This window comes from Vipera ursinii (assembly GCF_947247035.1).
Source record: "Vipera ursinii genome assembly, chromosome: 1".
In the NCBI taxonomy this organism is placed as follows: Eukaryota; Metazoa; Chordata; class Lepidosauria; order Squamata; family Viperidae; genus Vipera; species Vipera ursinii.
The window spans coordinates 319,326,226-319,470,355 of record NC_139512.1 but is presented as its reverse complement, the minus strand read 5'-3'; the positions used below and the strand labels follow the sequence as shown (position 1 = coordinate 319,470,355).

The window sequence follows — 144,130 nt, the reverse complement described above, 5'->3', positions numbered from 1 at the left end:
TTTTCCTGCTTGCCTAACGTTTCCCAGAATTACAAACCCGCCTTTTTAATGGTGCAGGTTTCTCAGCAACTACTTTGTCCATTTGTTAATTGATTTTGATGGTAGTTGAATTGCCAACAGCATTATTGATCTATTTGGTGCTACTCTAATTGGATCTGTTTTCTCCCAGTTTTCTTCATAGCAAAAGTTTGACAGTTCCCAGTGCCCAACCCTTGGAAGGTTTCAACACAGGGGAATGTATGTTGCAACATACTGTAGTGCTTATGCCAAACCCATAGTGCAAAATATGTGACATCTGCCCCAGTTTTGACAACTGCCTGAGGAGCAGCATTCTTACGATATTGTCATCAAATTCTTGCCACACCATATCAAGGAGGAAAGTCTCACAGGGAGGGCAGAGCAAGAGAGTGTCTGTTCAATCAATCAAAATTTGTTGACATCATGACAAAGAAAGGTAAGGCAGATAGAAAGTTATAGAAGCCCAGTCCCCAAATCCAAACTATGAAAGTTCCACAGGTCCAGTCAACTTTACCTGTTTTATACCATATAATGACAAATGCAGCATCTGATCAAACTTGAGTAATACACACAGGACACAAACTTGAGTAATCTGCAGGACAGTGCTCCCTGCCCCTCGCCATATTTTGTTGTTGGAAAAGACGTAAATCCAGTCTGAGCCAGTTGGGGGAGGAAATATGGGAAATATTGTAGGTGAAGAAGGATTGTTTACAGCACAGGGCTTTTAAATGTTGGTTTGGCAAAAATGGAGGTTTCCTGTGATTTATGTAAGTCAATGTAGACCCTAGAGTCACATTTGGTACCTTACATATTCAAATGAATGAAACTATCTGGGAAAAACAGAAAAAGAATGCTTAATATAAATTTAATCAAATCAAATCAAATCAAAACAGAAAGCCAAAACAACCAAAGAAAGAGAAAATACCTTCATTCGAAAGAGAAAATACTTGTTTTAAGAAATTAAGGTACCTACTTCAAACACAGCTGGTAGTCTAGTAACTTTGTAGCTTACCCATTCTCTCCTTTTTGTCCGTTCTACCAATAAATGTTTGCCATATATGGTGCTAAGCTCCCACCATTCATATTTATCCATTTTCAAAGCTGTATTTTGAATTGTAGGCACATGCTTAATTAGTATACAAAAAAGCAACATACTCTGCCAAGATATTCAATGACTGTTTCCAATCAACACAGGTGTAACAGTCTAAATGTGATTTTGGCCATGGCACAACTGCTCTTGAAAAAGATATAGTGAAAAGTAATGATCCCATGAGCCCCCTAAAAGCCCCCCTGTCTGTTTTATGCAGCCCCCAGTCTGTTTTATACAATTCAAATTCAGCTACAAATCACATTTTCAACAATGACATTTTGCTGTTGGGAATACCGCATGGAATAAAATTGGTGTTCCAAGCCTTTCCAAAGCTTAATGAACCTATTTTCCACAGCCCCTCTCCCAAAGCTGATTTTTGCTTTTGCCCCAACTCATCCAAAAAGAAAGTGAATGGGCCTGTATTTAATTTACTCGAAATCTATCCAAAGCATCAATCAAGTCTTCAGGACTGTTCTGATGCATATTAATTGAAAAATCCAGCATTGGATTTTTGAAAAATTGAAAAAAATCAATTTGACACTGCATTGAAAAATTTCTTTGACTTAGTGGAGGAACACAAACTATTTCTCCATAGGATTGTTCTATTTATAAAATATAGGAGCTATTTTTTTGAAGAACTACTTTCTTGAAGCACCTGAATGGTTTCTACTGGACAAGCTGGTTATGAGTCCTTCTAGATAGGAGGACAAATCATATGGCTATCTCTTCTCATTTTTATATAGAACTAATAATAGTGTTCTGAAAGTCCAGGTTTATGCTTTCAGCACATTTAGAATGAATTTCAATAAGGCAGGATATGGTAAGCTACCATATAGCCTTCTAGATCAGGGCTTTTCAACCAGTGGTATGGGTACCACCTGTGGTACATTGGCACCTGGCAGGTGCTACGCAAACATCCTAGAAAAGTGGTAGCAGGGAAGAGGAATGAGCTGAACCAGTGGCAGCACTGCACAAGCCTGAGCGAGAGACAGCTGGAGCTGCAGGGCTGTCGGCTCAGCGGAAGCGCCAGGATCAATGCCGCTTTCCAGCTGATCAGCACTTGTTCGGGGCTGTCAGGGCTCAGTGGAAGTGCCAGGATCAGTGCCAGGCTCCAGCTGGAGCTCAGCACTGATCCTGGTGCTTCTGCTGAGCCCTGAAGAAGCACCAATCAGCTGGAAAGCAGCACTGATCCTGGCACTTCTGAGCCTAGAAGAAGCACTGATCAGCTGGAATGTTGCAGCATCTCCAGGGTCTTGTGATTTACATTCAGATGCTTGGCAACTGATTCATATTTATGACAGTCACAGTGTCCCAGCACTGTGTGAAGTGACCAAAACCTGCTGCAACCACCCACCAGATGGGTGGGGGGGAATAAAAACCAAACAGCCCACCCCCACCCCATCCCTGCTGCCAATCCTCAACAGAAATACAACAATGAAAACCTCAGACAGGAGGAAGAGCGCCACCGGGTGGGCAGGCAGGTGTCTTGCTCAGCTGTGGTTTGAGGGGGCACTTTTTTCAGGGCCGTTGTAACTTTGAACAGTCACTAAATGAATTGTTGGAAGTCGAGGACTACCTGTACATCACTTTTTTCCTTTTTTTTTGTCATCACGTTTTTGACACCTTGCTAGGCGACTGGTGGTACTTGCATATTGCCATATCCTAAAAGTGGTACAGTGAGTGAAAAGGTTGAAAAGCCCTGTTCTAGATGTTTTTAAACTCTAATTCCCAACAGCCTACAACAGCTTGATCAGTGGTGGGGGATGCTGGAAATTATAGTCACCAATATCCATAGCCCAGCCATTCCCTATCATGCAATTTAATAAACTCACAGGGTATCCTTATGAGACCATTAGCTAACGTGTCATTGCTTGCTTGCTTGGATGCTGGCATTAGCTTAGTCTACTCTACTATTTAATGGTTGTAATTTCAGCAGATAGGTTCACACACAGGTTTAACCATGACTATGAGGCCTCGTGGCTGCATTTGGTTAATATGTTAAACTTGGTTAAATTTAAATTTGATTAATTTTTATGGCCTGGTTTTGAATAGAAACCCAGCTCTTTTAGTTAACACAGCACATTATGTCAGTCTAAACCAGGGGTGTCAAACTCAATTTCATTGAGGGCTACATCAGCATTGCAGTTGCCCTCAGGGAGCTGGGTGGGTATGGCCTGGGTGGGAGTGGCCTACTGGGTAGGCGTGGCTAGAGTGCGTATGGCCTACTGGGTGGGCGTGGCCAGCTCTACATCGTTTGCATCAAGGGTGCCTATGGGGGCCTGGGTAGGAGTGGGACAGATCTAAGGGTCTTTGGGCCAGGGCCAAGGCAGTGGGGGCCATTCCCTCACTGTTTCCAGGATGGCTTCGTGGGCCACATGAAACCACTTCGCGGGCCGGATCTGGCCCCCGGGCCTTGTGTTTGACATGTCTGGTCTAAACAATAGCTTAACTTGGAAATGAATCTCTTGTATTTTATTGTTGGCTTTGACTCCCTTTATTATTATACTAATGCTATTTTTCTTCTCTGTACATGTTGACTTCAGACTTGAAAGATCATCCAGTCCAATTACTTAATAATACAAGAGTGGTGTTGCCACAGTATCCACAATAGGAAGTCATCCACAAAACTGTTCTTAAAAACAATACTAGAGAATCATAGAGAACCTGCCACTTCAAAAAGCTTGTATTATAGGAAATTCATGTCAGATATGCTCTAGTTCCTGCTTCATGAAAACATTGGTTTACGCCTATTTGCAGAGCAACAGAGAACAAATTTACTTCATCTACACATCTTTCAATCATCACAATAAAATCAGTTACAGAAGCTTGAATAAAACCAAATTCTATATTGGTTGATCATTAAACTGCAACTGCATTCAAGGCATTTCCCTGATAACCTGCTTTAATCGTATTCTCTTCTCCACCTTTTCCTTTTTTTATAACAAATGGTGGCTTATTAAAACAGTATGTCAAAGGAACTGCAGGTTACTGGTATAAACCAGTTCTTAAAAATATTTGCCAGCCCTAGACACACCTTGCCACGGAATCATTCTTCATTATTCAATAACCTGCCTCTGCCCCTTTACCTGTGCAGAGCAGGTATTTAGGTCCTGAACCTAAATGAGGTGTTTTCTCTCACCAATGCTGCTTTGTGTCTCATGATTGACAGGAAGAGCTAAAAGTATAGCAAATATATCACTTACTTTTATTGAACAATTTAGGACCGTATTTCTCAACTTGGCAACCTGAAGATGTGTGAACTTCAACTCTTGTTGAAGTCCACACATCTTCAAGTTGCTGAAGTTGAGAAACACTGATCTAGGAAAATAAGTAATGCAGTATATGAGGGATATCCACTTGCCTCAGCTGAAGATGCTGCAATATCCTTTGCCTCATCAATTTCTCAACAATATCTTTGCAAAGATGCGTCTATAGTCATTTCCTAACAAAGAGGCTATCATATAAAAGACCCCATTTTCTAGGCTCATTAAAAGTTAAAATATTCATGCTAGGTAAGATATTGTTGTTGTTGTTAGTTGCAAAGTCATGTCCGACCCATTGCGACCCCATGGACAATGTTCCTCCAGGCCTTCCTGTCCTCTACCATCTTCTGGAATCCATTTAGGCTCACACCTACTGCTTCAGTGACTCCATCCAGCCACCTCATTCTCTGTTGTCCCCTTCTTCTCTTGCCCTCAACCTTTCCTAGCATTAGGCTCTTCTCCAGTGAGTCCTCATTAGGTGGCCAAAGCATTTGAGTTTCAACTTCAGGATGTGGTCTTCTAAAGAGCAGTCAGGGTTGATCTCCTCTAGGACTGACCGATTTGATCACCTTGCAGTCCAAGGGACTTGCAGGAGTCTTCTCCAGGACCATAGTTCAAAGGCCTCAATTCTTTGGTGCTCAGCTTTTCTTATGGTCCAACTTTCACAGCCATACATTGCAACTGGGAAGACCATAGCCTTGACTATATGCACTTTTGTTGACAGGGTGATGTCTCTGCTTTTTAGTGTGCTATCTAGATTTGCCATAGCTTTCCTCCCCAGAAGCAAGCATCTTTTAATTTCTTGGCTGCAGTGCCCATCTATGATGATCTTGGAGCCCAGGAAAATAAAATCTGTCACTACCTCCATTTCTTCCCCATCTATTTGCCAGGAATTGAGAGGGCCGGATGCCATGATCTTGGTTTTCTTGATGTTAACTTTCAAGCCAACTTTTACACTCTCCTTATTCACACACAACAAGAGGCTCTAGTTACTCTTCACTTTCTGCCATTAGAGTGGTATCATCTGCATATTTTACGCTGTTGATATTTCCCCTGGCAATCTTAATTCCAACTTTTGATTGATCTAGCCCTGCCTTTCTCATGATGTGCTCTGCATATAAATTAAACAGGCAGGGTGACAGTATACAGCCTTGCCAAACTCCTTTCCCAATTTTGAACCAATGAGTGGTTCCGTGTCCAGTTCTCACTGTTGCTTCTTGAGCCGCATATAGGTTTCTCAAGAGACAAATAAGACAAATAAGACTCCCATCTCTTTAAGAACTTGCCACAGTTTGTTGTGATCCACACAATCCAAGGCTTTAGCATAGTCAATGAAGCAGAAGTAGATGTTTTTCTGGAACTCCCTAGCTTTCTCCATGATCTAGCGTATGTTGGCAATTTGATCTCTAGTTCCTCTGATTCTTCGAAATCCTGCCTGTACTTCTGGTAGTTCTCGATCCACATACTGCTGGAGTCTAGCTTGTAGGATTTTAAGCATAACTTTACTAGCATGTGAAATGAGTGCAATGGTGTGATAGTTTGAACATTCTTTGGCACTGCCTTTCTTTGGAATTGGAATGTTTGGCACTGCCTTTCTTTGGAATTGGAATGTAAACTGATCTTTTCCAATCCTGTGTCCACTGTTGAGTTTTCCAAATTTGCTGGCAAATTGAGTCTAGCACTTTTACTGCATCGTCTTTTAAGATTTTGAATGGCTCAGCTGGAATACTGTCACCTCCACTAGCTTTGATGTTGCTCAGCTTTTCTAAGGCCCACTTCACTTCACATTCTAGGATGTCTGGCTCGAAGTCAGTGACCACCTCATTGTGGTTATCAGGGACGTTAAGCTCATTCTTGTATAGTTCTTCTGTGTAATTTTGCCACCTCTTCTTAATCTCTTGTGCCTCTGTTAGGTCTCTGCCATTTTGGTCCTTTATCATGCCCATTTTTGCATGAAACATTCCCTTTATCTCTCCAATTTTCTTGAAGAGATCTCTGGTCCTCCCTATTCTATTGTTTTCTTCTATTTCTTTGCACTGTTCATTTAAGAAGGCATTCTTATATCTTCTAGCTATTCTCTGGAATTCTGCATTCAATTTGGTGTATCTTTCTTTTTCTCTTGCCTTTCACTTCCCTCCTTTCCTCAGCTATTTGCAAAGCTTCCTCAGACAGCCATTTTGCTTTCTTGCATTTCTTTTTCTTTGGGATGATTTTAGGTGCTACCTCTTATACAATGTTGCGAACCTCCGTCCATAGTTCTTCAGGCACTCTGTCTATCTGATCTAATTCCTTAAATCTATTAGTCACCTCTACTGTATATTCATCAGGGATATGATTTAGTTCATACCTGAGTGGCCTAGTGCTTTTCCCTACTTTCTTCAGTTTAAGCCTAAATTTTGCAACCAGAAGCTCTTGGTCTGAGCCACAGTCAGCTCCTGGTCTTGTTTTTACTGACTGTATAGAGCTTCTCCATCTTTGGCTGCAGAGCACATAGTTAATCTGATTTCTGTATTGGCCGTCTGGTGATGTCCATGTGTAGAGCCGCCTCTTGGGTTGTTGGAAAAGAGTGTTTACTATCACCATCGTATTCTCTTGACAAAATTCTATCAGCCTGTGCCCTGCTTCATTTTGTACTCCAAGGCAAACTTGCCTGTTATTCTGGTTATCTTTTGGCTTCCTACTTTAGCATTCCAACCCCCCATGATGATAAGGACATCATTTTTTGGTGTTAGTTCTATAAGGTGCTGTAGGGCTTCATAGAACCGGTCAATTTTATCCTCTTCAGAACTGGTGGTTGGGCCATAGATTTGGACTACTGTGCTATTGAATGGTTTGCCTTGGATTCGAAGTGAGATCATTCTGTCATTTGGGGGATTGTATCCCAGTATTGCTTTTCCTACTCTTTTATTGACTATGAAGGCTACTCCATTTCTTCTGAGGGATTCTTGCCCGCAATAGTATACCTGATGACCATCTGAATTAAATTCACCCATTCCTGTCCATTTTAGTTTGCTGATTCCTAAGATGTCGATGTTCAGTCTTGACATCTCTTGTTTGACCACGTGTAGCTTGCCTTGATTCATGGATCTTACATTCCAGGTTCCTATGGAGAAAAAAATTTAACAACATCAAACTTTCCTTTCACCACCAGATACATCCACAGCTGAGCATCATTTCGGCTTTGGCCCAGTCGCTTCATTCTTTCTGGCGCTACTAGTACTGTTTTAATATGGGCAATTATTTAATCTTGTTTTAACGTTTGTATTTAGTATTTTATTCTGCCCTGTGAACCGCCCTGAGTCCTCAGGGAGAAGGGCGGTATATAAATATTATTAAATTAAAATTAAATTAAGAAGGGAAATTGAAGGAACGTGACTCTGCAAGTATCTAAAGAAGAGCCAGACTGAAAAAAGCCAAGAATCTTCTCTACCAATTCAGCACATTGAATGATAAGTTTAAATTACAGGAAGGCAGATTATATTTGAATATTAGGAAAAACTTCCAAACAGAGTAATTTTACCATGAAACTAGTTATCAGGTGGATGGTCTCTGCTACAATGGATGCATTCCTGTAAACAGCCAGAAGACTTTAATCTGATTCTTGCACTGAGCAAGGGACCCCTCTAGACTCCATGATATGATTTTATATTTTGAGGACTATGTTTGGCAGCCCATACTTTGTCACATTGTTCCTGACGTGGAAAGGACTGCCCTGTGGAATTTATTAGCTGAGTAGTATATCTTACCTCCCCTTCACGGATTATTACCTTGTCGTGGCGAAGGGGTTTGTGTAATTCAATGAAGCTAAGAGCTATGCCGTGCAGGGCCACCCAAGACAGAAAGGTCATAGCAGAGAGTTGTGACAAAACGTGATCCACTGGAGAAGGAAATGGCAACCCACTCCAGTATCTTTGCCATGAAAACCCTATGGACAGTACCAAATGGCAAAAAATATGATGCTGGAAGATAAGCCCCTGAGGTCGGAAGGCGTCCAATATGCTACTGGGGAAGAGCAGAGGGCTAGTACTGCTATGACCTTTCTGTCTTGGGTGGCCCTGCACGGCATAGCTCTTAGCTTCATTGAATTACACAAACCCCTTCGCCACGACAAGGTAATAATCCGTGAAGGGGAGGTAAGATATACTACTCAGCTAATAAATTCCACAGGGCAGTCCTTTCCACGTCAGGAACAATGTGACAAAGTATGGGCTGCCAAACATAGTCCTCAAAATATAAAATCATATCATGGAGTCTAGAGGGGTCCCTTGCTCAGTGCAAGAATCAGATTAAAGTCTTCTGGCTGTTTACAGGAATGCATCCATTGTAGCAGAGACCATCCACCTGATAACTAGTTTCATGGTAAAATTACTCTGTTTGGAAGTTTTTCCTAATATTCAAATATAATCTGCCTTCCTGTAATTTAAACTTATCATTCAATGTGCTGAATTGGTAGAGAAGATTCTTGGCTTTTTTCAGTCTGGCTCTTCTTTAGATACTTGCAGAGTCACGTTCCTTCAATTTCCCTTCTTAATTTAATTTTAATTTAATAATATTTATATACCGCCCTTCTCCCTGAGGACTCAGGGCGGTTCACAGGGCAGAATAAAATACTAAATACAAACGTTAAAACAAGATTAAATAATTGCCCATATTAAAACAGTTGGAATAAAATTCTAAAACACCAAGTTAAAATTAAAGCAAAAAATTAAAAAACCCCACCAATCCCCATCAGGCTAGGCCGGCTTGAACAAACAGAAACGTCTTGAGATCGCGACGAAAGGAGCGAAGATCGGGCACCATCCGGAGCTCTACCGGTAGCTGGTTCCACAGCTCCGGAGCGCCCACAGAGAAGGATCTCCCCCTGGGGGCCACCAATCGACATTCTCTGATCGGTGGCACCCTGAGGAGGCCCTCTCTGTGGGAACGCACAGGGCACAGGGAGCTTGATGCCGGCAGCAGATGTTCACTAAAGGTACTCCGGCCCCATGCCATGAAGGGCTTTAAACACTGTTACCAGTACCTTGAATCTCACCCGGAAGACAACTGGCAACCAATGCAGCTCACGGAGCAGCGGTGTAACGTGGGAGTATCGGGAGACTCCCAACACAACTCTCGCGGCTGCATTCTGTACCAGTTGGAGCTTCCGGGTGGTCCTCAAGGGCAGCCCCATGTAGAGAGCGTTGCAGTAGTCCAGACGAGAGGACACGAGCGCATGAGTGACCGTGCACAAATCATCCCGGCTAAGATAGGGCCGCAACTGGCGCACCAGGCGAACCTGGGCGAAGGCCCCCCTAGTCACAGCTCCTATATGGTCTTCCAAGGTGAGCCGTGAATCTAGGAGGACTCCCAAGTTGCGAGCCCTATCTACGGGGGGTAATAGTTCACCCCCGATAGCCAAAGGTGGAACATCCGAATAAACCCGGGATGAAGGTATGCAAAGCCACTCAGTCTTGTCGGGGTTGAGTTGGAGTCTGTTCCTCCCCATCCAGACCCAAACCGCCTCCAGGCACCGGGACATCACGTCGAGGGCATCACTGGGGTGGTTTGGGGTCGAAAGGAAAAGTTGGGTATCATCAGCATACTGATGGTACCCAACTCCAAAACCACGAATGATCTCACCCAGCGGTTTCATGTAGATGTTGAACAGGAGAGGCGAGAGGACCGACCCCTGAGGAACTCCACAAGCAAGAGGCCTCACGGTCGACCTCTTGAGGAGAGGCCTCACCACCGCCTCTTTCAAGACGGCAGGGAAGCTACCCTCACTCAGAGAAGCCGATATAACTGCCTGGAACCAGCTGCGTGTCCTCTCCCGGGCTGCATAAACCAGCCAGGAAGGGCACGGGTCCAATAAACACGTGGTGGTGCTCAGCCTCCCCATGATCCTGTCCACTTCCTCCGGAGTCACAGAATCAAACTCCTCCCAGGTGATATCGACAAGACCGCCAGTGTCCTGATCGTCAGACTCTGCCCAGTCAGAGTCCAGACCGGTCCGAATCCGAGCGATTTTGTCCGACAGATGTTGGTTAAACTCCTCGGCACGACCCTGCAAGGGATCCTCCCTCACCTCCTGATTTAGGAGGGAGCGAGTCACCCTAAACAGGGCAGCCGGGCGATTATCTGCGGACGCGATAAGGGTGGCGAAGTGGTTAGACCTCGCCTCCCTTATCGCAGCGAGATAAGACCTAATGTAGGCTCTTAGTCGCAATCGGTCGGATTCGGATCGGCTGGACCTCCAACCGCTCTCTAGGCCCCGTCTCCGACGCTTCATCTCCCAAAGCTCCGCAGAGAACCATGGAGCTCGACGGGATCTGCACCGGGTCAGGGGCCGCAGGGGTACAACTCGGTCAAGAGCCTCAGTGGCCGTCCTTTCCCAGGCTTCCACTAAGGCATCTGCCGAGCTGTGAGCAAGGGAGGCAGGTGGGGACCCCAGCGCTGCCTGGAACCTCTGGGGATCCATTAAGCGTCTGGGGCGGTACCATTTAATTGGTTCCAAACACCCACGGCGGGGGGTGGCAAAACGGAAGACCAGCCGCAGGAGATGATGATCGGTCCATGACAGGGGCATAGTAATTGGAGAGCCCCCACCAAGATCATCTAACCACCGTCCAGATAAGAAAACTAGGTCAAGGGTGTGGCCTCCCTCATGAGTCGGTCCCGAAATTACTTGCGTCAGGTCCATGGCCGTCATGGAAGCCATGAACTCCCGAGCCAACTCAGATGATCCTCCCAGCGATGGTAGATTGAAGTCCCCCAAAACTATAAGTTTCGGGAACTCAACCACCAGCCCAGAGAGGACATCGAGCAGCTCAGGCAGGGCTGCTGCTGCGTGACTAGGCGAAAGGTACACCAGCAGCAAGCCCAACTGCGCACCAGGGCCGCATCTCAAAAAGAGAGACTCACACCCGACTATCTGAGGAACAGTGGCCTCCCGCGGACACAAGGTCTCCCTCATAACAACAGCCACACCCCCACCCCTACCCTGAGCCCGAGGCCGGTGCAGCACCCGGAAACCTGGTGGGCAAAGGTCAACCAGAGGAATCCCGCCCTCTGGGCCCAACCAAGTCTCCGTGATGCAAGCCAGGTCCGCCTGCTCACCCTCGACCAGATCACGAACGAGAGGAGCCTTATTAGAGACGGACCTGGCGTTCAAATACACCAGCCGGAGCTCAGGGGGCTGCACACCCTCACTCCCAGGACCTTGGGGTAGAGCCAGAGGGTCGGAGTGCCCCACCGCTTGTAAGCAGCGGAGAGGCCTTCCCTGAGATCGATACGGCCCTCTGCTCCTCCATCTGCTGCCATTCCCTGATGTCGTGGGAATAGGTAGCCCCACGACCAGCCCTGGAGCCCCGGAGGTGACCGACCCCCGCTCCTCCCCCCTGCGATCTCCAACGGCCCTAGCCAGAACAGCGGTAGTTGGATAGCCCCCCTTATCCAAACAACCAAAAGAACCCTCCCGCCTCCCTAACCCCCTAAAAAATTTTGAAAGAAAAATAATCAGGGGCCTCTTATTAGGTCTACGTCGAAGGCCCCTACCCGTGCCCAGCCAACTCTCAGGGTCCCAATAAATGGGCCCTTCCTCGAGGTTATAATCGGCTGGCAAGGCGGGTCGCACCCAGGAGGGGGGAGCACCCCTGAGGGCGCACAAGTCCGTGGAAGAATATTTAAAGGAAGGCATAAATAGCAGTCCGGACCGCAGGCAGTCCATAGATGATAGTCCATGAGGAGGATCTATTCGGAGAGGGAGTCCCAGGCCTCCGTCCAGCCGCTGCCACTCAGCTGGATAAGCCCCCCGGGCAGGCCTACCACCGTCCTCTCACTACGGCCACAGAGCCAATTCTCGGGGGGGATGGAAGTCTGGAGCAACCCCACTGGGTATGGCCTGCCCCATAGAGCTCTCACCTCTAGGGGCAGCAGATGTAAATTCCGCCATCCTCTCACAATGGCCAATACCCAGAGATCTCTGTCCTTTGGGGTATAAGGGGCAATGCGCAGTCGATTGTAAAAGCAAAAACAAGCCATCATAGTCAATTCTGATAACAGCCAAGTCCCCCGTTGTCTCTTCATTCCTAGAGGTTGTAACTGACCACTAGTCCATAGGCCCTCAGTTCGATAATTATTGGGGCCTTCCAGACTGTGGTCAACAAAGATTGGCTCCCCCAGGTCCATTAAATTCCCCGCCGATCTTCCAAAGTCCTTCGAAATGGCCCAAGTCCACAAGGCTCCACTGGGCTCCACCGGGATCAACCGGCTAGCCCAGGAACCTTCAGGGCCATCAGAAGCAGTGGGGGTGCCAACCCATCTGGGATATGCGGAACCAACCGGGGGGCCGGCAAATCGGCCATAACGCCATCGCTGAATCATCGAAGCCGCTGCCGCTGGGCCGCTATGGACACCGCCGCCGCCATCACCGTAGCCACCGTAGCCACCGTAGTCACCGGAACGCCGCCAAGGCCGCAAACAATCCGGGGAGAGCCACCGCCACCGCCGATGAAAAACGGGCCAAAAAGGCCCAGGGGGCAGCGGGACAAACGGTTCGGTAAAAGCAGGCCAGACCACAATAGTCGATGGTAGAGTGGCCCGAAAACGGCCCGGGAACAACGCCGCCGCCGCCACCGCCATCGTCGTCGCCATTAGGCTGATGCAGGCAGAAAGCAGGCAGAAAGCAGAGGCAGGCCGGTCGAAAAGAAAGCGATAGAAAAGGCGGGCCAAGCAGCTCGCAAACAGCTCCGTCGCCGCCGCCGCAGCACCGCCGCCGCCAGCCGCCGGGAACTCCAAACGCCGCCGAAGAAGCCAAGACCGCCCGACATAGCCGGAAACTCCCGACGACCAGCTGAGCAGCTGAGCAGATAGCAAACCGGCAGCCCAGCGAAACGCCGATCAAGCTGGTAAAAAAACCTAGACAATTGCAAAATTCATCGCTGCCACCCTTCCCCCAACCCAGGGCATAAAGGAAAAAGCCCTGAGGGGCTCCTAAGACACCTATCTTCTCGGACCTGCAGAGCTCAACCTCACACGGCCGCCCGCACGGCCGCCATGTTGAAAAAAGATTCAAAAAAGCAAACCGATCCTTAATAACAAACCGATCCTTCAATCTTTCATCTGAAGATTTAATTTCTAGTCCCCTGATCAACTGCTTACATTTTTCTGAATGTGCTCCAGGGTGTCTGAATTAAAGTTGCTGCCTAGAACTGGAGACCATAATCACAGAGTAAACCAGAGAATCAACCACACAGATATTTAAAGGAAATAATTTTTTGGGTCCCTTTTGTTCAGAATTCAGGCCCTAGAATAGGAGGGAAACAGCACTGACCATTCTGATGGATATTCTTAATTAGGATCGCTTTCCTACTGAGCCTGTCATTGGCATTCAAGTAGTATTGGCTGTTGTGTTATTATTGCTCAGACTGGGAGAGATTTCTGTTTGAAAGTGTCTGTTTATTGCCCTGATAGATTTGTTGTAAATAAATAAACTAAAGAAGACTTAAAATCTGTACTATGCATAGCCTAAAATTGCACTCTACTTTGTTGTGGCCATATCATATTGATATCTGATATTCAATTATCATTGCAAGTTTTTTTCACACCTACCATTAACCAAATATTTATTTATTTATTTATTTATTTAATTTATATACCGCCCTTCTCTCAAGAGACTCAGGGCGGTTAACAGGGCAATACATAAAAATCAGATAACAAAAATTAAAATTATTAAAACATGATTAAACAATGCCCATAATAATACAAATTTAAAATTGAAGTCATAATAAAAATCCCACCCCATCCCATCAGGCCAGGCCCGCTTCTTTGAAGAGATGGGTTTTAAGGTCGCGCCGGAAGGAGCGGAGATCGGGCGCCATCCGGAGCTCTACCGGAAGATGGTTCCATAAATCCGGTGCACCCACAGAGAACGCCCTCCCCCTGGGGGTCACCAGTCAGCATTCTTTGACCGGCGGCACCTTGAGGAGGCCCTCTCTGTGGGAGCGTACTGGGCGGAGGGAAGTTGACGCCGGCTGCAGGTGCTCCCCAAGGTATTCTGGACCCATGCCATGGAGGGCTTTGTAGGTCATTACCAACACCTTGAACCTCACCCGGAAGACAACTGGCAACCAATGCAGCTCGCGGAGCAAAGGTGTAACATGGGAGTATCGGGAAACCCCCGATACAACTCTCGCGGCTGCATTCTGTACCAGTTGGAGCCTCCGAGTGGTCTTCAAGGGTAGCCCCATGTAGAGAGCGTTGCAGTAATCAAGACGAGAGGTCACAAGCGCATGAGTGACCGTGCGCAAGGCATCCCGGTCTAGATAGGGCCGCAACTGGCGCACCAGGCGAACCTGGGCGAACACCCCCCTAGTTACAGCTACAATATGGTCTTCTAAAGAAGGCTGTGAATCTAGGAGGACTCCCAAGTTGCGAGCCCTATCTACAGGAGGTAATGACTCACCCCCCATAATGAGGGGTGGGATATCCTGAATATCCCGAGATGCCGGTACGCACAGCCACTCCGTCTTGTCAGGGTTGAGACGAAGCCTGTTCCTCCCCATCCAGACCCGGACCGCCTCCAGGCACCGGGACATCACGTCGAGGGCATCACTGGGGTGGTTTGGGGTCGAAATGAAAAGTTGGGTATCATCAGCATACTGATGATACCCAACTCCAAAACCACGAATGATCTCACCCAGCGGTTTCATGTAGATGTTGAACAGAAGGGGCGAGAGGACCGACCCCTGAGGGACTCCACAAGCAAGAGGCCTCACGGTCGACCTCTGCCCCCCTGCCAACACCGACTGCGAGCGTCCCTGGAGATAGGAGGAGAACCACTGAAGAACCGTGCCTCCCACTCCCAATCCCCTGAGACGCCGCAGCAAGATACCATGGTCGATGGTATCGAAAGCCGCTGAGAGGTCTAATAGGACTAGAACAGAGGAGTATCCTCTGTCCCGAGCCCTCCAGAGCTCATTCACCAGCACGACCAATGCTGTCTCCGTGCTGTACCCGGGCCTGAAGCCCGATTGGTACGGGTCTAGATAATCTGCTTCATCCAGGACCAGAGGGAGCTGGTGCGCCACCACACTCTCAACAACCTTCGCAAGGAAGCGAAGGTTGGAGACCGGACGAAAGTTATTCAAAACAGCCGGATCCAAGGCAGGCTTCTTGAGGAGAGGTCTCACCACCGCCTCTTTCAAGGCGGCGGGAAAACTACCCTCACTCAAAGAAGCAGATATAACCGCCTGGAACCAGCCTCGTGTCCCCTCCCGGGCTGCATAAACCAGCCAGGAAGGGCACGGGTCCAATAAACATGTGGTGGAGCTCAGCCTCCCCATGATCCTGTCCACTTCCTCCGGAGTCACAGGATCGAACTCCTCCCAGATGACATTGACAAGATCGCTCGTGTCCTGATCGTCCGATACTGCCCAGTCGGAGTCCAAACCGGTCCGAATCCGAGCGATTTTGTCCGACAGATGTTGACTAAATTCCTCGGCACGCCCCTGCAAGGGATCCCCACTAACCTCCTGGTTAAGGAGGGAGCGGGTCACCCTAAACAGGGCGGCCGGGCGATTATCTGCGGACGCGATGAGGGCAGCGAAGTAGTTAGATCTCGCTACCCTCATCGCAGCGAGATAAGACCTAATATAGGTTCTTAGTCGCAATCGGTCGGATTCAGATCGGCTGGACCTCCAACCGCTCTCTAGGCCCCGTCTCCGACGCTTCATCTCCCGGAGCTCCGCGGAAAACCATGGAGCCCATTGGGATCTGCGCCGGGTCAGGGGCCGCAAGGGTACAACTCGGTCAAGTGCCTCCATGGCCGTCCTTTCCCAGGCTTCCACTAAGGCATCCGCCGAGCTGTGAGCTGGGGAGGCAGGTGGGGCCCCCAGCGCTGCCTGAAACCTCTCAGGGTCCATTAAGCGCCTGGGGCGGAACCATCTAGTTGGCTCAACAACCCCACGGTGGGGAGTGGCAAAACGGAAGACCAGCCGCAGGAGATGATGAACGGTCCATGACAGGGGCATAACAATTGGGGAGCCCCCACCAAGATCATCTAACCACCGACCAGATAAGAAAACCAAGTCAAGGGTGTGACCTCCCTCATGGGTCGGTCCATGAATTACCTGCGTCAGGTCCATGGCCGTCATGGAAGCCATGAACTCCCGAGCTAACTCAGATGCTCCTCCCAGGGATGGTAGATTGAAGTCTCCCAAAACCATAAGTTTAGGAAACTCAATCACCAGCCCTGAGAGGATATCGAGAAGCTCAGGCAGGGCTGCTGCTACGCGACTAGGCGAAAGGTACGCGAGCAGCAAGCCCAACTGCGCCCTAGGACCAAACCTCAATAAGAGAGATTCACACCCGACTATCTGAGGAACGGTGGCCTCCTGCGGACATAAGGTCTCCCTCATAACTACAGCCACTCCCCCACCCCTACCCTGAGTCCGAGACCGGTGTAGCACCCGGAAGCCTGGTGGGCAAAGATCAACCAGGGGGATACCACCCTCTGGGCCCAACCAGGTCTCCGTAATGCAAGCCAGGTCCGCTTGCTCACCCTCGACTAGATCCCGAACGAGGGGAGCCTTATTAGCAATGGACCTGGCATTTAGGTACACCAGCTGATTTCAGCTTCCTAATGTGAAAAGCTTTGCATCTGTCATTATGAGTTTTCTAACTATTTATCTATCCCATCCAATGTTATGTCATTTGCTCATCCAAGCTATTAATAAATAATGTGTCAGCGTTGAATGGGGAACCTGACACATCTGAAGAAGTTATCTCCTTCCAGTATGTTGGGGAACTTTAAATGATTATTGAATCAAATATCAATATACTATACAATATACACTATCTAGGCCTGACTAAAATGCAATAGTAATCAGAATGTCATGGAGCACTTGTCAAATTCTTTAATATATCCCCTCTCACTATTACAATGACAAATCAAAAATGAAATAAGTTAGTTTGATAAGGCGTTCTAGATTAATCCATGCTGATTTCTAATGATCATGACATTGTTTTCAAGGTGCTCACAAAGCAACTGCTTTATGAATTTTTCTAGAACAGGGATTTTCAACCAGTGGTACGGGTACCACCTGTGGTACATTGGCACCTGGCAGGTGGTACACGACCATCCTAGAAAAGTGGTAGCGGGGGAGGGGAATGAGCTGAACTGGTGGCAGCACCGCACAAGCCTGAGCAAGAGATGGCGAGAGCTGCAGGGCTGTCAGGGCTCAGCGGAAGCGCCAGGATCAGCTCCAGGATCCAGCTGGAATGTTGCAGCATCTCCAGGGTCTTGTGATTTACATTCAGATGCTTGGCAACTGACTCATATTTATGATGGTCACAGTGTCCCAGGGTCATGTGAAGTGACCAAAACCTGCTGCAACCACCCAGCAGTTTGAGGGAATAAAAACCAACACCCCACACCCCACACCACCCACCCCCGCTGCCAATCCTCAACAGAAATGCTCACAACAATGAAAACCTCGGACAGGAGGAAAAGCTCAGTTGGGCAGGCAGGCAGGTGTCTTGCTCAGCTGTGGCTTGGGGGCACTTTTTTCAGTGTCATTGTAACTTTGAATAGTCACTAAGTGAACTGTTGTAAGTCGAGGACTACTTGTACTTCATCATTTTTTTCCTATTTTTTTCATCATCAAGTTTTTGACACCTTGCTAGGCGACTGGTAGTACTCGGATGTTGCCATATCCTAAAAGTGGTACAATGGGTGAAAAGGTTGAAAAGCTCTGCTCTAGAATCCCAGTACCAATGTCAGACTGGCTGGTTTAACATTCTCATTCTGTTTCCTCTTGGTTGAAAATAGGGACATTTGTATTCCTGTACTCATTGAGCAATTTATTCAGTCTCCAGGACTTCTCCAGGATAATGTTGATGCTTAGTCAAAACGCCTCAGCAAATCTTCCCTACCTTGCAATTCATCTAGTTCTGGACATTTCAATTCAAAATAAAGGAGTATTCCCTTAGGTCACAGGTCTGCAACCCGCGGCTCCGGAGCCGCATGCGGCTCTTTCAGCCGTCTCCTGCGGCTCCTGGTCCTCTGCCATGTGCAGTCCCCCCAAAAAAAAAGTGGGACTAAAAACGTTCAACCAATCAATTCAAATATGCAGGGTAGGTGCATATCTCGCCTTGGCTCTACTCTTCAGTCAAACCCTGTTCTGTTCATGTGCGCATGTACGCGCATGCGCACATATTTTTTGCGGCTCCCAGTTTTTCCTTTTGTGAGGGAACCGGTTCCGAGTGGCTCTTTCACTGTTTCAGGTTGCTGACCCCTGCCTTAGGTAATCTGCTCCTATTCTGAGCCTTTATAGTTGTGTGATGGAATGTATATTCTACAGTTGGTGGAAAGTTTTTCTATGTTCTCACTGAACAACTGATTCGCTGATTTATTTTGTCCTTAACAACCTTCACCAAACACTAAGGCGAGTTATCATCAGGAATTTTTTTAAAAGGAATTTTTTTGTGATGTGTTTTTTTTAAAAGAACAATTTCTAAGATTTTCCCCGAAAGTCATTGCTAATAATTTCCCTGTGGATGGAACCATGAGGAAACAATCTGGCTGAACAGGCTCCAGGGTTGGTCATCACCTGTTCGAGTTCCTCCCTCCCTCCCTCTTTTGTACCTCTTTTTCTCTGCCCTAAATCTCCATGTGTTCAGCCTACCCTGGAATATTTCATCCTAAATTCTAATGACAAATGCACCCACAAAAATCTTCCTGTATTTTTCCTTTCTTTCACTGGCAGCTTTATTTTTGTTTTGTTTTTGTTTTTACCTATAACAATTCCTAACATAGAATTAGTTGGTGTACATAATTTCCATCAAGTACTCCATCATTACATCCTTTTCAGACCAGTCATTATCAGTTCGGACCACCAAGTGAAGTTACAATTTTAAAAAATTAGATATTTACTACCTAATTTATGCTTTGCCTAGAATAATGATTTTTCCTTACACAGACATGCATCGCTACCTTTCCCAATCCTTTTTGAAGTATTTGAAATCATTTTAATCACTCAAAGTAATGTAGTATTCCAAGTAGAAGAGAATATTTATAGCTCAGGGCCGAGTGTGAAATTCTTGGTTCTCTCTGAGACTGATGGTTTGCTCGCAAATGTTTCATTACCCAACTAGATAACATCATCAATCTAATTTAATGATGTCAACAAACTTGGCCACATCATTATTCATGTTGGTAGATTACTTCATTGAAGAAAATGGGGAAAAAAAACCTCCTCCATCTAAAAGTTGAACTTGAAGCTTTTTATTGTACAATTTACATAACTGTAAATTACAATTTATTGTCCATTTACATAAAAGGCATTGTAATACAAATATATTTTAAGGTAGATATACTGAGTTTCCTTCACTATCTTCTAACAAAGACTTGTAATCCGGGGGTCAAAGATTAGGAGTAAATATTAATAAATTTACTGTTAACATGTAATAAAGTACATTATTTTTTATATAAGATTTCTAAAGAAAGTTCTTTACAAAAAACACACACACATATGTCTGTAAAATCCATAGAACATGGGGTTTAAGAAGATTTCCATCTCAGCAGGGAGAACACCATATGGATAACATAAGTCAGTGTGACTGCATATGCAAAAACCTAGAAGAGAAGAGAAGAGGATTTAGCTTGGCAGTCACAGTTATGTGCTCTGGCAGTCATTTTCTAATTTTCTCCTTGCTTTTCCTGACCTTTTTGCAGAACAGCAGCCTTGCAGTGCATCATTTTTTCTTCCCTTTGCTATTAATCTTCTGTCCCAGCATAAAAACATTTTCTGTTTAGCCCCTTCTCTCTTTTTACTTTAGTACAATCAGCTTTTGGGATCATAGGCACATTAATTGTATACTGATTTTATATACACATACATGATCACAGCATAACTATCAGCCGATCCACCGCAATTGGATGGTATTACTATTGCAGAGTATTAACAATAGCTTCTAACTATGAGGATCTGCTCTTCTAATGTCTGTGTAAGTTGTACATATATCCACTGTATCCATGTTGCTTTGCAGATGTACTCTAAGATTGTAATACTAAATATTATTAACATTTAAAGTTTAAGAGCACTTCTACACTACCAGACTCTCCATCTCCCAATATCTCTGATTCCAGGTTAAAATGTTCCCCAAATTTATCGAGACTATTTGAATACCTTCCACAATCATATGCTAGGCTCAAGGACACATTGGTGTGTTTGGGAGTTCATAGAGGATCAATAGCTAATTAATCAGTGCTTGTCTTTCTGGCTGATCTTCTACTCACAGACTTGCTTTTGTAAGAATAAAATTAAAGGAGACCCAGAGGATAAACTGCCTGGAAATCTTAGAGAAGGTCTAACTTTAATAATTAACTCATAATATAATTAGCTGTATCGCAATAGCTAACCACTGGTCACAAAGCTATATCATCACCAGGGGTCTTATGTCTGACACAGGGCTGGCAAGTCCCTAAATCTATTGCAGCATCCAATAATCTGAAAAGCAGAACTAAGTAGGCATGACTATCTCACTGAAATGAATAGAACTTTGTTTAGTTTTAGCTGGCCACACTTTGGGGATTTTATGAGATTTGCCACAGGGCAAATGTTTATACTATATTAATGAAATAAATGTGAATAATTGTTTACTCGGCTGAGTATCTTACAAAGAAACTTTAGAATCTGTATTAATTGGGGGTCTCACTGGTATAATTTAGATGAGGAATTTCAGGTTATACAAGAGTGGACTCTCTAAACATGTTCAATTGAATGAGTATGTTAGAGGTGCCACAATCTCTACATAAGCAGAATTTATCATCAAGGCCAAAGTGGTGGTTCCTGAAAGTAACATGAGTTAATCAGCATCAAAGAGCTGAGACAAAGGCAATGCACAGCAATAAAGATCTGTCTTCAACCCCCACACACCTAGTCACGACCCTTCACCTCAATGTTAATTCCTCACAGGAAACTGATTCTGATTCTTATTTATTTATTAACGAAAAAGGTAAGAAGTCATATCTATTATTACTGTAATAAGTTATGTTCAGCCTCATGTGTTCCTCTATATAACATTCTAAGATTTAGAAACTGCAATTCCTAACATATGTAATATATATGATACAGGCTTAAGCTTTCTTCCCGTATTTGGGTAGACCGGGTGCCTCAGAAAAAAACACTTGTTATAGATCTCCTCCCCGAGTCTCCTCCCTCCCTGACACAGCTGGCAAAGTGAGGAGAGCCTGTGGCCTAGAGGTTAATACAGCTGCCTAATGTGCAAGCAACCCAGGTTCAAATCTCAGAAGGGTATGGCTAGCTGATGAGAGCCAAAAAGCTTGAAATAGCTGTATCAGTCTCCCTTTAACTCTTTGTTGACAATTCAAATTTATATATTTTATATATATGTGCTAAATTTTTGGATTGCTAACAAAGAGTTAAAGGGGGACTTTAACTCTTCGTTAGCAATCCAAAAATTTAGCACACAAAATGATGTCACAGTAGCAACTGCTGCCTGTGGATGGCCCTAGATTGGGCTGATACAGGCAAAAGATTTGTGTATCAAAAAACACTCAAGACATGTGTGTGTGTGTGTGTGTGTGTGTGTGTGTGTTTGTGTGTTTGTGTAAATATTTTTTTTGGATTGCTAACAAAGAATTAGAGGGAGACTGATATGGCCATTTCAAACTCATTTGTTCTCATCAGTCAGCCATACCCTTCTGAGATTCAAACCTGGGCCGATTGCATATTAGCAGTTGTTTAACCTCTAGGCCACAGGTTCTTTTTCGCTTTGTTAGCTGAGAGGCAAGGGAGATATGTGTTAAGTATTTGTTGAGTATTTTAGAATATCTTGCAAGACCCAAATACAGGCCAAATCTTATTTCCTGTATCAGCCTAAGGCCATCAACAAGCTGTAGTCACAACTGTGACAACTTATTATTTGTGTAATTTTTTGGGGGGATTGCTAACAAAGAATTAGAGGGAGACTGATATGGCCATTTCAAACTCATTTGTTCTCATCAGTCAGCCATACCCTTCTGAGATTCGAACCTGGGCCGATTGCACATTAGGCAGTTGTTTAAACTCTAGGCCACAGGCTCTTTCTCACTTTGTTAGCTGAGAGGCAAGGGAGATATTTGTTAAGTATTTGTTAAGTGTTTTAGAATACCTTGCAAAGGCCTTAGGTTAGCCTTAGTTTAGGCTGATACAGGCAATAAGATTTGGCCCATATCTGGGCCTTGCAAGGTATTCTAAAATACTTAATGAAGGGAAAAGAAAATCAGACCCGGGTCGATAGAGTTGTCCTGAACCAGCCAGGCAGCCTCATCTCCGAAAAAGAACCCCCTGATCACTGCCCGCTGAACTTTTATTCACCTCCAACGTTACAAAAAACCTCATCAGTCTCATACGAAATAGGGTACATAGAAATAATAAGGATTACTCAGGTGCCTATGAGATCACACAAAAACAAGGTACCATAAGATGTATGTGAAGGCTTTATCATAGCGTTTCCCAAACCTCCCACATGCCAGCCTTCCCATAAGCCAGGAGAGTGTGCTCTCACTGAAACCAACAGAGAGGCCCATTAGGGGGGTCTGGAAAGGCTGAAGGGTGAGAAACCAAATTCTTGAGAGACCAAATTCTGGCCGTTCCCACAACTTAACAAATACTTAACACAAATCTCCCTTGCCTCTCAGCTAACAAAGCGAGAAACTGGCAAGATGTTACTTTAAGACAATAATTGTCTCTGACATTTTTATATTTTAATAATAAAATAAGAAATTGCTACAAAATTAATCCAAAAAAATTGTACCCTAAAAAAAATCCAGTTCATCTTAATTTGTAAATTAAACCCAGTTCTCTTTCAGTTTCCCAGTGCATCTGGAAAGTAGCAGATTGAAGAAGACTGGCCTAATTAATGAAATTTCAATTCTAGTTGAAGGTTATATACTCACCACAGCTGCTATATCTATTTGGTATTCCTTGAAAAAAAGCTGACTCTTAATTCTTATTGTAATGTAGGCTTGTAAAACTGCTGCACTCAAATAGAAAAGTGATGCAATTACCTGGTAGAAAGCATCCTGGGGGGAAAAGACACCAGAAAAACAAGTCTTAAGAACTCTGCAAATTTTGCTATTTATAGGACAGCCACCAACATTCCCCTGTCACCCTTGTGCCACTATAAGCACCTAATATGAGCAGATAGCTCAGTTTGCATTCCTTTTCAACAATGACCATTTATAAAATGCTGTAACATCTGTAATTACTTTTCCTATTTGTGCCAAGCATGGCACATCAATACCCCAGCCTCCTTTTGCTTATGCAATGTTCTCAAGTTGTTGCCTTCTGTTCATCTATAAGCCATACTGAATCAGCTTGAACTCAACTTAAGAGGAGACTGGACAGCCATTTGTCCAAAACGGATAAGGTTTCCTGCCTGAGCAGGGGGTTGGACTAGATGACCTCCAAGGTCCCTTCCACCACCACCACCACCACCATCATCATCATCATCATCATCATCATCATCATTATTATCTCAGAAAAATGCTAAGAAGAATGCTGTGGCTGAATAATTCACTATGCAAATGGTGACAATAGAAGAAATTTGTTTTCTGAGCTGCTATCTGAATTATTTCATTGATGGACTGCTGGCACAAGGTTGGTTTTAGTATGTAGTGGTACAAGTGGCCAAAGCATGGTGAGCTTGATTATGAGGACTTCAAGAGTTAAATCCTATACAAGTTAAAAATGAAAAATGTAGTAACAAAACTTATTGAATGATGATTTTAAAAATTATAACATTATTGAGTTTTGCTGCCTGTACATTGAAGAAAATTCATGACTTATCTTGCTGTCATTGTATTTTTCAGTGGGTGAAGGAAGGCAAAAGAGGATCAGTTATGCTTGATTTAATACTAACCAACAGGGAATATTTGCTTGAGGAAGTGGAAGTAGCAGAAAGAACAGGAAAAGCTACCAACCGTCTGACGTTGGAATTCTTGATTTTGACCGAAATGAAATGTGTCTCTTGGTCTTTAGAAAAAGAAACCCTGAGCAACAATGAGTAGGATTTCATGGCAGGAAAAATTAATGAAAAAGAAGTTCCAGATGGATAGGAATGCCTAAAAAAGAAATACTAAAAGCATAATAGCAATCAAACAATTCCACTGGGTGAGGGGAAAAATAGAAGACAAATAAAAGAAGCAAATATGGCAAATATTCCAGCTCTATTCTATTCTATTCTATTCTATTCTATTCTATTCTATTCTATTCTATTCTATTCTATTCTATTCTATTCTATTCTAAAATCAATTTCTTCACAGTGATATTTGAGAATATATTGAAATAGTACTTGATTACAAATTATGCAGATCAATAGTATGATGTGGCTGCAAACAAATGAAAATCTGGTCTACATCAATAGAAATACAGATTCTAAATCACGAACAGTAGAATCTGCATTGATTAGACTCCATCCTGAGTTTTGGTTTGCACACAAAATTTTAGGAAGGTTTCAGAAAAACTGAAGGGCTAGAATAAAAGAGGATCATGATTAATGGTCAGCTTAATCAAAATGTCATGCTAGAATGATTGATCCATTTGCAGACATAACTAATGAATGAAGTCATTCCAGAATGAGCAGGAAGACCTTTTCCGTCCCAAATCATTGGATCAAACATGGGCATAGAATGACTAGGAGGACATAAGAGTTGCAGAGATGAGTAGTTCAACCATTAATTCTGAGGTATGGAGGCATTGTAGAAGACTAGAATCTGAAGATAATATTCCAGAGATCAATGAAAACGGTGTGTCACAACATCTCATTTCCAAACTGGGAATAAACTGTAATGATGTCCAGATTTGGACTTACTGAAAATTGTACAGAGGCTATCATATTGTTCTGATATGTATTGTAAGTAGAGAGAAGAAAAAGGGCTAGTTTGATTCAGTTCATTAATATAGCTTTTTACTCAATGTTCTCTCTAGCCAAGAACCACAATAGCTAACATCTTCCCACAGACCTACATCTCAATAACAACAAAGATTACTGGTTATCATTTCTTAATTATGCACCTAAGGAAAAATTGCTTTATATTGTCTGTTATTTTAATTATTCTTAACTAGGAAGAAAATTCAGGGTTATAAATCTAAGTTTTCCTTAGGTGTATAATTTGGGACTGAAAATTTGTTAAATAAATAATAGTAAGTATGGTAATTTATCATTTGATGGTATGAATCTTGCATATGATACATGAATGAAAACTGATGAAGGGAATGGAACTTATAAAGGTGAATGATCTGGACACATCCACAAGCTCCAATGTTAGGATTTCTGGAACATTCTGATAAGGAAACAAAAATGACTACACTGACATCATTTGAAGCCATTTGCTTCAATACTTTGAGGATGCATCTTCCTTTTGTATAGCTCACCAATTTATCTGCATCATGTGAGTTAAACTCAGGAGTGAAGAAGATGCATTGTTGTAAGATCTGGCAATATGGAAAGAGGTAAGAGTTAACATACGCAGTATTAGTCTCTTTGAAGTGACTTACCAAAGCAACCCAAGAACTTTTTCCACCGTGAGCTCCACATAAATATAAGAGGAAAAGAAGTGTAGAAATTACAAAGCAAAACACTGAGACAAACATCACCCAGCCTTGACCCATTTGTTCAGCAACTTTGGTAGAAGCCACAAGAATCCAGACCAGGCCACCAAAGACCTACAAGAAAGTATAAAAATAGTTTATCAGTAATAAATTAACATGGCTAGATTTTCACAGTGTGCTAAACCAGAGGTCCCCAACCTTTTTGGCACCAGGGACTGGTGTCAGGGAGAAAGGTTGTTCCATGGACCAGAGGGAGTGTGGTTTTGAATACTGCTTGCATCCTGAGGATGGAGCTTTGCTTGTTTGTGCAGCCTGCTTTCTGGCATGCTGCAAACTGGTGCCAGTCCACGGACTGGGAGTTGGTGACCCCTATGCTAGACTATGTTAAAATAGACTGGGTAGCTTGTGGTTAAACAAGTTGTAGAAATCCAGACATGTTGCCTTTACAAGTCTTAAACAGATTTAGAAAAATGGCATTAATTTTTTAAAAATTCGTTTATCTCCATACATCCTCCAAGAGTACTGTGGTGTACAAGATTTCCACCATCCTGCTTTATCCTTATAATCAAACACTGAGAGTGTCTACCTCAATGTCACTCTTTTGAATGGAGTGAAAATTTTGTCTTTCTGATTTAGGTTTATATCAATCCCAACGCCATACTTATAGTACTGACCGGAATGTGCCTTGAAATTTACAAAACGAGACAGTTTTCTGTGTTTCTGATTAAGATGGTGTCTTTGGGAAAGAATAACAGAATAACAAACTTTGAAGGGATCTTGGAGGTCTTCTAATCCAAGCCACCTTTCAACCTGATGTTCATCTGAGAATCTGATGAATTCCCCTTCTATCCCCTTGTCTAAATCATTGATGAAGATATTGAAGAATACTGGGCCTAAGACAAAGACTTGGAATACCTCTCTGCATATTTCCCTTCATTTAGATGTAGTTACATTGAGGGCTACACATTGAGTGCAATTGGTCAGCCAATTACAAATCCATCTGGTGGTGATGCTGTCTAACCCACGTTTTCTACCTTATCAAGTAGGAGGTTGTGGTCTACTTTATCAATGTCTATACACCAATGCACAAAGTATGAACAGCAAACAGGGTGAACTAGAAATTCAGGTTAATGAGGGCAGATATGATATTGTTGCCATTACAGAAACATGGTGGGATGAAACCCACAAATGGAACATGCAGCTAGAGGGATTTAAATTATTTAAAAGAAACAGACCAAATAAAAGAGGAGGTGGAGTTGCTCTCTATATAAGAAATAACTACATCTCTACAGAAATAGAGCACAATAATAAAAACTGTTAAACTTGAATGTATTTGGGTCAATATAAAAGGGGGGGAATGACATTGCCATAGGTGTACGCTATAGGCCATCCAGCCAAACAGAGGAAATAGATGAACTTTTTGCTAGTCAGCTAACTAAAGTATGTAGGAAGCACATCACAATAGTCAGTGCTTTTTTTGTAAAAGAAAAAGGTGCCAGAACTCACACATGTCATACAACCCGCCTTGCCTACCCCACAATGTTCTATCCAAAAAAGGTGCCAGAACTCCGTACTGAGCGTTCTATGACAAAAAAAGCCCTGACAATAGTAATGGGGGACTTTAACTACCCTGATATCAACTGGGAGACAAACTCCGCACCAAGTGGAAGATCAAACAGATTCCTGACAAAACCTAGCAGACAACTTTGTCACCCAAAAAGTAGAGAAGGGAACTAGGGGATTAGCCATTTTGGATCTAATTTTTACTAACAGAGATGAAATGATAGAAGGTGTTGAAGCCACAGGAACCTTGGGAGGAACATTATTGAAGCACAAGCAATAGAACACAGTCAAACTAGTGTCTTGGACTTTAAGAAAGCTAATTTCAATAAACTTAGAGAGGGCTTAGGAAGAATTCCATGGATGAGAATCCTCAAGGGGAAAACAACTCAAGAAGCTTGGGAAATTTTGAAAAGTGAGATAATAAAAGCCGAGTCTAACACAATACCAACGAAGAGGAAAAATAACAGCTCTCAAAAGAAACTAGCATGGCTGCATAAAGAACTCTCTGACAAATTGAAAGATAAAAAGGACAGGTATAGAAAGTGGGAAGAAGGGCACATAATTAAGTCAGAATATCAGCAAATACCCAAGCCTGCAAAGATGAAGTCAGGAAAGCTAAGGCTCAAAATGAACTAAGGCTTGTGACCAAAGTCAACAATAACAAAAAAAGCTTCTTTCAACATGTTAAAAACAAGAAAAAAGTGAAGGAAATGATTGGTCCATTACTGGATGAAAGTGGCAAGAAGGCGACAAGCAACAGGGAGAAAGCATAACTATTTAACTTGTTTTTTGCATCTGTCTTTACACAAAGGGAAAAAACAGACCAACCTATCAAAAATAGTGCCATAAAAAACAGAATAGAAACACAAGTTAAGATAGGCAAGAAAATGGTAAGTGAGCACCTGTCCAGCCTAGTTGAGTTCAAATCACCAGGACCAGATGGATTACACCCCAAGGTTCTCAAGGAACTGGCAGATGTGATCTCAGAACCACTGAACTATATTTTTCAAAGATCCTGGAGCACTGGGGAACTACCAGAGGACTGGAAGAGAGCTGATGTAGTTCCCATCTTCAAAAAAGGGAAAAAATAGATCCAGGAAACTACAGACCTATCAGCCTGACCTCAATACCTGGGAAGAGTCTGGAAAAGATAATCAAACAATGAATCAGTGAGCACCTAGAGGCAAACAAAGTGATTACTAAAAGCCAACATAGGTTTGTCAAAAACAGGTCATGCCAGACAAATCTTATTGCATTCTTTGACCAAGTGACAAAATTAGTGGATCCCAGGAATGCTGTGGATATAATTTACTTGGACTTCAGTAGGGCATTTGATAAAGTAGACCACAACCTACTACTTGATAAGATAGAAAAATATGGGTTAAACAGCATCACCACCAGATGGATTCGTAGCTGGCTGACAGGCCGTACTCAGCGTGTGGTCCTCAAAGGAACCATATCTACATGGAGGGAAGTGTGTAGTGGGGTGCCCCAGGGATCTGTTCTGGGCCCAGTGTTCTTCAACATCTTCATCAACAATTTGGACGAGGGGATAAATGGGGAACTCATCAAATTTGCAGATGACACCAAGCTGGCAGGAATAGCCAGGGCTTTTTTTCTCATAGAACGCTCAGAACGGAGTTCCGGCACCTTTTTCGGATGGAACCTTGTAGGGTAGGCAAGGCGGGTTGTATGACATGTGTGAGTCCCGGCACCTTTTTCTTTAACAAAAAAAGCACTGGGAATAGCCAACACTCCAGAAGACAGGCTTAAGATACAGGAGGATCTGGACAGACTTGAACACTGTACGCTATCTAACAAAATGAAATTCAATGGTGCAAAAAGTAAGGTTCTACATTTAGGCAAGAAAAACCAAATATACATGTATAGTATAGGGGGTAGCTTGCTCAATAGTAGTAACTGTGAGAGGGATCTTGGAGTCCTAGTGGACAATCACTTAAATATGAGCCAGCAGTGTTCTGTAGCTGCCAAAAAAGCCAACACAGGGCTAGGCTGCATTAACAGAGGAATAGAATCAAGATCTCGTGAAGTATTAATACCACTTTACAATGCCTGGTCCAAGAATGCAATAAGATTTGTTTTTGACAAAGCCATGTTGGCTTTTGGTTATGACTTCGTATGCCTCTAGGTTTTTGCTGATTTGTTGTTTGATTATCTTTTCCAGAATCTTCCCAGGTATTGAGGTCAGGCTGATAGGTCTGTAATTTCCTGGATCCATTTTTTTTCCTTTTTTGAAGATGGGAACTACATTAGCTCTTTTCCAGTCCTCTGGTAGTTCCCCAGTGCTCCAGGATCTTTGAAAGATATAGTTCAGTGGTTCTGAGATCACATCTGCCAGTTCCTTGAGAACCTTGGGGTGTAAACCATCTGGTCCTGGTGATTTGAACTCGTCTAGGGTGAAAAGTTGCTCACTTACCATTTTCTTGCCTATTTTAACTTGTTTCTAATGTTTTTTACATTACTGTTTTTGATAGGTTGAACTGTTTTTTTCTCTTTTTGTAAAGACGGATGCAAAAAACAAGTTAAATAGTTCTCCTTCTCCCTGTTGCTTGTCGCCTTCTTGCCACTTTCATCCACTAATGGACCAATCATTTCCTTGACTTTTTTTGGTTTTTTTACATGTTGAAAGAAGCTTTTTTGTTATTTTTCACACATCTTAGTTCATTTGAAGCTTAGCTTTCCTGACTTCATCTTTGCAGATTCGGGCTATTTGCTGCTATTCTGCCTTAATTATATGCTCCTCTTTCCATTTTTTATACTTGTCCTTTTTATCTTTCAGTTTATCAGAGATGTACTTTCAGTTTAAGATCTCAAACCAAGTCACATGACATGAAAAACTGTAGCTTGATAGCACATTTCCCATGATCACAAATGATGACAAAGAATCTAACTGAAATCCCATAAAGGCAAGCTAAGTACTGGGAGATGTCACTTAAGTGTAATAGATTTGTCATCTAACACTTTGCTTACAGATTTAGGGTTTCAGAAGTTATAAAGCCTCTTCCAGTGAGAAATGGGACAGGATTTTTTCTCCCCCAGCCTGAATGGGCTTCAAGTCATGAGAATAACAAGGGCTATAGGCCAGGTTTGTTACTGGATTCAGGGCTCTGGTGTCCTCAAAATCAGTGGGAGAAGTGAACCAGTAAAACTGTCAAGATCCAGAAAGTATAAACAGAAGTATTGACAATGTTTTATTTCAATATTGCTTTGCTCAGTTGTGCCCTTTTATCTTTGCTTACAATTTCTGTCTCTCCATCTCTTTGCCTATGTGCCTGCAGCAAAGTAACAAATGCAAGCTTTCGTAGGATGATGCAGGCCTCCTATAACATGGTATAGCTATCTTATTCTCCCACTATTTTCTTTGCACTATTTATTTCAAAAGCACTTGCCCTGATAAGCCTGGTTAAAAGGGGAAACTGGGGTTATTTATTTAAAGGCTTGGCCTAGAGAAGGAATTTCCTGTTCCATTCCATTCATATTCCAGGTGAAAGGATGAAGCACCTTCTCTTCAAAAACAGATTGTGGGAATTTAATTACCTGCCTGAGTGGGTCACTTTCACTTGGAAACAGCTACAACCAGATCCCCTGGAACTTAAAGGAGAATGGAGTATAAATAGGGCAGGTATGTACCCTCTGTTTCCCATCAGGCACCTTGCTACAACTTACTACTGATAGAGTTAACAAGTTATCACATTTGCATGTTGTTTACATTTTTCTTTCATAACAAAGATCCTTGCACAAGGGGCCTAACTATCGGTTTTAATTGAATCACAAATGTGAGCTGGGTGACTATATAAATTTATTAAAGAAATGCAATTAATTGTTACACAGTAATTCTGCATTGGCTGCAAAAGCAGACATAGGCTTTATTCAAAAACTATCACCCTACTCTAGTTATAAATAATCTTCTTTCCAACCTTCAGTGTAACTATAACAGTCAGCTATACTCCAACCCTTTCCAAGAAAGGAAGAGCTTTGGGTTCAAGGATTCTCAAAACACCTTGCATTTTTGTCATGGGCAGATACACAATATTTCATAGTTTATAAACACTCCCTTTCAAGTAGCTACATTACCACTGCATCAATCTTTCCTTACCCAATTCATTGACTGTGTTTAATGCCTACAAGGTCTTCTACTTTGCATTAGTGTTTGTCAGATAGCAAACAACAGAGAAGCAGCCAGTGACAGACAATTCTAGGATAGGAAAATAGGCTGCATGTACTTAGCTATCAAATGCTTTATCTGAATCTGCTTGGTTGAGCTTTGACAACCATGATTTAGGAGTTTTAAGATGTTTTGAGAACCCAGACAACTGCGATTCAGTAAATACTTTTAAACAAATCATAGTTTCAAATGATGTGTCAATTGGTCAATACTTTATCAGCTCCCCATTTGGGACAGCTTTCTTATTCCTTGATTTCCCAACCTTGAAAACATTTTCATTTGCCCTTCTCAGTTAGTTTGGTTGCTCAGTTAGTAGTATGGGTTTTTTCAAATCTTCTTGCTTGCAAACATGGATAGAAATTCCTCTTAAAGTACAAGCACTTGGCTGAAACTCTTCCTTCTAGCGGCCACTGTGACAAACAGCAGTGCTGAATCCAACAAGGGTTCTTGTTTTTACCAGTTAGAACCAAAACTCTACAGTTGGAAGCAGAGTCAAGGGGCTAATTAGATGCTATATCTTCTTACACCTTCCCTAGGTTTACTGCTTAATTTACTGTGCAGTTGTCTGGTAAATTGCTCCATTGAGATGGCTGAAATTTGATTTGGGGAGGATTTGTATCAGAGTGCAGGAATTTATCACCCAAGGATTTTGTGAAGACAAAACAGGGAGAGAAAATTCCTCTTAAACTTTCTCATCTTGAATTGCTCAGAGTAAGGGCCCTAAATATACAATATTGCTATTTTCCTGGCCTGTGATTTCTCTTCTGCTTCAGTTGGGCCAAATCTAAGCAACTTAAAAAGTCATACAAAACAAAAAAAACAACATACTATAAACCTCCATCATACACAAATTTTCCCTAAAAATTGTACCACCTCTTACTCTGAAAACAATACTTCAGCATTATCAAAATAATTATTTTCTATACTATATAATAAACAAAAATAGTACATGGGAACTTTGAAAAGATTGCTCTCTAGTAAAATGCAGTGTTGTTTCTGACGTCTCTTCTAGCTAATAGAGAAAATAATGCCTTCCAATTGTAATTTAAATAATCCCTGTAGAAATTTACCCATAATCTGGATTTCCCTGGGCAACATATATGGGACAAGAAGTTGTGACTGAAGACACACACTTTGTCTGTAGTCTGTGTCATGGCTCTTTTCATTTCAGCCATCATAAGTAGATTAATTTGAATGGGGATGATCCAGGACAATGCATGGATGATTTACCATAGCTTCTTGGAGGAAATCAATAAGAATAGGCAATAGGTCAGCAATTGTGCAGTAGGTGAGAAATCGTGATCACTGTACCCCCCCAATACATCTAAAAGGCAACAGCTTTAGAAAAGGCTGCAGTGTGTGCTCACATTCCAAACCCCACTTCTCCCCTAGGAAGAAATCTTCTCTGTTTCAGGAGTTCAGCTTGTTTGTGGAAAAACAGAAAATAGCGAGGCCCGAGGGAGGCCAGGCCAAGTAGCCCCAGATAATGCAGGCTTTAAGTTTTTGTTGCTAGGTGGAAATATTTGTTTTAAAACACCACAATAACAATATATTATTAGCACTGCTAACATGTACTGTTTAGTTTCCTTGTACTAAATTATAATCACCAAGTCTTGAGTTTTCTGATCCATTCTTTGAAGGACATCTTTATGGACTCTGCCACAAAAGAGCTTTCTATTGCTTTAGAAGCAACTCTGGAACTGGATGTTCTTATGATATGAGATAGAGATGATAGATGATAGATAGATAGATAGATAGATAGATAGATAGATAGATAGATAGATAGATAGATAGATAGATAGATAGATAGACAGACAGACAGACAGACAGACAGACAGATGAAAGGAAAAAAATGATAGCTGGATAGATTGATTGATGAGAGAGAGTGAGATCATTTTTGGTATGGCTCAACTATAACTCATCTACAAGCGAAGCAGGGGTGTTTCCTTTTTCACAACATAGTAGAGTTGATGAGTGGCCTGTTTTCCCAGGGGTGCGCTCTTGCCTCACCCCACACCCCAAATTCAAGGCAGCCACAATTCTCCCCATCTGCTTCCCCACAAGCCTATTTGTATGGTCTGCAAAAAATATTTCATCCCACTCTCACCAGCGGGAAAACTTGTTACAGCTATTGAGAGAAAGCCCACTTCTCCGATTCAAGTTCCTGGATGCAGCTAAGAAAATAGGCTTGCTAGCTTTGCATCTATAATGTATGTGAGTGACATACAGGATAACAACTACAGGAGGCGCTGTGCTGGACAGCTCCGGTAAGGAGCCGTGTTCGGCGGGAAAACCTCACAAGCCCATTGGTTGACAGCCTGGCGGGAAACCCAGGTTTGAATCCATTGGCTGAACGCTAGCCAATGGACAGGTACAAAAGGACTAAAAATAACCTCCTTTTCCCAGTTCGCTTTGTTCCAGTCTGCCGTTCCAATAAAGACCAATTGTAACCTCCACGTGTGTTTGTGTTACTGCTTCAAACATAATAGCATCTGTTTCTTTTACTAACTGCTCAGGCTTTCTGGTGAACAGAAACAAATGTATGCATGTGCTGAAAGCCAGGGTGGCACACAGTTTTTTATTTTGTTTCCTGTAAGGGTGGTAGGGTAAGAAGATTTTGTAAATCCAACTGCAGCAGTTCAGGAGACAAACATTTTTAACTCCCTGTAAACCGCCCTGAGTCCTCAGGGAAAGGGCGGTATATAAATGCAATAAAATAAATAAAATAAATAAATTTATTATATGCTATCCTGATACCTGTGCTCTACCAATGAGCAGCCGCAGGGGCTCAAAATGGATCTCTGCATGTTCTCGGCAATTAGAGATCAGTGGAAGTGAAGATTATTGTTTTGAATTGTTAGAGAAGGAATGGAAGGGGAAAATCGTTGACAGTGCCCTGTAACTGTGGGTAGAGTTATTTGCAGAAGTACAGCAAATGTTTCCACTGCCCACGTTCCAATCATTATTTCACTCATTCCACTTCTCCAGATGACAAGAAGTTCTTGGAGCAAAGATCCAAGAAAGGATGGTGAAAGATTACCAAGTTCTTACTGGTATTTTGTAATATTTGCATCTATTTGCAAATATACAGGTTGAACGTTAAAAGATGAACAACTTAAATATTTTAACAGTCAAGAGCACCAGGAGACTTCAGCAATTTCAAATCTGCCACACTAAGATGTCTATGAGTCCAAATTTGTCTTTTCTTTCTTTGCTTATACTTAAGCTGCTGGTTATGCAATTGCCCTGCTTGGTTTGCAGAAAACAATGTCTTCTTATTCGTAAATTTGTGTTGCTTCCTACTCCTGATGCACATAAAAACAAAAGGCAATGCTTCAGTTGTACAGTTGCAGCTGCAACTTTGCCCTCTTCTGCCCTGCAGACACATCTGGTGAAGGGGCAATTCTAGGAGTACAAATTAGGACAAGGAAAGTCCAAACATGCAGAGCCAATTTATCATTATTTTGCTTCTCACCAATGAAGCCAAACCATTCCTTTTCCACTGAACACAGCATTATAGCTAAATGTTCTTACTGAAAATGCATAAACTGTATGTAATATCCAAAGCTTTAGCTTTAGCATATATGGTGAAAAAAAACATAATCATTGAGCACCTTAATTTAGCCAGTAGTTGGGTTTGCAGGACATGCATATTCATACCTAACTGAACTCAAGCCAATTTTCTTTGTCTATACAACAGGATGACCCATCAGTTCACCACGGGGGCCTGAATTTCCACAGCACACTAGCCTAAAGTCACTGGCTTCTGGTTCAGTATATCATGAAAACACAACCAGCATGATGGAGGTTCTACACCGTGAATCTAAATTTCAGAAAGTAGGTGAGCACTATAGTACTTGGGAATGAGGAGAGACACACTCAGCAGTTTTTTTTGTTTTTTTAATCCCATTTATATCCCGCCCTTCTCCGAAGACTCAGGGCGGCTTACAATTTAAGCATAAACCAATGTGCTTAGCAATAGCCTTCATTCTATGTATATGCCTGCTTATTAGGGCTTTCGGCCCCCGCCAAGCGGCATTATTACAAAGTCAGCTTATTGCCCCCAACAATCTGGGTCCTCATTTGCTAGTAATGAAAACTGGGACATTACAGAATGATAGGAATGTTTCAATAAGGGCTCTCCCTTTCTCTGAACAATGTCAAAGAGCATGGCTGCCGTGCTTACAGAATAGGCCAAAGGCATTTTTTTTCTTCCATCTGACCTTAAATGGCATCTACAGTCCTCCTTTTTTTTACAGATGACCCCCCCCCCCCATTATGGCCTGGACTTGGAACCTACCCCAGGACTTAACTGCAACCAGACTCTACTGTTAGGCAAGAAGTACTGTAGATCTGACCTCATGCACAAACTGGATTCCTCTGCCACGTCCTACAATTTGCAATGTGGTGGGACAAGAATAACTGCTGCTGAATACAAGATTGGCTTTCTGAGATACAGTAAAAAAGATTGTTTTAAAATATGTGTTGCAAGGTGTGTCACCAGATTGTACAATTCCTTTTGACCACCCCCTGCTCACTGCTTAACAGCAGTTTACTAGTTTCCCTTAGATAGCGGTAGAAACTGTTTAGACATACAGTTTACCCCAATTTGCATCTGTTAATTCACTGAGTTATTATAACACTATCTCCTGAACATTGGGGGAGAGTAGATTCAGGGCAGAATTTTATAACTTAAGGCAAGCAAGAGATTTCCAGCTTGAACACTGCAGTCACTTGCAGGAATGAAAACTGAATGCAAGTTGACATTTAAATATTTTCTACCCCCACTTTTCCCCAAGTCATCTTGTTGCCCACTTTTTTCCCAGCTAACTTGAAGCTCAGAAAAAAATGTATCCTAGATTCCCTTCTTCCACTAGCATCTCTCCTCATGTCTCATAACTTTATCCATGGCCAAGTTGAAGTGCTAGCCCTCCATCCTTGAGTTAGTAAAAAAAAAAAATTGAAATGTTCTGTTCCTCATTGCTGATCCATATCCTATTTCAAGTCACTGGAGTTACCTAACTTCCTTCCAAGATAATGGGTGACAAACTGCTAACACAGCAGCCCCAAACCTTTTGGGCACCAGGGACCAGTTCTGTGGAGAGAGGTTCCTCCATGGACTGGAGAGGGCATGGTCTCATGCGCTGCCTGCATCCTGTAGATGGGGCTTCACTTGTTTGTGCAGCTGAGTTTCTGGCATGCACTAGTGCTGGTCCACAGATTGGGGGTTTGGGACCCCTGTCCTAACAGATTTTTATAAAACTTGTGGCTGTCTTTTTATTCTGCCATGATAATCTGTTTTACTAACAATAGAACAATATTTTAACTGTTTCATTGACATGTGCTGGGAATGTCCTATTGGACAATCACTTAGATATAAGCCAGCAGTGTGCTTCAGCTGCCAAAAAAGCCAACACAGTGCTAGGCTGCATTAACAGAGGGATAGAATCAAGATCACATGAAATGTTAATACCACTTTACAATGCCTTGGTAAGGCCACACTTGGAATACTGCACCCAGTTTTGGTCACCACAATGTAAAAAAGATGTTGAGACTCTAGAAAGAGTACAGAGAAGAGCAAAAAAGATGATTAGAAGTCTGGAGGCTAAAATATATAAGGAATGGTTGCTGGAATTGGGTATGTCTAGTTTAATGAAGAAAAGGGACGCGGTGGCTCAGTGGGTTAGGACGCTGAGCTTGTTGATCAGAAGGTTGGCAGTTTGGCGGGTCGAATCCCGAGTGCCGTGTAACAGAGTGAGCGCCTGTTACTCGTCCCAGCTTCTGCCAACCTAGCAGTTCGAAAGCACGTCAAAATGCAAGTAGAAAAATAGGGACCACTCCAGTGGGAAGGTAACAGCGTTCCGTGCGCCTTTGGCATCCAGTCATGCCGGCCACATGACCACAAAGACATCCTCGGACAAGCGCTGGCTCTTTGGCTTTGAAACGGAGACAAGCACCGCCCCTAGAGTCGGAAACGACTAGCACGCACGTGCGGGGGAACCTTTACCTTTACCTTAGTTTAATGAAGAGAAGGGCAAGGGGTGACATGATAGCAGTGTTCCAATATCTCAGGGGCTGCCACAAAGAAGAGGGAGTCAACCTATTCTCCAAAGTGCCTGAAGGCAGGACAAGAAGCAACAGATGGAAACTAATCAGGAGAGAAGCAACCTAGAACTAAGGAGAAACTTCCTGACAGTTAGAACAATTAACCAGTGGAACAACCTTCCTCCAAAAGTGGTGAATCTCCAACACTGGAAGTTTTTAAGAAGAGACTGGACACCCATTTGTCTGAAATGGTATAGGGTTTCCTGCCTGAGCAGGGTGTTGGACTAGATGACCTTCAAGGTCCCTTCCAACTTTTACTGTTGTTGTTGCTGTTGTTGTTGTTGTTGTTGTTGTTGTTGTTGTTGTTGTTATTATTATTATTATTATTATTATTATTATTATTATTATTATTGAAGGCAAGACTGCATGGACAATCAGAAAAATACGTTAATAGGGCATGTTTATGCTGTAGTTAGTTATAAGTGGGGAAAGGCCATTAATGAACTCTTGAGAGTCTTAAGAAGCCCGGCTGGTGCATCAAATTCAATCAATATCCTTTTTTAACTATGGTTAACCAGACACCTTTGAGACATCTGTAGGCTGAGAACTAGTATGCAAAAGTTGAGCAACACTATCACACTTTGCAGTAGCAAATTCTAATGTCTTAACTATTCATTTGTTAAAAATAGAGGGACACAGTTTAGAGACCATGGACTATACTTGACCTTGGGTTAACAAGCTGAATGTTACATTCCAAAAAGTTGTTATAAATAGGATAAAAAGTTAATGGACTTAGTCAAAATCCAACTTTGATATGATGTAAAGTTTAATATGATTACATAGTATTACTTAAATACAATAAGATTATAACATATTTAATAATTTACTCCTTATTTCACATTAAAGATTACAATTTGGACACATTTCTTTGGAGGGATTAGAGACCATACCCAAACTTTTGGTTGCTTTGGTACTTCAGAGTGCATATAAATACTCTGTTATATGTTGTTTTGTAAATTCTTTTCTTCCTTGAGCTATTTATAATCATTCATTCAATGTCCCATTCTGGCCAGTCATCTCCAGCTCGGAAGCCTTCATGTGTTTGTCTGTCTGTCTGTCTGTCTCTCTCCCTCATCTCTCTCTCTCTCTCTCTCTTTCTCTCTATCTCTATCTCTATCTCTATCTCTATCTATATCTATATCTATATCTATATCTATATCTATATCTATATCTATATCTATATCTATATCTATATCTATATCTATATCTATATCTATCTATCTATCTATCTATCTATCTATCTATCTATCTATCTATCTATCTCCATATCCATATCCATATCCATATCCATATCTATTTATACTGTATATACACATATATAATATATATATGCCCCAATATGCATCACTTTACATTTTTCATACATGTAATCTTCAACTTACAACAGTTCATTTGGTGATTGTTCAAAGTTACATCATTGAAAAAAGTGACTTATGACCATTTTCCACACTTACAACTGTTGCAACGTCACCATGGTCATGTGATCAAAATTCAGATGCTTGATAATTGATTCATACTTATGACAGTATGAGTGTCCTGGGGTCCTGTGATTACCTTTTGCGATCTTCTGACAAGCAAAGTAAATGGGTAAGCCAGATTCACTTAACAAACATGTTATTAACTTAACAACTGCAGTGATTTATTTAACAACTATGGCCAAAAAAGGTCATAAAATGGGCCAAACTTCAACAAAGAGGTTGAAGCAGTGGTGGAGCAGTGGGCTAATGCCTCCTTAAGTAACACCAGCTGCCTGCAATTATTGCAGTTTCGCATCCCACCAGGCTCAAGGTTGACTCAGCCTTCCATCCTTCCGAGATAGGTAAAATGAGGACCCAGATTGTTGGGGGCAATAACCTGACTTTGTAATAATGCCGCTTGGGGTATGTGTGAAAGCCCTAATAAGCAGGCATATACATAGAATGAAGGCTACTGCTAAACTTGTAAGCCGCCCTGAGTCTTCGGAGAAGGGCGGGATATAAATGGGATTAAAATAAAAAAAAATAAAAAAATGTCTCACTTATCAACAGAAATTTTGGGCTCAACTGAGGTCTCATAAGTTGAGGATTACCAATACTGAATTATATTTGCCATTTTATTACCATCCTCCCATTCTGGAGAGAGACTGCTAAAACCCATCACTGTCCCCTTTTAACCTTCTAAAAATTTATTAGCATTAACAAATCAGCTATCACCCTTACCTTCATCTTATAATATAAAACAGCACCAAGACTATCCACATAGACTTTCTTGCCTGACCAAAGTTTAATCAATCTACATCTTGATCAGGCAGAACCATGAAATAGTGGTGGTGAATACAGAAAAATAGCAAAATGATTAAGACCAATCCTATCCTATGTTTCTTTGCCTATATATTGTAAGAATACAGGATTTTTGGCATGATCAAACCTTCTGGAAAACAAAGATCTCTTTTAGAACAGGTTTTCTGAAGAAAAGGGACTTCAGATCACGTATCCTTCATGTCCACAATGGTATATTGCATTGCAACCTATTCTTCCTTTACTAAGTACACTGACACTATAATTCTATAGTTCCTAACCAGCATGAGTCATTGGATATTCTGGATGGGAATTCAGGGAGCTATTGTCTCAACACATCTGGAGGACAGCAAGTTTGGAAGGTCTATATTCATTAGATACATAAAAGTGAAGAGATATAACTTACTTTACCCTAATGTCATATTCCACTCTGTGAATACTATGAAGTATATTAAATGTCCCAAATTCAAAGAGGGGTTAGTCAATATATTTGAGTGGTCAAGTGAATTTTAAAAGAAATGGCAGATGCATGAGGAGAAGGAGGAGGAGAGAGGAGTTTGCAGTTTAGTAGACTAGGCTTTGTTGATGCACAGTGTAGGAGCATACCTCTACATTCTTGTTAGCTGTACTACAAATTCTTCCAATAAAGTTTGATCTTTTTTTTAAGACAGCCTGCATCAGTCTATAGCACACTATCTGGTTTAACAGGTTTCTGTCAGCTGCTCCACACAAAAATGAAATGGGCCATTAATTCTTCTTCCTCTTTCCTTCTTCCCAGCACTGGAGCCATAAGTCTGCCCCCCCCCACTGGTCTTGCACCACCCTCTTCTTTATCTTTGCTCACTATCAGGTTCTCTGCTATTGTATCAGGAGGGTGGGAAGCAAATTTTAAACAACCGAACTATGTACCCATTCTCTAATCTTTCACTGAGTAGGCACCACCTCTATAAGTCTTACTATTTGCTATTTCCCCATGGCTGCAGTTTATTATCAGTTTAATGGTGAAAATAAAACTGGGTGTGCTGGGATCTTGGGCTTTTGCAACAAGTACACAGTGTGGCCACAGCTTTCCTGCTACCCTTAAGCTTTTGGGGTAGGTATATTTGCCCAAACACATCAATTGCTGGGGGGAAATAATGTCAGAGTGCATTGCTTTTATGCACAGCAGCTTCTAAACTTCTGTGTTTTTTATTCTTGCCCTGTACACCGCCCTGAGTCCTTCGGGAGAAGGGCGGTATAGAAATATTAATAAATTAAAATTAAATTAAACTACACTCTGGCAACATACTCATTACTTATTTCAAAGTGATAGCACTCCCATTAAGAAGCATCCCATAATGATTCCCATTGGGAATAATAAACTATAAGAAGTCCGGAAAAGTTCTTCATAGTGGCCAAGCAAGGAAGCCTTTAGGTATGAAACCAAGGTGAAAGCACCATCCTACTTCGTCCCTTAGTACCTGATATTAAGAAATATGGTACTTCTCCTGCTGGAGGCAGTGTGTCTCATTATCACTAGCAGAGACAGAATACTTCTATTTTACAATCCCCATTTGAGTCCTGTAACATTGCATCATGTTCCATTTTTAACTGTTTCTGTCCTTCCTTTCTCCGTTATCTTCGGCTGCAAATGCAGAAACTCCAATGAAATACATTTCTGCAACCCAGTGCTTACTCTCTGTTAACTTTTCCATTGTTTGATTCATTTATTTTTTTTTAAAAAAAATCTTGTCTTGAGAGAGAGAGAGACAGAAATACACAAAGGGTAGATACTTCTGATAAAATGTGTTAAAGTTGGCCTGTAAAAACCTGAGTCATAATCAGGTAGGTGTTAAAGTCCCACATCAATTTGTTTCGAGGAATGGTAAAAGATTCCTCCACACATTCTGCTTGCTTTAACTGAAAGACATCATTAACCTTCTGTTGAGGGCATGAATGCTATTCTCCTCCCAGGTGACCCACCGTGAGGGCAATTTCCATCCATAAATTCTTGCTCTGTTACAAAAACAGTGTTTTTTAACTTCTGCCAGCACTAGCCATTCCAAGTGGCCAGGTTTCAATGAATTGTCCCCAAATAAACTGGCCTCTCTTACTGGCCACCTGAGCCCGCCACAGGCTCACCCCCAGCTCTGGCCCGTGGCCACTTGTTTTCAGAGCTGCTCATCTCTGGTCAGGGTTGTCTTATTGTACCAAAGATCTCCGTTATCTCTCTTGCCAATTTAAGCAAGGCGAGGAATATGGGCAGAGAAGGAAGGAAATCCGGGTGTTTTGGTTTTCCCAGCCCCACGGAGATTCTCTTCCTTCTACAAAGTGCAGAAGGAGAATGCAGGTTTTCTGCTGTCAATTTTTTTTTATCTTTGTGGCATTGGAGAACTGGTACCAAAGAAGGAATTCCCTATTCTCATTCTCCCCTCAACACACACACACACACACACACACACACACACACACACACACAACAGAGAGAGAGAGAGAGAGAGAGACAGACAGACAGACAGACAGATGGACGGACGGACAGACAGACAGACAGACAGACACCTCTGATGCAGACAGAATCTCTGACCAGGCAGAATAAAGGTTGGAAATGCAGCTATGGCTTCTTTAAGGCAGCAAAGTATTTTTGTTACTTTCCTTCACTTCCAAGGAGATTATTATGCTGTTTTGTGGAAGAAGTTAGTTTATTTTATCAGAAATACTCACAAGGTAGAGCTAAATAAGCACTCTTTGGAATATGGAGGATAATTCCCATTTAAACTAAAATAACAGAGTCCCAGGGTACCACAAGAGGCTGTGATTTTAAAAAAACTATAATTTTTGAATTTTGCACATTATACTAGTGCTCTTTTTTTTTACACACTACAACTTGACTGCTGCTTCTTTACATACTCCAATTTAGCCATATTGCTACTGTTGTAAATGTTGAAAAAGAGGTTTGTGTAGGTTAGAAATATAGAGTGTTTTTCAATAATCCAGGCCACGGTTGTCCCAAAGGTGTTTTTCAAAAGGCAACTGGACTTCCTTGAGTTTGTTTTTTTCCTTGAAGATGCTTTGCTTCTCATCCAAGAACTGAACAAACTTCTTGGATGAGAAGCAAAATGTCTTCAAGGAAAAAAAATCAAGAAAGTCCAGTTGCCTTTTGAAAAGCATCTTTGGGACAGTGCAGGTTAGAAGTAACTTATATTCTGTCATTTTCACATTTTTTGGCTGTTTTTGTGAAATGGGTTCCCTGAGGTCTGAAAATTATAGGGTAAAAAAGGTTCAGAAAGGCTGCCTTAGACAGACAAGAAACATGCAGACAGCATTATGGAAAAATAAAATAGCAGGTAATATGTCGTCATTAGTCTGCTGTGCTATCCAAAGACTGAGAAGGACTTAAATCTGGATTCAAATTGAAAAAATGTCTTGCTTCTCAATAACTTTTGGGGTTGGAAAGGAGAGTGATCTTGCTACATTCATCAGATGTTCAAAAGATGATCAACTCCATCTTATAGATTCAATTTTCCCCATCATACGATCTTCTATAGGTTGGGACCACAGATGCCATAACTTGCTACACAAACACCCCTCAATTAATCCTGTTAGCTCTAATCTCAACACATCTGGAAAGAAACAGGAGATGATAACAGTGAGCTGTGGTTGATCTGGTATAGATTGATATTCACATATTTTAATACTTCAGTTGGCATTATTGTGTGAAAATGGATATAACTTTGTTGCTTCTGTATTCACAGTGTTAATCGTCTGCTCAGAAGTCTCTTGTTTACTTACATAGCCACAATACTTTATAGGCAAATCCAAAGTCTTCCACTTGCTTTTTTCCCTTTTAAATCCTTTTAAAAGGCTATTAAAACAGTTTTATAAGTTGCCCAGATTACTGTTGATTTGTTTTTGCCTCTATAAACCTGTCATGAACTTTACTTTCATTTCCAGATTTCTCACACATCACAGTAATTTTTTAAACTGCAATCTCACATCTGTTGCATGAAATGTTTCTTATATGTAACAATAATTTAAAAAAAACAATATTTTTTTTAATAAAAAAAGGAAAAAATGAAAAAAACAAATAAAACTGACTATTTCAGCATAAGACGCGTTGTGATTTGAGCAGCTTGAATTCCTCCCTCCTCCCACCAAAACCAGGCATGCAGTACAAGCTATATGAGACCTCTCCAACTGCCCCCTTATTATTATTCTTGACCAAAAACTGGATTTGATGTAAGCATATTCACAGGTTGCTAGATTTCAAACTCCCAAGGACTTAGACCCCATCAAAATATTTTAATTTTACAAGGTTGACTTGGCTTTTAAGCTAGGAATTGATAGAAATCTTATAAGCATGGCACAGCTATATTGATTCACACTGGACAATGCCTCTTCACGAATTTACAAAGTTGACTGGTGAAAGCTTTGAAGATTTTAAATGCCAAAAAGTGTTGAAAGATCAAACCTCTGATGCCATAGGAATAACTTAAAGTTCTAGATCAGACATGTCAAACACAAGGCCCGGGGGCCGGATCTGGCCCGTGAAGTGGCCCGCGAAGCCATCCTGGAAACAGTGAGGGAACAGCCCCCACTGTCTTGGCCCTGGCCCAGAGACCCTCCTTCTGCCAGAGACCCTCAGATCTGTCCCACTCCTGCCCAGGTCCCCATAGGCACCCTTGATGCAAACGATGTAGAGCTGGCCACGCCCACCCAGTAGGCCATATGCACTCTAGCCACACCCACCCAGTAGGCCACACCCACCCTGGCCATACCCACCCAGCCCCCTGAGGGCAACCGCAATGCTGATGTGGCCCTCAATGAAATTGAGTTTGACACCCCTGTTCTAGATTGTACACAGCAAAAAAAAATAAAAAAGAATATAAAGTTGGATTATTTGACTAAGAATAAACTATTTGTTTGATGTTTCTGGTAATGCCTAAAGGACTTTTCACTGAAATAAAATTCAAAAGCTGCTGATTTGTGGGATGTGAATAGAGAAAACTTAGGCTATGGGGAGAAGAGGTTTTTTTTATCTGTTACTTTAAATAAGGGTGAAAAGTTAGTATATCTGCTTATGCTGAGTGTCATGAAAGTTGGAAGCCATTTCTTTATTATTGTTTTTGTTGCCTTTTTCTTTTCTCTTATATTTTTGTCTTTTTTCATTTTTTTCTGCAGTTTCTGCACTTTTATTTTTCTTTTTTCTTCTAGTTAAATTTGTTTGGTTTTTCTATGTTTATTAAAAACTTAAATAAAATTATTAACAAAAACAAACTAGGGAGAAGAGGAGAGGAGAGAAGAGGAAGTAAACTTACGGTAATCTAAAGAAGTTGTAAATAGATTTATTTCTTGTCAAAAATGGCATAGTAATTTTGATTAACAAGTAAAGAAACCATAATTATCAATATTCTGTTCAGTAAATTGTCATGCTATCTGTGAGTTAGAAAGAGTAATTCAGATTATAAATTCAACCCACTGTTTGGTATAGGAATCCAAATTAAAGCACCCCTAAAATATAGCTGCCACTATCAATCCAGTGTCAATGTTTGCAGCATTGACACTAACGACTATTTTGAGAAGATTAGAAAAGCCCGAAGTGAAACCTCATATGTAAAACTAATTGGATAATGTGATTTATGACGTGTAGATAAGGGCAGGGATTGTGTGTGTGTGTGTGTGTGTGTGTGTGTGTGTGTTACGATGGGTTTCGGGGGAGGAGATCCATGAGTGCAGATGTTTCGTTTCATTATTAAGACTTTTTAGATAAACAATGCTTGCATTTTGTTTGAACTGTCTCATTTATCGGAACCATGACATCCTGCTGAAATCTGCAGAGGATATGTCTCCTTTAGATAGTTTCAGGAAAAGGGAGCCTATCACTCCAAAGTAAATTATTTTATTGTTAGGTTGTTTTTAATCAAAAAATTTTTTAAAGCAGAATATGTTCTCCTACAACTTAAATTTATTTATATGTTTTATATAGTCATGTGGTGGCTCAGTGGGTTAGGACGCTGAGCTTGTTGATCAGAAGGTCGGCAGTTTGGCAGGTTGAATCCCGAGTGCTGCGTAACAGAGTGAGCGCCTGCTACTTGTCCCAGCTTCTGCCAACCTAGCAGTTTGAAAGCACGTAAAAATGCAAGTAGAAAAATAGGGACCACTAAGGTGGGAAGGTAACAGCATTCTCTGCACCTTTGGCATCTAGTCATGCCAGCCACATGACCACAGAGACGTCCTCGGACAAGCGCTGGCTCTTCGGCTTTGAAATGGAGATGAGCACCGGCCCCTAGAGTTGGAAACGACTAGCACACATGTGCGGGGGAACCTTTACCTTTTTACCTTTATATAGTCACCCATCTCATACAAATGATCTGCACAACTTACATGCATTAAAAACCAACTATTCCCCACAACACATAGTCCCAGCATGCCAACGATTCCATTCACAAAAAAATAAATCACAGAGTTCATCTAAAACACCTGACCCAAATGCCTGAGGAAACAGCCAGGTTTTCAATGCCTTGCAAAAGACTAATCAATGCCATCTGAATCTCCAGGGGATTCTATTCCATTGGGCAGTCATTGCTAATGAGAAGGGAAATGTAGGCTTTCCACAAGATGGCATTATTTGATAGAAGGGATCCTGAGCATGCCTTCTCTTCTAGATCTGCTGGGGAAAGCAGACACAATGAGAGAAAGATGGTTCTGCAAGTACTCTGGCCCTATGCTATGTAGAGCTTTACAAGTGATAACCATCACCTTGAATTGAATTGAACCCAGAAGCCTACTCAAAGCTAGTACAGCTCACAGAGCAGTGAGGATATAGTGGAATAGCAAGAAAGGCCAGAAACTGCTCATAATACTACATTCTGGACCAATTGCAGCTTCCAGGTGCTCTTCAATGGTGGTTTCATATACCGCAGAGTGTATTAGAGTAACCCAAATGGGAGGTGATTAAGGAGAGAGTCACCATGAGCAGGGACTCCAGATCCAAGGGTAGAACTAGTGTGCGCAAGATGAACCCGTGCAAAAGCCCCCTTGGCTATGGCTGCCATTTGATCTTTATGCGGAAGCAAGGAGGACCCCTAAACTCTGCATCAACTTTAACTGGGGAAGTGCACCATCACTCAGAATTAAGATTCAAAGTCCCAAGAACTGGGGTGCCCTAGAACCCACAGCCATTCTATCTTACCAGGAGTGGGCTGAAAGTTATTCTTCCTCTCCAGACTATCATAGTCTCCAAGCAATGGTTGGCCCAGAGTGGAGAAGTACATTGATGATAGTGCATCCCATGTTGATGATTATCTTGCCCAGTGGCTTCTTACATGTTAAATAGAATGAGGGGAAAGTGTAGAGACCTTAGGCTCAACTTGCCCCCCTCCAAGCAACAATGACTGTAATCAGTTCTGGAAAAAGGAGGGAAACCACTGTGAAACAGTGCCTCCCATGCCCAACCTTCTGAACTGGTTCAGAAGTGTTCATGATGAACAATATCAAAGGTCACAGAGAGATCAAGAAGAAGCAGGACGGATACACTATCCCCAGTTCAAATCCAACAGAGGTCATTGCCAAGCACAATCAACGTTGTCCTAATGCAATATTCAGCTCTGAATTCTAACTGAAAATATTCTTTCAGTGGCCTCTGGAGTTATAATCCAACCACCTTCAGTAAAAAGGGAAGGTTGGAGATTGGCTGAAAATTGTCCAAATGCCAAAGGCAAATTGATTTACATATATGCAATTAGAAGAAATATTTAAGTTAAATAAAAATTATCATGGGTTTAATTTTGTTAAAAATGAACTGGAAAACCTACTGTGTGGTAGTGATGAACATATTGTTGCTAAAGTTTATAAAATGTTATTGAATTTAAATCTGGAAAATGAACAATTAAAACATTGTATGATTCAGTGGGCAAGGAATTTTGGGTACAATTGGAAAGCATGTGGAATAAAGGATTAAAATTTACATGAAATTATAATTTGAAAGAAAATGTTTACAAGATGATGTACCATTGTTATTTAACACCAGACAAGTTATCAAAAATGTATAAAGGTATTTCCAATGAATATTGGAAATGTAAAGGTAAAGAAGGGATTTTTTACCATTTATGGTAGAAAATATTGGAATAGGATTTAAATGTTAATACAGAAAATTCTTAAAGTGAATATAAAAAGAAAACCAGAGACTTTTCTCTTGGGGCTAATGGACAAAGACCTGGAAAAAAATTTGGAACTTTGATATTATATATGTTGACAGCAGCGAGATTACTCTACGCTCAGAAATGGAGGGCTACATTGATTCCCACAATGGAGGAATGGTTAAAAAAGCTGATGGACCTAGCAGAGATGGCTAAACTGTACTGGTTAAAGAAAAGAATTCGCTTTTATTGCTACGTGGAAACCACTTTCAAAATCTGTGTTTGAAGTTGAAAAAAATGAAGTTTTGGTTTTGGTTTTACCAATTAAGTAGACTTGATGTTATCAAAATGGCTAGTTTATATTATTTTGTAAAAGTAAAAGTAAGTTGAGGCTTGAAGTTTATACTTTACTTTGCTGCACCAAAGGAAGTTGGAAGTCAATGCCTTTTTTTTCCTCCTCCCTACCTCACTTCTTTATTCCCTTTTCCCTTCCCCATCTTTTCTGCTATTTACTTTTGTATTTTCATTGTATCTTATACTATAAACTAATAACATTTTATACGCAAATTGTCCAAATGCGTTAAGTCCAGTATACATCTGTTAAGTGGGGGCAGCCTCCTTCAGGAAACATAGAGTCTCTCGCCTCCCATAAAAAAGTATTCAGCTCTGCACAAGTCCAGCAACCTCCAGCTCCCAGGAAACCTTAATCAACCAGGAAGGACAGAGATCTAAAATACAGGGCACTGAACTCATCCCTTCAAGGACCCTATCCAGTTCGTTAGAGCTGACAGAACTCTTAGAACTCTTTCCAGATAAATGGGCAAGACTGTACCTCAGGCAACTCCACAGAACCTGTATAACTGGTGGCCCCCAGGGGGAGGTCTGGTGGCCCCCAGGGGGAGGTCCTTCTCTGTGGGCACCCCGGATTTATGGAATCGGTTGCCGGTCGAGCTCCGGATGGCGCCCGACCTTCGCTCCTTCCGACGCGATCTGAAGACGCATTTATTCGAACAAGCCGGCCTGGCCTGATGGGGGATGGGTTTGGGATTTTATTGTTGTGTTTTAATATATGTATTTACTGTTTTAGTTTGGACATTGTATTTAATTCTTTTTTAACTTTTGTATTTTTGTACTTTTATATATTTGCCCTGTTCACCGCCCTGAGTCCTTCGGGAGAAGGGCGGTATATAAATAAAATTTTTTTAAAAAAACTGGATTCCAGCTCTGAATAACTTTATCCAATAGATGTCTAGAATAATCTTTTCAATGGCCCAACAAAAGTTCCTGTAGCTCCTCCCTGCCCAGAAGGGACTGGGTTACCTTAAACAAGACCACTGGCCAGCTGTCTCCGGACACCATAAAGGTAGAGAAATAGGTATTCTTCACCTGAGATATCACATGAAGTAGTCCTTAAGTAAGGATTGTAACATGTCATCAAATTCACTCTATTTTTCATTATTTCAGATACTGTCATCTGGGCCAAAAGAGAACATGTCTCAGACACCTTTTGTGTACCACCTCTCTGGATGCTAGTAGTGTGTTGCCATTTCCCACATCAGTCTTCTCTTCTTAAAACTGGGGATAGCAGATTTCTCCTTAGAGAAAAATTTGTGTAATCCTCTTGGCTCTCCAATTTGGCTTAGAAACACCATTTTCACAACCGAGGAACACTGGGTTTAGTTCAGTACTGGATGTAGCTTTAGGGAACAGGTGTCAAACTGCCAGCCCGCAGGCCAATTGCATCATGTGGAGGCCGCGCCCACCCCAGGTCCAGCAATGCAAAAAAAGTTGTGATATGTCACGACACGTCACGTGACATGGTGAGTTTGAAACCTGTGTTTTAGGGAAAAGGTTTATTGCTTAACAAGTTGGGATAATTAATTCTTGCTTACTCTTTCTTTCAACATAACATTCTATTCTGCTCCTGAAACCTGCAACCCATCCTAATCAATTTCTTAGAGATCAGAAAGAATTTCAGTGGATAACGAGATATAATAACATTAACCAAAAAAATGGGACAGAAATCTGGAAAGGCAGCTGTTTTGGTTCTATCCACTTTCAAGAATGTTAAGCACTTCAAATTATATTTTAAAAATTCATTATATTTAGAATCAAAAAGAACATCACAGCTGTATTAATCAGATAACCCAGTAGGAGGCTAAAGTGGTAACCAGTAAACCAAAGTCACCATTATTCATCATGTAATCCTTTAGGTTTAAAAGCAAGATTGCGGTATAATACTTTTCCTTAGAATTTGTACTGAAGTTTTTAATAAACACAATAAATTAAAAGAAAAAAATTAAAAAGTTCAGAAAGTGCAAGAAAAAAAGAGAGAAAAGAATAGAAGAAAAAAGAAAAAGGCCAATAGAAAAGACACCGTATGGACTTTTTGCTAACCAGTACTGAATGGGGAAGCTTTAAAGGATTGTTTATAGATGAGAAAAGGAAAGAAGAGATTAATTTTCTCTGCTACATTTTTATTTTTTTATTTTCTTTCACAACATAATAGTTTTCCTAGACCATGTACCAATCTCACATTCTCACTTTACAATATAGCTGGGGATTATAGTTGTTGCTTAAAAAAAATAACATGCTGCACATTTCATGATTTTTATAAATGCATAATACAAGTGGAATTCACCCTATGACATATAGTCCAATCAAAAAAGATGTCACCTAGGATCCATATGTGAATGGTATGAATTCAAATGTTAAAGGTGTGGTTCCACCCAGAGATTAGACTCTTAATTGACTAATGTAGTGACCTGCCACAATCCCTAGAAACACCAGAACTAATAAAGCAAAGGTTTTGGAATTTCCCCATAGTTTATCCTGTTCAGCAGTACTGTAAAATGCAGGTCTATGTCAACAACCAGAGATTCCCCAGACAGAAGGAACTGGTAAAAACATCTGATTTAATGTGATTTACATGTCAAAGCTGAGACTGACACAATAATTCCCTGATTGCAACTGGAAATTCTGTCTCAATGACAGCTAAGGACATATTTTTCAAAATATGTCTTTCAGTTAGGACATATTTTTGGTTGAACACCCTGAAAAAATATTATTGGCTAGCATTTTGTTAACAGGACAAATTTTTTCTGTTCACATAGGCATTTTGGATTATTCGGTCTCTCTTGTTGTTTGATTTTGATTGCTAAAATATTTATATCTTGTAGTTAACCTCCTTAATTCTATAAAAGAAAAGAAAGTTTGTGCGCCTTCTGTTATGAATGGAGGTTTAGAAAAAGATGGCTTGAGGGCCAGATTGTATATCAGAATAATCATGCCACTGGCATTTTTTAATTATTGGATGAGGAAGTCCATAGAATGATGTGTCTTCTTCTTCTCAAGAAATCAGCAACTAATGGCCACTCCAGGTGTGAAGAGAACATTTTAAAGGTCTTTTGGGGAAACTGTGGGACTGGAGGGGAAGTTGCTCCCCCTCCCACTGACACTATTTTTGTTAGTTAAGATAGTTAGCTGCCATTTAATTTTCCTGCATGTATAGCCCTACTGACAAACCTACCATCCTGCACTTGGCTACAATTAAAACTTTAGAAGACAAAAGCTGAATCCATTCAATGCCCAATGAAGTCTTTGTCTTAGGCTGTGTAAACTAGACCATCACAATAACCAATAACATGTTTCTCAGTTTGGGCAGAACCTGATAGAAGAAGCATACAGCATTTGTGCTTTGGTTATCTGGGATTAGAGTATTGCATGAACGCATTCACAGAGGGTCAACCAGTATTCATAGGGAAATAACCTGATCCTTTAAAAGAATTGCTTGGACATGTCTCATGTGTAGAGATTAAATCTGTGCAAAGCATTAAATGCAGGACACATACAGTAATAAACATTTAAATTCCTTTAACTGAAAAGGCATATCCACAACTCAGCCCTGCCCTGCTAAGTCACTAAACATGATTAATCTGGACAATCTTGTATTTATTGTGAGCACTTTAAGATTTGAAGGCGATATCAAATCTCCCAATGAAGAAGGAAATACTACCTTTCTGGGTAGCTCTTTAGTAACCCCATGCCTTAAGTCTTAAAAAAAAATAAGTAGAGCTTCAATATACTAGCTGTTGTGATTCAGGGTCAGCCTGTGGGTTCGGCAGTTGGGTCGGACGACTCAGAGGAGGAGGGGGGGTGTTGAAGAGCTTGCTGAGGGGGTTGAAGTTCTTGCTGATGAGAGCCCTCAGCCAGGCCCCTCCCACCTGGTCACGACAGAGACCCAGCTGTGTGAGCCTGACAGCGTGGATGAAGATGACCCACAGCTGGCCCTGTTCAAGGACGCCCGACGCAGGAGGCAGTCAATCAGGAGTAAACAGAGGAAGGCAATGGGGCACCTCGGAAGGAGGCAGCCACACCCTGAACTGTATAAAAGGGGAATGCGTGGGAGGGCTGGTTTGCTGAAGGCAACCGCTTGATTAGTTCCTGTTTCATAGCTCCTGTTTCATGGTTGGTGTCTTGTTTTGCTCTGTTTTATCTTAATAAATTTGGCAGGCTTAATTCCAGCCTCTTGCCGTTTGTAAAGGGGTTGTCCCTGTCTTTTCTGCAGGGCCGGTAGCAGGCTGGTACAGAACACTAGCAGACATAGGTAAGAGCATCTACAGGCTCTTTTAGCATGCAGATCTAAAAGTCAACTTAAGGCTATTGCTACCAATTAGCAGGGTTCCTAAAGAGGTAGAAAGTCACTAAGCTATCATCTTTTCAGGTGCAAGTATTTCCCTGGGAAAGCATCTGTTGAATGCCCACCTTAAGGATCAAGCTCCTTGTTTCACTGTAAAGACATAGAAAGTTGGAAACTCAAGTTCAAAACCTCATTCATTCTTGAAGTTCAAGAATGGAACTTCAATGGCTCTCTCTGCCTTGTCAGTTTCACAGAGTTGTTCTAGGGCAGGGGTAGGCAACCTCGGCTCTTTTATGACTCATGGACTTCAACTCCCAGAATTCCTGAGCCAGGCAAGCTGGCACAGGAATTCTGGGAGTTGAAGTCCATGAGTCATAAAAGAGCCGAGGTTGCCTACCCCTGTTCTAGGGGAACAGAAAATACACTCCATGTATATACTTTATACCCTTCCAAGCTCCCTGAAAGAAGTGATAGTTTCCCAGGGTGGACGTGGTGAGCTATGAAAAAATAATAATTCTCTGCTAAATTTGATCAACTCAAAAACCTGAGAGCTGCACTGGACAAAATACTGTCAATCTCTCTTAGCCTTTACAATCACTGCAACTGTAGCTACTCCTCTAGTCATTCACATTCCAAACATGTGTTCTACATATTCTAATGTCTATTAAAGGACCCAAGCCCTCCACATGAGAGAGTGGTGTTCCTTGTTTCTCCAGAAAACAGTGAACTCAATAGACCTTGAAGATTGGTTTTCTGTACACAGGTCACCAGTCCAGCCAAATAATTAGCTACTTGAGTGCCGCACACCTGCACAAATGCACCTGCTATATGCATGAATTAGCAGAGTATAACCTTGAAGGTCAACTAAAAGTGCTCTTGGCATTTAAAAATAGAGATTTTTAACTCTGAAACCCATCAAAGTGGAGTGGGAGGCCCATGTTACCTCCTTGTTAGTCAAGTTTTAAAAACACCCCTTGCTACCCAGCAGCGTATTATTGATTTCAGAATTTAATTCACTCTAGTAAACTGTTGCTTATTCCACTAAAAATGTATTTGGTGTTGGGAGGAAAGGTATAGCAAAACTGGAAAATCTAGAAACCTTGCTTTCAGAATCCCTGTGAAACAAATCTGAAGGCATCTAACCAGGGCTTTTTAGATTACAGCCCAAACTTCACAATAAAGATAGACAGTTTTTATATTCTGTTCTACAGCAACTAAGCTAGATTTTTCAAAGAAGAAAAAGCTTTACTCACAAACTCAGGAATAACAAGAATGTCAGGAAAGGAAGCCAGGACTGTAGCACCACTGGGTAAAGCAGCTGTGGCTGTTGCTGAAGACATTGTGCTGTTTCCTTTTCAAAATCACACACAAACACACAAACAAGTCCTCACTCTACACGGCTAGATTCTAGTTTCCTTTCCTCCTCTTGGGTATGTGATATCTTAACTGTTCAGCTACCTTAAAATTGCCTGCCCTCCAGGGATGGAGCTCAGGATAGGTGTGGCTAAGCAAGCAGAGGTACCTGCCCACACTCTTTATGTGACCTTAGGAAAGTAAAAAGACTGTTCCAAAGTATAAGTCTTTTTGTCGTTGTTGTTGTCTCATAATTCTGCAAACACTTTTGAAGGATCATATGTAGAGGGCAAATGTAACTAGAATAATGGGTAAGTAGCTCTGAACTAGTTAAACTAGTCCTCAGGGAAAGGGCGGTATATAAATGCAATAAAATAAATAAAATAAATAAATAAATAATAGAAGCCAAAATAACAAAAAAACTGTATGAAAACAGCAGAAATCATGTCTCTGAATGAGAGATGATGCCTCAATCACTAAAGGTGATGCAACACAGAACGCCCAGTTAGTAGTCTGGGAACCAGGATTCAAATCTTCATGCTACAAAGAAGTTTAGTGGGTTAGGGATAATGGAGAAATCAGTGTGATTTGCTTGTTTTATACAAACTGAATTTACTCCTCCTTAGCTAGGCATGGACCAAGCAGTCTGAAAATTCTGTGTGTATGATTATATATGGCTATTGTTTTATTTACATTACTGTCAATATGAAAGACTTTACTTAAATGCCAGACTTTTTTTTGCCCAAAGAATTCCCAACCAAAACTTAATGCAAGAACTCAGCAGAGAGAAGAAAGATGTAAAGGCAAAGTGGGATGCAATGAGCAGCTATTTGTTACTACATACAGGTAGTCCTCAACTTACAACCATTCATTTAGTGACCATTCCAAGTTACAACAGCACTGAAAAAGTGATTCACTTAACAACCGTAGCAAGAAAGGTCATAAAATGGGCAAAACTCACTTAACAAACGTCTCAGTAACAGAAATGTTGGGCTCAGTTAGGGTCATAAGTGGAGGACTACCTGTACTCAGTTTCAGCAAGGAATGGAAATGCTTCCTCAAAATGTGAGTTGCAAAGAGTGATTTGAAGGAAGAGAAGTCAGAATTAGTACAGAGGCACTTTTCAAGTACAAAGAACAGGAATGGAGAATGAAGAAAGAAGTTATCATGAAACTGAAATAATAAAACTGTGACCAGGGATCTATTGGGATCTAAGAGCAGAGTGGTAAGAAGCAGCAAAATTAGGGATGACTTGGGGCCAATTTATTTTCCAAAACACCAGAAGGCAGGACGAGAAACAACAGATGGAAACTAATCAAGGAGAGAAGCAACCTGGAACTGAGGAGAAATTTCCTGACAGTGAGGACAATCAACCAGTGGAACAACCTGCCTCCAGAAGTTTTGGGTGCTCCATCACTGGAGGATTTTAAAGAAGAGGCTGGACAGCCACTTGTCTGGAATGGTATAGGGGTCTTCTGCTGGAGCAGGGGTTGGACTAAAAGACCACCAAGGTCTCTTCCAACTCTGTTGTGTGGAAGGAAAAATAATTATAAATTTAAAAACAGATTAAAATTTCAAGAGATTAAATCAAACTAAAAAACGTGTTTAGAGCAGAGTTATGCTTTACAGAGCAATCTTTAATTTAAGACAGCAAATCTTGTAGAAGCAGCCTTTATTTGTCAGACTGATTGTCTAATCCAAGTCCAGTTGAAAAAACAATAAATCCTAAAAAGGGGAAATGGAGGCTTTGACATTATTCATCAAGAATTAGCATACAACCAAGGTCCATATTTTAGCCTTCTAGCCACAGTCTTCCACTGTCTGGTAAATTCTATTTAAATTATAATTATTTTTACTGTTTCATCTCTCTGTAAAAGTTAGTATGTGCAAGATTTGGGGAAAATCAAACCCTTTTTTTCAGCAATGCACAAATGATCATTTACAGTAATGCTTTGCATGAAAGATAATCAAAGAACAAACCAATATATCATCCAGAATATGAACTTGGGGGACAGTCTTTTTTTTGCATGAGATCCTTCACCTTTAAATGTATTATTTAAGCTGTATAAAGGTAAAAATGTAAAGGTTCCCCCCGCACATGCGTGCTAGTCGTTTCTGACTCTAGGAGCCGGTGCTCATCTCCGTTTCAAAGCCGAAGAGCCAGCGCTTGTCCGAGGACGTCTCCGTGGCTATGTGGCCAGCATGACTAGATGCCAAAGGAGCACGGAACGCTGTTACCTTCCCACCGTAGTGGTCTCTATTTTTCTACTTGAATTTTTTACGTGCTTTCAAACTGCTAGGGTGGCAGAAGCTGGGACGAGTAACAGGCGCTCACTCTGTTACGCGGCACTCGGGATTCAATCCGCCAAACTGCTGACCTTCTGATCAACAAGCTCAGCGTCCTAACCCACTGAGCCACCGCGTCCCTAAGCTGTATACCAACTGATAAATAAAATGAAAAACATGGCAATTTCCTAAGCTCCAATATATGTTAGCTGCTTTTTCACCCTTCTCACTTTCTTATCCTTTTGCCTGCTCTATGAGTAAATGCATTCACTTTCTCTGACTTCCCCCAATCCATGGGTTTGAATTTTCCCATAGACACTTGGCACATTGTGAAATTTGTTCCTTCCACTGAAAAGACATTTTGTTCTAAGACGTACACTCTGCAAGTGATTAATGTGTTGGGTGCCTATCAGTCAAGCTGATTCCTAGCAGTTGCCATTTTGACATGTCTCCAATAATATTCATTTAACAATTTATATGCTGCTCATCTTGCTATATAATACATTATACTTCTTCTAAGGATACTCTGAAAACTCTTCGATTCCTCTACCAAATTTCTTGTCTTCTTCTCATTTCCCTGAATCCTTGGCAGGTATATTTGCCCCGAGTTGACTTATCAGGGAGATGGGTAACATATACTAAGTTGAATAAATGATTTTTTTCCCTAGACTGTCATCTGCTTGCAACATTTGTTCAAAGAACATGACTTTGCATTGAATGTCACTTCCAGGGAGACCTTGGCCTTTATTTGACCAAGAGGGAGTGATTGGTTCTTCTTGCAATCCATGATAACCATTTCCAGATACATATTTAGAAGGGAATTATTATAAATTATCATTGAAAAGATCTTTAAATATTATGATCTCTATTTTGTGGAAATATCCTTGTACTTCAGGATCATGTCTAAGTTTGTCATTGCCTCTCTCCCCAAGATTAATTTTCTCTAGCACATTATTCACATTTATCTATTCTGGCGCTCAAGAAATCTAAAATATCTTTACTTTTTGCTTCCAGAGTTGATGGAAAATGGTGGCCACAGAAAAGTACCCTCTATTTTTTATGCATGTCAAAAAAAAAGTCAAGGTGATGGCCATAGCCATTCAGTTAAAACCCTGCTTCTTTTTTATGTGCATCAAGCAGGTAAAATAGAGATAAGGCTTTTACCACATGGTTCTGATATTTTTGACAACACCTCCCCCCACGGACACCACTTCTTTGCTTTTAATTGTATCTTCACTAAGCATGTTGGCTAATACTATTTTAGGCAACTGTGCATTGCAACTTTAGCTTCACATCTGCTATACATAAATTAGCTTAAGAAAATCTTTTCCAGATTTTAACTCCTTTCTCCATTGTGACTAGTGATTGCAAGTTGTGTTGTCAATCTCTGGTCAACACTGTGGACAATGGGTGAATTTAATAGTAACTCAGACTTTTTGCTTTCTATTTTTATTTTCGTAATGAGCTATCCCCATTCTATTTTCCATAATTCAAACAAGTCATCTTTTGGCCTCCTGATTTATCCTTGTCCCCAGCTCTTTCACTCTTGCTATTTTTGTAAAACAATTGCTGCATATATGTTAAACAGATATGAAAACAAGTTACATCCTTCTCTCACTGCCTTCCTCATTCTGAGCCATTCACTTCCTCCAAATTCAGTTATTGCAACCTTTAGCAAAGATTCCTGATATGAATAATGAAGACATTATCTTTAAACTGTATGATTTGTATATCGTAATCAAAAGCTTAATTCTAATTAAGTAATTAAATAAAGATACAATTCCTTGTTTAAACCTCTTGCTTTCTCCAATATCTATCTTATTCTGGTTATTGGTTTTCTCATTGCTCTGCCTTTCCTTTTTTGAAAATAGGATATGGAAGGAGAGTATTGTCTGGGGCGGGAACCACAAATGAAGTAGGAAGTCATCAGGCAAATGCCACAATCTACGTACTAAAATCAGATATCGTGATGTAAGTACAAAATGGTAGTATTTGTCTGATAGCATCACCGTGGGCGTGGCCTTATTTTGGCATCATTGCAGTTTGCTGCAGATGCTGCTGTCAAAAACTTACTTGGTCATTTGGCATTTTGTTCTGCATATATTACTCTGTTCTTCTTTAGCAATACTGTACTTTGCTTGTGCAAGGAATTAGTGCAATGGTTTGGAAAGGTGTGAATTCTCTTGCATAACTGTTTTTTCAAGATAAATAGGTACACTGTTCTTTTTTAAGCTTTAGGCCACAACCTTCTTCTATATTGTCATCAATTGTCATCAATCTAATTGTCATCAATCTAATTGTCTTTTCTTTTGTAGTTTAGTGGCAATTTCACCTGTGCTTTGCAACTTGAAAATTTCTTTATTTTTGCTTGTACCTCACTTTCCACTAAAGCTAATTTCTGAATGTTCTCAGTACAGTTTTCCCATTTGTAAAGGATTTTTACATATTTCCATATTTCTTTAATCACATTTCTATCACCCATTTGAAATTATTACTCTTGAATGTTCTATCTTAGTTATAAAATTTCCTATGATTTCTCTAATTTGCTAACAACATCTCTTTTTCCTGTCTTGCTTGTAGTGGTGACAGTATTAACCCTTTCTTGTCTTTTATTCCTTATTTGTGTTCAGTTACTGTATGTCTGCTTTATTTATCATCCTGTTTTGACCAGCCTTCAGTGGATACATTGAATTCTGTTTTCCATGCAGATAATAGTTTAAGCTATTAGGTGACTATGCGGCCCAATAATTTTGTGTTTACTTTATTGTTTGAAAATTTTATTGATGTGTTGTTGCTATTATTGTGAGTTGCAGTGAAATGGGTAGCAAGGCAAGGCCAATTCCTTTGGCCTGAGCAACAGCCAGTCTCTCTGCTCACTCATGTGGCTGCTGAATGACCTCTGGATATTTCTTCCTATCGTAAGTCCTTCTACTGCAGGGGTGTCAAACTGCTGGCCTGCGGGCCGGATGTGTCATGCAGAAGCCGCACCCACCCCATTGCCAGCAATGGCAAAACCGTCCCGATACATCGCGAGTTTGACATGTCTGCTCTACTGGGTCCTTGTCAACCTCATCTCAATCAGTTAACATGCTTATTTTCATGTCTCTTTTCCTCTTCCCCAGCCCTACTCCACAGTTCAGATCTGCCTTGTAACAGATTTAGCCTCAGCTCACTGTTTTACGTATTTTATGTATTTGCTTATTCTGATGAGCTGACAATAACCAACCTGTAACATCTTCATAGTACAATCCTACACATACGGGTTCAAAAATATGTCATTTTATCTGAATTCTAAGTATCACTGGTCAATAAGAAATAATGCCATTTGTTTGGTTCTGATTTAGCACTGGTCAACCCATCTACCAGCTTCAGTGGCACTAACTCATAAATAAATACTTACTCTAGAGAAGAGAAAGGAAACTTGTTGCCCTCCAGCTATTATAGCATGGTATAAATCATCAATCCTTAGCCATTCTAGCAATGAAGGAGGTTGCTGGCAACAATAAGTCAATCATTATAACATTGTTGTATCAACTGAGAGCCTCTCACTGGGATAGTCTTAAAACAAAACAAAATTTGTCACCAAATTAACTTTTTTACTTAAATGATATGAAATGGGTCAAATATAAAAGGGCAAGTGAAATCATTCATAATTAGTAGTCAAGATGATTATTACTTAGTTTCAGGAGTTTCATGGATTCTATTGTTGGTCTGAAGACAGTACAGGTGGAAGACAAGTATAGCTATTTTCTGATGTCATACATCAGGGGTGTCAAACTCTCAACGTCATGTGATGTGTCGTGACGTATTGCAACATTTTTCCCCATTGACGGCAATGGGGTGGGTGCGGTTTTGCCATGATGCATCCGGCCCATGGGCCGGCAGTTTAACAACCCCTGTCATACATGAAGTCAGAATTGAAATAATTTCAAATTTGGGAACCTTTCAAGATTTGATTCTTGGACATAGTTTGGACATAGTTTGAGTTGCAGTTGAGTTGCAGAAAGCAACTTTTATTAACTTTTATCATATATAAGAGTTTGGCAAGTGAGTCTCTTGATCTCCTCCACTAATTAATAAAAAGGAAACTAAAATATGAAAACAGTAAAAACTGAATATAGTTATGTGATCTTAGTATTATATATTTTAACATTCCATAAAAATTGGGGATGGAAGTGAATTTGCCTACCTTGGATTGACTAATAAAGTATATTATGAGGGGTCATTTATAATAATAACTGGATCTAGTATTTCAAATAGTGGAAACAGGTATTTAGCTCACATACAATCCACCATGCACAGATTCTGAGAATGTAGGGTGTTTGCAAGAAGGGTCAAAGGATCAAGATGGCAGCTCAGCTGCGCAATCAAAACCCTGCCCCTTTTGTAAACCTCTTTCATAAAAAACCTGATGGTTGACTAATTCTAGAGCTTTTACTGACCATGCTGTTGTCATGGAGACAAACTAAAGTTGAATGCAAAGACAGCATTCCAATCCCTTGCCCAATACTACAAACAAGATAATCTTATAAGTCTTGGCAGAGAGACATTTAGTAGTTGGAGCCTGAATTCTGACAAAAGAGATACCTGTGGCAGATGATTCCTTCAATGCCATTTTCTTCCATACAAAAAGGACTTGGAACCCTTTCTAAACTAGGGTTTAACCAACCAAATCAAGCCAAGCAATAACCATCCATAAAACAAGGCATGTGTAATAGTCGGCTTTGCATGACATAACTCCTGGACTGGATTCATCCAATCACATAGGAAGTATAAACCCTCTACATTGGGATTTTTCTCCATTCTGTTCTCAAATAATATTTTGTTAGGGTTTTGCAGGATTAGTAACTTTACTCTAGACAAGAAATACAATGCTTTGTATAGGGATCCTTTTAAAAAACTGTTTACCTGTGATAAAGGATTATGAGGAGTCACTTGAACTATTTGTTTGGGTTATTTTTGTAGGTGTCAAACAAAATAGAAATATATGTATAAATCTTTAAAAATGGATTGATTTAAAGTAGATATGACAATTTAACCCAGTTAAATTAACAACCCCACAATCTGGACCAAACAGATCAAAGAGCCAAGTTTTCAGGTCCTGGCGAAATGAGCTAAGGTCGGGGGCAGTCCTAAGTTCTGTGGTTAGTTGGTTCCATAGGGCAGGTGCACCCACAGAGAACGCCCTTCCCCTGGGAATAACCCGCCGGCATTCATTAACCGGCGGTACCCTGAGAAGGCCCTCCCTGTGGGGGCGCACAGGATGATGGGAAGATAATGGGTGTTCCCTTAGATAATCCATTTAGGGCTTTATAGGTCATTTAGGGCTTTATAGGTCATTACCAGCACCTTGAATCTCACCCGGAGGGCAACCGGAAGCCAATATAGCTCATGGAGAAGAGGTGTTACACGGGAGTATCGGGAAGCTCCCATCAAAACTCACACGGCTGAATTCTGCACCAGTTGAAGTCTTCGGGTGGTCCTCAAGGGCAGCCCCATGTAGAGGGCATTGCAGTAGTCTAACTGGGAGGTCACGAGCACATGAGTGACTGTACATAGAGCATCTCAGTCCAGATAGGGACGCAACTGGCACACCAGGTGAATCTGGGCAAAAGCCCCCCTGGTCACGGCTCCTATATGATCTTCAAAACTGACTTGTGAATCCAGGAGGATGCTCAAGTTGCGAGCCCTATCAACAGGGGGTAATACCTCATCCCCTATTGTTAATGATGGAGAAGGCTGGTCAGCCCGAGATGCCGGTATGAACAACCACTCAGTCTTGTCAGGATTGAGACGCCTGTTTCTCCCCATCCAAACCCGGACAGCCTCCAGGCAACGGGACATCATGGCAAGGGCATCACTGGGTTGATTTGGGGTGGAAAGAAAAAGTTGGGTATCATCAGCATACTGGTAATACCCCACCCCAAAACCACAAATGAGCTCACCCTGCGGCTTCATGTAGATGTTGAACAGGAGGGGAGAGAGGACTGACCCCTGAGGGACTCAACAGATGAGAGATCTCGGGGTGGACCTCTGTCCTCCCGTCAACACTGACTGCGAGTGGCCCAGAAGGTAGGAGGAGAACCACTGTAAAACAGTGCCCCCCCCACTCCCAGCCCCCTGAGACGCCACAGTAGGATACCATGGTCGATGGTATCAAAAGCCGCTGAGAGGTCTAATAGGACTAGGACAGAGGAACAACCCCTGTCCCGAGCCCGCCAGAGATCATTCACCAGTGCGACCAATGCCGTCTCCGTGTTATGCCCGGGTCTGAAACCCAATTGGTATGGGTCAAGATAATCAGTTTTTTCCAGGAACAGAGGGAGCTGATGTGCTACCACACTCTCAACAACCTTCACCAAAAAGCAAAGGTTGGAGACAGGATGATAGTTATTCAAAATTGCCAAGTCCAGGGTGGGCTTCTTGAGGAGAGGCCTCACCACCGCCTCTTTCAAGGCAGCTGGGAAAACACCCTCACTCAAAGAAGCAGTTATTACTGCCTGGAACCAGCCTCATGTCTTCTCCCAGGCTGCATAAACCAGCCAGGAGGGGCACAGGTCCAATAAACAGGTGGTAGAGCTCAGCCTCCTCATGATCCTGTCCACCTCATCGGGGGTCATAGGATCGAACTCAGTCCAGATAACACTCTCAAGACCACTCGATTCCTCCCTGTCAGACTCTGTCCAGTCAGAGTCCAAGCCTGTATATGTATATATATATATATACATATACACACATATATATACAGTATATATATACTGTATATGTGTGTGTGTGTGTGTGTGTGTGTAAAGTGTATGTTAAGTATGTAGAATACCTTGCTGGGCCCCAAACGGGACAAATTTTATTTCCTGTTTCAGCCTAAGCCAAGGCCATCCACAGGCAGTAGTCACAGCAGTGACAGCTCATATTTGTGCAATCCAAAAAATTTACACACACACACACACACACATTTAATTTTATCATTTTGTCCTTCCTGAACCAGAGGAATTGTGTAGGTACAGGGAAGCTAACTTAAATCATTGGAGGCTAAATGGCAGCCTAAAGTGATTTATTACTGTATATGGCATTAAGTTAGTTTTGACTCTTAATAAACACATAGATTTCTTCCTTGATGATCTGTCCTAATTTGGTCCTTCAGGCCTTCCAATAATGCACCCTCACCACTGTAACTGAGTTTGTCTATCTACCTTGCTACTTATCATCCTCTTTTTCTCTTTCCTTCCACTTTTCCCACCATTAGAGCCTTCTCCAGAGAGCCAGGTGGTCATATAATGTGTCCAAAGCAGGATAATTTCAGCCTGGTCATTTATGACTTGAGTGAGACCCCAGGTTAATTTATTCATTAAAAATGCATTTAAAGCTATTCTCTGCCCTCACCTGGGCTTTTCTGACCATCTCTCTGTGCTGCTTATCCCAACATATAAACCCCTATTACTTAGAGAAAAACCAACTGTGAAGTAGGTGAGGGTTTGGCACAGGGAGCTGCAGAAGCATTACAAGATTGCTTTGGGGCACATTTAAAGAAGCTGCAAAGGATAACCTACATATTAATGTAGAGGAGTATGCCACCACTGTGTCTGCATATATTCAGAGGTGCATTGAGGTTGTGTGGGCCAATGAAAAACCTTGGATGACACATGAGGTTTGCAAAGATGTTGAAATCAAGGAATGTGCCTTTTAAATCTGATGATATGATGGTGTTTAGAATAGCCTGAGACAATTTGAAAAGCACCATAAAAAGAGCACAGCAAGCCCATTGTCAGAAAATTCAGAATTTTTTCAGGACCCTACAAACACCAGGCATATGTGGTAAGGCATCCAGGCCATTACAGAATATAAAGTGGTTCCATTGTCTTCTAAGGGCAACAGTACTTTTTAAATGATCTGAACACATTTTGGGGGGAAGATTCGAGGGATCAAATAGTATCCCTATGAGGAAAACTGTGCCTCATCCTGATAAGCAAGCACTTAGCTTTGATGTTACCTCTGTCTGGAGGACATTGCAGAAAGTTAACATTCAGAAAGTAGCGGGTCCAGATAATATCCCTGGGCGTGGAGTGTTCAGAAGAGTTGGCTTGTGTTCTTACAGATATTTTCAATCTTTTATTGCAGCAGGCAGTGGTCCCTTCATGTTTTAAGACTGCAATTGTTTTGCTAGTGACTAAAAAGTTTACTATTAAATAGCGGGTTCTTTGGCGCAGGAATGAAGACGCGAAGCTGAGTACAAGGTAACTCATAGTTTATTTCGTGCAGAAACTGTACTGGGGAAAAGGCTGCAACTAGCCGCAATATATAGTCTAGCCCCTAGGTGGCAGCCAATAGGTTTGAATCAACCATTGCTGCCTGGAGATAGCCAATTGCAGCACAGGAGACTTGTAGTCTGGGTTGCTGGAGAGCCATTAGCTGCTCCAGCAACCCACATAGTATTCTTTAAGAGCCCAGTACATAACATTTACGATCATAGTTCTTAATGATTATCATCTGGTTGCACTTATGTCTGTCATTATGAACTGTTTTGAAAGGCTGATAAAGGATTTTATTGTATCTAGGTTCCCTCCAGCACTTGATTCACTTCAGTTTGCTTACTGGATGAATCGCTCCATAGAGGATCCATTTCCTCTGTACTCGTGTGTGAATGCTGTTTGTTAACTTTAGTTCAGCATTTAATACAATTGTTCCTCACCATTTAGTAGAAAAACTGGGCCCTTTGAGGCTTTAATACTCCTTTGGACTCTTCATTTTCTCACTGATAGGCCCATTTTATATATATATATGCAAGTTAGAACTAATATTTCACCATTTTCATGAGCACACGTTCTCCTCAGGGCAGTGTCCTAAGTTCACTGTTGTTCACTCTGTTGTGCAAGGTTTGCTACCAACCATATGATGAAGTATGTGGATGATATAACATCTGTAGTGGGCCTTATTCAGGATGACAGTGAGGGTGCTTACAGGGAAGAGATAGAGGATTTGCTGGATTGGTGTAATAAGAACAGTTTGATTCTAAATGTAGGAAAAACAAGAGAGATCATTGTCAATTTCAGAAAAGATAGGCACAGCCATACACCTCTGTGTATTGACAATTCTGCTAGGAAGGTAGTTAGTGGTATTAAGTTTCTGGCTGTGCAGCTAACAAGTAGGTTAGCTTGGTACCTCAACAGTGAAACACTGGTGAAGTGGGCACAACAGCAGCTACATTTTCTGAGTTTTATGAGAAGAACGCATCTTTATTCCCCAGTCCTTACCACTTTCTGTAGAAAGACAGTTGAAAGCATCCTGTTATATTACTGTTTGGTTGGAAGTATTACTGTTTTCAGACAGAAAGGCTGTGCAGAGATTGGTGAGGACAGTAGAAAAGATTACTGGAAGTTCACTTCCTTCTATCTAGGACATGGCATATAAGCACTGCTTGACAGGGTCCCCAGTATTGTCAAGGATGCTACACAACCTCTCCATGATGGGTGTACTTTGTCACCTTCTGTGTGGAGGTTTCATGCTATCTGAACCAGAACAACTTGTTGTTGTTGTTGTTGTTAGTTGCGAAGTCGTGTCCGACCCATCGCGACCCTATGGACAATGTTCCTCCAGGCTTTCCTGTCCTCTACCATCTTCTGGAGTCCATTTAAGCTCACGCCTACTGCTTCAGTGACTCCATCCAGCCACCTCATTCTCTGTCATCCCCTTCTTCTATTGCCCTCAATCTTTCCCAGCATTAGGCTCTTCTCCAGTGAGTCCTTCCTCCTCATTAGGTGGCCAAAGTATTTGAGTTTTAGCTTCAGGGTTGATCTCCTCTAGGACTGACCGGTTTGATCGCCTTGCAGTCCAAGGGACTCGCAGGAGTCTTCTCCAGCACCAGAGTTCAAAGGCCTCAATTCTTTTGCGCTCAGCCTTTCTTATGGTCCAACTTTCACTGCCATACATTGCAACTGGGAAGACCATAGCCTTGACTATACACACTTTTGTTGACAGGGTGATGTCTCTGCTTTTTAGTGTGCTGTCTAGATTTGCCATGGCTTTCCTCCCGAGGAGCAAGCGTCTTTTAATTTCTTGACTACAGTCCCCATCTGCAGTGATCTTGGAGCCCAGGAAAATAAAATCTGTCACTACCTCCATTTCTTCCCCATCTATTTGCCAGGAATTGAGAGGGCCGGATGCCATGATCTTGGTTTTCTTAATGTTTAGTTTCAACCCAAGTTTTGCACTCTCCTTCTTCACTCGCAACAAGAGACTCTTCAGTTCCTCTTCACTTTCTGCCATTAGAGTGGTATCATCTGCATATCTTAGGTTGTTGATATTTCTTCCAGCAATCTTAATTCCAACTTTTGACTCCTCTAGCCCTGCCTTTCTCATGATGTGCTCTGCATATAAGTTAAATAGGCAAGGCGACAGTATACAGCCTTGCCGGACACCTTTCCCAATTTGGAACCAATCAGTGGTTCCTTGTCCAGTTCTCACTGTTGCTTCTTGGCCCGCATATAGGTTTCTCAAGAGACAAATAAGATGTTCTGGTGCTCCCATCTCTTTAAGAACTTGCCACAGTTTGTTATGATTCACACAATCAAAGGCTTTAGCATAGTCAATGAAGCAGAAGTAGATGTTTTTCTGGAACTCTCTAGCTTTCTCCATGATCCAGCGTATGTTGGCTATTTGATCTCTAGTTCCTCTGCCTCTTCGAAATCCTGCCTGAACAACTAGAACAACTATAATAACATTATACCATATAATATCAACCTTAACTCTCAAGGCACTTTTTCCACTATATGTTCAAAATGGACTGTGATTAACACATGCATACATGCATACACACGTATATGTATTGCATTCAGAAAATATTCAGACCCCCTTCACTTTTTTCAGTTTTGTTATACTGCAGCCTGATTCTACAGTTATTGAAATTCATTTTTTTCTCATTAATCTACACTCAGTACCTCATAATGGCAAAGTGTACCTCACAGTCTGTGTTTTGCCCTGAGAGGCTTCCATCTAGCCACTCTGCCATAAAGCCCAGATTGATGGAGGGCTGAAGTGATGGTTGTTCTTCTGGAATTCTGTCCCACATAGGATCTCTGGAGCTCAGTCAGAGTGACTATCAGGTTCTTGGTCACCTCTGTTATTAAGGGCCTTCTCCCCCAATTGCTCAGTTTGACTGGGTGACCGCTCTTGGAAGAGTCCTGGTTGTGCCAAACCTCTTCTATTTGACAATTATGGAGGCCACTGTGCACTTAGGAACCTTCAGTGCAGCAGAAATTTTATTGTAGCCTTCCCCAGATCTGTGCCTTGCAATAATCCTGTCTTTGAACTCTACAGGCAGTTCCTGTGACCTCATGGCTTTTGCTCTGCTAGAGTATGCATTGTCAGCTGTGAGGCCTTCTATAGAGAGGTGTGTGCCTCTCCAAATCATGTCCAATCAATTTAATTTACCACAGGTGGACTCTAATCAAGATATAGAAACATGTTAGCAATAGTTAAAAGAATTGGGGGGCACCTGAGCTAAATTTCAAAGGGTCTGAATATTTATGCCAATGTAATATTTCATTTCTTTTCCTTTTTAATAAATTTACAGAGATTTCAAAAATTCTGTTTTCACTTTGTCATTATGGGGTACTGAGTGTAGATTAATGAGAAAATAAATGAATTTCAACAACTGTAGAATCAGGCTGCAGCATAACAAAACTGACAAAAATGAAGGGGGTCTGAATACTTTCTGAATGCATTGTATACTTGTGTGTGAGTGTGTGTGTGCATGTGTATTCTTTTGACAGCGAGCATTGGATTTTCATTTTAATGTGTGTTGTTGTATACACAGAAAAGTAACAATAAAGATTATCTTATCTTCTATCTTATCTTCAATGGGGCATCTATTTGTTTTCTTGGCAGTTCATACCGGTAGTATTCAGCAGCCTATAGACTGCATCCCCTGCATATATGAGATTTTAAGTTCTTACTTGATTCAAAGCAGAAGTTCAGTGTGTAACAAGGCTTGTATCTGCCAGTTTATTTGCTAGATATATTTCTTCCTGGATCAGTTATCCATGGTTTTAATTATCTTTAATTATTTATGGCTAATATACTTCGCCCTAATATTGCTAGAAGTACAGCCAGTATAGAATACAATTATGAGGTGTATCATGATGGGGCAACTAAAATCATATGAGACAGGTTTGCTTATCTGAGCTATAGCCAAAGTCAAGATGTTGATATTTCCACATAAAGACACATACCAGGAGTGAGAAATGTGTTAATGCCATACTCTACCTTGCACTTTGCACAGGCTGCCAGAAAACCCTTCCTAATTACAGCTGAATATTAGCAGTCATTTGGATTTCAGCAACAAACCACTTGGAAATACTTTCTATAATGTTTAGAATTGGTGAGTTACTTATCTAATACACTAAATGGTAGTATAGGGAAAAACAGCATCAATGCATGAAAGCTATTAGATATTTCACATGATAGCAAAATGGATCAATGCTTGTTTTCTTTGTTATTTAACCATGCCCATACACATGCATGGCTTTGTTTTGCTTTGAAATGTTTATTTTTAAATTTTAGAAAAAAATGAACTATGAAGGAACCATTTTACATTGAAATAAATTGTCCTCTCTTCCAACGCCTCTCTTCTACATTCTAGAAGGCATTTGGCTTGCCATTTCCAAAAATAAAACATGTGTTTCAATTATTCATGTACTTAATTTAATTATCCATTACTATTTTAGTTAATTATAATCCCAACCCCACGGGATAAGATATCATCAATATGTTGATGATACTCAGCTTTACATTTCCATCCTGGTGACCCAATGATGCTGTAACTGCCCTTTCATGGTTCCGGGAGGCTGTGGGGACCTGGATGGGGGACAACAAGCCTCAACTGAACCCTGGTAAAACAGAGTAATGTGGGTATGCAGAGCCTTGGGATCTGGAGGCTTGTCATATTTAGTTCTGGATGGGTGGCACTACTTAGTAGCCTCATATAGAACAGGTTACAATAATACAACTGGGGGATGACCAGGGTGTGAGTGACTGAGCGCAGGGCCTCACGATCCAGAAAAAGGTAAAATTGGTACAGCACATGAAATTGTGTGAAAAATCTTGCAGCCACAAATTCCACCTGCTGTTTGAGCAGGAGTCGTGAGTCTAGGAGAATCCACAGTTTGCACACTGGCTTTTTCTGGGTGCTTAACCCCTTCCCAAATCTATGTGCATTTGTATGACAACCAGGACAACCCCATCCTCTACACCCATTATTCAGTTAAATGTATTTTGCTGCAGGACGAAGAAAGGCAGAGTACACACTGAGAGCCAATGTGGTATAGGAGTTAACCAGGATTTAAAATAGAAACTCCACCCACAACCAGAGACAAACATGGGGTGATTCTAGGACAGCTACTGGACTGGCCCCAGTGCACACTTAGTGGACCAATGATGTAGGTATGTTGTTCTAGACATTTTTTAGCTCAAAACCTACCTGGGATAAGGTAAGCTAAACTAAACTCTACCTAATCTGGCTTTTGCTATTAGTCTTTCAAGAAAAATAGCTGGAAAGAAAGAAGAGCTAATTAAAATAATATTTCTCATTACCCATTGCTAAGGCCTGGTAGCACAGAACAGGACCTAAGCCACATCTACAGTATTTCTGAACTGCCTACCTGGCCAGAAGGGAAGAACCTAGTGATATCATGAACTTTGCTAATAGTTTCCTGACACATGTGCTTAAGGGATAGCAGGAAGTTCTTGAAGAAGTGAGTGGGGATTTCCTAAACAAAAACTTTTGACCCAGTTACTATATATATATATATATACATATACATATACATATATATATACACACATATACATATACACACATATACATATACACACATATACATATACACACATATACATATACATATACATATACATATACATATATATATAAAGGTAAAGGTAAAGGTTCCCCCGCACATGCGTGCTAGTCGTTTCCGATTCTAGGGGCCAGTGCTCATCTCCGTTTCAAAGCCAAAGAGCCAGCGCTTGTCCGAGGACGTCTCCGTGGTCATGTGGCCGGCATGACTGGATGCCAAAGGCGCACGGAACGCTGTTACCTTCCCACCGGAGTGGTCCCTATTTTTCTACTTGCATTTTTACGTGCTTTCGAACTGCTAGGTTGGCAGAAGCTGGGACAAGTAACAGGCGCTCACTCTGTTACGCGGCACTTGGGATTCGACCCGCCAAACTGCCGACCTTCTGATCGACAAGCTCAGCGTCCTAACCCACTGAGCCACCGCGTCCCTTTTATAAATATATACACACACACACACATATATATATATATACACACACACACACATACATATATATAAAAGAAGAAGATGTGACTAGGTTAAGCATGTGGGTGGGACAGGGCCCCCAGCTTTCAATCCAACCCAAACAGCTCATGGGGTTATTCTTGTGGAGAAAAATTGAAGAAGGGAGAATTATGAATAGCTCCTTGAGCTTCTGTAAGAAAGGCAACATAGAAATCTAGTCTACAGTATATATTTAAAAGAATAGATAACCATGGGAATAACAGAAGACTGCTGGAAGGATTCAAATGGCAGGAACCATGTGGAGGAGGTTTTAAAGCCATGGTCTTGATCCACTGGCCCAAATTTACAATTTCCTATATATTTTAGAAATTGTTTTATGGTAGAAACCAAGGTTAGATTTAGATTTGTTTAAAGAAGGGGATCTTTCTCTTTCTTACATCTACCAAATGGACACTGAAACACATTTTCTACATCTGGTGAAATAATTGTCATGCAATCTTATGAGAAAATGGTCATTTGTCACCAAGAGACCAAAGGTCATATTAAGATGTTGTCATTCTGTATTTTCTTGTCTAGTTTACAAGATACATTATTTTTCAAAATTCTGTAAGATAAATGGAACAGCCAGTATGGCACAGCTTAAAGAGAACTGCCCTTAGGTTGGAGAAACCTGGAATACTTCTGGAGAAATAATGTATTACTTAATTGCCTCTCCTTGTATACAAACTTTTATACAGAGCTTAGACAATTTTCTCGCACATTTGTTACATGCCATGTTTTTTCCATCAAGATATTGTCCTTTTCTTTCACCAAAAAAATAGTATAAGGAAGTAAATAGTTATCAATACAAATAGCCATCAGCTTGGAAGCAGTACCTAACTTCAATTCTCTGTCCTATCCCTTATAGGTCCCTTATTTATTCTGCACTGCACTGCAAAATATGGAAGGCATTGTGTTGGTGAAAAGGAACCGTTTTCTCAGTCAAAAAGCTCCTTTCTGTTAAGTAGTAATCAGCACAGATTTCTCAGGAGCTGCTCTGACAAATGAATCACTTTATTTCATTATTTGATTATTTATATCCCGCTTTTAATATTTTTACAAATAACTCAAGGCGGAGAACATATCCAATACACCTTCCTCTTTCTATTTTCCCCCCAACAACCACCCTGTTGGGGGTTGGGCTGAGAGAGAATGACTGGCCCACAGTCACCCAGTTGGCATTCATGACTAAGGGGAGACTTGAACTCACAGTTTCTCACTTTCTAGCCTGCTGCCTTAGCCACTAGACCCAAGTGGCTCTCCTTTTGGATTGCATTGTCAAAAGCCTAATCGGAAGGACACAAAGGCATGTTACCAAAAGACATATGGACCAAGCGCCCCAGGTACATCCATGGCTACCAGATAACTGTCTCAGTCCAGAAGTAATCCAAGGAAGGAGCTTCTAGGTCAGGGGTGTCAAACTCAATTTCATTGAGGGCCGCATCAGCATTGCGGTTGCCCTCAAGGGGCTGGGTGGGTGTGGCCAGGGTGGGTGTGGCCTACTGGGTGGGCGTGGCTAGAGTGCGTATGGCCTACTGGGTGGGCGTGGCCAGCTCTACATTGTTCACATCAAGGGTGCCTATGGGGGCCTAGGCAGGAGTGGGACAGATCTGGGGGTCTCTGGCAGAAGGAGGGTCTCTGGGCCAGGGCCAAGGCAGTGGGGGCCGTTCCCTCACTGTTTCCAGGATGGCTTCGGGGGCCACATGAAACCACTTCGCGGGCCGGATCCGGCCCCCGGGCCTTGTGTTTGACGTGTCTGTTCTAGGTAGTTATTCAAGAAACAGTGCAGTTAATCTGAAATATGCATGTAAATAGCTGAGCTCGGTTTTTGGCAAAGACTGCTTTACCCCAGCCCCCTTAACCCAACTTTTTTCTAGAGACATTTCTGCCAGATATCCAGGAACAGCTCGAAATCGTAGGCAGGTGGGTTGGAAGGAGAGGTCTGACTTTTCATAAGAACTGCACCAAGAGGGAGTTTTACAGCTGAGCAGAGAAGACTGAGTATGCTGTGTTATGTAGTCTTCCAGTAGAGCATTGCAGACACCTGGTGGCTACTCAGACAATTACATATGGCAGAATTAAACTATTTCATATTCATCTACATTTTGAATTAATTGTTATATTAAAACGGGTGGGTTAGGTCTCCCAAAGATAGCAAGGTTGGCACCTAGCTAAACAAAATGTGTCCTAACTGATCTCCACTTCTAGACCAGAACACAGATTTAAGGAAATCAACAGATGATATTCTTTTTTTAAAAAAACAAGTTTTATTAGTTTTTCAATTTACAACCTATATATTTAGAAAGCATCATGATACCTGGTTAGTCATCAGTTGAGTAACAGAGTTTTCAATACATAGTTTGGGTTACATTATCATAACATCCTTCTCTATTTCCCTCAACATTCAATACAACATATTTAAACTAACAAATTTCTAGGAATAGCATGGTCAATTAAAGAAGATTTTGTCAATCCAATTTCCATAAAGTATATCTATATCCTGTTATTAAATTTTGTCTAATTTTGATGTTAATTACAGCCCAAAGTTACCTTTTCTTATTACACCAAAGATTGTATCATCTAACATACACCCAATAGTTAAATAGCTAGCTTCTACCTAATAAACATTGTTTGTTTCATATCCTAATACATCACGTTATCAATTGGAGAGCCTATATTTATCAATCTACTTATACTTATACATAACCAAAATTTTAACGTCAAACATCAGATCCATAAGCCAAATTTCCATTATATCAATATATAAATTTATAATATTTGGAATAAGCCTAATAAGTACTTAAACACATTTTAATTCTATCTCATGAATATTTTCTATTTCAGATCCTAATAAGTCACTAATTACTAACAAAATGACCTATGATAATTCTCTAGGAGTTCATTTCTTAAATACAGATGATATTCTTCATGGCTAGGGCTATGCAGATCTCCTGCCAATCGCTGAAGTGCCAATTCCTACTACAAGAGCAATCAGGGCTCCTTCTCTAAATTTAACTTCCTTTCCTTTAAGAGTTCTCTGGTTTTGGTTTTGGTTTTTTGCAAAGATACATAAAGAAATATGTAGTTCACGATCTATTGAAATACTCAATAAAGAACTATTTTCTTATGGTTGCACTTTAAGGGTTTGCCATTTTTCAAACATTTTACCTATTATTTAATAAGCAGGTTTTTATTTATTTACTTTATCAAATTTTGAAATCATCCATCTCTCACACAGAGGGACTCTGAACAGTGTATATCAGTGGTTCTCAACCTTTCCACCTTGGTGGCCCAGCCTGGGGTGGTGTGTGTGTGTGTGAGTGGTTGGTGCGAGAAGCAGGCACTTGCATGTTGCGTCACTCACGCGAGAGGAGGGTGCTTGAGCAGAGGGAGCTTGTGCTCACACATGAACCTCACTCACATGAGTGGATGGTGCTCACGTGTGAAGCTCCATTTGTGAGAATGGAGCTTTGCACATGAGCACTCTCTACTTGCACCAGTGGAGCTTCACATGTGAGTGCAAGGGCCCTCCACTCGCCCATGTGGAGCTTTGCACAAGCACGCTTCCCCATCGCTCATGCGGCCCAGTTTTGAACAAGCTGCAGCACTACTAGGCCGCAGCCCTGGGGTTTGGGACCCCTGGTGTATATGGACTGAATTGAGGTTTATGCCCTTTTGCTCTGAAGGATAATGAATTAAAATTATCTCCACATCCCAAACTCCGTGGGATTTAAGCTATTACAATTATAAAAACAAATAAGTCTGAGGTGAGGTGGGTGGGGAGAGGCAGTCATTTTGCAATTGCCAAGAAAAAGAGAAGCACTATTGAAAAAAAAAAGCAAATGAGCAGCAGAGATTTTAAAAAATGACTGAAGAGGTCTCTGTGGAAAAGCGAAGAATGAAGTCTAAATTAAAATAGTCTAAAGATTAGCCATTTCTAAGGAGACACTACTTTGTGAATTTTAATCTTTTTTTAATACTAAAGACACAAGTTTTTTTATTTTTTTTAATTTTTTTTCCTAGCCAATTTCTCTTTCTTCTCCATCATCTCCATCCTGATTTCTTAATCCTGGGTTTCTTCTTTTTTCTTTTTTGTTATTTCTCCTGGGAAAAGGAAGGTGTATGTAGGCATGCTTGTGTATGCATGTGCACTTACATTAATGTGTCTGAGAATGATTTGTGGGCACTGAAAGGGAGAAGGGTTGGCATGCCCATGAAGGTGCTTACCGCAAGAAGGTTGAGGGTTTGGTGGATTGGAGTAAGGAAAACAGCATAGTTTTGGTGGGAAAACAAAGAGATCATTATCAATTTCAGAAAAGGCAAGAACAGTCACATCCTCTGTGCATTAATGATTCACCTGTGGAGATGGTTACCAGGAACAAATTTCTGGGTGTGCAGTTAACAAGTAGGCTGGCTTGGTCACTCAATAGTGAAACACTGGGGAAGCGGGCACAGCAGTGCCTGCATTTTCTGCGTTGCCTGAGAAAAGCACATCTTCCTTCCCTTGTCCTTACCACTTTCTACAGAGGGACAATCAAGAGCATCCTGTCATACAGCATCACAGTCTGGTTCGGAAGCATCACTGCTTCAGACAGGAAGGCGGTACAGAGAGTGGTGAGGATGGACAAAAAGATTATTGGCAGTTCCCTCCCTCCCATCCAGGACATAGAACATAAGTGTTGCTTGAGCAGGGTCCGCAAGATTGTCTGGGACACTACACATCCTCTTCACGACCTGTTTTCTTTATCACTTTCTGGGAGGAGGCTTCATGGTATCCAAAGCAAAACATCCAGACTCAGTCACAGTTTTGTTCCATACAGTATTAACCTGTGAACTCTAAATCTTCCTTCTTCTATTAGGTATTCAAGATGGACAGTGATTAATATTTATATGTTACTTATATGTAAGAGGGTAGGTCTATACATATGTTGTATATAGTATGTACATATGTTGTATATAGTATGTTTAAATGTGTGTTATGTATGTTTACACTTTGAGAGCAAGCAACTAAATTTCATTTTTAATGTGTGCCATTGTGCCCACAGTACGTATGTGAATGAATGCATACATGCATACCTACAAACCTATATGTGTATACAATTTATATGTGTGTGTGTGTATGTATGTATGTATGTATATATGTATGTATATATGTATATATGTGTATATGTGTGCATGCAGGCATAGTAATACTGATAGTCCTCATAATTGAGCCCAAATTTTCTGTTGGTGAGACAGTTGTTAAGTGAGTTTTGCCCCATTTTATGGCCTTTCTTGCCACAGTTGTTAAGTGAATCACTGCAGTTGTTAAGTTAGTAACATGGTTGTTAAGTGAACCTGGTTTCTCCATTGACTTTGCTTGTCAAAAGGTTACAAAATGACCTTGGAAAACTGCAACCGTCATAAATCTGAGCCATTTGCCAAGGGTCTGAATTTTGATCATGTGACCACAAGGATGCTGCAAATGGTTGTGAGAAAAACGGTCATAAGACACTTTTTTCAATGCTATTGTAACTTTGAATGGTCATTAAATGAAAGATTGTAAGTCAGGATTACCTGTATACATGCACATTTACATGCTTTTTAAGGGGAGGAATGTTCAGTTCACAAGGGAAGCTTTGTATTATACAGAATTTCTGTCTGTGTTTATAATTTATATATTTTTACCCATTCATTTAGAGAACGTAAAATTAGGTTTCACTTTTCTTTTGTATGACATGCTAGGAATTACTTAATAGATTACTTACTAATTAATTACTTTCTAATGTAGACTTCTGTGTTGGTGAAAATGGCTCTTTGGGATCTCTTCCAATTCTGTAATTGCTAATTTCATTGTTTCTGTGGTTCTTGCTCCTTCCTGATGATGAATTTCTGATGAGGGACATTTTCTGAACACTTTATCCTAAAAATACATCCAGCAGAAAAACAACTTGTTGCAAAAATATCAAATCCCTTCTAAAGGAATTGAACGATGCAACTGGCAGCACTCTGGTGATCTTGTCTTGGCAGCTAACCAGGGTGAGAAAGGGTTAAAATTTAGATGGGAGACTACCAGCTTTTCAAGTAGCATTAGGAGGTGGGGAAAAAATTTTTCCAGAACAAAGCAATAGCAAAAGCTTTGCTATCCTTGCCAGGAAAACAACATGGATGTGGATGTGAAGTCACCAAGCATCAAACTCAATCAGGAGGCCCTTTTACCTTTTTAAAGTATAGATAGTCCGCAGCTCAGGACCCCAACTGAGCCCAAAATTTCCACTGCTAAGCAAGACCATTATTAAGTGAGTTTTGCCCCATTTTACGACCTTTCTTGCCACAGTTAAGTGAATCGCTGCTCTTGTTAAGCTAGTAACCCAGTCATTAAGTGAATCTGGCTTTCCCATTGACTTTGCTTCTCAGAAGGTCGCAAAAGGGGATCACATGGACACTGCAACCGTCATAAGTACATGCTAGTTGCCAAGCATCCAAATTTTGATCATGTGACCATGGGGGATGCTGCAAAGGTTGTAAGTGTGGAAAACGGTCATAAGTCACTTTTTTCAGTGCCTTTGTAACTTTGAACAGTCACTAAATAAATGGTTGTAAGCTGAGGACTACCTGGAATGACATCATGGATGTAGTATTTGTACTATTCTTTTATAGATTTATAATACTACATCTAGTCCCTGTTTAGTGACAATTGGTACTGGCAATTTGGTCATTAAATGAAGTGATCATTATGTGAAACCATGGTTGTGCTTATGATCTTACTTCAGTTTTCCTTTGCTTTACAGACTGAGAAGGTTGTAAATGCATGGACTGGTTGTAACATTACTTGTTTATCACCGTCAAAACTGCAAACAAGACAGTCAATAAACATGAACTACCTGCATTCACAGACAAAGCAATGTGTACTAATTTTTTCTTACTAGCCCAACAAAAATACAGCTTTTCCTCACTTAATGACACTAATTAGGAGCAACAATTCCATTGCTAAGAGAAATGGTCCTTAAACAAGACATCACATGACCACTCTGCCACTTTCCCCATTGACTTTGTTTGTCGGAAGCCAGCTGGGAAGATTGCAAATGTTGATCACATGACCACATGCAACCACAAATGCTGGTGGTTGCCAAACTGCGACTGTAACCACTGGGAGACTGGTGGTTGTTAGCAATGACCAGTTGTAAGTTGCTTTTTTCCAATAACGTCATAACTTCAAACAGTCAAACATAACTTGGAAGAGTCTAATGGTTTACCGCTGGAGAAATCAGCAATCCTCTCCTCTCAGAAAGAAAGTTGCTTGAAACCTGACTTCAACACTTAATTCACGGAAAAATTTGATGTAGTGCATGAAATATGTTGATTTTGCAAAATTTTAGCCACTGACTTGGACAGTTGGTGGTACAGCAAAATAAAAAAAATATTGCAGCACTTCAAAGCCATAAGCACAAATTAACTCTTAATTACCTTTAAAAATCTATAAAAGTAATTTTGGTGCCTACATTTCTCCATGTGCAGATATAGAAGGAATCCTCAATATTCCTCGTGAGCTTAAGGATAAGTTAGGCTTAAACAGTGCTTTTTTTGAAGAAAAAAAAAAGTGCCAGAACTCACATATGTCATACAACCCGCCTTGCCTATCCTACAAGGTTTACCTTTGTAGTTGGAAAAAAAACCTTCAATTCTAAAAGAGTAGGATTTTGTTCAAGTTAATACTAGTATTAATGTTGCCATGTTCTGTGTGGGTTTAAATTACAAGAAAGTATTTTATTAATCTTTTGGGACATTTACCACTGGCATAGCCACTTAGTTTAATGAGTGGGAATGTCAGCTTTCTATGTGGAATGAAATTGGCCCAATAAAACAAAATTTGGTTGCTTGAAAAAGTTTGAATTATTTTTAAAAAGTTGTCAAACAAGGTGGAAAAATTTCCATTTGGAGTTTAATATGGATATTGACTTGAAACAAATTAAAGTTGAAACTTTGTCAGTGAATAGATTACTTTTAATTTACCTTTAAGTTAAACCCAATTTAATAAATAGATCTGACTAAACCTCATACTGTAGGTCTACCTTTATATCTGACTAACACATAATTAATATATGTTATTAATAATAAAACCTCCAAATCACAAGACATTGGCTTTATTCTTATTCTTCTCCTCTGCAGTTTGAATATAAAGTATAAAAGACTAAAAAAAGATTTTCATAGACATCCCAGCCTTTGAACTACCCAAGGAACCGAAACAGCAAAGTTTTGCTGTCGGGCAAGCTTCCACGCCAGCCGCCTTTCTTCCCTCTTGCTTTGCCTCTTTTTAACCTCACACCCCACCTTCTGTAAGCGAAGGCAAAAGGCTCACCCTCTCGTGAAAGATGGCCTCCATGTTTATGTGTCTCCCACCACTTCCACACCACATGGTCCGACCCAGCCAATCAAGCCACGGTCTGGCTGTGGTGCTCCAGCGCCTCATGGCTCCTCCTAGAGGAGGCAGACAGCACCAGAGGGGACCCCACTCACACCGTACCGCCAGAGGGGCATTTACAAAAGCAAACGAAGATAGGAAGGGCAACAATAGGATAAGAATGCAACTCCGGAAAAATCCGTTGAAAAAAGATGCCAGAACTCCGTTCCAGTGCGTTCTATGACAAAAAAAGCCCTGGGCATAAATGTTTTGTCTCATAAATCTTGGTGTGCTTGATAAACAAATCCCATGAAAAGGAGGAAGCCCAAATTGAAATGAAGACTTTTACTGCACTATCAAACTAAATAGAAGGGCCACATACTACCTCTCAAGATTGGTGTTAGCATTACTTGTGAGGGAGTAGCAAGGTTTTTGAAGCAGTGGCACCAGCAGATGGGTCCAAGACGGTTCCAACTGAAGTCAGTAGCATCTTGGCACATTGCAATACAAGTCACATCCCCAACACATCATCATATACCTCAAAGGAGTAGAGTTTGTGGCCCAGTACTGTTTTATCCTTCTGACAGAAGCTGGAAGCCACTATGGGGACTGCTACTTTGAGTTCAGAGAAAGATGGGTGAATTTAAAAATAAATTATGGTCTATATATGCTGTAAGGCCTAACAATCACACACATAATAGTTTAAAGATGCCTAAAATTGTTGATAAAATTATGTGCTAAATTAATACATTTTTTTGCATCTGCAATGTCACAACCGCACTCACAAAGCAGCAATTTAAACACTCACATGAGTTCAGCAAAGGGAGAAAGTCAGTTATATTTATTGGCAAAAGATAGTTAACTGAAACATCAATTATAAAACAGAACTAAAAATACAAGTTTACCAATAAGTTACTTCATGTTTCTACATCAAAACAAACATTCAATATACTGTAATAACAAAGAGCAGAATACTTTTACATATATCAACATTACCAAAATGGATACTATTTGCATAGCATTTTCAGATTTAGTTAACATCAGGACAGGATGAGTGTTCCTTCAGTTCACAGGAGGAATCTTGCTGTGTGTGTGTGTGTGTTTGTGCGCGTGCGCGCGCGCAAACGCACACGTAGGTAGGTAAACAGATGGTATTTTGTATTATGTTGCCATTTTAGCTTCGTACTTAAGATAGAAATCACACATAAAGTTAATGAGATAAAAATCATTTATATCACAGCTACCATAATATGTGTGAATTTCTCTTCCTAGACATCTTGGTAATTATTCCCCAGGCCATTTGGAGGCAACAGATTATTTGCTGTAGCCTAAATATTAATTTGTTGCATCCAAATGGGAAATAGTTTTCAAGCAATGTTGCAGAGGAATCCGAAATTCTCTGGAAGCTTTATTGATTAGAAAACAGACACAATTTCCAGGGTTGCCAACCACTACACAACCTTTCCTATGACTTGCAAGAGATTGGATGATGAATTTTAAGGTACACACACTGAGTAATGCAGCATAGCTGGCTCAGGAATTCTGGGAGTTGAAGTCCAAGAGTCATAAAAGAGCCAAGGTTGCCTACCCCTGATATATACTATACAGCAGTGTTTCTCTGTCTTGGCAGCTTGAAGATTGCGTGGACTTCAACTTCCAGAATTCCTCAGCCAGTTGAAGTCCACACATCTCCAAGCTGCCAATGTTGAGAAACACTGCTATACACTATTTCACTTATGGTTCGTGTCAAGGAGAAACTGATCTCAGAATATGACCCAGAATCTTTGGCTATGTGCCAGATTCCATAGCAAACCAACAATAATTCCTTCACAGAAGAGGAAATGTGAAGATAGTTCACTGAAGACAGAAAGTTCAAAAATCCCCCCTGTTTTATGTACATTATTTCTGGAGACTTCGATCTGAGGAGGAAAAAATAATGATTTGGGATAATTACAGGCATGAAAAATCAGGAATCACATTACAGTAATTGGAGTAGTTTTACATACAGAACTCAGTAGCATGCTAAAATACAGGTTTTAACAAACATGTGTGCGATGGTCCCAGCTGATGAGTGAATTCAATTGCAACTGAATTATCTTCTTAAATGTTAACTGTTTGTCTGGGTATACAAACTCCAGCTCATGTCATTTCAGTGGTAATAGTTGCTGAAGGCATGCAAAATATACAGCAATGTAGTGATAAAGGCAAAGAACTGAAAAAGGAAAAAAATGGCAACGTTACCACCTATAATTTCCCTATTCCCAAAGCAAGTTAGCATATCAGACTAGGAATAGCTTTAAATTCAGTTTCGAATTCAGTTTCAAAATGAGTCAGAAACTAACCTTACACCTGTTTCTCTTCCAGCTACCCAGCTTGCTGGGTTCTTGAAGGATAAAATGAAGGTGAAGAAAATCTGACAGAACACAGTAGAAATGAGTTTTGTCATATAGTTTTTAACTTTCCAGGCTCCTGGCCTCTAAAAGGTGTTAGCATGCAACTTCTATTTTTATAATGACATGGGAGCTGTAGTCCTTCCCCCCCCACCCCCAAAAAACCCCCCACAAATCCAGGTGACAAAGAGCAGGCCTTCCTAATGAACCATGAATTTCTTTGTATACCTGTGTGGCCTGGGAAGCAGATTAAATTTACCATTAACCAACACGAACGTGTAGGATGAACAAAACATCTTACAACAGCAATGCTTCTCTGATGCTCAGGGCTTTGTCTTCCCCAGCACTTAGGCTCCTTGTTGAGTTAAACTCCTACAGTCTGATGGAGTAGTTTAGTTTTCAAGTCCCTTTCAACAGTTTATACTCATCCACATCCTGAATTAATTACTTTATTTATTAATTGGAGAACTTGTAGAACAATTGGCAAGTCAATATATTTTATCAACTCTAGCTCTGTATTTTCATGTCTTGTTTAGCTACAACCCTGTGCCGAAGGAAAAGGAAGGCTTCTTCCATACAAAAGTGTTCTTCCTTATAAATCCAGTATTAAATAGGTAGGGATAGACATGCTTGACCCAAAGCAGGCCATGTCCTACGTGAAAGTTAATACTGCTTTACAACAGGGCTTTGTTCATACTTGAGCCATTAAGAGTCACATTTATTTATTTATTTATTTATTTATTTATTTATTTATTTATTTATTTATTTATTTATTTTTATAAACCGCCCTTCTCCCGAGGGACTCGGGGCGGTGTACAGAGTAAGGTAGGCAAACATAATGAAACAGTACTGAAAAACAATAATCAAAACAAACTGGAACCCCAATTAGAGCTATCAGGCCAGGCCGGACTGCTGGAATAGGTAAGTCTTTAAGTCGCGCCGGACTTTTATGGGGGGGGAGCTGTATTCTAAAGGATAACAGCTGCAGCCAAAGCAAAATTAAATTTACAAATTTGTAATGTAGTTTAATTTAATTTACTCAAATTAGGTGCCACCTGATAGGGGGTTCACAGTATAACAAAAATGTTTTAAAAATCAACAAAAACAGATGAGAGAAGAAAGAAAGAAAGAAAGAAAGAAAGAAAGAAAGAAAGAAAGAAAGAAAGAAAGAAAGAAAGAAAGAAAGAAAGAAAGAAAGAAAGAAAGAAAGAAAGAAAGATGTACATGTACATGTACATGTACATGTAATATAAAAATAATACCATTAAATTTAATCTTTATGTCATTTCAACAAATTTCCATTGGAAATTTCATCAACTTTCATCTTACTGGAATACTTTGGGAGATTTATAAATATTTTTTGGTACACGTGGCAATCTTTAAGTCAATTGAAATGTCCCTGTTGTGATGAGTAAAGGATTTGTGTGTTGTTTCCCAAAGAAAAACCACTTTTTACCCAGTGCTGGGTAATTTACCAGGTTCAAAAAGCACTGATTTAATGCAAACAACAATTCAGAACAATTATCTAGCTTGTGACCTTTGAGTTGCAGCTGTTAAGAGCTTCCTTAGAGTGACTGGACTTAGTACTTTCTTCATAAGCATGTATTTAAGGGAAAGAGTATTATGATGGGAAACAGATGAAGCATTTGAGGGGGTAAAGGAACACTTTTTGAAATGTTGAGCCTAGCAGGGGCTCCCCTGCTATTTTCATTGTGGTTCCAGCAATAAAATGTCACCAGCAAACACTGAAATGGGAGGTTTCGAACAGAATAGATAGATGCTCAGGTGATGTGAGATTCTTACCGTGGCTGCAACATTGAGCTGATAGTAGCGAGGGATATGTACTGTTGGCACTTCAGTCTCTGAACGGATTGTTGCATTTGCCTGCAACACAGCAGCGCTCAGGTAAAAAATGCCTGTGGCTCCATGGTAAAGACTATCCTAAAAGAAGAAAGAAGTAGATGTAAAAAAAAACCCCAACAAGAAGGAAATGTGGAAATCTTCAACCTGTATATGTCATTATGCAGAATTGCCCATTAAGTACAGATGAAAGTCATCCTGGTAAGCAGCCCATTCACCATTCACCCACTTCAAATCTTTTTAAGCTGCAGGAGTTGTTGCCACTTACCAGAATTTTCCAGGATTCATAGTTTTTATGGAAGCCAAACAGGTAACTCAGGAGGAGCAGGAAGGAAATGACAAAGGAGCTGACCGAGACATACATGACCCACCCTTGCAGCAAAGGGAAATACACTGTGGTAGCTGCTACAAGGATCCAAACCCAGCAACCAAAGATCTGTCAGGGTGAAAAAAGTTGAAATATAAATGATTATCGCTAAACTTTTTTCCATCTCATTTCCATTGGTTTAGTCTCTGATGTATGCCTGTATTTATTTATTTGGTTGATTGGTTGATTTATACATTTAATTAAAATGTAACTCTGGAGCAGAAGGCTAAAGTACAAATAATGCCATCATATAAAATGATCTATCTTAAAACAGCACAGTAAACACACTGACAGCAACACAGAGATGCACAAAATGTCCACCTGAAACTAAGTTGGACAAGAATTCTGCACCAATCATTGCTGGACCATTGCAATGTATCTCAGGCTCTAAAAACTGAATGTGTCTGAAACCAGTTCTAGCTCTTCCTTGTCCAGGATTATATTGGCTATATAAAGAATGACCCTCAGCAAAAATAAGTATTTATATTATTTAAATAATATAAAGTAAAATATCTTTGTAACATGCTGTTATGATTTGTTTTTTTAATATTTTAAGCCTCTTCATTATTCATAAATTTATAATAAATATTATATACTTGAAATAAAATATTAATAAGAGACTAAACCAGCATTTAAAATGTTCCTTAAGTGGGTTGCAAAGTTACAAGTTAAAAACAAAACAGTAAAGTACAATGAATAGTAAGGCTATAGAACATTTTGGGTTTAATTCCAAATTATTTCAAACTATGTTCTGTATCCTATCCTTTAGATATTCTATTTTATACTGCATTTCACCAGCTAGCTTCTAAATGTGATATTAGATCTGGTTTACACATAGTGCTACATCATAATGTGAGGTGTGTATGTGTGCTTAGATCAATCAGCCTATTCTGGCATAAGCCAGTATGGCTTTTTAAACAAAGTATGCTGTAAAAAAATCCTGGCTTAGCATTATATAGGATTTCATCCATTGTATTTTCATGATTTCCCACTTCCCCTTAGCATCAGTGAGCCTTGGTGGAGCAGTGGGCTGATGCCTCCTTAAGTAACACCAGCTGCCTGCAATTATTGCAGGTTCGCATCCCACCAGGCTCAAGGTTGACTCAGCCTTCCATCCTTCTGAGGTAGGTAAAATGAGGACCCAGATTGTCGGGGGCAATAAGCTGACTTTGTAACAATGCCGCTTTGGGGGGGGAAGCCCTAATAAGCAGGCATATACATAGAATGAAGGCTATTGCTAAGCACATTTGATTTGCGCTTAGATTGTAAGCCGCCCTGAGTCTTCAGAGAAGGGCGGGATATAAATGGGATTAAAATAAAAATGATAATATGTAACATCAGCAGGATGTTAGTCCAAATTAAAAATATTAATCCATATTAAAAATATTTATGTTGGATAAATAACATATGCATATTTTGTGGTTAATATGAAGTAGACAAACCACCAATATTTTTTTTCAAAGAGGGCACAAAAGAGAACCAGTCCCTCACCTCTTTCTTTATTTTTTCTTTGAACAAAAAAAAATGACAGAGCAAAAACTTTTTTAAAAGGTTAAATCAAGAACAAAATGTAAACAAATGCATGAGAGAGAGAAAAATGAACTAGAGAATGGCAATAGAGTGTTTATATTATAGGAATGTATGTTGAATCCTAAGGAGAAATACTAATATTTTAAACAATTATATTCAATATTTCCATCCTGAACAACATATGGTACAAACCAAGGTAATTCATTAAGAAAACTGTTGTTAAAAAAATAAAACTTGAAGATAACAATTGGGGGAAAGGGGTTGTCAGTTAATGTCTATTAAATCCAATTTTAAGTAAATGAAATAATTTATGTCACTTGCACCACTGAGTCATCATTTGCACAAATGACATAAATGGATGCATATTCCCTTGAAACACCAATTATGGTGTTACGTATCAATTCACCACTCTGCTTTAGAAATTAAAATGTGAAATAAAACCAAAATCTGAAGAAAAGTGCAAAGTAAATTTTTGTCAATTGCATTCAAAGTTCCCTAAATGGAATTCTGAGGAATTCACCCTATAGCTAATAGCTGGTGACCAAAATGGACTATAGTTATTCTTCATTGCAAGGTTTTATCAATGATAACGTATCACTGCTACGTTATCTGCCAAAGCAATTTCAAAAGAGGGTCAGTCTTATTATTGAAGTATTTTGAAAAATCAGTAAATGACAAGTTATCTACTCTAATATGGTTTCTGCTGCTGCTGCTGCCGCCAGAGCATTTTTGAAAATAGCAGGTGGAAGGAATTAGGTCATTTATTTATTTATTTGATAGCTTGATCTTTTTAGTCTATTATTGATTTATATCCCACCTTTATTATTTTTACAAATAACTTAAGGGAGTGAACATATCCAACACAACTTCCTTCTGTTTTCCCCACAAAAACAACCCTCTGAGGAGAATTGGACTGAGAGATAATGTGACTGCCCTAAAGTCACCCAGCTGTGACTTTTCATGGCCAAGGCCGAACTAGAATTCAGGGTCTCCCACTTTCTAGCCCAGTAATTTAACCACTATAGCTAACTGGCCCTTATGCAATAACAGCTATTTGCTGTTCTATTTGAAGCAGTAAAATATCAATAGAATCTGACATGGAATAGTATTTTGTAGTTGAAAAAGAGTAGATCATTTTTTTCTCATAGGTTTACAAGTTTATTTTAAAGCTATGTCCCAGGGCAGGTTGCAATCAATTAATGTAGATACAATTACTCATCCAAGGTCAAACCACTCCCTTTCACATTCATGTTCAGGAATTCAATTAACCATCTGATTACTTAATATTATTTATCTTATCTTGACACTGGAACATAGAAACCAGAACTTGCAAGGTTCTACACTAATTCAACAGCAAAGGTGTGTATTGGCAGAGTATAGAATATATGATTAGAATATGAAGTTGGCAGTTACAATTCCAATCACATTTGTTCTTTGTGAATTCGGTAGAAGGTTAGCTCCATGACTAATGGACAAAATGTTTGATTTGATATATCTCCTTGATTATGAACAGCAGGACAATTTATGAAAAAAACTGTGTGTCAAAAATGTATTAAAAGTTGCTTAACATGGTAATATACTTTAGTCTATTTTTTTTTCTAAAAATGTTCAGACATTACAAATCTTTTATTAAAAAAAACAATGTGGATAATTATAAATACTTAAAATGACTTATTCCATAGAGAATTAAGCAGCCTTGCAAGTATATAAATAATTGTGCTAAACAAAGGGTGATCTTAGCACTTTAAACAACAAAATCCCTCATCCTCATCCCCACCATCTGTCACCATATTCTGAGCAGCGGAATAATAGTACATTTATAGTTCAGTTTTGTGCATATTTATTGTATTCAGCAAGGCTTCTCCTTTTAGAATTGTGATGTAAATAATCAACATACATTTTTAAAAGTATAATATTATATTAGGATCAACATAAATTTGAATTCCTGTCTCACAAACAGCCTGCTTTATCCTTATCCATTTCTCACTCATCTTGATTGTGATTGTCCTCAAAGGGAAGGGTGGACAAATGTCATCATATGCATCATTGTGTCAGTGCAATTGATCCTATGACAACATTTTGCTTATACTAGACCTCTGGCTGGCTTAAGATTGCAATCCTATCTTTCCAGACAACAGTTGCCTGTATACTTGCCTTTGTGTGCAAGCTCTAGGTAAACATGCATCAAGTTATGTTGCAGATGCACCTACCTATTGTTCCCTGCTAAAGACACATGTTTCTAAGCTCTCATGCAAAGGATTGTGTTACATAGGCACCTGTACCACAAACCTAGCCAGGTTCAGTGTTACATTTGTTTTGGTGGATGCCACTCATGAGTGATATTGACTGCCTATTTTCCCTATGTGTCATCAATAAGCCTTTTCAACAAATCCACATTAAAATAATAGCCAATTGCAGTCATGATCAACCAGACCAGAACCCTGCCTAGTCCAACATCTTCTTTGTTATTTCCGGCAACAAATACTAAGAAGCATGTTGCTATTCATTGGATAGAGAGGGAGAGAAAGTGTAGGATAAAGATTAACCCTGAGAAGTCTTCTCCAAGAGTTATAGCAATATGTGACAATCTAAACTGATGGTAGAACAGGACATAAATAGATATGGCCACCATTTTATCCAATCTTCTCCAATTCCAAGATATATTAATAATGGATTAAAAGCAAATGTGGTTATCTCCCTAATACTAGATCCTAATAAAGCAAATTCTTGGTATTGATAATATCCCAAGACTTGTCTCTGGCATCTGTAGGTATAACAAGAAACAACTCGCTCAAAATCTTGAAGAAGTCAATGTAAGCAAAATTCTGCGCTGAATAGGAGCAGTGATCTGATATCTGATTCTTACCTGTTTTGCACAAAATGTCAATTTAGAATCAAACAGAGATACTTAAATAGGACTTCCTGAAATATTGTACGTATAAAACTAGTCATTATTCAGGGAAAAGATTATGAAACAGACAAGGAAAAACGACTGTGATTACATTTGAAGGATATATCGTTTGTGAAAATATTTCAGCATGAACAGATTGTGAACTTTAAGAGTCGTTAATTCCAAAGAATATGATTGCCCTGCAATTCTCTTTGTCTGTCAGGTTCTTGTATACCTACTTCAGCATACTTTGTAATGGTGTATCCAGAAGTACCCAGCACTCCCACTTCATTTCCAAGAAAGAAAAGAAAGAAAAACAAAAACTTGATCTGAAGATGTTAAACTCTTTATTATCCACCAACCAGCACACACCCACTGAATGCCAGTGAGCAAGGATCACTGCCAAGAAAGCTAATGCTCCCACTTGCTGAGAAATTATCAGACAGGTTCTTCAAGGTGGAAAGTGTAGGAATACGCGATGAAAATTAAAAGCATTCAAAATGAAACCTCCACATATTACCGTATTTCAAAAGCCATAGTGTTATCTGTCAATGTTATTTTGTTTCTAAACTGTAGGTTCTTTCCAATTATAATTGTAGTTTCTAGAAATTCTCAAAAAATAATAGCTGGTGCAAAATTCACATATGCGAACACCACGCTGTACATAACTACATTCTAAACTGAACCAGTCAGATGCAGGTTCAAGTCTATGCTTAGCTACAGCAGCGTTTTCCAACCTTAGGAACTTGAAGATGCGTGGACTTCAACTCCCAGAATTCCCCAGCCAGCATAGCTGGCTGGGGAATTCTGGGAGTTGAAGTCCACGCATCTTCAAGTTCCTAAGGTTGGGAAATGCTGAGCTACAGTATTACATTTTGTATGAGTCGTTTTTCTAAAGTCAATTTTACTTCACAGAGTTGTTATAATATATTAGCATTTGTAGCTTTGAGCTCCTAGAAGAAAGGAAGGATAAAAATACAATTAAGAAAAAAATGTGATTTTATGAGCTGAAGCTAGTTTTGATTGCAGAATATGGCTGCTCTAGTGACATTGTCTAAGCTGCTTCTGCCACACACACAAAAAAGGAAAGAAACGACTGGGACCCAGATCTGCTTGAATATTTTAAGGGACAGGAACAAATAAAAAAGATTTAGGGTATCAAAAATCAAAAGGCATGTTCCTGCATTTCATCCTAACTTTGATTCTCACCTAAGCAGTCATATTTCACTTTATATTTAGTTTTTGTCATGATATTCTTCATGAATAGCCTTCCTTGCCCAACACTCAAAGAACTAAATATTAATTTAAAATATATGTATCACACAGAATTATAAATTTTAAATTGACCTCTTCCCATAAGTTTGTCATTTGTAGCAATTCACCAAACTTTCATGTTGCTTTCTCATGAACACTGTCAATTATTGTGTCACTTGTGAAAATGATAATGGAAAACAGAAAACTTCTTCCACTGAGCTGCCCATTTTTTATGCCTGAGCACAACCACCGTTACTATAATCATTGGTTCTTCTGTGCCACCATGGACTTGAAGATGCATTGCCCACATTGAGTAATGGTTTCTGGAACAATTTTGCAAAGAAGGCATTAACTAACATGCTTTTGTTTTCTTGCTTGCTTCATTTTTATTATAAGCCATCAGCCCCACAAGGTAGACCAGACAAAAAAAACCCAACTCCACAAGAAGGCTAAAACTGTATGCTAAAGATTCGCCATGATAACAGAATCTTCAAGTCTGGTTTTAATGTACCTTTCCCACTTTTATACTTCAGTGGATTAGGGAGGTATCTGTCTGTGCTGCTTCCAAATGTTATCTGGGTAGCTTGGACTTAAAATATATTTTACCAGTGGTTGCCTTGGCAACCGCGATTGCATTTACTATTGCATTTACTTTACTATTTACACAATCTTTGCTGAATAGTTTTCATATAAATAAAAAATACATGAGCACCCATGCACACACACACACACAACTCCAGTTGAGTTAAAATCCATTCCTCATACAAGGAGAATGCAATTAACATAAAGAAAAGAATCCCTCTGCCATGTTTTATAACTCTTGAATATAACTTCCTGAAAGGCCTCAAAGTGAAGTATAATACAAACTGCACTGCCACTACTTCCCAGTGAATTTCATTATCGCACCATGTAATGATGACAGTTACTTTGATCTGCTATTTTTTTAAAGATAGGACAAATTCCTGAACGCCAAGTTCCACAGATGGATGTAACCATAGGGAATCTCCAAGACTGTCAACTTAATCTGAATTCAACTGCATTTAAACGAGGACATTCTATTAGGGTTCCCCACCCCCCCACCCCGCTGGATATATAAAATCCAAGATACCAGCTGAATCCTCAAGAGAAAATAGTTCTGTATCTTTTGTTACCCAAACCTCGATGAGACTGACATAATTATTTTTTGTGACTCAAATCTAGAGACTTACTAGGAGTAGGAATGGGTGAAAGGGCAGAAAGTCCTATTCCTCTCTCTTCCCCTTTTCTTCCCCCCTACAAACAGCCCTGTACAAAGCCTGGGGAATCCTGTTTAATGAACTAGACTGAAAGTGAAAATGCTTCCATCTCTCTTCTTTAGATATGCTATTCTTTGGGGATGGGGTGGCGGGTTTAATGAACTCTTGAATTCCTTAATGAATTAATGAATTTTCTAAGTTGCTACATGGACCTTCCTTCTGTTCCTGAATTAATCAGCTCTGCTGTTTCTCCCTTGTGAAGCACTTTTAGTTGAATCAACCTTTATCCAAGGAATCACATGCCTAGCTACAACTAGCCTGTACATCAATCCTTTTTGGATTATTAATTGTGCATATCTTCACAATTCACTGTTTGAAAATATTGACCCATATCTTCAGAGAGCAAGTCCTGTATGAGCACAGCATCTTACTCAACCTCACAGCAGCCTAGTTGAATAATCGGAGAATAATTAGGGAGGGTGGAAGAAAGATTCCCCAAACCCTTGTAAACCAGATTGAATACTGTAATGCAATATTAATATCTCCAAGCTAACCATTCCATTGCTGACATAATTTCTAGCTATAGTTTTCTGAAAATTAGGAACAAAGAGTCAATCTTAATATACATCCAAACTGCTATCATATGATCAGCTTCATAGTTAGGGTATTATATGTTTTACATATATGAATAGACAAAGAAGTTTATACATTTGTACTTATGTCCTCATATCGATAAGTCCTCACACTTATGACAATCACTGCTTCTCTATAGTCAAGTGATCAAAATTTGGGTGCTTGGCAGCCAACATGTATTTATGATGGTTGCAACATCCTGGAGTCTTATGATCACCATTTATGACATTCCCAGCTAACTTCCAACAAGCAAAGTTCATGGAGAAAGTTTTATTTGTTTATCAACTGCATGATTCACTTAACACTATGACAAAGAGGTCAGAAAATCAGGTTCAACTCACTTAATACATGCCTTGCTTAGCAACAGAAATTCTGGTCTCCATTATGGTTGTAAGTCAAGGACTAACACAGCTCTCTTCTAACAAAGCTACAACTTTGCGCTGTATGCTAACTGTGGACAGATGTTTTAGCTCCTTAAAGTGCACATTTTAAGAGCAATGGGAAGAAGATATAGGGCATGTGCTTTGATGCATAGCTGATAAAAATATGCAAATCTTGAACCATAAAATGAAGTATGGAAAGTTTATCAATCTTCAAATAAACCTTTCATTAACTATGAGCATAATTAGCATAAAACATATGTGCATAAATCTGCATATATCATATAAGTAGCTAGTATCAGGAATCATCACTATGACTTTGTACACTATTTGTGTACTTATAGTGACACTACATAGTGTGCAAAACTGTTCCATTTTAAATTGGAGATAGAGATTTTAAAAAATACAACAATATTAAGTTAGTTGACTTACCAGTTCTGGCAAGACTAAGGCATATGGTATTGTTTTTAAAATGGCCAGTCCTGAAGGAATGTCTTCAGGTGCTGGGCATCCAGGCGTTGGTCTTGAAGATTTGGAATCCATTTCTATTGTCTCTGTGTAGCTCTTGTTACGATCTGCTATCCACGATTACTTCTGCAGCAGAACTGTTGGCATGTGAAGCTTAAAATAGTATCCAGTGGCACACCCATGTGGACGTCAAAGGTGAAATCAGTTCCAGCCTGGCAGGTAGCTGTAGTCATTGTGGAAGAATTTCATACCACACCAAGACTAAGGCAGCTCATCCATAAGAGATAAGAGGTCAAGTATCCTGGTGGATATATTTGTATGTGATTAAATATCCTTTGGTAGTAGAAGGAGATGCACCTACAGATTCTGACTCTTTCTAAAAGTGTTCTTTTTTGAGGATCGAGTTCCCCTTTGGTTCCATTCCGAAGCATTGCCACTGGAAAGTTTCTTGCTATCTATCTGCATTCTGAATCAACAAATCCACCTCTAAGAATAATGCAAGAAATCTTAAATATCCTCTAGTCCGGTGTCTCTGTCTTGGCACCTTTAAGATGTGTGGACTTCAACTCCCAGAATTCCCCAACCAGCAGTTTGCAAGATTGAGAAACATTGTTCTAGTCCAGCCTAAATGGAGAAATTTGGTAAGTCATCCCCAATAAATGACTATCCAGCTGAACCTCTGTTTCAAAATCTCCAATGGAGCAAGTTGTGTTTTTAATTTTAGGAAGTTACTCCGAATATTGAGCTCAATTTTCCTCGATTTCTGCCCACTAATGTCCCACTGCTTCAAAAGAGAACAGCTTTTTTGTTGTCCCTTAGACTTACGTTCTGCACCCTAAATATGCTTAGCTCACAGAATATGCTTGCAAGTCCTCATCTCATCCTATATCTCTTCTGACTTCCTTCAACTTCTCCACATCCCTTTGAAGTACAGTACTCAGTACTATACACAGCATACAAGCGTAATTTATCTAGAGCTGAATAAAATTGAACTATTTTCTTGCCTGTGTCTTGCGATCTTAAACCTCTGAATTAGTGAAGCTACGTGACCACTCCTACAGCAGAAAGGATAAAAAACTCAAGTTACTTTTAACTGCTTATTTTGGAAGGTTTTGCTGCTTAAAAGCTGCTTTACGAGTGAGCATACTGCTAGGAGAAGCCAACAGGGAGGGGTAGCAATAGTTTAACAGAGGCACAGAGAGGAAGAACCTAAAATCTGTTTGTGGAATTAATGCCTGCTTTGTTGTTTTGTTCTGCAATCAATACATGGCGTTATACATGTTTTTGAGCAACAATCATATTGCTTCAGGAACTCTCAGTGCTAGCCTTGAACTCATTTATTCACTTTTCTAAAGAATGTAATTTGTCTTTGGGTCTTACATGGCCTTTCTTTTTAATGGGGAGCAGGAGGTAACAGGGAAATTAATTTCTACTACATTTGAGCATCCTTTGCCAATCCTTCAATTAATGCAAAATAACAAGATGCCACCCAGTGGGCACAGGAATGCATTGTATAAGAACCATGAAACATACAATTTCACTTGTACAATCTTTCCCAAAGGGTAGGTAAATGATCACTGAATTGGTTATTGAACCATAGTACTTTGGTAATGGGGACTTGTTGTTTTTCCCCCTAGTTACTGTCTTCATATTGCTATTCAAAAGCTTGTTTTTAATTCCAATGCAATTGAAATAGAATCCTGTGCCAAGAGGTTAAACAGTTTACATGACTTTGTTTCAGCACATTCTTTCATTTTTTGAGCATTTTCTCCTTGGGATAGAATAACAGAATAACAGAGTTGGGGGGGGGGACGTTGGAAATCTTCTAGTCCAACCCCATGCTCAGGCAGGAAACCCTACACCATTTCAGAGAAATGGTTGTCCCAATCTCTTTTTAAAAACTTCCACTGTTGGACCATCTGGAGGCACATTGTTCCCAATTAATTGTTCTAACTGTCAGGGAGTTTCTCCTTAGCTCTAGGTTGCTTCTCTCCTTGATTAGTTTCCATCTGTTGCTTCTTGTTCTGACTTCAGATCCTTTGGAAAATAGCATGACTCCCTCTTCTTTGTGGCAACCCCTGAAATATTGGAGCACTGCTATCTTGTCATCCTTAGTCCTTCTTTTCATTAAACCTTTCATTAAACTATGATAGTTCATAGCGAAAGTCTAGTAACTACATACTGAATTATTCTCATCATTTTAACTATGAACGTTTGTGCTTTAAACAAGGATGGCTGTGAGGTTTTATTTATTGGCTGGGGCACATTAGTTTGTGTAACCTTCTATATTTTTGAGAATAGTATAAACCAGGGGTGGGGAGTCTTGGCTCTTTTATGACTTGTGGACTTCAAGTCCACAAGCTGAAATCCACAAGTCATAAAAGAGCCAAGGTTCCCCACCCGATATAAAAATCTGAAATAAAATGAGCAGAGGTCCTTCATTTATATTCATCAGATGTAAACACTCTATAAATCTACTTTGCTAACAGTTTTGCAAGCTGCTGTAAATCTATACATAGATATATCCAGAATACATGTTTTGTGTTAATTAGAAATTATACATCATACAAACACACCCGTATAGGGGAAAACCACGCACCTCCAAGAAATACTGTAGTGTTGAGGACTACCGTATAAACCTACCTACTCATTTTCTATATGTTCCTGATCTGAGATGAAGACAAGTACACAGCAAGGTGCTTAGCCTAAAGTATGTTTAATTATATACATATTTTAATTTTGGAGTTTGAGGCAAGGAATTTAAGTCTATTAACTTAACCTAGTTTTTAACCATTTTAAGGGCAGCACTGACATGTTTGGTTGAACAGATTCCATTGTCTTGCTGTTAATTGATTGGGAACACATCCAAAAACATGACTAGTTCTAGCTAGCCTTGTTAAACCAGTTTCTTCTCTACAGCTATATTTCTGTTTTGGGATCTTTATGCAAATTAAGGCAATTGTTATTTATTTCAGTGAGATGTGTACCTGGAGATCAGGACAAAATCCAATGGTGAGTTTCTGAAATAAGTAACTGATAAGTAGATAATAAAAATGTGCTTTCAGATGTACTCCATTGGGTCTTTCAAATTCTGTGACACGGCTTTCAGACTGCTTTTAAGTCTTCAGGCAAAAACAAGAAGAAAGCCCTCTGCACAGGGAAATTCCTTTTGGGTAAAGTTGAATTCAGCACTATTTGGGAGACTTTCTACAAACCAGTCTCATTTCCTTCTCAAAAAACTACACCAGTATCTTTGCTTATCATTCTGGAGCGATAAAATACCTGGCAACACTGAAAAAGGAAAATATGTTGATAAGCCCCACTAAAGTACTAACATAGCAACACAGATCTGTCAAGCTACTTCCCTCCTACCAAGCAAAAGGCAATTAGGATGGCAAATTGGTCATTAAACAAAGTAGTAGTTATGTGAAACACTCTGTGTGTGTGTGTGTGTGTGTGTGTGTGTGTGTGCATATATATACACACACACACATACACACTGTCATAAATACAAGAATTGGCCACAAAGTTACTTTTTCATTTCCACTGTAACTGGTCGCTATATGAGGCAGTCATTAAATTAGAACTATCTGTATAATTTGTCTCACATTCAGTATTTGTAGTAGATACCAACATTTATCAAATTAAAGGTAAAGGTAAAGGTAAAGGTTCCCCCGCACATGCGTGCTAGTCGTTTCCGACTCTAGGGGCCGGTGCTCATCTCCGTTTCAAAGCCGAAGAGCCAGCGCTTGTCCGAGCAAATTAAATTTGCTTAATGTAAATAAATATAAATGAAATAGGAAAATAACTCCATGAAGACAAAAACATGATAAAATATCTTTAGTATGCATTTACTTCCTTCATAAATATACAAATCAATAACCAACATGATAGTTAAATTTTTAAAAAGTTTATCAATACCTTGCGTTTATGAACTTGGTATAAACATTTTAGCCAAATGATAAAAATACATTTTGGAACACATTATCAATTCTATTTAATTAGTTCAGGTTGGCTTGGCAATTGGTAGATGAATAGCCACAAATGTCTTTCATATTAGAGGACTATTTTTTCTAGCCTCTCCTAAAAAATCATATGCAGTTTCCATGACATCAAAAGCTTTGTGAGGGCTTTCCAACGATAGCAGAGAAGATAGACTGCTACCTCTTTCTCGATTTTTCTTCAGGAATTCAGCTATTATTCGCCAACGAGTGCCTTCAGATTCTTCTTCTGCCCACTTATACTCTGGGAGCGACACAGACTGAAGAAGCGGATAGACGGTGTCATGGTAAACCAAGACAAACATTGATTTCAGAAAATCCCGGTCTCTCTAATTAGGAGGAAGAGGAAGCAGAATACTTAAAATGTATTATTCCCAAATTTCAGACTACATCATCATGACAGCTATTTAATATGGATTTCAGAACAGATCATGTCTTATATAACCTTCTATAACCCTTATAGAAGGGCAGGTCTTCCAAATGGGCTGCATGGATATATCTGAACTAATATCAACAGAATAAAAATTCTGTAATAGGATAGGCAATGTTAAGTAATCTACTGAATATATGAGATAAATACAGCAAAAGAGTAAGACCAGGCTTTCTTCTACTTGCACCATTATTAAACGTTTATTTTCATGAAGATGAATTTACTAAGGAAGATGTTCAGCCGAAAGACAATAACCTGTTTAGACTGAAAGTTTTTACAGGTAGTCCTTGCTTGATGACCACAACTGAGACTGAAATCTTGGTCACTGGGAGAAATGGCCGTTAAGCGAGACTCCCACAGGATTGTTTTGCTCAACAACAGCAATCCTGGCATTCTGGACTGCAGTCGTTAAGCAATCTCCTTGGTCATTAACCAGATGGAAGAAAGAATTGCCCGCTGAAGGGTTTGAGCTCCACTTTCTTATTTATTTATCTAAAAGATTTGTATGGCTGTTCATCTTAGAATAACACAATAACAAAAAAAACATGATTCAGAATCTAAACAAGGACAATATGAAAAACTTGAACATTGTTACAGAGATGCAACAGTGGGAAACTCAATAGAAGGAGAATACTAAATTTACTTGGAACATTATACTTAGAATTGGTACATTCTACTGTTGGATATTATTCAACTCTTGATTGCTAAAATGAATTCAAATGGTCCTTGACTTATAACCACAGTTGGAACCAGAATTTTTATCACTATGGGGTTGTTAAGTAAGTCATCATGTGACCAAACCTGATTTTAAAACCATTTTTACTGCAGTCATATCACACAGCTGTTAAGAAAACCTGACTTTCCCAATTAGTGTTTGTTGTAAACTGGCTGGTAAGATCACAAATTGCAATCATGGGGCCACAGGATGGTGCAATTGGTTATAAATGCAAACCACTTACCAAGGGCCCGAATTGCGATCAAATGACTGCAGGGATTGTGCAACAGTTATAACTTCAAGGATAGGTCCTAAATCACTTTTACACTTTTTAGTAACTTTGAGAAGTGTTTAAATAAATGGTCCTTAAGTCAAGGACTATCTGAAATTATTTTTCTAGAAAATGTTGGAAATGTACCCAAGAGTCTGGATCCCTTTTTATATGTTATTGCAGTGTTGTAAAGCTGGACAGAATCAATATTGTATATGCTAATAGCTGGAAGAATGTTATATCCTTTTTATTGCAAAAGACATTTGACTTACCCTTTGGAAGAATGGCTAATTAAATTGTGGAAGTTTGCTTTGATGTCCAGATTAGCTTCTTACATAAAAAGTAAATGATGCAGAATTTAATTCTAATTGGAAATGATTCTTGGATTATGTTATATCTGAAATGTGGGTTTTCTTATCTATAGAATTATATATTATTCCAATTTATAACTTTCAGCATTGATCTGATGTATCCTTACGTTTATAGCTTTGTCAATGATTAATACTGTGCTGATCAAACATGTTCAATTCAAAGTCCATCACGAATAATTATCCATAACTTATTTCTTGTCTTTCACATGCTCAGTATTTTTCTTATATTTCTTTCTACTTAAATTCTTTCAAAACATTAAATCAAATTTCAAATTCAAAAATAAGAGAATAATGAAAAGAAAAAATAAGGAAGAGGAGGGGGAGGACCTAACCCAAAGTAGACACACATGATGAGTCTTATCTTTATTTTTAATGCTTCCTATCACAACAGAGTAATGCTCTGCTCTATCTTTAAAGTAAAATTATAGCAGTAGATATCCATATAAATTAGCTGAGTTCATCTTATTCATATACTAAATTATAGCAAATTAAGCCATCAATTTAACATTTGTATCACTTCCGCTTTGTACCAGCTTGCCTTCCAGTGCAGCTGGGAAAAAAAAAGGCATAACTTGAGCTTCAACTTCTTGGTCAGGTCCCACAAGTTGACTATGTTCCTCCCTAAAGTAGGCAACTTTTTCTTTTTCATACCTTGTATTTAACTTTAAAAGAGAGAAAAGAAAAAATACAGAAAAGGAAAGACAAAGAAGGAAACTGAGAAATTAAAAAATGCAATGTAAAAAATAACAGCAATTCCATCATCACAGGTTGGGATATCGGAATAGATTCTACTCTAAACAGTTTGCAAATAAAAACAGCTGAATGAGATGGCCAAACTAATTTTCTGGCTACCGTGATCACTGAAAACAATTTAGACATGTGCTGCAATATATTGTGGAAAGAGAGCCTTTACATCCAGTTAAAGTCAAAGCTACCTAGACATAAAGATTTGCTGGACAAGACACTAAGGACTTCTTGGGGAAAAAACACCCTTGAACAAAATGCACAATTTCTGCAGGACTCTTCCTATCAAGAAGCTGTGGGGTGTCTGTGTGTGTGTGGGGGGTGTTTCTGCGCAATGAGACATAGGGTCACAATTTCATTACATGTTTAAAGTACTGTCTTCCTAATTGAAAATGCTTACCTTTTCTGATCTCTTCAATGTACTTTCTTTCTCTGCCCAGGAACTCTAAAAATAATAAATTTCAAAACTTTACAGACAGTTGTCCAATTTTCAAAGTGTTTTATATAGGTACAGAAGAATTAGAAGGACTGTGCGATTATACTCTGTACTTCTTTGTGGTTCGTTGTATTTTACATTACACCAACAGAAAGTTGGGGGTTCTCACGGGATTTTCAAATCCTGAAAAAGACATGCTATTCCAAAAACCCCTGAAAAGCTCAAAGAAAGAAAAGACCTAGATTCTGGTTTACTATAAGAGATATGAGGTGAGTATAGTTCCGCAAAATATAATTCAAAACTGTATTTTGAATCCTAAATCCACTGATATTTTCCTTAAAAAAAAAGAGTTGGGTCTATAGTTCATATCAACAACATTCCATCCATGGGAAATATCTGTTACATACTTCTGTTATAAGCAATAGAAAGTGATTTCTACCAGTCCCTCTATGTCTCCTGAAAAACTGCATTACAGGACTGTGATATCCTCTTCAAAGTAATTTAAAAAATCAATTTTAGTGGTAATCTTCCTAGATTGCATTTCTTTTCATTAATAAGTATACCATTTTTTAACTAATTGAATCACTGAGAGCTGGGCAGCATATACATAAATTATTATTAAATTATTATTTTCGCATTTAGCACACTCTTTCCAATATTTGAGTGCTATCAAAAGACACCCTCTTAATCTACTTGCCTTACTCCACCTAGGCAAATGCATGTTTTCCAGGTTTTTCTCACTGGAACCAATATTTATATTCAATTTACATCATTGGAGAAGTTACCAGAAATCATTCCTGCTATAATGAACTACTAGAAATTCAAAAGTTTCAGAGCTTTCATTTCAACAAGCCACACCCTGTAGTTGAATTCCAACCTCTCCTAAGCCAGCCTTTCTAAATACTTGGAGCATTTTACTTCAACTTCTATTTACTTTACTTCTATGCTATTTCTTGAAATTTAATACCATGGTAGTGTCTCAGGAGAACTGTTGATAGAAATACGAAAAGGAACTGAAACCTGTCATCTTGAATGTTACATTTAATCTGAGGTCTACTTTCATATTTAGCAATGCAATACATTTTACTCACCCTGAGTGCATCCATAATATCAGGCTGTTCCATGAGTTTAGGAAAAGTTGCCAAAATTGGATTGCTGATCAAATCTGTAAGGGGAATCAAAACATATAACCTATTCTTATGGCTGCTTTAGTGACATTTTATGTATGACAGAAGCAATTTAAAGAAAACTATAAGCACTACCCTTACACAAGTAGTCCTCGAGTTACAATCAGTTGCTCAGCAACAGTTCAAAGTTACAATGGACCCCCAAAAGTTCTGACAGCCCGGATTGACTGTGTTTTGCGACATTTTTGCCAAAATTGCCCCATAGCGAACAACTATTGCTTAACAACCATCCCGTTTGTTCCCTTTGTTTGTCAGAGGCATCATTTAAAACATTTCTAGGTTGAAATGATTAGTTGGTGACATCACCACTGCCTGGGGGAGTCACCTGGGGGAGCTTTCATGTCCCTGTTAAGGAGCTGAAGCAAATGACAAGAGCTCACTCCACCACACTGCACAGCCCTCGGGTCTTGAACACGTGCTTGCTAACCTCCAACCTAGTGTCCTAACCATGTGAGCCACTGTTCTCCTATCCATGTTCGCTTAATGACCACCACAAAAGAGACTGTAAAATCAGATTGATCACGAGATGACCTGCTTGGTGGCACAGAGTCTCAGTGGTGCAGTGGTTAGAATGCAGCATTGCAGGCTAATTCTGCTGACTGACAGCAGTTCGATTCTTACCGGCTCAAGGTTGACTCAGCCTTTCAGTCTTCCGAGGTCAATAAAATGAGGGCCCAGATTGTTGGGGCAATATGCTGACTCTGTAAACCTCTTAGAGAGGGCTGTAAAGTATTGTGAAGTGGTATATAAGTCTAAGTGCTGTAGCTATTGCTATTTATAACTGTCATGATTTACAAATGTGGACATTCCATTACGGTCATAAATTGAGAACTACTTATATTTTAAAAGAGCTGATTTCCATTTCTTGGAATACACCACACACAAACACACACACACGTATATAATTAAATAGTACAAGTAGTCCTCAGTTACTGCAGCAATGGATTGCTGTCACTGAGCAATGTAGTACTAAAGCAAACCATCACATGACTGTATTGTTTAGTGATGGCAATTCTGGCAGCCCCAAATACCATCATAACCCCAAGACATGCAGGTTGTTAAGTAAAAAGGTGGCAGGAGTCCCAGATAAGGAGCATGGGGTTGCTGCAAAGGGGAGGGAGGCTGAGGATGGCTGGGTAGCCTAGCACAGGCTAACTAAGGGAGACCAAGGAGGACCTGGGAGGGTCAGTAGAGGCTGCACGTGGAGGGAGAGATGTGCTGTAAGGGGGAGTGACTTACCAGAGCAACTTGTAACCTTTCCTGCTAGCTTCCCCACTGACTTTGCTTGTGGGAAGATCATAAATGGCAATCATTTGACCAGAGCTCCCTGCAACAATGCAATTATAAAATGGACAGCCAAGCATTGGCATCGTGATCACATGACCACAAGAGTGCTACGAGGGCTGGAACTTCAGGGACCAATTGTATGTCCATTTTTCTCAGTGCCACTATAACACTGAACAGTTGCTGAACAAATGGATGTAAGCCAAAGACTACCCGTATGTCCCAAACTGGGCTTCCTAACTCTCTGTTGCTGTACAAATGAATGAATTTCATTTGAACAATCTTACTTATAGTTCTTGACTAACAGGAAAACCATTATCCTTTAATTTGTGCACTTTTTCAAATAATTCTTAACTAAAAAAATCAATCCAAGCACTTGTATCCTATATTTCATAATATAGTTATTATAACATCAGTCATATTAAGAAAATCTGCATAAAAACGAGTATGCTGGGAAATATTATTTAAAAAATTAAAAACAGATGGATGGAAATTGTTATGTACTGGGCTCATTAGTAATACCACGTGGGTTGCTGGAGCAGCTAACGGCTCTCCAGCAACCCAGACTACAAGTGTCCTGTGCTGCAATTGGCTATCCCTAGGTGGCAATGGTTGCTTCAAACCTATTGGCTACCGCCTAGGGGATAGACTATATATTGCGGCTAGTTGCAGCCATTTGCCACTACAGATTCTGCACGAAATAAAATATGAGTTTCCCTGCGCCAAAGAACCCACTATTTAACATTGGCGACGAAGGTAGGATCCTGCTTCACTGAAAAAAGGAGTTGAAGTCTACGAGGGAAAGGCAGCGCACACCAGAGAGAAAAGGCATTTTCCCCCCCTCTCAAGGTTGGCTAGCAAGCTACGCTAGCGACCTCGTGCTCAGTGGACTCATTCCCTGAGCCTGGAAGCAGGATTCGGAAGGAAACGCAGGAACCAACAAAGAAAGAATGCCGAAGGTCTGGAAACTTCGAGAATTCGACGTGAAGCACCCGGAAGAATGGACATCCTATTTGTCCCAGGTAGAGAACTAGATCGCGGAAGAAGGGCTGAAGGCCACAACTCTGTGTGTGTGGCCCAGCAACCTTTGATTTGGCCGAGAACCTTTTCGCGCAGACACCTATTGAAGTGGTCTCCTACGCAGACCTCAAAAAGAAGCTAACCGGACATTTCCAGCCCAGGATGTCTGAAATGGCTTGGCGGTTCAAGTTCGACCAAAGAGTGCAGCAACCCTACTACGAGACTGGCTCGTCTGCGGCCTATGGGACAGAACACTTCAGCAGAGACTCTTTGCTAGACCAAACTTAACATTTTCTGAAGCACAAGACGAAGTGATAGCCAACGAAGCCTCTGGGGGCAAGTTCAGGCAATACAGCCGGCCAAAACATCAAAGTTTGAAGAAGCAATCCACCTTGAGGACGCCAAACGCACCGTGGAATCTTCCGAGGAAGAAGAGCCCAAAATCAACAGACTCCAAAAGCAAACCAATGCGCAACACCGCAACAGCCTGCAGCGAGAGAACACTTGCAACACTTACATCTTACCTAGATGTAAGGGGTGCGGCGGCAACCATTTTCGCGCCGATTACAGATTAATCAGCCACGTGCAGAGCTTGCGGAAGGACAGGCCACATCACAGTGGTTTGCAGAGCCCGCCACAGAGACTGGCCACCCAAACACCTGTCGGAGGAACCGACTAGGAGAGGTACTGGGGCCCAGGGTCCAGTTAGTGTGGGGTTTTTCAGAAGCCGTAGAAGCGTGTGCCGCACCAGGGCTCAACGCCCCCTCAAACCCAAACTCAGGCTCTTGGTAGAGCTACAAGGAGTTCCATGTAAGATGGAATTGGACTCTGGCTCTGCAGTCTCAATTATTTCTCAAGACACTTTTAATTTCGTGTGTAGGCGCAGTAACAATTGGGCCAAACTAAGGCCCTCAGATATAATCCTAACCAATTTTCAAAATGCTCAAGTTAAAGTTAAGGGAGAAGCCACTTTGACGGTAAAATTTAAGGGGTTTTTTGGGCACCTGGATGTCACTGTAGTAGGGAGCCATAGAACGAGTCTCATTGGACTCAATTGGTTTGATGCCTTAGGTATTCAGATTACTGGCATAAACCAGACACAAACTGCAAACCTTGTGTCAGTATGTGAGGACTATGCAGATGTTTTTGATTCAGCCCTACGAACATACACAGGCCCGCCTATCTCATTTAAGCTAGATCCCAACGTAGTCCCAATCAGGGTTAAGCCTCGCAGGGTCCCCTTTGCCTTAAAACATAAAATTGATTCAGAAATCAATAAGCTTGTAGAACAGGGCATGTTACAGCCTGTTGATGGTGGGGAGTGGGAAACTCTTATAGTCACTCCACTTAAAGCCAACGGGGAAATTCGCATTTGCGCTGACTATAAATGCACACTAAATAAAGCTCTCAAGCAACACGCTTACCCGGTCCCAGTGGTCAACCACATTTTAACCTCCTTGCAAGGGGGTACTATTTTTGCTAAACTTGATTTAGCACAGGCCTATCAGCAATTGCCGGTTGATGAGGCCACAGCTGCGGCTCAGACAATCGTGACTCACAGGGGGGCTTTCAAAGTTAAACACTTACAGTTTGGAGTCAGTGTTGCACCGGGCATTTTCCAGGGAATCATGGAGCGTACACTTAAGGGTATTCAGGGTGTCTGCCCTTATTTTGATGATGTTCTTATTGCAGGGGAATCCCCAGAAGTGTTAGCCAGTAGGCTCAGGGCTGTTTTGCAGAGGCTTCGCGAAGCAGGACTCAAATTAAAAAAGAGCAAGTGTAGTATTGGGGTTCCTTCAACAGAATTCCTGGGTTTCCGAATTGATGCTAACGGCATTCACCCTGCTGATTCTAAAGTAAAGGCCATTAAAATGGCTCCTAGGCCCAAATCCAAAGGAGAGCTACAAGCATTCTTGGGCCTCCTAAACTTCTATCACACATTTCTACCTCATAAGGCTGCACTAGCAGAGGCCTTCCACAGGCTTCTAGATAAGAAAGCTCCATGGAAATGGACTAACTTACATGAAAAAGTTTCCAGGACTTAAAAGCACTATTGTCAGAAAAGTCCACTGTAACTCACTACAAAGAGTCTAAACCAGTATGTCTTGCATGTGATGCATCTCCCTATGGGGTGGGGGCAGTTTTAAACCACGTAGAAAAAAATGGAACACAGGTCCCTATAGCATTTTACTCAAGGACATTGTTCTCTGCTGAGCGCAACTATGCTCAGATTGACAAAGAGGCCCTAGCCATCGTTGCTGGAATAAAAAAATTCCATGACTATTTATATGGCAGGGACTTCACGGTCTTTACAGACCACAAACCTCTGTTGGGACTTTTCACAACAGACAAACAAACCCCCCACTTACTTTCTCCAAGAATGCTGAGATGGTCTATTTTTCTATCTGCATACACTTTTAAATTGATTCACAAACCGGGCAAAGAAATGGGCCATGCAGACTACCACTGTCACTAATGGAACCAGATCCAGCTCCAGCTGCTAGAATACTGTCCGTACAGGACATACCTGAATTTCCCCTCCATGTGGGGGACATTACTGCTGAAACTGCCACAGATAAAATATTTAGTAGAGTATTGTCATGAGTGTACACGGGCTGGTTGGATAAAAGCCCAGGTTCTGAATTTCAAAACTATTTTGTCAGAAGGCATGAGTTATCTGCCCACAAGGGGTGCATTCTATGGGGAAACAGAGTCATAATTCCCACTTCCCTAAGAGACAGGGTTTTACAGTCATTACGTGAAGGCCATCCAGGCATTGTCAGAATGAAAGCTTTAGCTAGAAGCTACCTTTGGTGGCCTGGCCTTGATAAGGACATTGAGGCTCAATTCCATGGTTGTTATACATGCCAGCAATCTAGGCCTGAAATGCCACAGGCTCCAGTTCACAGGTGGGAGGAAACGCACACTCCCTGGTCTAGGATTCACATAGACTACGTTGGATCCTTTCAGGGACAGCTGTTCCTGATAGTAGTGGATAGCCACTCCAAATGGCTGGAAGTAATTCCAGTTCCTAACATGACTACTGCTAGGACCATCCAGGTGCTGAAAAAACTCTTTGCCACACATGGGTTGCCAGATGTTTTAGTTTCAGACAATGGGGCCCAATTCACTGCTGCTGAATTTCAGGCCTTCCTTAGAGCTAATCTCATCAGACATGCAACGTCTGCGCCTTTTCATCCAGCTTCTAATGGTCAAGCTGCACGCATGGTGAGGACAACGAAGGAATCACTCAAGCGCATTGTCACAGGTGACTGGCATCATAGATTGGCAGATTTTCTACTCTGCCAGCATTCTACACCCTGCACTACTACAGGCAAAAGTCCTGCAGAGCTACGTTGGGGGAGGCGATTGATCACTAAACTGGACAGGTTGCATCCAGATAGAGTGGCAGCAGAAGCCTCTCAACCAAAACCCCCAAGGGGGCTGCACATGGGCAATTGTGTTTGGGCCAGGAACTATGGTCATGGGAATCTGTGGGTTCCTGGTCAAATTACCAAGGCATCCGGACCCCTATCTTATGAAGTGGGGTTGGAGGGAGGGCGAGTTGTCAGACAATACATTGATCAGCTCAGGAAACGGTTTCCAGAATGGCCACTAAGTGAGGACTGTGTCATAAGTCCCTCCCAAGGTCCTCAAACTTGCAGCCAAGCCAGTCCTCACATGGACTCTCTAGACTTTTCCGTCATAACTGAGGCGGAACCAGAGGGAGAAATGGGGAGTCCTGGAATGCAACACGGATCCCCTGAAGGAACAAGCCATCCTAACCTCAGCAACCGCTGCGCCTACTCTGCTGATCAGTCTGACTCTGGGGTGGGCCAACCTGGAGAGGCCAGCCAGAGAACATCTAATCCCCTTGACTCAGGAGCACAAAGGGACACAAGTCTACCCAGCCCAGCGGGTAAACTAGTAGACCACAAAGTGAGTGGAACTCCGAGACGTTCCACTAGGGCACACAAGCCTCCTTCATATCTTGCTGATTACGTTGTAAAATAAAGAGCTATAATATTGTTGTATTGCTGTATGCCACTATACTACAGAAACTAGTGCTATAACTGTCTAAATGTGCTATTTTGAAGCCTATTCATTCAGACGTTGTTAATAACGTTGTAACCTATATGGGGTTTTTTTTTTCTATTACATTTATTTTAGTGTGTTTTGATAATGAGTCTTGATAATTGCATTGAGACTAATTGTGTTAATATTGTCTGATCTAAGAGGGGAGGGGTGTTATGTACTGGGCTCATTAGTAATACCACGTGGGTTGCTGGAGCAGCTAACGGCTCTCCAGCAACCCAGACTACAAGTCTCCAGCGCTATAATTGGCTATCCCTAGGCGGCAATGGTTGCTTCAAACCTATTGGCTGCCGCCTAGGGGCTAGACTATATATTGCGGCTAGTTGCAGCCATTTGCCAGTACAGATTCTGCATGAAATAAAATATGAGTTTCCCTGTACTCCGTTACCTCGTCTTCATTCCTGCGCCAAAGAACCCACTATTTAACAGAAATTAAATAGGATTGACCCATAACTGAAGACGTACTGTATATCAGATACCTAAGAACAAAAAGAGAAAGTCACCCATTCCTAATATAAAAAAATGAAAGAGAGCAAATACTGCCAACTCTTACCAGGCTCAGCAGGTAAATTGAGTGGGTAATTTCTATTCATAAGTTGCAGTTACTAGATGTTATTTGTTTATTTGTTCTAGAATAACTTTATGCAACTTTAGGTGACATAAAAAAGTGCCTATTCATGGATTTAATTAATTTTCCAGAATGAGCTATAAAATGCAGTATTTGTCAGAGCTTTTCTTCCTCGCAAGCTGTTAGTGCATCCCATCCTCCCATTAAGCAAAATAACTCATTGTCCAAATGCTGACCCTATGTAAAGAATTGGTGATACATTATAGTTGACTTTATTGCCATATAACCTTAGATCATTCACCAAAATAACAGCAACTGGTAAAATTAGAACAATACTAACACATGTGGTATATAACACTTGCAGTTTTGTCAAAAAAAATGAGGAAAGAAATGAGTTGCTATAGAATCATAAGAAACTCTCAAACTGCAAAAACAATTCCTTCCCCTGCAAGAAATGGCACATTGCATAATAAACGCTGAATCCATGGGCAAGAAAGACCAGTTATACAATTTAGAAAAAGGGCGGGTAATTTTTTTGTCACAGCATTTCTAGCTGCACTTACCTTAATAGATTAGTATTATTTTTAAAAAAAGTCCAAGAAAAATAAATGCATTTCATTTTGCATTATCATTATCATACCAAAAATGGATTTGAATCAGAAAAAAAAGAAAGGAAGGGATTTTCAGACAGAAGACCATAATTACTAGGTGGTCTTCATCCAGACTGCAAGATGCTTATTTGGTCCAGGCACGGACTTGAAATACATGTTTGGTTTCAGCAGACTCAAAACATTCATGTTCTAGAAAAAAAATGTGTTCTGGGGTGGGAGACTGTGGAGAAAATGGGATGTCACCCATAGCAGCTGTAAGGAACAGAGATGCTGAGAAGACTGAGATGGGATGGAGAGGCCAGTCAGGTATGCTGTGCTTGAATTCAAGCAAAGTGACAAGGCACTGAGTAGATCAAGCAGGTGAGTTTCTGCACAGGTCACGCAGAGGAAAAAGTGGAAAGGGAAATGAGGCACAACATTCAGCCATAAGATAGCCCCCCCCCCAATATTTTTCAAAGGAAATCCAGAATAATTTAAAAGTTCTGGGCTTCAGTTCAGCCAGGCCAAGACCTACTACAAGCAATTCAGTCAAAGCTCCAAGGCACAATTTGTATTATTCTTTGAAACAAATTTTCAACAAACCGTAAGTCACAATGTATTTTGTAAATATCTTACGGAGAGGCTGTTACAGTCACATTTTTGTTACATTAAAAATAAATGACCGTAACCAACCAAAAGCAAAAGAAATATGTTTTATAATACTGTGTGACATATCACTGGGACAGCATCTTTTTATCTTGGAAGCATCTCCAATCCAAGCCTGAATATTGAAAGTATTTGCTGTATTTTCTGCTCCTTAAAGCTGCAACTCTTACCTGCATGTTGCATATTTGGTCTGTCTTTCAAGAGTACATCACCAAGGATCTGACGATAAAACAGTATGAGATGCATATAGCACATGCTGCCAATTAATACTTCTGGTAATAGGCTGATTAAAAAATGAAAATACAGCATTCATTTCAGGCATAATCTCAAGTGATGTTTGGGCACATCATAATATAAATTTTCTTTCTGCCCAGATCTGAATGATTGCTATGGCAATCAATTAGTGATATTGGCATTAAACCTAGAAACAAATAATTCAACATTTTTTTTAAAAAAAAAACCATTTAATTCAGACAATTCCAAAGCAGTTCTATTAATCAAGATCTAACTATAATGCTTTTTTCTAGACTACCTTTTGAAAACTATAAACCCACTGCTCCCAGTAAGGTAGATAATATATTTTTTTCTTTCTTTCAAGACATTTAATTTCTTGTGCATGAGAAAAACTGTGCTCAAATCTCATCAAGCTAGTACTGTTGTTAAAAAGAATTAGATTTCCATACTTTATTTTATTTAACTTATTTAGAGACCACTAATCTCCCTCAGAGCAACATATATCACATAATCCAAGAAGAGTATTTTGTTCTTGTACTCATTTGCTTTTAAATATGCAAACCCGTTTACTAAGGATATTTTTTATTAAAATGGTTTTAAATTGTTTAATTAAATGGATTAATTAAACACTGTTGTCTTTTTTGAATTATACTAATTTGATCTAATTTTATCATGGAAGCTTCCTCTATTAATTCTTCTGGTTTACAATTTGAGATACTTCATTCTTTTTCCACTATTATTTGATGGCATCATTTATTACAGCTGTACACACTTTGGAAGAAATTTGGAAGAAGTATTTTATACTTAGTCAAAACATAACACTTTTCTGTTATTCATTAAAGGAATATGAATAGCTGATACTGCTTTAAGGTATCCCAACTCCTAAAAGTTAGAACAACTATTAAAACAGCAGCACCATTTTTCAGAGTTAGAAGTTAGGGGGGAAAAAGTTACTTTAAGGAAATAGAGAAAGATACTACATTCATGAATCATTTTTGAATATTTTTAATTGTTTTATTTGTATATTTTAATAGCTTTTATACATTTAGTAACTTTGAGAAGTTGACATTTGATAACAAAAGACATTTAGTATTTTATATGTAATAATAGAGCCAGTTACATTTATTGCAGAGCTTTATTTCAAGTTATGAGACTTTCAACATGATCTGAAAAATCTCAAAACTGATTTTGATGGTGTGAGATTGTAGGCATAATGAAATATCTATTTCCACAGTAAAAGGTAAGCCACAAAATAACTAGTGTTCACTTACTTCATTATTCCTTTCGATCTTGTGCTAATAGACCTCAGTTTTAATAGAAGTTGTGGCTGCTTCCTCAGTGTTATCATATGATGAAAAACATTGCTGCTGGCTTTAGTAAAAGAATACATAGTCAAACATAGTGACAGAAGAATCCCATAAATTGTTTTTTTTCCTGCTGTCAGCAATGTCTCAACCTAGTAATATATTTTATTCTGATTTCATTATCTTCAGGCTTGTTTTGTTTTTAAATTATTCTAGTCATATATTTCAGCCCCTTTTATCTCTATACAGTAGATAGAATACAAGCATACTGCTATTCTGTTAAGAAATCACTCTTTAAATCACTCTTTTCTTGATGATTTTTGCTGCTTGATATAACATTTACAAACGGTTTTATTTATTTCAGTAATAATTTTCTTTTTCTATCGCTAATATTTGTTGCTCTTAAACTATATACAAATGACAGAGCTGAGAGTTTTGCTTTCAATTCCCATTTAATCCATGCTTACTGCCACATTAGATGTTTCCAAATCTGACAATAAAACTCAAATAGGATTTCTGACTATGTAAACTGAGACCTTTCATTTACTTTTTTATTTTGATATAAAATAAATTATACCTCTCCTTGAAAGTGAGGGGTCCACTTCCACCCTTTTTTCATATGGAGTCCCACCATTCAAAAGCAGCTCATATGTTCTGCAAAATATTTAAATGATACATTATACAGGAAAATAGTAAGTAATTCTTCTATAACTTACATTTCTTCTGAATTAGCACAGGATTGAAATTACAGGAAAATGCTGTTTTTTTCTTGCACTAGGAAGACTTAATGAATTGTGTTGGCTTATTCTTTTGTTGTTTATGAATGTATTGGTTTATCATAGAAAATAAAATACAAAACAGTAAAAGCGCTCCTGCCCTTTGGAACCAGTTACCCGTAGAGTTCAGGACTGCCCCGGATTTTCGTTCGTTCCACCGGGACCTGAAGACCTGGCTCTTTGAGCTTTCCGGCCAGGATTGAGAATTTTTAAATTTTAACTTATTGTAATTGGTTTTTTAAAATCAGAGTTATAGGGGTTTTAGATTTTTAATCAAGGATAATTTAATCTATTTTAATTGTTATTAACTTGTTATTAAGTTCAATTAATAATAATAATAATAATAATAATAATAATCAAACAAAATGAAACAAAAGTATACATTCAATCCTAACACCAAAAAAGAAAAAAAATAGTGTACAAAAACCAGAGCAAAAACGGTCAAATTAAAGTGCATAATTATAAAGTATATGTATTTGCCAACAATTTGGTACTGTGCAAGACTCGCTAGAGAACACTGAACATGTTATGAGGAAGATTAAAATGTTTGGAGAAATGGTGGGTTTAAGAATAAATAAATCAAAGACAACAATACTGACTAAAAATAACAGTGGAAGATCAGAAGAAATTGGAACTGGTTTTAAAGTTGCAAAAAAAGGTACAGTACTTGGGTGAGACTCTTATTGAGGAAAATTCTATGTTTTACAAAGATAATTACAGTAAAATATAGGAGAAGATAAAATTGGATTTAAATAGATGTCAAAATTAGATTTGTCATTAATGGGAAGAATTTCAATAATTAAAATGAATATACTACCTAGAATTTCAGTCTATACCTATACTGATTAGAGATTCCACTTTCAAACAGTGGCAGAAAGATATATCTAAATTTATTTGGCAAAATAAAAAAAACCAAGAATTAAATATAAATTGCTACAGGATTCTAAAGATAAAGGAGGTCTGAGTTTGCTGGATCTTAGATTATATTATGATGCTTGTTGTTTGGTATGATTAAAAGACTGGATAACTTTAAAAAAATCAGGGCTGTTAGACCTCAAAGGTTTTGATTTGAGATTTGGGTGGCATGCCTATCTCTGGTATGACAAAGTAAAAGTTAACCCTGGTTTTAAGATTCATGCTATTAGGCAATAAATTGCATGTGTATGGTGGAACATAAAAGATTAGCTGGTAAAGTGTCACTTTAGCTATGACATATCGAGACTTATTGATATTTGAAAAAGAGGGATTTAAGATGAAGACAAGAGAACCACTAATAAGTGAAGGATTTGCTTGCGATTGGTTTAATTATTATATAATTTTTGAAAATTTTAAACTTGATAAAAAAGTGTTTTCATTTTTAATGTCTGCCATTGTGCCCACAGTAAAAAAAATGACAATAAAGGTTATCTAATCTAATAAAGGTTATCTAATCATATGTGGTATGTGGTGGTCTTGCAAATATGTAAAAACATACTGGGTAAACATAACAATAACAATGCAAAAAATATTTAAGATACAAATATTAATGAAACCTGAAGTTTTTCTTTTAGGTATGATAAACAAGTCAATTGAAAAACAATTTGGGGTGCTATTCCTTCACATGGTGACGCCTGGAAAGAAAAAGAGATGCCAACTGTTGAAGAATGGATTTTGAAATTGACTGAATTGGCAGAGATGGTGAAATTAACTACTTTGATTAGAGATAATGGACAGGACAGCTTTATAAGAGATTGGAAACCATTTGTGGACTTTTTACGTGCTAAATATAATAACAGATGTTTAACGGAGAGATTTGAAGATTAGTGTAATATTTAGCTCAACCTGTTGATTGCCTTTTCTTCTTTCTTATATATAGGTAAAAGGGGAGGAGAATTTATTGATTTTTCTTTTCTTTCAGCAACCAGCCAGGGTGAATCCTATATGTTAAATTTAATTGACCACTTTTTCCTCTTTTTTGTGTGTTGGCATGTTCTTGAAGATTCCATAAACATGGAATATTTATTTTTAAAGCCTGTCACATTCACACTGAACTCTATAATGTGGATTTAAGCCATTTTTTCATTTCAACAGTAATTTTTACACTGGAATTTCTATTTGGGATGCAATACCTTCACAGTTCTCTGAATCATGCCCTAAATCACCAGTTGAATCTCTGATGTCATTCATACACCTTAGGTGCATTTATCGATGACATTTAAGGCAAAGCTCTTTTCAACTAAATTTACTTCTGTTTTCAGTTCTATTCTAGTTTATTTATTTATATGCTATTTGTACATACTGTAAATAACTAATCTTATTATCTTCTTTTTTTATAAAACATCTCTGGGATGACAAAAACTAGGAATGAAAGGATCAGATTAGTTGTGACAAAGGAAACCTGTAATTTTGAATTTATACATAGGTATAAAAGAAAGCTCTTATTTTATTAGTGTCCTAATTTAGCAAAAATTGTGCTATTTTATCCTATTTCATTCTATTTTTTATAACTAATATAAAGTGATTTTTAAGTTAAAAGTTTTTTTTAAAAAAATAACTTTTAAAAAAGTAACATGAATACATCTAATAATGATGACTGAATTATGTCAGCTATAAAAATTCTCGTTGTTATATTAGTGCTCCAAACTTGGTGGTAAATGGCAATGAAATCATTTTCTAGTACTCCCTAGCCTGTTTTGGATTTAAGGGGAGCCACAAACAGAAAATTGTTTGTAAACTTCAGCTTCTACTAGTCACTTTGTAGTAGTTAAAATTTTATCTTTAAGTTTGTCAAAATGTTTTCACTGGAAATATGGTAACACTAAATTAAGCCAATCAGAAAAAGTTTCCTTCTCACAAAAAAGCTCTTTACAGATGTAATAAGTATCATTATTCTGATTTTAGGTTTAGAATAGAATAGAGCTGAAAGGGACCTTGGAGGTCTTCTAGTCCAGCCACCCAGAAGCAAAAGAAAAGTGAAATTATTAAAACTGGCAGATTAAAAAAAAAGAAAAATATTTCCAGATTATAGAAAATCTGTACAGAAAAAAAATTCATCAATTATAAATAGTAATAACAATAGCACATGGACTTACATACTGTTCCATAGTGTTTTTACAGCACTCTGAGCTGTTTACAGTGTCAGCATATTGCCCCCCAACAATCTAGGTCCTCATTTTACCAACCTTGGAAGGATGAATGGCTGAGTGAACTTGAATTAGTCAGGATTGAACGCCTGTCAATGGACAGAGTGAGCCTGCAATATTACATTCTAACCAATGTGCCAACATTACTCAGTCACGTATAAAACTACACGCAAAAACTTATATAGCAGTGCTTTTGTAAGAAGCACATGATTTGGAGCAATAAAAATTCACTATGTGCCTGCTTCTCAAAAAGCTGCTACTATTGCATACCAAGTATTTTATAGGCAATATATCTGTTTTATTTCTACTACGGTAAGGTCTTGGTATCTTTTCCTGTTCAGTATTTTTTTTTCTGGCGCATCCCATTTTTCTAGACAAGATTGCTTCCTGATTAAGGATTCTAAACAATGGTATCTGCTGGAGGGACAGAATTTCCTCCAGCTATCCCCATTTAAATTTGCTTGGTGGTGGGGACTGAAAACCTTCTGGAATAGATTTGGGATATATCTGCAAAATAAAATGGTGAAAAAATAAAGTCTCATTGGAAGACTGGATTTCTATTCATTTAACATCAAGTATAGCTTTAACTGTTATCAAAAGACTGTGAAGCTCAGGGTTGTAATTTTTAACTATAATGTTCCAAAATTTAAATAATTAAAATACATGGTTCCAAATGTAAATTATTGTAATAGGTGTCGGGCATCAAAGAATCCACATGCAGAATCCTGGACTTATATTGGACTAGGACTTCAGTTCTTTGCCAAGGAACCACATGGCAAGCATTATTTTCAGACTCTAAATAAAAATAACCATGCCATTTTCTTAGAAACTATCAATATAGCACAAAATAAACATTATTATATTTGTACATTATTCTTTCTCCCAGAGAAGCCCAAAGCACATACTATCTAAAAACATAAAAATAATCTAAAATCTTTGATTTCAATGTAGGCTTTTTCATACCATGAACTGTAATCAAAAATATAATTTCTACCTGTGTTACCTACAAGGACGATCAAAGAACACAGAATTTCCTTTCCCTGCAATGGGAAAATGTAATCCCTACAGCACAGGAATGTAACTTAAAGATGTTTAAACTGAAGAATGTAATAAAAATTAACAAACCACTTTTACAGACTTCAAGGCAGACCTCCCTTATTAGAATAATTGACAATATAGATTGTCTGTGTATATTTTTAAAAATTGCTTAACACAAAGGAGTTTTTTTATGACTGCAGGCAATAATATTACAAATTAGGAATAACACAATAATACAGGAAACTCTCCAAAAAAAGGAAATTATTATCTATTTCTAGCTGGCATATTCTCAGACCATATTATTTTAACATCTTTTAAGCAGTAAGACTTGATTAACAAGATTAACACCCTTAGAAACTATTAAAGGGCTGCATACCTATTACATGACATTATTAAAACCAGACCATGCAGCACATATTTAGCACAAGCCTTAGGGAAAAAAATGTTTTTTTGTGACAATAGCCAAGCCTAGCTGAGAGATCTCTGGTATGGCAATTTCCCTGGACTGAGTTCATGGAATGCAGAAACCATCATCATATTTGGGTGGGAAAAGGAAATAATGAAGAAGAATTAGTCAGTTTTGGGGTGTGTGAATGTGTGCTTTAATTATACTGAATGTAAAATAATACTAAATCAATTTGAATCAAGCTGGTTTAATAAAGTTTGTCAGAAGAAAAGATAAGAATGCATACTGATGTATTATCATACCTCTTGGCAGAGAAAAATTGTATATATAAAACATCACTGAGTGAGTGACAAAAAAGAGCAAATAGAATTTGGTAAGAGTTCAGTGGAAGAGGTCAAAGAAGAAGATGAAAATGGAGGGAACAGGTCTCAAGCACAGGGGGATATGTCATATTTGTTTTCCTCCCTGAAAACGACAAAACATACATACAGGGAGTGCAGAATTATTAGGCAAGTTGTATTTTTGAGGATTAATTTTATTATTGAACAACAACCATGTTCTCAATGAACCCAAAAAACTCATTAATATCAAAGCTGAATATTTTTGGAAGTAGTTTTTAGTTTGTTTTTAGTTATAGCTATTTTAGGGGGATATCTGTGTGTGCAGGTGACTATTACTGTGCATAATTATTAGGCAACTTAACAAAAAACAAATATATACCCATTTCAATTATTTATTTTTACCAGTGAAACCAATATAACATCTCAACATTCACAAATATACATTTCTGACATTCAAAAACATAACAAAAACAAATCAGTGACCAATATAGCCACCTTTCTTTGCAAGGACACTCAAAAGCCTGCCATCCGTGGATTCTGTCAGTGTTTTGATCTGTTCACCATCAACATTGCGTGCAGCAGCAACCACAGCCTCCCAGACACTGTTCAGAGAGGTGTACTGTTTTCCCTCCTTGTAAATCTCACATTTGATGATGGACCACAGGTTCTCAATGGGGTTCAGATCAGGTGAACAAGGAGGCCATGTCATTAGATTTCCTTCTTTTATACCCTTTCTTGCCAGCCACGCTGTGGAGTACTTGGACGCGTGTGATGGAGCATTGTCCTGCATGAAAATCATGTTTTTCTTGAAGGATGCAGACTTCTTCCTGTACCACTGCTTGAAGAAGGTGTCTTCCAGAAACTGGCAGTAGGACTGGGAGTTGAGCTTGACTCCATCCTCAACCCGAAAAGGCCCCACAAGCTCATCTTTGATGATTCCAGCCCAAACCAGTACTCCACCTCCACCTTGCTGGCGTCTGAGTCGGACTGGAGCTCTCTGCCCTTTACCAATCCAGCCACGGGCCCATCCATCTGGCCCATCAAGACTCACTCTCATTTCATCAGTCCATAAAACCTTAGAAAAATCAGTCTTGAGATATTTCTTGGCCCAGTCTTGACGTTTCAGCTTGTGTGTCTTGTTCAGTGGTGGTCGTCTTTCAGCCTTTCTTACCTTGGCCATGTCTCTGAGTATTGCACACCTTGTGCTTTTGGGCACTCCAGTGATGTTGCAGCTCTGAAATATGGCCAAACTGGTGGCAAGTGGCATCTTGGCAGCTGCACGCTTGACTTTTCTCAGTTCATGGGCAGTTATTTTGCGCCTTGGTTTCTCCACACGCTTCTTGCGACCCTGTTGACTATTTTGAATGAAACGCTTGATTGTTCGATGATCACGCTTCAGAAGCTTTGCAATTTTAAGAGTGCTGCATCCCTCTGCAAGATATCTCACTATTTTTGACTTTTCTGAGCCTGTCAAGTCCTTCTTTTGACCCATTTTGCCAAAGGAAAGGAAGTTGCCTAATAATTATGCACACCTGATACAGGGTGTTGATGTCATTAGACCACACCCCTTCTCATTACAGAGATGCACATCACCTAATATGCTTAATTGGTAGTAGGCTTTCGAGCCTATACAGCTTGGAGTAAGACAACATGCATAAAGAGGATGATGTGGTCAAAATACTCATTTGCCTAATAATTCTGCACTCCCTGTTTGCTGAAAATGGAGGCTGACTATCTTTGAGGAAGAAATCTACAGCAGGCTTGTCAAACTCGTCATGTCACATGACATCGCACAACGTATCATGACTTTTTCCCCATTGCCAGCAATGGGGTGGGTATGGTTTCGGTATGATGCATCCAGCCCGCGGGCCAGGAGTTTGACATGCCTGATCTACAGGGATCATCTGGCTAAGAGATAAAAGCACTGGTAACCATGACAAGAAGTGACCAAGATCTTGAGGTTCAAGATATTATAGAAAAGGAAATGTCAGCATAATCAACACAATTCACACTTGTCTTGAAGAGACACATTTTTTAAAAAAAGCTTAGGAAAGTACTATGTGAGACCCTATGAATAATAATAATAATAATAATAATAATAATAATAATAATAAGAAGAAGAAGAAGAAGAAGAAGAAGAAGAAGAAGAAGAACAACAACAACAACAATAATAATAATATATAATAATAATGGTGGTGGTGGTGATGATGATGATGATGTTGGAAGGGACCTTGGAGGTCATCTAGTCCAACCCTTAGTTCAAAGGGAATGGAGGAGGGAATTTCTCAAAAATACAATACTGGAAGTACAATTGCACACCATTCCAATGAGAAGAAAGGGAGGCAACCTCAGCAACTGCTGTAGATGTGCATTGTGATTTAGAATGAGTTAACACTTAAAAAGGACCTGTGTTAGAAATAAAAGATAAGTGAAATCACCAAGAAGCATACCTGCAAGTAGCAAGTAACTACAGAAAGAGGGACAAAAATACTAAAACAAAAAAAGGAGAATAAACGCACCAAAAAAGCTAAAATCAACAACAGCATTTTGGCCATATTAACAGCATAAAAAGAAAAGAGGAAAGTGTGATCTTGCTGCTCAGAAAAATTGGCAGGTCTGTTTCAGATGATAGGGAGAGAACAGAGCTTCGGCCTTGACTCACAAAGAAAAGTACGTGCTATGGACCAAAGCAGAACTGAAAAAATAAGAGAATGGTAATTCTACGTAAGCAGAGAGAATGGTTGGGGACTGTCAAGCTATGATAAAAGTACTGAAGTATCCAGGATCAGATCTGGTACCTTTGAAAGTCTAGAAGAAGTTTGCAAAAGTCATCTTGGGATCCATTTGTAAGAAATCATAAGGTCAGACGTAGTGCCAGAACATTACAAAAAGGCAACTGTTGCTCCCATATATTTTTTTTTAAAAAGGAGGAAAAGTGAACCTATGCAATGGGTTTAAAAATAATAAGGCATGCCAAACTAACTTGATCTCTTCTGACAGAATAATCAGTTTAGTCGACTAGACAAGTTTGCTAGACATAGTGGTGTGTCTTTAGGAAAATATTAAGGGTGGAAGAAAAGTGAACAAAACCGTACAGCATAACTTCCTCCCATATTCTAAACAGTTCAACATAATGTAAATTACGTTGATGAGTTAGATAAAATTATTATGTTTACAAATAACAGAGATATTTATTCTGAGATCAGATGGCCATCTGTCAGAAATAATACACTAGTAGATTCCCAAAGTATGCAAGGATTAGAATAAATGATCTTCAAGGGTATTTCCATTCTTTCTGTTGTATAATTGCCATAATGAAAAAAAAGATGGGGTTAAAAACTTGTCATCTATTTGCTTCTGTAGATTATTTTATATTTCAAGTTGCTTAATTACTTAGCAGTAAAATCCCTGAACCCAATGAGATAGTTAAATAAACACTTGTTTAAAGTTTAATTCTAAATACTCCAATTGAAAGGAATTGATAAAAATAGATAAAAGCTGCTCACGGATACTTTGACTTTGAAATACAATTAAGCTATTAGATTCAATTTAAAATATTGGATTTTTTCCATTTAAAAATAAAAAAAATGTTTTTTTTAAAAAAAGCTGTCCCTTATAATGTTTTCACAAGACCTCACAAAGGGCCAGCAGCTCCCTCAGGAGGACATGCCTTGTCAGCAGCAAAAGATGGTGAAGATCAGCTGGGGGCAACAGGGGTAGCAGTCAGCAAGGTGGCCAAAAGGACAGAGATGGGGGGGAGGGGAAGAAAAATAGGCAGGTAGAGGGAGTTGAAGCACATACTGCAGTCATAAATGTGGATAGTCTGCCAAGCACCCCAATTTTGATCACATGAACATGGAGCAAAGCAACAGCCATTATTTCCGGTCATAATAACTGATCATAACTGCCACTTGTTCAGGACCATCATAACTTTTAATGATCACTGAACAAATGGTCAATAAGCAAGGACTACCTGTATATCTAATTGAAAGTTCTGTTTAACTTTTACTAAACGTTTCCCTTATCCTGCCCCTTTTAGCCCCTCTTAGGACACACTCCTAAATTTATCTGCCTTCTGTAACAAGAAATATATAGTGGAAATCTAATTTCAAATAACAATCCGTCCAACATGAAATTCCAGGGCACCTAAATAAAGCACAAGTCAGTTCCTCCAACTTATGAGCAATAAACATGTGATTTATACTTGTAAAATTTGCAGTTCTGAATACTGGAATTTCTGGTTTAACTGATGCAATATTTTTTCACATCTGGCACAGGACTACAAATAGGAAATTCAACATTTATCAACTGAATTGTCTTATTATGGCTCCACCTTTTCTCACTCTTCACAAAAAAAACTTACTTGGAAGGAGTTGGAAGTCCACTTGAGTCAAAGAGTTTTAGAAATGCCCAACCACAGCTTAATTCTCCTCTCTCACCTGTTGACTAGAAAAGAATGAGAATGAATAAGAACAATTTAATTAGGCACAATTCAATCTCAGATCTGCAACACTTGCACTATGTCTGTTGATGGCTACAACCCCCAACCCCATTTTGCAGCCCTTAAAGTGTTCTGATTACCCCACTAAAAGTAGCAATGCAATTTCCTGATCTTTTTGCCCCAAAAAGGTGTAAAATATGTACACACTGAGTATTAGATTCACAATCTCCCTAAACAGAAAGCTTGTAGAAATCAATGATAGGCTTTCCTCCCTCTCATTTACATACCAATGCCAGGTTGTTATTCAGTACTGTTAACTATGCAAACAAATCATGACCAAGAGAAAAACTACTCAGAATACTGGCTATTACTGTTAAGAAGATAATCAAGCCTTCACATTCAGACAGACTATTCTTTCATTACATTTTAGCATAGTGTGTTTTGTGAAGCAAATTTGTATGGAATGTAGATTGTGATGCTCAGCACAAACCTATTTCTAAACTCACTGCAATCCCAAGTGACTAATCATTCTAGAAATAACACAGTATCATGTACAGAGAGTTTCACATAACACTTATAAACAGTTTTTGATATTTCATTACCAACAAGAACAAAGGTGGCGATCTTGATGGTCATTAAAGGTAAAGGTTCCCCCGCACATGTGTGCTAGTCGTTTCCGACTCTAGGGGCCAGTGCTCATCTACGTTTCAAAGCTGAAGAGCCAGCGCTTGTCTGAGGATGTCTCCGTGGTCATGTGGCCGGCATGACTAGACGCCAAAGGCGCACGGAACGCTGTTACCTTCCCACCGTAGTGGTCCCTATTTTTCTACTTGCATTTTTACATACTTTCAAACTGCTAGGTTGGCAGAAGCTGGGACAAGTAACAGGCGCTCTCTCTGCTACGTGGCACTCGGGATTCGACCCGCCAAACTGCCAACCTTCTGATCGACAAGCTCAGAGTCCTAACCCACAGAGCCACCGCATCCCTATTGATGGTCATTACCATCGCTTAATTTTTGTTTCTATAACTAGACCCTTTTTTGTATCATTTTTATTTAATCTGCTAAAAGCCCTAATAAGATGTTTAATCTCAAGACAAAGCATCTAAAAAACAAGCTGGTTGACCATTCCATGAAAAAAATTACAAAGAACACATATTAAATTGTGCCAGTTGCAAAAGAAGTGGATTTTTATAATACTGAAATCTACTATTGTTTCATTCCTATGGATTATCATGCCAAACACTTCTCTTGCTAATCCTTTTGCTTCTCCACCCAACACAGTCTGCTAATAGAGTTTCATATACTGAGTCATCTTTATGGACTTACATTATGGTAAGTGATTCCAAGTTCAAACAATAGTCCAATTTCTGGAGATGGATTATTAGATCTAATGAAACAATCACCATCAAGAATACAGGGCAAAATGCCAGTAACCTACAAACAAACAAAACAAAATGATCTATTTTCTTTTAAATATTTTTAAAATTCTATATAAATCTGTCTTGTAAACATTTGCCTTTAAGTTTCTCATAAAAAGAGCCAGATTGTTTTAAGGTATCGGGCTAGAAACTGAAATGAGAGTTCCAGCCCAGATTTAGATAAGAAACTTTGGGCCTGTCACTCTCTCTGGCCTAGGAAGAAGGCAACAGCAAACATTTCCAAAAAAGTTGCCAAGAAAACTGTATGGCATTCTCCACACAGCTAACCAGTAAAGATGCACAGAAACAGTCTCCCAAAGAGCCCCATCAAACCATCACAGAATCCTAGGGTTCCATGGGACACAGTTTAAACAACCCTGTTTAAGTGTATAATATTTAATGAAACATAACATATAGAAATGGCTAGTATATATTATTATGTAAAAGTAAAAGTTGAGGTTGTATGTTATTACCTTATTCCACTGTGCCAAAAGGAGTTGGAAATCAATGCTTTTCTTTTTCTTTTCCCCTTTCCCCTACACTTTTTCCTCTTCCCCTTTCCCCCCCCCTCTTCCCATTATTTTAATATTTCTTTGTATTTTATATTCTTAAAAACTAATAAAAATATCAGATACTACCATACTTGCCAAATCTTCTGGACAGGTAAAATACACCATATCAAATCTTTATACATACCCTTGGAGAAAACGTCCAGGTTTTGGGGTTTTTTGATTGCCATGTAGCTCTTACAGTATGAATGTTGCTCAGAATCTAGAATAACATAAAGCAAAGGGAAAACCCTCTGCATCTAGTGCATCTAAAATAATGAAGTAATAAGGGGAATGTAACATAAAACCAAGAAAAAAACTGGTGGCAAAAGGATATAGTTATAGGCAGTTATTAGAAAGATTTAAATAAACAGTTTATGGTTTTGAACACTCTAAGAATGAGTTTGAAATTTCAATTATATTCAAATGATGAACATGTAATTGCTAGATGTGTGAACTTTCACTGAAATTTGAAACAGAAGAACAAGTGAAAGAATGTATGATAAAGTAGGCTAAAATTTTAGTTAAATGAATCAATGGAAAAGTATGTGATTGAAAGGACTGAATTTTACATTATGTTACAATCTTAAATAGAACTTTTACAAAATAATGTACCTTGGTATATGTCAACAGAGAAATTGTCTACAATTTATAAAGGCCAAATTTATGTTGGAAATTTGAAAAAGAAAGGACATTGTGTTTTTCATGTTTGGCGGACATGTTAAAAAGAAAAAGAAAAATTTGGATTCATTCACTAATTCAAAGGATTTTAAAGATTAATATACTATTGAAATCCAATGCTTTTCTTTTGGGATTGATAAACAAAATTGAAAAAAGTCATGGAATTTTGTTTTTCTATTTGATAACAGCAGCAAGATTATTATATGCATGATGATGGAAAGATTCAGCACTATCCACAATAGAGAAATAGTGAAGGTGATGGAATTTGTTAAGATGGCTAAATTGACTTCTTCGATCAGAAAAAAGACAACATCTGTGTTTATTGCTGACTGGAAACTCTTTATGAACTTTTTGCATTAAACAGAAAAAAAATAATTTATGATTTATAGTTTTGATGGTTAGACAGGAGAGATTACAGAAAGAAGAAAGCCTCATTATAATTATAAAGTAAGAAGTAAATTTATAATTGTATTTATGATGTAAAGAAGTTTGGAAGCTACTTAAGATATCCTTTTTTTCTTTTCTATTTTTCTTTTACTTTTTTCCTTTCTTATACTTTTAGCTTCCTCTTCTATTTCTTTTTCTTACTTTATATTAGTTTTTATCTTCCTTTTTAAAAAACCTTTAATAATAATAATAATGAAATGATAGTAAAGAAAACACTCCAATTATTTTCAGTATTGGTTTAGAGTATCGGCTTTCTCTATCAGTTCCAGTGAATTAAAACTATGGATCCCATTTAATATAAAATGGTGAAAGATCTTCTCAATTATTTTTATAGTCAGGTGAATCACTTGATTGATATTCAGCTATATAAAGAGCATCAAATCAGTCACTCAAAACTCTGATAGAAGGAAAGACTTAAATCTAGTCAATGTGACATTCTAACAGCAGCATGTACAAAAAAACCTGGTAAACATGTTCAACTTACCCGGTTGCCATCAAAAAGGCAGAGTCGGATATGTCTACTGAGGACCTGTATACTAATATCAGGAAAAGGAATGCCTTTGCAGTTCCATAAAGTCATAACTAGTGATATCCTAGTTGGTCTTGGTTGAATCTGAAATAGATAAAATAGGACCAACCATTAAAAATATTTGGAAAAATAGAAATGTAGAGTACTATTGTGTTTAAAAGCTGTACATATAATTTTAAAGGATATTCTTATACAACCACTCTTTGTTTAGCAACTACTTTTGTTAGCACCTAATCATAAATACAACAGTAATTGACAGTAATAAAAAATTCATTTTCTGACATACATGCATGTTTATGACCAAATTTCATGCACCTGAAAACAACTTTCAATATTAAGCTGATTAAGGTCTGATCAGTTATAGGTAGCAATGACAGCCAACTGAAGAGTTCTAATTAACTAATTAATATCACAGAGCTGAGCCTATTAACTTGCAGTTAATACTTAGGGAAGTGCAGCTCGGGAATAAATAGCCTACTTAAGAAATCTCTTCATCCTGCAAGAGGGCCAAAAAAAAGTAGGGGGAAAAAGCAGGTCATGCATAGAACATTGTTCCAAAGAACTTTATCTGTACAGGACAGCAGCAACCAGTGATCTTCACACTGGTCTCTGTATCACATATTCATTTAGCAACTATTTCACTTAATAACAAAGTCACTGAACCAGATTGCAATTTTTAAATGAAGAGAGGGTGTGCTTAAGAGCTACATAACAGATTTTCCAAGCTGACAAGGATTCTCAAGTACCAATCATCACCAATTCTGAATATTTTCAATCTGCATCCCAATTTGGTCCTTCTCTAAATTCATTCTAGCTTTTCCTTCTGCTTACCAACTTGTTGATAAGCCTCCTTTTTGACGGGAAAGATAACTTTAATTCTTAATTTTATTCATATGGTTCTTCATAAAAAGCAACATACGTTCTTCCTAGGGGACATACAGTCTTAACAGATTTGTGCATTTATTTATTAAATTTAAATGCCACCCATCTCACTATGGATGGATAGTAGATTAAACAATCTGAGTACACTATGTCCCCAGCATTCACTGGTCTAATCATTTTGTTAAAAAAAAGGAGTAAGATTTGTCTATCAGGATCTATGTTTTACAAACCTATACTAGCTTTTACTAATCACCTTTTTACTTTCTAAATGCATGCAAACCCACTACTTGACAATATTTTGTAGGATTTTCCTAGGCATTGATGTCAAACTGATTGGTCTGTAGTTTGTTGGATTCACTTTTTTTCTTTTTTAAAGTCTGAAATGTTAGCTCTTCTCTAATCTTCTGGCACTTTCCCTATACTTCAATTTGGCACTTTCGCTGCACTCCAATCCTTAAAGGCTGCAGTCTAAGGCTCTGAAAACCAATCCACTGGTTCCTTTACAACCCTGGTCTATATTTCATCTGGCCCTGACAAGCTGAATTTATTCAGAGCAACTAGTTGTTTTTTCACTACTTCCTAGTTTTGACCTTCATTTCTCTTCTATCCAACATGGTGCAACTTCTGGTTGCAACTTCTAAAAGACTGAGTCACTTTTTCCTTTTAAAAAAAGACAAGAGGCAAAATTGGAATTAACCAGGCCAGCCTTCTCTCTGTTGCCCATCATCATGTTATCATTCTTTCTATCAGCAGACTGACCATTTCCTTGACTTTCTCCATGCTTTGCACGATGTCTATGGAGATTCTCAGTCATCCAGGTCATAGTTATCCCAAAGATGCTTTTTCACAACGCAACTGGACTTTGTTTTTCTTTGAAGACGTTTCGCTTTTCATCCAAGAAGCGTCCTCAGACTGAAGAAGCTTCTTGGATGAAAGCGAAGCATCTTCAGAGAAAAACAAGAAAGCCCAGTTCTCTTGTGAAAAAGCATCCTTGGGACTTGGTTTTGCACATTCATTTGTTCGTTCATTGAATTTCTATGGCTGCCCATTTCCACTTTGGGCAGCTTGTAATTCAAAACTTATATATACCAAAGAATTCTTTTTGTTATATTTTGCATTCATTTCAAGCTTAACTCATTCTTAGACTTCCTGACACCATCCTTAGATTTAGATTATTTCTTGATACTGTTTTTGCTACATGCCCTTTTTAATATTTTTTTAAACTTATTCTCTGTTGTTTATCAGAGTTCTCTATGCAAGCACACTGGTTCACCACTCTCTCCCATTTCATTTTTCAGTCTCCCAACTTTCCTGAACTGTTTTCCCCTTCAGGATTTTCATGCATGGAATCTTTCATATTTATTCCCTTACTGGAAATGAGCTTTCCTAAAGTCTAGAATGCTAATGTGAGTACCTTCAGTTCTCCCTGTCTGCAGTATGATGAATTGCAGGATCACATGGTCAACCTCTGCCAAAGTTCCTATAACTTCCACTTCCTCAAGCTTTACATCCACATTAATAAGTATTAAATCCAGGACAGCTAATTCCTTGGTTCCTTTTTCCACCCTTTGTATGATAAAGTCATCTGAAAGAACCTATTGGATCTCCCATTTGCTACAGAGTTTGATTCCCAATTGATGTTAGGTAGTTGACACACACCATTACCACAGTTTATGTTTCATAGACATATTATGGCCACCTGATTTGTGATGAGCTCATCTATATGTTTGGCTGATTCGTAGTACACATGTACAACATTGTCAATGTTTTTTTTCCCATATATTCACTCAGACATTTATGGCAGGCTTTTCATTTTTGGTGTCACAAATTTCCCTATAGTTATTTCTATCTATGCCATCACCCTTCCCTTTTCTTGGTCTTATTTTTTTGTCCTTCCAATATCCTTCCAGTACTTATATCCTTATATAATCTTCCAGTACTACATTCAAATTATGGCTTCCATTCCACCAGGATTCCATAATATCAACAATGTTTGCCTGCTTGTACTAGAACTCCCTCTTTGTTCTTTTTTAAAAAACAAGTTTTATTAATTTTCTAATTTTACATCCAAATATTTATGAAGCATTGTGGTGGTTGGGTGATCAAAAGTTAACAATAACAAATAACAAAATCTTTTATGATCAGCTCAGGTTACATCAAGAGTTCCCTCTCCAGTTCCTTTAATTACAATAACATAATCAAATTAATACATTTCTAATTGTGACACAATCAATTAGAACAATTTTCAATATATTTTCACTTATACATATCCAAGTCCTGTTGTTAAATTTTACCTAATTACACTACAGGTTCCAAAATAGCCTATAGTATCTAGAAAACTTAATTTTCTGGTAACCCACATTTCCCCTATTTGATTATATAATAATTATCATATCTAAAATACATTGTTCATTTCAGTGCATTCTTATTTGTCAGTTTTTCAAAAGAAATCTCCCCTTTATAATCATTAAATTGTTGCTTTATTAAATCAGTTCTTGATGTTTGGTGTAGTATAGTTATCATTAGTTCAACCTGATCTTCTTCTTCTTCCACTTCCATCTGGCTCGGGTAAGAGGTCATGTCCGGTGTTTTGGTTGTTGTTGGGTTGGCTAGATTCTCAATGTACAGTATTTGAAGGCCTTTGGCATCCTCCATCTTAGTGTTGCTTTCTTCGGCTTCTGTTGTTTTTTGGATTGTAAATTTTGTAGTTGGAATCAAGATTTGGGCATCAAGGTCCTCAGTAGATTGTATTTGCTGTTCTTTAATGTCCCCTATTTTGATGTTAATTTCCTCCTCTTTGGTTTTTAAATTGTCAATTCATCAGTTAAAGTCACATTTTGGTTTGGTGGATTTAAGCTGTCAGATTTATTTTGCAGTCTGGCTTTCATTTGTTCAGCCACTGCCAGGATTGTTTCAAGTATGAGTTTATAGTCAAGTGGTGGAAAAAATTCTTCCATTTCATTGGTGTTTACAGATAGGTGTTTTGTGGAGGCTGTTTTTAATAAAAGCCAATAAACGTCCACCTCCACTATTCCTAAAAGTTGCTTTGCCAGGTATTGCCAGTTCTTAACTTTAAAGATAATGTCAACGTCAAATTTGAAATTGAGCCAAATCTCAGAACAGAGAGGTTTGCTTGCTGTATCAGGTTTCGTCACAAGATGTGCTCACTGGGCCTGTAAAATCTTTTCCAAACTTATAAAAATCTGATTTTTTCCCTTTTTGCCCTTCTTTCACAACTTAAAAGGTAGATAGGATAGTAGGTTCCCATAAAAATAAGGATTTTTTAATAGCCCAAGAGTTCCAAATGTACAAATACAATTGTTTGATTATTAAGTTAATAATTTCCGTTTCTTTTAAGGCTTTAAAATTTTAATTCCCCAAGTAAGTAGTCGCCGCTTTTTCCAAAGCGGGAGAGACAATGTTCAGGAAAGTCCCACAGCAAAGTAGTTAGGGGATTAAGAAAGGGAAGATCTCACCCAGATCTTCCAGATTGCTTCATTGTGCTTGATAGTGCTTTTGGCTTTTGGCAGGGAACAGCTTAATGGCCGATCTCTTCTTTGGGCCAGAGGAGATGCTCTGGATCAAGTGGAGGGCTACCGCCCTTCCGCGATCACAAGGAGGACCTCCTCACGGTGGTCGCCCCTCCAGGGCGACTTTTTACCCTTTTCAGGGTCCTCTGAAGATAGATTGGACAGCGGGGAGAGGTTTCTTCCCGCACGTCCACTGGCACCATGCGCGCAAACTGGAAGCCTCCTCTTTGTTCTCACTCCCTGTAAACTCAGGTGAAAGCATCTGAGTCTTTTAGTATTGCTTTATAATGTTAGTATATACTTTATGACATTCTACCCAGACTTTTGCACCATTACACACAATTTCTTCATCATATGTTATCTTGAAGACACTAGCCTTTAGGTGCCTGTTTAAGAACAAGTACTTACACTGCCTTTTTCAGGGCTCCAAACTAGATCTTGGAAAGAAAGATTGGAAGGTGTAAGCACTGGTTGCAGGAATGAAGATGCCTGAAATTGATTTCCTAGAAAAAAATAGATAAAACACATTAAATTGTGTTGATTTCCCTTTATCTTTTATGATTACTGGGTACATAGTCTTTGATACGGTTTAATAGTTAGAATTTTCAAATTTGAAGCTATGCTTTTTTAATTTATAAACTAAATAACATGGCTTGAATCACAGATAATAGCTTTTTTTAACGATGAATCTGAGATCTGGAACCAAATTATGAGGGGGAACTGACTATCTCAATTACTTAACATATCTAGCTAACTGACATATATTTTCAAACATGTTTTTATTTTATTCAGTTTATACTGTACAATAGACACTTTAAAAATCTTATTTTAATAGGAAGGAGGCATTTAAAATTCTGTTATATAATTTCTATCACTATGGCTGTCCAAAATCTAAAGGGAATAATAATAAATCAATTCAATTAGCATTAAAGCCAACTATCAGTGATAACATTCTTTAATGTCGTTATATAATATTTAACATTGTCCTATCAAGTTTCAGTTCTCCTTAGAAGCATCAGCATTAGATTAGTGGAATAATTTTGAAGAAGACCTACCTTCATCCAAGAACTGTGCAAGTGTTGAAGGTCGAAATCCAGCAGGCACGGCTCCCATACTTGTCAGGGCATCTAAGGTATTATGCTGTTCATTTAGACAGATATTTTATTAAGGAAAGGCTTGTCTGAGTCAGTAGAATGGGAAAGATAGCCCCCCAAAAAGTATTTATTTATTTATTTATTTATTTATTTATTCGGTTTATGTACCGCCCTATTCCCAAAGGACTCAGGGCAGTTTACAAGGCAAAATTTAAAAACAATCCAATATAAAATTAAAATAAATTAAATTAAGTCTAGCCGCAAAAATTAAATCACAATTTAAAAATATTAAACCCCTCAGTCCAGACCAGATAGCTCAAAGAGCCAAGTTTAGAGCTTCATGAGCAAACTATGGTTACTCGCGGAAATGTGGAGAAGGCAACCCACTTTATATTGTGGCACTAATTATCGCGATGTCCTGACGGATGTCTCTCCACTCTGCTGCAGTTCTAGGGAAGATATCAAGATCTACCCATGATTTGCTGATTTTCAATTTACTTCTGTTCCCAACAGTGGATATGGCAAAAGTCACTCAGTGAGATGCCTGCTAAGGAGAGCGCTCCTTCCATTCTGCCTGTGTTTTCTGCACTTGCTGCCCCATTTTCTTTTTCTAGTGCTATCCTTCTGCTTATTCTGCTATTTGCCCTCACCACCTTATTTCTCTTGCCCAGCCTCCAGACTGTTTTGTTATCCTATTTTCATTCACTTTCCCGGGTAATTAATGAAGTTGTCCATTTTCATTTTTTAACACTTAATGAAATATCTGCTGCTGAAAGTTTCAGCAATTCTGTTCCAAGATCATGCTAGAAATTAGGATGGTAATTGACTCTGAGTAAATAAAGAAACCCCTTCATGGATTACTGCCTTGTCATGGCGAAGGGGCTTGCGTAATTCAATGAAGCTATGAGCTATGCCGTGCAGGGCCACCCAAGACGGAAAGGTCATAGCAGAGAGTTCTGACAAAACGTGATCCACTGGAGAAGGAAATGGCAAACCACTCCAGTATCTTTGCCATGAAAACCCTATGGACAGTACCAAAAGGCAAAATGATATGACGCTGGAAGATGAGCCCCTCAGGTCGGAAGGTGTCCAATATGCTACTGGGGAAGAGCAGAGGGCTAATACTAGTAGCGCCAGAAAGAATGAAGCGACTGGGCCAAAGCCGAAAGGACGCTCAGCTGTGGATGTGTCTGGTGGTGAAAGGAAAGTCCGATGCTGTAAAGATTTTTTCTCCATAGGAACCTGGAATGTAAGTTCCATGAATCAAGGAAAGCTGGACGTGGTCAAACAAGAGATGACAAGACTAAACATCAACATCTTAGGTATCAGCGAACTAAAATGGACAGGAATGGGTGAATTTAATTCAGATAACCATCAGGTATACTACTGCGGGCAAGAATCCCTCAGAAGAAATGGAGTAGCCTTCATAGTCAATAAAAAAATAGGAAAAGCAATACTGGGATACAATCCTCAAAATGATAGAATGATCTCAGTTCGAATCCAAGGCAAACCATTCAATATCACAGTAGTCCAAGTCTATGCCCCAACCACCGGTGCTGAAGAGGATGAAATTGACTGGTTCTATGAAGCCCTACGGCACCTTATAGAACTAACACCAAAAAATGATGTCCTTATCATCATGGGAGATTGGAACGCTAAAGTAGGAAGCCAAAAGATAACTGGAATAACAGGCAAGTTTGGCCTTGGAGTACAAAATGAAGCAGGGCACAGGCTGATAGAATTTTGTCAAGAGAATACGATGGTCATAGCAAACACTCTTTTCCAACAACCCAAGAGACGGCTTTACACATGGACATCACCAGACGGTCAACACAGAAATCAGATTGACTATATGCTCTGCAGCCAAAGATGGAGAAGGTCTATACAGTCAGTAAAAACAAGACCAGGAGCTGACTGTGGCTCAGACCATGAGCTTCTTGTTGCAAAGTTTAGGCTTAAATTAAAGAAAGTAGGGAAAAGCGCTAGGCCAGTCAGGTATGAATTAAATCATATCCCTGTTCAATATACAGTAGAGGTGACAAATAGATTTAAGGAATTAGATCTGATAGACAGAGTGCCTGAAGAACTATGGACAGAGGTTCGCAACATTGTACAACAGGTAGCAACCAAAACCATCCCAAAGAAAAAGAAATGCAAGAAAGCAAAATGGCTGTCTGAGGAAGCTTTGCAAATAGCTGAGGAAAGGAGGGAAGCGAAAGGCAAGGGAGAAAAAGAAAGATATGCCCAATTAAATGCAGAATTTCAAAGAATAGCTAGAAGAGATAAGAATGCCTTCTTAAATGAACAATGCAAAGAAATAGAAGAAAACAATAGAATAGGGAGGACCATAGATCTTTTCAAGAAAATTGGAGAGATGAAGGGAACGTTTCATGCAAAAATGGGCATGATAAAGGACCAAAATGGCAGGGACCTAACAGAGGCAGAAGAGATTAAGAAGAGGTGGCAAAATTACACAGAAGAACTATACAAGAATGAGCTTAACGTCCCTGATAATCACAATGAGGTGGTCACTGACCTCGAGCCAGACATCCTAGAATGTGAAGTGAAGTGGGCCTTAAAAAAGCTGAGCAACAACAAAGCTAGTGGAGGTGACAGTATTCCAGCTGAGCTATTCAAAATCTTAAAAGACGATGCAGTAAAAGTGCTACACTCAATTTGCCAGCAAATTTGGAAAACTCAACAGTGGCCACAGGATTGGAAAAGATCAGTTTACATTCCAATTCCAAAGAAAGGCAGTGCCAAAGAATGTTCAAACTATCGCACCATTGCACTCATTTCTCATGCTAGTAAAGTTATGCTTAAAATCCTACAAGCTAGACTCCAGCAGTATGTGGATCGAGAACTACCAGAAGTACAGGCAGGATTTCGAAGAGGCAGAGGAACTAGAGATCAAATTGCTAACATACGCTGGATCATGGAGAAAGCTAGAGAGTTCCAGAAAAACATCTACTTCTGCTTCATTGACTATGCTAAAGCCTTTGATTGTGTGGATCATAACAAAGTGTGGCAAGTCCTTAAAGAGATGGGCATACCAGACCATCTTATTTGTCTCTTGAGAAATCTATATGCGGGCCAAGAAGCAACAGTGAGAACTGGACACGGAACCACTGATTGGTTCAAAATTGGGAAAGGAGTCCGGCAAGGCTGTATACTGTCGCCTTGCCTATTTAACTTATATGCAGAGCACATCATGAGAAAGGCAGGGCTAGATGAATCAAAAGTTGGAATTAAGATTGCCGGAAGAAACATCAACAACCTAAGATATGCAGATGATACCACTCTAATGGCAGAAAGTGAAGAAGAACTAAAGAGCCTCTTGTTGCGGGTGAAGAAGGAGAGTGCAAAACTTGGGTTGAAACTAAACATTAAGAAAACCAAGATCATGGCATCTGGCCCTCTCAATTCCTGGCAAATAGATGGGGAAGAAATGGAGGTAGTGACAGATTTTATTTTCCTGGGCTCCAAGATCACTGCAGATGGGGACTGTAGCCAAGAAATTAAAAGACGCTTGCTCCTTGGGAGGAAAGCCATGGCAAATCTAGACAGCACACTAAAAAGCAGAGACATCACCCTGTCAACAAAAGTGCGTATGGTCAAGGCTATGGTCTTCCCAGTTGCAATGTATGGCAGTGAAAGCTGGACCATAAGAAAGGCTGAGCGCCAAAGAATTGAAGCCTTTGAACTATGGTGCTGGAGAAGACTCCTGCGAGTTCCTTGGACTGCAAGGCGATCAAACCGGTCAGTCCTAGAGGAGATCAACCCTGACTGCTCTTTAGAAGGCCAGATCCTGAAGCTAAAACTCAAATACTTTGGCCACCTAATGAGAAGGAAGGACTCACTGGAGAAGAGCCTAATGCTGGGAAAGATTGAGGGCAATAGAAGAAGGGGACGACAGAGAATGAGGTGGCTGGATGGAGTCACTGAAGCAGTAGGCGTGAGCCTAGATGGACTCCAGAAGATGGTAGAGGACAGGAAGGCCTGAAGGAACATTGTCCATAGGGTCGCGATGGGTCGGACACGACTTCGCAACTAACAACAACAACAACAAATAAAGAAAGGATTGTGCTGCTAATATTTATTCCAGTGTAAATATTTTCAGCTTGCTCACTGTGCATTCCACAGTAGGAATAAAGTCAGATGCTTGCTCTTCAGTCACAATCTTTTGACAAAATAAAGGTGATGCTTCAAATCATTACTGATATATAAACGTAATTTTGCAAAATACAAACTAACCTCTGTGAGGGCCTTTTTGACAGCACTCCAGTGAGAGTCTGTTCTGCAGATAGTACAAACATAAGGAAAAAAGTACGATCATACGTGAGCTTATGGGAAATATATAGACAAGCAAATTAGCATTCAAATCAGATTGCTTTATGGGACCAATTCAGAAGGCTCAATATGGCGTTAAAGCCTTAAACAGCTTGGGCCCAGAGCTCTTGAAGAAGTTCCTAATTCTGTACAAGTTTATTCCACACATTTAGATCTTCAGTAAGACTTTTTTTGTAAGTCCCATCATGAATACATTTAAAACCAAGAACTAATTATTTTTTTATGGTGGGTCCCATATTATAGACAACTTTGGGAATAAGATTGAAGCTATGATTTTGGATGGTTTTTTAAAAAAATTCTTACACATTGCATATAAAATTGCTTACAAATTGAGTAAGTTCTCATAATATACCAATTGATGATGATGTATGTTTGTATTAAAGCCTACAGTCTACCTTTTCAGAATATTGGCTCCACCTGCTGTTTCATCTGCCACCTCAATGTCATCCTCTGTTTCCTCTTCACTTGGCTCTTCTTCCTTGTCTTTTGCCTATCACAAGAAGTACACTGATCAGCCAAACTGCATCCTTATTTTTGTAATGGAATAGATGTTCTGACAGCATGATGCAGAGTGTTAGCCTACAATGAGCCTGATATCTTTATTAAAAATAATACTCCATCATAAACAGCAGAAGCTTCTAATGGAAGAAGTACTTTTCACAAATTCCCCACACGTCTAAAGCCCATCACACTAATTTTCAAACTGTTCTAGAGATTCCCTGATAAATCAGAATAGATAACTGATAGCTGCCTGACAACCCAAACTAAAGAAGTTTTTCACCTTCATCATCACTGTTTCTTTTCTAACTAAAGTGGTTGGTGCATCACCTTGTCCACTCAAAACCTAACATCCAGAATAGACAGTGCCCTATTAGTAAAAATCTGCAACTCTCTCATTGCTGTGTTGAGATAATTGCTGATTTTGAACTGATAAGATGGCGTTTATTTATTTAACCCAGCCTAGGTTCTTAGAATAGTACTCAGGCCATAAATATTTGTATAAATAACTACCATAGGTAAACAATCCATACAATTTCCAGCCAATCTTTGTAAATGGACTGATTCCAGAGATCCTGGCACTGTCTTTCTTCCATATAGGCATATTCAATCAACAGTAAGACTCAAATATAGGCAAGTTTTATTTCTATCAAAAAATATAGGTTTTACAGCAGGCTAAGGAAAAATATTTCACTTTTATACAGTGCAATGTTACCAATGTGCCATCTTACAAAAGAGCAGAGATATCAACAATAATAAAACAGTTAAAACTGAATAGAAAGGGAAAATGCACACCAACCATAAGATAGGTTTTAGGGACAAGACCTTTCTCCCCTTTCGAATTTTTCGCCAACCACCAACCATCAGGCTTTTTCTCAATGACAAGAAGAACTTCTTCTTTCTTCAATAATGAAAACAGAGAAAGTAAAAGAGGGTAAGTATATTAACACTGAAAATCTTTGAGCACTCCAATACAATGCACAGAACATATGGTGTATGTTTAAATGTTTGTTTAGTATCAAATGTGATCATTATTCTCATTTTACCAACTGCTGCAAAATGTTACTAAAGATGCTAGAAGGAGACATAAAAAGAAAGCCAAATTGTTTTGCAGATATTCTGAACAAACAGAAAACCTAAAAGTTAATTTGATGTCTAAAAATGTACATTCCATTCAGCTTGATATAAATTATTTTCTTTAAGAATAAACATTTCAATCACATAAACATTGGTAGATTTATATGACTGCACCTATACAAACCTGCTGTTCCACTTGGACCCCCTGCTGCAATCTAAACCATTCTTTAGACAATGCATACAGCCCAGGCCAAAGTTAGGGAAGGCAATGATGGGTTGGTCTCAATTCTCCATGCTGCATTAAATGCTATGGGGCACAGATCACAACAAAGAAGACAGGGAGTAGACACAAACAAGTGGATCTAGTGGAGTCAACAAATGCTAGACTTTACTTGCTTTAATTGTCAAATCCCCTTCTTGCTGTGCAGCAAAATCACCAAGAGCGATGAATTCTGTATTAAATGAAGTGTCTAGTTTACTTTCATCATCATATTCATCATCCTCATCATCCTCGCTATCTTGCTCTTCTTCATCATCATCATCATTTTGGGTACTTTCTCCTTCTTCCTCATTTTCTATCTCTTCATCTTTCTGCTGTTCCTCTGGGCTGCCTTTCTTTTTCAAATTCCTAACAACAAAGAAATAAAAACAGAACGAACTAGTGTTTTGAAAATCACTTATTTTAACCAGTCCTTGGTTTAACTAATATGTAGCTTGAATTGGAAGTACACAAATACAAGAAATAAATAATCAATGCTTCTGAATTTTTAGGGAAAAACAGGTTATATCTTGAATGCCCAAAGTAAAACTGATTTATTGAACATAATTTTATCTTATTCTTCTTAAAAATACCAAATGCATTACAAAGATCATTAAAAATATAATTTATATATTTTTAAAAGATTAAAACGTAATGTTTTTAAAATTTATAAATCAAAAATAATACATTTAGAAAATAAACTAAACGAAGCCAGCAATTCAAAAGAAAACAGGCATAGCTTTTTCCTATTCCTGAAAACTATAAAATCTGGCATTAAATGAGGTTAGGCAGCTTCCACAAAATGGAAACAGGTATCAAAAAGATATGCACAATGCATTTTGAATGCATTTAAATTTCAATACTGTTATATATCTTAATTTTATGTTATAGGGAAGAAGATATCCATATTTGAAATCCATGCTGCATTTGCTTCCAATCTTTGTAAAAAACGTTTATACTAGTTCTGAAACATGTCCATGTTTAAATTTAAGCAGACTTGTGATAGTTGGCTATAACAAAAAAAAATCTCTTAAATTTACCTACATGTTGGAGTCTTTGACTACATTGTCCTGGTTAAGGACTGCAGCAATTTTTTCCAGCTGCTGAGAAAGCTTGAGCAATTGCTTTTCTTCTTCTTCTTTTCTCTGATTATAATTTCCTACTGGTGCAGGCTCATCTGACTGTGTGATAAAAAACACATAGGATCTTAGTTTATATTTATATCTTGCCATTTCTCTGGAAGCTCAAAGTAATATACATAAACATTTCCCTTCATTTTAGTCTCAGAGCACCAATCCATTGAGATAGAAGGATCAAAAACATCCATGTGAGAGCCACGGTCAAGAGGGAGTTAAATTTGAATTTTTCCAATGTTAACCTCTGCATGATACTGTCTTCCAAATCACAGTTAGGAAAGATGTGCTAGTTATTTATTACATGTAAACATTCACATGGTTCTTTATGCTGAAAAAGAACACATTTGTTCTGGTATAGATTATTAGTATTATTTCTATTTAAAGAATGGATTTAATTTAGAAAGACAGAAATTCAGATAGCAAGTATATATTGGAACCTGGAAAAAAGTAGCTTCTAATTTTGATACTAGTTTAGCAAACAATATCTTGGAATCTTCCCTCTCTTTTTTTTGGATAAGTATTCTGCCACAATTGGAAAAGACATTCAACGCCATGATGTCTGTAAAGATCAAAATCATGAAAGCCATGGTATTCCCTGTAATACTTTATAGAAGCAAAAGCTGGACTTTGAAAGAGGGTAGGATGTTTTGAATTTTGGTGATGAAGAAGATTCCAGAGAATTCTGTGGACAGCCAAAAAAATCAAACAAATTGATCACTGAATAAATCAACTCAGAGTTCTCACTTGAGGCACAAACGACCAGGCTCAAATTATCTTACTTTGTACACATTATGTGAAGACCAAACTCACTACAAAAGTCTCTAATGCTGAAAAAGATGAAATGAAAAAGAGCATGACCAGCAACAAGTTACAGTAGCACTGAGTGCATCATTGCAATGAAGAAAATATGTGTGTGGTTAGGAGGAGTCAAAAATCACTTGCTGGCACATAATCAATCAATGAACTGTACCACTAATATTTACTTTCTTTAAATTTCGAAGCTTTAAGGCATTTTCATCCACAGATTTCTTCAGCTCCAAACATCTATAAACAGAAAGACCATATTTTATATGCTGTCTACCAACCATCAAAAATATTACAAATAATACTCTGCTTAAATTTAATAAAACAAGTTAATGATGCCAAGGTGAGCAGGTATGTTAATAGCATACTGCCATAATCATAAATTCTTTGTATATAGATACCCCTAGAAAAGGAATAATATTGATGCTGAAAGCTATTCAAAGCCTGTTACATTTAGCTAGCTGAAGAATAATTAAATCCCTCAGTTGCTCATTCTCCTGCAGAATCTCCACAACAAAAATCTACTTCAGGGTAACCAAAGGTGAAGCAAAGCTACCAAGTACACCTGGCTGCTATCATTTTCGAAAAAAATACTGTAGTTCTTTGACTTTGATCCTATCTAGAAAAACAAATTCATTCTTAAATAAAAATATACCCCTGGAAACATGTACTGTAGATAAATACTAACAAGTTTGTTCAAGGGGAAGGGGGATATTTGCTTTACGGTTTTTATCATTCTGAAATATAAGCTACCTGAATTCTTTGGAGTAACTAGCATTTCATGAACAAATAATCTTGAATATTTTGTAAATTGGCCTTGAATCTACTTTCATAGTGAAAGCAATATAAAACGTTTTAAAAATTAACGATAACATATAGCAGTTAAAGTGAACCAACTCACCGCAAGCAATGGTATATACTGAATGCTAATATTAAAGTATAATGCATTTGAACGTGAAAAATCATGACATTAAAAGCTGCACATTAATTCACTGATACTCCACTGAAGAGCAGTTCCAAATATTTATATTCATGAGCAATCTTCATTTTTTTATTTTATTTGTGCTGTAATGAGACTAGACAAATAACATTGCATCACCTCTCATCTTTGAAGTAAAATACACAAGTAGAAATGAGTCTTCTTATTTTTGATAAATTTTCTTTCAAATAAAGAAGAAAAGTTTTAGTTTCAACTATTTTTAAATCACCTGTTTACATTTTACTACCATATAAAATATTACATTTGCTTCTATCAAAAGAATACTGTAGCTAAAATGTACATTACCTCTCACTAAGGCTTTTCTTTTTTTCAGAATCCAGAGCTTTCACTGTTTTGCTTTCTTGAAGCAAAGTTTCCACCTGAAATATTTTATAATTAAGACATAATTTGTTGAAAAAAACATTTGCACAACCTCATACATTTAAGACTTTTATCTATATTGTATTTAGGATAAAATTAACATTCCCAAAACAAGTTTTTCATATTCTCCAATATTCACACATCATCTGGCCAATATTAATAATGTTCACTAGACCAATTACACTCCTAACTTCCCCTTCAGAGTAGGAAATTCACTAAGTTTACAAATCTGTACTAAACATAGTTATCTAAATCTCATTAAGTTCTATGTATACATAAATTCTACTATAGTGCCCTCTGCAGGATCTTGCTGCTTTAAACACTCTGGCCCACTTGTTCTACTTTATGTGAGATTTAACAGTTGCACTAATGATATGAGAAATTAATGATATGAGAAATGTAACTGTCTTATCAGATGCAATTTTAAAGATTAAATATCTGTTTGAATATGTTTAAAATATAACATGGATTAACTAATTAATAAATATCAAGCGGAATAGAGTTAATAAATGAAAAAAATGGGGGATATAAATTAATTTTAGTTTGAGAGAGATGTTTTTCTTTTTTTTTCTTTTTCTGAGTAGTATTGTATTTTTTTTAATGATATGAGAAATGTAATTGTTGGGAGGACTATCATGAGGGAAGCAGCTTTGATATTTAACTGTAAATCAATTTTGAGAAAATCTTAACAGATAATCATAATCATAATAGTAAAGTTGGAAGGGACTTGAAAGCCCTAATAAGCAAGCATATACATAGAATGAAGGCTATTGCTAAGCACATTGATTTGTGCTTCTTAGATTGTAAGCCGCCCTGAGTCTTCGGAGAAGGGCGGGATATAAATGGGATTTTTAAAAAAATCTATCCCTTCGTCCAAATCATTAAAGATGTTGAAGAGCACTGGGCCCAGAACAGAGCCCTGGGGCACCCCACTACACACTTCCCTCCATGTAGATGCAGTTCCATTGAGGACCACACACTGAGTACGGCCGGTCAACCGGCTACAAATCCCTCTGGTGGTGATGCTGTCTAACCCACATTTTTCTATCTTATCAAGTAGTAGGTTGTGATCTACTTTATCAAAAAGAAAAGTCCAAGTAAATTATATCCACAGCATTCCTCTGATCCACTAGTTTTGTCACTTGGTCAAAGAATGCAATAAGATTTGTCTGGCATGATCTGTTTTTGACAAACCCATGTTGGCTTTTAGTAATGATTTTGTTTGCCTCTAGGTGGTCACTGATTCATTGTTTGATTATCTTTTCCAGAATCTTCCCAGGTATTGAGGTCAGGCTGATAGGTCTGTAGTTTCCTGGATCTATTTTTTCCCTTTTTTGAAGATGGGAACTATATCAGCTCTTTTCCAGTCCTCTGGTAGTTCCCCAGTGCTCCAGGATCTTTGAAAGATATAGTTCAGTGGTTCTGAGATCACATCTGCCAGTTCCTTGAGAACTTTGGGGTGTAATCCATCTGGTACTGGTGATTTGAACTCATCTAGGCTGGACAGGTGCTCACTTACCATTTTCTTGCCTATCACAACTTGTTTTCTATTCTGTTTTTTATGGCACTGTCTGTTTTTTCCCTTTGTGTAAAGACAGATGCAAAAAATGAGTTAGAGTTCTGCTTTCTCCCTGTTGCTTGTCACCTTCTTGCCACTTTCACCCACTAATGGACCAATCATTTCCTTCACTTTTTTCTTGTTTTTTACATGTTGAAAGAAGCTTTTTTTGTTATTTTTGACTTTGGTCACAAGTCTTAGTTCATTTTGAGCCTTAGCTTTCTTCGCTTTGTCTTTGCAGGCTCGGGCTATTTGCTGATATTCTGACTTAGTTATGTGCCCCTCTTTCCACTTTCTATATTTGTCCTTTTTATCTTTCAATTTATCAGAGAGTTCTTTATGCAGCCATGCTGGTTTCTTTTGCTAGCTGTTATTTTTCCTCTTTGTTGGTATTATGCTAGACTGGGCTTTTATTATCTCACTTTTCAAAATTTCCCAAGCTTCTTGAGTTGTTTTCTCCTTGACAATTCTCATCCATGGAATCCTTCCCAAGCTCTAAGTTTATCGAAATTAGCTCTCTTAAAGTCCAAGACTCTAGTATGACTGTATTCTATTGTTTGTGCTTCCATAATGTTGAATTCCAATATTGCATGATCACTTCCTCCCAAGGTTCCTGTGGCTTCAACACCTTACATCATTTTATCTCTGTTAGTGAGAATTAGATCCAAAATAGCTAATCCCCTAATTCCCTTCTCTATTTTTTGGGTGACAAAGTTGTTTGCTAGGTTTCTCAGGAATCTGTTTGATCTTCCACTTGGTGCAGAGTTTGTCTCCCAGTTGATGTCAGGCTAGTTAAAGTCCCCCATTACAATTGTGATGTGCTTCCTACACACCATGGTTAGCTGACTAGCAAAAAGTTCATCTATTTCCTTTGTTGTGTTGGGTGGCCTATACACCTATGGCAATGTCATTTTTTCTCCCTTTTATATTGACCCAAAATTAAATGATTTTAATTTTGTGGGGAAAAAGTCTAAATGAGAATGTTGAAAACAGGACATATAATGCAACCAAGAGGACTAATTAGAAAAGAAGTTCTATATTGATGCTATTACCAATTGGATAAATGTTAGAAAAATGTTAAATTTAACCTCTTTTTGTTACTAAAATATTAAGAACTCTATTAACCTAATGTTTGCCAAAGAGAATATGGGAAGAAGAGAAAATCAAGGAAAGCTGTTATGTAGAGTATGATATGATAGAATTTGACTATTATTGTTGTGAAATGTGAACCCAGAAAACATGCTGTTTACCAAGCACAAGGTTGTTAGTTTAAAAAAAATCTATACACACACACACAGAGAGAGAGAGAGAGAGAGGGTTACACAGTTGCACTAAGTTAAACTAGGATGTCTATATATGTATAAGAAATACAATATAGAGAAATGCTTATTCTGATATATTATACATATATATTCATCACATTGTTTCCACTCAGGAAAGGAGTATAAAATATAAAGTATAGCTTACAGTGTCTTGAACTACGAAAAGGACAACATACCGTATAAATTTAACAAATAATAAAATATTAAAACAAAAGTAATAAAATGCTAAATCTAATGTCCATCAGTCATATCTTTTAATCCTTGTAAACCAGACATATCAAACACAAGGCCCGCGGGCTGCATCCAACCCGCAAAGTGGTTTCATGTGGCTCATGAAGCCATCCTGGAAACAGCAAGGGAACGGCCCCCGCTGCCTTGGCTCCAACCAAGTCTGGCCAGGAGCCAATGTACAATCTCATGGTGGCTATCCGTGCTGGAACACGTTCCGTCTCCACAAGGCCATCCTGGAAACAGCAAGGGACCGGCCCCCGCCATGTCGGCCCCGTCCACTTGGGCACGTGCTGGGGAGGTATCACCCTTTATGAGGAATGAAGAAATGCACCATCGCCTGGAAGTGGCCAGCAAATGGCCCTCACCTTCTTCACATATCTGGCTTGGTGGGCTCTGGGGGAGGGGATGCCATGACCAGCCTGTTCTATATTTTATGAACTTTCTACTAAGGCTTATAGATTAATCTACTTGCTCTAGTTTTCTGGCATATATACATAAAGCATACATAAAGGACATATAAAGCCCCACACTGAGGGTGCTAGGTGGTTTAGAAATATGAAATGTGTGTATGGGTATGTGTTATCATTTACTCAATTTTCCCTGTTGAACACAAATTTATTTTAGTAGAAGCGGAAAACTAACCTATTAAATTAGCTTTTTCACTGTTGCTTGCAGTTTTTTTGAGAATGTCACTAGGAGAAATTGCTTGTCTCTAACAACTCTTTTCTACCAAATAACTCTTACTAACTTTTACCAAATAATTCTTACTAAAATCATATGCTTATTTGCAGAATAGGATTACAATCTAGGATTACATTGAACGACGGTTCAGTCAAGACCGTAAAATTTTGGATTTTGGCTCGCTAGGGCGTGAGCATACATCTCCCTCTCCCCCGCCACTTTAAGATACACGTGCATCTTCTAACTTCAGAACAGTTTTCTAGGGATTCACATATTCCAACAATGAAAACGGAGGGATCACATTTGGGGAGCCATGTCAGATTTGCACTGAAACAAGCCCATACGTGAGCTCCACCAAATGAGGTTTGGAGGATTTTTTATTTTCAGTGAACCGCCATCCTCTCTAATCGGCCACGACCGTTGCGAAGCACTGGAAACTTGTCTTCTGCAACCCCAGCTCGCTCGCTCTCCCTCTCTCTCCGAGGAAGATAACGCCAAAAGATATTTTACCTGTTCCCGCAGCTCTCGGCCCCGACTCAACGCGCTCTGCAGTGGGCCCCTTCGGCTCCGACGGCCGGGCATTTGTATAGACATTGCCGCGGTTGCTCTGCTCAAAGAGAGCGGCCGCCACGGTCGCTAAGGAGACCAACGCTGCGGCGCTTTACTAACAACGTCATCAATCGGCGTTCCTAAGACCCAAAGCGAGATTTAGGAGAGAATCGCGCTAATGGTGCTACTCGTCTCTGCAGCTATCAAAACCGAGGGAGCCAGATGTTCCCGAGTAAAGGGAACAGCTGAGGGGGAATTCCCAATTTTGCTCTGCTCTAGTAACAAAGAGAATAGGCGATAAAATACCATTGTTCATTATATTTCTTGTAATTCGATGGTTTTAAGAATTCTTAACAGAATTCTTAATTCTTAAATTCCAATTTACGCCAAGAATACGGGAAATACAAAAATATGAGTTTACGGTCATGTTAACTATACGCCTAGTAGTTCACATCAGCCTATATAATCCTCCGTCCTCCAACTTTATTCCCCAAATCCCTTTCTAGTGAACTTGAATCTGATTCTCTGGAATTGTAGCCCAATACTTCTTCAAATCCCATGTCCTGTATTCTGAGACACTCACTTGGGCAGGACAAAAAAGCAATTTCATATCCAAAAACTGTATACCCCATTTTTTTATTTGAATGCTTAAGATGCTTAACAATAAACTGAAACTAAAAAGAAATTTTAACTATTATAAACTTGATAAAATAAACAATTACTTTTATTATTTCAACCTGGGTACAAACATCCCAGAATGAAGGCCTCACCAAACTGAATATATGAGCAGTTAAATTATCTTTTTGCCACCAGATAGGTCCTTTCTGTACTCATTCAATTCAGTTGGATTTTTACCTTATTAAAACTAGTAACAAAAATTTCAGTATGAGTCAATTGGTAGGTACATTAACTCTCATGGCTGCAC

At 39.2% G+C, this 144,130-nt stretch overlaps 3 protein-coding genes across 5 annotated transcripts; all 3 read right to left on the bottom strand.

Annotated features, from left to right (window-relative positions):
- Positions 1 to 19,903: 19,903 nt before the first annotated feature.
- MAL (mal, T cell differentiation protein (MAL blood group)) lies at positions 19,904 to 54,190 on the bottom strand (the record flags this gene model as incomplete). Its single annotated transcript, XM_083369102.1, has 4 exons — positions 19,904 to 19,984; positions 23,312 to 23,437; positions 25,914 to 26,081; positions 54,104 to 54,190. 4 exons carry the CDS (start codon positions 54,188 to 54,190, stop codon positions 19,910 to 19,912), a joined length of 456 nt encoding a protein of 151 aa, XP_083225228.1. The 3' UTR covers positions 19,904 to 19,909.
- Positions 54,191 to 80,958: 26,768 nt separating this feature from the next.
- MALL (mal, T cell differentiation protein like) lies at positions 80,959 to 92,315 on the bottom strand. Its single transcript, XM_083348397.1, has 4 exons — positions 92,174 to 92,315; positions 83,721 to 83,888; positions 83,396 to 83,533; positions 80,959 to 81,414 (listed from the first exon to the last, which is right to left on the bottom strand). Exons 1-4 carry the CDS (start codon positions 92,282 to 92,284, stop codon positions 81,352 to 81,354), a joined length of 480 nt encoding a protein of 159 aa, XP_083204523.1. The 5' UTR covers positions 92,285 to 92,315; the 3' UTR covers positions 80,959 to 81,351.
- Positions 92,316 to 96,034: 3,719 nt separating this feature from the next.
- NPHP1 (nephrocystin 1) lies at positions 96,035 to 143,292 on the bottom strand. 3 transcript variants are annotated; one of them, XM_083350696.1, is made up of 20 exons: positions 143,167 to 143,292; positions 138,790 to 138,863; positions 137,684 to 137,744; positions 136,609 to 136,745; positions 135,698 to 135,933; positions 135,028 to 135,125; positions 134,126 to 134,220; positions 133,635 to 133,677; positions 129,342 to 129,426; positions 128,695 to 128,789; positions 123,830 to 123,958; positions 122,366 to 122,440; positions 121,578 to 121,685; positions 120,172 to 120,254; positions 110,703 to 110,779; positions 110,093 to 110,192; positions 108,758 to 108,870; positions 100,269 to 100,342; positions 99,142 to 99,186; positions 96,035 to 96,539 (listed from the first exon to the last, which is right to left on the bottom strand). In XM_083350696.1, exons 1-20 carry the CDS (start codon positions 143,248 to 143,250, stop codon positions 96,261 to 96,263), a joined length of 2,091 nt encoding a protein of 696 aa, XP_083206822.1. In that variant the 5' UTR covers positions 143,251 to 143,292; the 3' UTR covers positions 96,035 to 96,260. The 3 variants fall into 3 exon arrangements, with proteins under 3 accessions (XP_083206822.1, XP_083206823.1, XP_083206824.1); XM_083350698.1 differs by lacking the exons at positions 96,035 to 96,539; positions 99,142 to 99,186 and adding an exon at positions 108,186 to 108,310 and having other exon boundaries at positions 100,280 to 100,342; XM_083350697.1 differs by lacking the exons at positions 137,684 to 137,744; positions 138,790 to 138,863; positions 143,167 to 143,292 and adding an exon at positions 137,138 to 137,261.
- Positions 143,293 to 144,130: the final 838 nt, after the last annotated feature.

Excerpts from the sequence above, each read along its gene's own strand:
- MALL (XM_083348397.1), bottom strand. The coding sequence starts at position 92,284 with ATGGATTCCAAATCTTCAAGACCAACGCCTGGATGCCCAGCACCTGAA. Across the intron at positions 83,889-92,173 it reads CCTTAGTCTTGCCAGAACTG|ATCTTTGGTTGCTGGGTTTG; the intron begins GTAAGTCAACTA and ends TCACCCTGACAG. Across the intron at positions 81,415-83,395 it reads AGCTCAATGTTGCAGCCACG|TTCTTTGCCTTTATCACTAC; the intron begins GTAAGAATCTCA and ends TTCCTTTTTCAG.
- NPHP1 (XM_083350696.1), bottom strand. The coding sequence starts at position 143,250 with ATGTCTATACAAATGCCCGGCCGTCGGAGCCGAAGGGGCCCACTGCAG. Across the intron at positions 134,221-135,027 it reads TCCCTAAAACCTATCTTATG|GCAAAAGACAAGGAAGAAGA; the intron begins GTTGGTGTGCAT and ends TTCTTGTGATAG. Across the intron at positions 108,871-110,092 it reads AGATCGAAAGGAATAATGAA|CCTATTACCAGAAGTATTAA; the intron begins GTAAGTGAACAC and ends TTTTTTAATCAG.